The 104,848-nt window shown below is 41.6% G+C and overlaps 6 protein-coding genes and 1 pseudogene across 13 annotated transcripts; 5 read left to right on the forward strand and 2 right to left on the reverse strand.

The window, feature by feature from the left end:
• Positions 1-312: 312 nt before the first annotated feature.
• On the reverse strand, positions 313-4,443 carry peds1 (plasmanylethanolamine desaturase 1). The gene is made up of 6 exons (XM_041856458.2): positions 4,124-4,443; positions 2,741-2,860; positions 2,529-2,620; positions 2,255-2,399; positions 1,894-2,106; positions 313-1,004 (listed from the first exon to the last, which is right to left on the reverse strand). The coding sequence occupies exons 1-6, from the start codon at positions 4,389-4,391 to the stop codon at positions 883-885; spliced, it is 960 nt and encodes a 319-aa protein (XP_041712392.1). The 5' UTR covers positions 4,392-4,443; the 3' UTR covers positions 313-882.
• Positions 4,444-7,789: 3,346 nt separating this feature from the next.
• cebpb (CCAAT enhancer binding protein beta) lies at positions 7,790-9,424 on the forward strand. The gene has a single exon (XM_041857942.2). It carries the CDS (start codon positions 8,034-8,036, stop codon positions 8,910-8,912), a length of 879 nt encoding a protein of 292 aa, XP_041713876.1. The 5' UTR covers positions 7,790-8,033; the 3' UTR covers positions 8,913-9,424.
• Positions 9,425-22,963: 13,539 nt separating this feature from the next.
• On the reverse strand, positions 22,964-36,854 carry LOC121545699 (tyrosine-protein phosphatase non-receptor type 1). The gene is made up of 9 exons (XM_041856457.2): positions 36,613-36,854; positions 35,573-35,663; positions 34,674-34,774; positions 30,936-31,034; positions 30,560-30,697; positions 27,056-27,265; positions 26,107-26,268; positions 25,580-25,737; positions 22,964-25,457 (listed from the first exon to the last, which is right to left on the reverse strand). The coding sequence occupies exons 1-9, from the start codon at positions 36,667-36,669 to the stop codon at positions 25,148-25,150; spliced, it is 1,326 nt and encodes a 441-aa protein (XP_041712391.1). The 5' UTR covers positions 36,670-36,854; the 3' UTR covers positions 22,964-25,147.
• A 7,380-nt stretch (positions 36,855-44,234) lies between these two features.
• Positions 44,235-55,297, forward strand: LOC121545697 (kelch-like protein 12). 7 transcript variants are annotated; one of them, XR_005996287.2, is made up of 15 exons: positions 44,235-44,484; positions 44,823-44,914; positions 46,521-46,761; positions 47,380-47,397; positions 47,631-47,784; positions 48,425-48,642; positions 51,765-51,914; positions 52,202-52,316; positions 52,444-52,550; positions 52,630-52,825; positions 53,004-53,162; positions 53,275-53,373; positions 53,497-53,683; positions 53,789-53,967; positions 54,163-54,254. XR_005996287.2 is itself a non-coding variant. In XM_041856452.2 (15 exons), the coding sequence occupies exons 3-15, from the start codon at positions 46,579-46,581 to the stop codon at positions 54,287-54,289; spliced, it is 1,740 nt and encodes a 579-aa protein (XP_041712386.1). In that variant the 5' UTR covers positions 44,235-44,484; positions 44,823-44,914; positions 46,521-46,578; the 3' UTR covers positions 54,290-55,297. The 7 variants fall into 7 exon arrangements, 5 of the variants coding, with proteins under 5 accessions (XP_041712386.1, XP_041712389.1, XP_041712388.1 ...); XR_005996286.2 differs by having other exon boundaries at positions 53,789-53,991; positions 54,163-54,252; XM_041856452.2 differs by having other exon boundaries at positions 53,789-53,815; positions 54,163-55,297.
• Positions 55,298-56,315: 1,018 nt separating this feature from the next.
• LOC121545696 (tubulin alpha-8 chain) lies at positions 56,316-63,046 on the forward strand. Its single transcript, XM_041856451.2, has 5 exons — positions 56,316-56,523; positions 60,366-60,591; positions 61,412-61,560; positions 61,693-62,373; positions 62,490-63,046. Exons 1-5 carry the CDS (start codon positions 56,521-56,523, stop codon positions 62,787-62,789), a joined length of 1,359 nt encoding a protein of 452 aa, XP_041712385.1. The 5' UTR covers positions 56,316-56,520; the 3' UTR covers positions 62,790-63,046.
• Positions 63,047-64,233: 1,187 nt separating this feature from the next.
• Positions 64,234-95,318, forward strand: LOC121545695 (lysine-specific demethylase 5B-B). 2 transcript variants are annotated; one of them, XM_041856449.1, is made up of 28 exons: positions 64,234-64,563; positions 67,792-67,869; positions 69,218-69,340; positions 69,829-69,999; positions 71,294-71,350; positions 71,634-71,834; positions 72,081-72,180; positions 72,423-72,544; positions 72,769-72,927; positions 80,361-80,480; positions 80,591-80,749; positions 80,930-81,111; positions 81,349-81,511; positions 81,624-81,743; positions 81,911-82,105; positions 82,454-82,635; positions 85,990-86,114; positions 87,697-87,847; positions 88,051-88,165; positions 89,485-89,840; positions 91,078-91,216; positions 91,349-91,528; positions 91,628-91,783; positions 91,975-92,424; positions 92,570-92,654; positions 92,841-93,049; positions 94,200-94,463; positions 94,730-95,318. In XM_041856449.1, the coding sequence occupies exons 1-28, from the start codon at positions 64,411-64,413 to the stop codon at positions 94,856-94,858; spliced, it is 4,644 nt and encodes a 1,547-aa protein (XP_041712383.1). In that variant the 5' UTR covers positions 64,234-64,410; the 3' UTR covers positions 94,859-95,318. The 2 variants fall into 2 exon arrangements, with proteins under 2 accessions (XP_041712383.1, XP_041712384.1); XM_041856450.1 differs by having other exon boundaries at positions 80,933-81,111.
• Positions 95,319-97,456: 2,138 nt separating this feature from the next.
• LOC121546483 lies at positions 97,457-104,261 on the forward strand (annotated as a pseudogene).
• Positions 104,262-104,848: the final 587 nt, after the last annotated feature.

Here is a 104,848-nt window from a genome sequence, read left to right on the forward strand (position 1 = left end):
CAGTTACACCAGCTCTGTCAGGAGGAATGGGCCAAAATTTACCAAACTTATTGTGGGAAGCTTGTGGAAGGCTACCCGAAACATTTGACCCAAGTTAAACAATTTAAAGGCAATGCTACCAAATACTGAGTGTATGTAAACTTCTGACCCACTGGGAATGTGATGAAAGAAATAAAAGCTGAAATAAATCATTCTCTCTACTATTGTTCTGACATTTCACATTCTTAAAATAAAGTGGTGATCCTAACTGACCTAAGACAGGGAATGTTTACTAGGATTAAATGTCAGGAATTGTGAAACTGAGTTTAAATGTATTTGGCTAAGGTGTATGTAAACTTCCGACTTCAACTGTGTGTGTGTGTGTGTGTGCATATATATATACACTGTAAGTGCTGCAGAAAAGCAAACTGTTTCCTTCAAGTATTTCTGGTTGGGATATTTTGAGTTTTCTGTGAAAGGTATTTATTTTAGCATTATCAGTCTTTGTAGTGGATGACGATGAAAAAATATTTGACTACCCCTTTTGGGGACAATGGCTTCAGTGTTATACCTCAAGAAAGGTTGAGTCAAGTTAAACATACACGATCAGAAATAAAGAGCTAGATGAGGAGTTGAGAAAGTATTGCAATGTATTAGTGCTTTCAAATGTTATTTTAAAAAGCACTTCCCTCTCAGATTTCCACAGTGGGTTAAGAAAACACCCCTGGGCCATTGACAAAACGCTTCACGGTTAGAACCAGACAAAATGTGCAAGGTTTAAAGCTATATGGCATCTCTGAAACCAGATCCTTATGTTTGTGTCTCCTATCGGTTACAGCTGGAGTTAGGCGAGAAAGAGACTGATTACTCCTTCGGAGGTAGCGGTGCAGCCAGTCTGCATGGTTACTTGGTTTTGTGGGCCCATTTCAGATCATCAGACCTGGGCTTCTCCCCAGTCACACTCTGGATCAGATCCTCAAGCTTAGACCAGAACCCCAGCTTCTCCAGGGGATAGTTCAGCCAGCCTGGGGAGATAAGACCATTATGGCTGCGTTTAGACAGGCAGCCCAATTCTTTTGTGACCAACTATTTAGTTTGTTATTTTTTCAGAAGGGGTTACAGATACAGGTATAACATTGAAAGGCATATAAATTCAGATATATTCAGTTATCTTATTTGATATTTTCACACATATACTTTCTTGTACCTGTGGGCTGCCACTAAAAAAATCACACACAAAAAACAGAAGAATGTATACAAAGATAACGAACAGTATCAATAGTTTTGTAATATTTTGTATCCAAGGAAAAGAAACAAAGCCCCCCTCACCAACCCACATCCACCCGCCGGCATCCACCCTCCCCCCGGAAACCATTTTTGCTCCAGCATGTTCATCTAGCCCCCCCCCCATCCCGAGTCTCCCCTTACATTCCCCCCAATTTTATGATGATTTCTTCAGTTTAATCTGTGAGCAAGTATCAATCTACTCAAACTTGATTTGAGTTACCTGGTAATATAAATGCTTCTTTCAGATCTTTGAATGTCATCAAACTATTACTATCCATGATATCGCCAAGGGCACAGATAACACATTTGGACGATGTGTAAGGCTGTCCTCCAGATTGTAAGGCATTCTGGGTGTGCCATTTAATTTCCCAGTTGCATAGACAGGCAGCCCAATTCTGATATTTTTTACAATCAGATCAGCTCGGAAAAATATCTGATGTGAAAAGATCTGATGTGATTTGTCAAAAGACCCAATTAGTGGGGAAAAATATCAGAATCGGGCTGTGTAAACGCAGCCAAAGGGGAAAAGATGGTTGGCTGCCGATAGTTTCAATGATATTTTCCTCTTACTTATATCCTGACAGACATATTGTGATACACACAAAGCCCATACCCACAAGCACTGACCTGTGGTGATGCAGAAGTATGTCTCGTGTGGGGACACGTGATGGATGCGATGGTGCTTGCGGGGCAGGATGATGTGGCAGTTCTGTAGAAAGACCACCCAGCCTGGCAGCCCGAAGTATGTGTGCGACCACTTATGGATCTGGTTGGTTAGGGTGACGAAAATGGCCAGTGCCATCACATAGCAGTGCCAGGGGTAGTTGTGATAGTGCTCCGCTACATGTGGGTGGAGAGACAGATAAACAGAGAAGACGATCTTGGTTGAACTTAGATTTCATTTCAGGGCTCTAGAAAATGATGTTTTCAGATGCCAGAGCATTGGCTCAGTTGAATGATAATTGTGCCTTGTTTGGCAGTAGCTCACCAGGCGAGAGGGTAAGGAAGTTGAAAGACATGTGTGCTAATGGGATCAGGGTCAGCATGCAGTTGTCACCATTCGTCTCAATGAAGTCATGGCGGGTGATGGCTGTAGGGTCGATGTGATGCTCCCTGAACGGTCGGATAAAGGCCTGGGGCAAGATATCAGAAGGTGAGTTCAAAATAACAGGAGTCAAGACAACAATTAGATAATTAGACAACGTACATTTTGGGGACAGTACCTTTTCAAATCCAGTCACATTAGCAAATGCATCTCCTACCTTTCCAAAGATGGGTAGCTCCACAGATCCCCAGGTGTCAGCCCCCCAATGGACTAGACCAGAGGCAAAGTCTGCAGTCAATATTCCTGCCACTGAGAGAGAGAGCGGGGAGAGATAGAGGGGACATGTAAGCAAACAATCGTGTCAATCAATGAGAAACATAACATGGGATGTAGGCTTATTCTAATGACCGGTGCAACAGCAGTGCTTACCAATGCCCAAAAGGATATACCACATATGACCCAGGTGGAAGTTAACAAGGAGGTGACAAAAGTTGAAGGCCATGAGAGAGAAGCAGAGGACAACACTTATCCATTCCTGACATCTTTTTCCTGTGGAGACAAACAAAGACAAAATTAACATCCCATTATAAAAATAATTGTATAACTATAGAAAAGGGATAGGGGTGCATCTTCAACGTAGTTAGACAATATTATGCCCAATGATATAACCTTTCTCAATGAATGCTCCTGCAGTTTTATTGTGCAACGTTTTGACCCAACGGTATCTTTCTTTCATGACTTAACTTTTTGTACCCTGTAGCTGCGAGTTACTGGAAGTGCATTCACTTAACTGATAACCTTAGATGGTTTTCTTACGCTACATGCTTTGTGGTTGTAGCTACTCATTTCAATGAAAAGCAGCTGGGCCAGAAATACTGATCAGATTCTTACAGCTCAAAGACAGTTTAAGGCCAAGCAGCTTTATGGCTCAACACCCCAGGCAATACCCTGTAAAGTAAGTTAGTCTCCTTACACCAGGGCAATGCTGTGTCAGTAAAGAGCTAGCTCTGTTCCAGGGCGTTTACGTGCATCTCAGCCTCAATGGAGGCACAGCCGCACATAAATGCTCTGGACGGGAGCTAATGAGGAGCCTGACCAGTGTGACCAGCTGTAGTGTTATTAGGGCTGACACAGGAGCATTCTGGTCTTTTTTTTTATTTAACCTTTATTTAACTAGGCAAGTCAGTTAAGAACAAATTCTTATTTACAATGATGGCCTACATGTGGAATTCATATGTGGAATGTTAGAGCCAGGACACAGCAGCACCTATGCATTCAGTGTCTTTCAATGGGAGTCGAGCAGAAAAGAAAAAACCTTTCAAAAGCATCAAGTACAAAAAGTAACATGCAAATAGGTTGAGTTTAGAGTTCAACTGACTCAAAGAAGTAAATGCTCAATTTGTACAGCAATCTGTCCTCATTCATTAGGCTAGCTTTCATGAATATTTTTTTAAATAATTTGTGTAGTTAGACTCTGAAGTGTGCACCACTCATTTATTATGACTGAGCTTTGGTCCGTTCCTGACACCATACACTTAGCAATTAGGGCAAATTGTTTTTAAAGGTCAAGTAAGCCCCTCCCAGTCTGCGTGTGGAGCATAGTTACAGTTGTAATGTCATTTCTGTTTTCCGGAAATGTAACAGAAAAGCCTCATATTAAAAAGCCTAACTTCTTTCCAGTGATCCTAATTAGTAAAATCCTGAAGCTTAATTGGCTGATCGATATATAAGCGTAAGCGTTGTATAAATGTAACGTTAGTAGGCTACGACATTTCTGAGTGGCGTTGACAAAAGAGATAGCTGTTGCCTCACCTGGCGAATATAAATTCGCAAGTTCCAGAGCACCTGCGTGTTGGGGACCCCACCGCGCTGTACCGCGACCCGGTCCATTTGGCTCTGTGCTCTGTAACTCTTGTCCACACCCGTTTTCGTTGACCATTCTCGCCATGTTCCACTCCTGGTTCAACCCCTTTCCACAGCCAGGAAACCAACAGATGTAGGAAGAACTACAGAACAAGATAGGGCGCGCTCGTTTTACAAGCCGCGTGCGTCTGGCGAAGGTGTACGCTGCGGTGCTCATGAATTTGAGCTAAATCTCTGCCCGCTCTGGTAAGAATCGGGCTATCCCGGCGTGAAAATCATGCGGGCCTTTCACTCTGCCGTAAAACTACATTGCCTTTCTAACCCTATCACATTGAGCTTGCTATCTAAAGCAGCCACTTGCGGAGTCGTACATAGTTCCATGATCAGGCGAATAACCAATTAGGAAGCGAGGAGAACGAATGCATTGCCTGACCCCACCCGTGAGTGGCCAATCAGAACATTTGGGTTTGGCTGTTAAAGCGGCAATCTGCAGTTGAAACAATAACAACGAAAAATCCCCGCCCTTGTTTCTGTAAAAAGATTAGGTATGGGGCTGGAGAAATGTAATCATTCTCAAATTCATAGACAGAGCTATGGATGCTAGGACTGACCATCCATGATATAACAATTATAGTTTTAACCATGTTTTGAGGCTAAATAGTATTTGTTTACATTTACTTTGTTTATAGACATTGGAGCTTATTTTGGGTTCTGATGGGGTACGACAATTGAACTAAACTCATCAGGCATTTATAAGTTATATTCTTCAAGAATCAATGGGTAAATATCATTCATTTATAAATCCAAAAGTAGATGTAACAACTGCAGATTGCCCCTTTACACGTCAGCCAGCTTTTGTTCTACATGGTAGGCAAACATTATGCTAAATTAGAAGAGAGATAGGCCTTTAATTTAAAGATGTTGAAATTATTATGTTTAGGGCACGTTTTACAATTTCGTAATTTAATTTAATTCTCACTGAACTGTGTTAGGCCTATTTGAGATCATAAATCAAACAATTATCCCAAAATAAATGTTTTGGGGAAACTATTGGGGTGATCGCTCCAAAGAAAGTAATAAAAGTCACAAGCAACATAAGCTTTCTATTGCCTAGCAGTAGGCCTAGTCAGCTCTCTACTGAAGTTTACAGTCGAGAGTGAATTGTATCTTACAATATCGCTAGATGGCAGTGTAGAATAAATATCATTTTCCAAAATCATTGACCCACAAGTCACAAATTATTGCTCCTTTTCCCAGTCTTCTCAATGGAAAGCGTTGACTGTGGATTACAATATGCTAGGTAATGCATTTACACTCTGCCCTAAAATGTGTGATTTGATATTTCAAGCATCCCTACAAATTGTTTCAAATTTACAGTGGCAAAACCTTAATCTGTGAGTGTCTTTAGAATATAATAGAATGCGCTCAATGCGATTAGTCAACAGAATATAATATACTTTATTAGTAGGATATTATAGTTAGGCTATTACTACAGCAGACCTTGGTTCAAAAACTATTTAGGGAAATAGTGTTTTAGCAAATACTGCTACAACTGTGATATGTGGTTATCTCACCCAGCTACACTACATGACCAAAAGTATGTGGACACCTGCTTGTCGAACATCTAATTCCAAAATCATGGGCATTAATATGGAGTTGGTCCCCCCCTTGCTGCTATAACAGCCTCCACTCTTCTGAGAAGGCTTTCCACTAGAAGTTGGAACATTGCTGTGGGGACTTGCTTCCATTCAGCCACAAGAGCATTAGTGAGGACGGGCACTGATGTTGGGCAATTAGGCATGGCTCGCAGTTGGCGTTCCAATTCATCCCAAAGGTGTTCGATGGGGTTGAGGTCAGGGCTCTGTGCAGGCCAGTCAAGTTGTTCCACACCGATCTCGACAAACCATTTCTGAATGGACCTCGCTTTGTGCACGGGGGCATTGTCATGCTGAAACAGGAAAGGGCCTTCCCCAAACTGTTGCCACAAAGTTGGATGCACAGAATCGTCTAGAATGTAATTGTATGCTGTAGCGTTAAGATGTCCCTTCACTGGAACTAAGGGGCATAGCCCGAACCATGAAAAACAGCCCCAGACAATTATTCCTCCATTATTCCCATTTCCACTGCTCCAGAATCCAATGGCGGTGAGCTTTACACCACTCCAGCCGACGCTTGGCATTGTAATAAGTAATAAGATATTACTTTGGATTTTTATGTCACCATTTGGCCCACAAAATTACTTTTGATCTGTTTTTGAGCAGATATAGACAGGAGCTGGGACCTACACATACATACGTACACATACAATTCATCAACATCTTCAGCCACTGAAAATGCATGACACCGCCTGGTATGAAGTCCAGTCAAAATAACAGACAAAACCCACTCGGCCATGGAACCCCATTTCATGAAGCTCCCGATGAACAGTTATTGTGCTGACGTTGCTTCCATAGGCAGTTTGGAACTCGGTAGTGAGTGTTGCAACCAAGGACAGACGATTTTTAAGAGCTATGTGCTTCAGCACTCAGTGGTCCCGTTCTGTGAGCTTGTGTGGCCTACCACTTCTCGGCTGAGCCGTTGTTGCTCCTAGACGTTTCCACTTCACAATAGCAGCACTTACAGTTGACCGGGGCAGCTCTAGCATGGCAGGAATTTGATGAACTGACTTGTTGGAAAGGTGGCATCCTATGACGGTGCCACGTTGAAAGTCACTGACCTCTTCACTAAGGTCATTCTATTGCTAATGTTTGTCTATGGAGATTGCATGGTGGTGTGCTGGATTTTATACACTTGTCAGCAACAGGTGTGGCTGAAATAGCCAAATCCACTAATTTGAAGGGGTGTCCACATACTTTTGTATATATAGTGTATCTTAAGATGAATGTACTAATTGTAAGGATAAGAGTGTCTGCTAAAGGGCTAAAATGTAAATGTAGGGTATTTCAATTACTTTCAAATACATTTCTATGTAAGTATTTTGATATTTTTTCTTTGAAAATACAAGTAGTTGAATATTGGAATGTATTCGGAAATACACTTGGAAAGTATTGACATGTATTTGAAAATACTCAAATACACAGACAAGTGTATTTTCAAATACACATATTTAAATACTCCATGCATTTAAACCTGGGTCTGTTTGGTCCTAAGGGTATTTAAGATAATGTATTTGGAAACAAGTATTTGAAAATAGTTTCAAATAGTGGGCTATTTATAGGAAATTATTTGAAAATAGAACTAGTTGATTCGGCCACATTATTTGACAAATACAAAAATACACAGCACATAAGTATTTCAAATACAAACCTTCAAATACACAGGTATTTGTTAAATAGACTCAAATACACATGTATTTGAACCCAGGTCTGTAGGCTCCCACTGGGCACAGACATCAATTCAAGATGTATTCCACGTTGGTTCAATTAAATTACGTGGAAACAACGTTGATTTAACCAGTGGGCTTCTAGTATAGGTTAGTTGTGAAATGTTGCCTTTCTAAGGTGCATCTCTTAAAATTACAATTCAGAGCATGAAATCAAGGGGGAAGTGGTTAGTTAGAGGAGAACATATCACACCAGCTCCGCCCATTCTTTCACAGTCTATATAAGCCCTTCCTAGACTCTCCCTGCTGCAATAGACATCAACTTTACTCATCACTCCGGTGACTTGCTGCTGAGTAATAGCCAATTCTTCAAGTTTCTTGTTTTGTTCAACAACTGAATATTATCACAGTGACATTCAGTCGTGTGCCAATATACTTTAGTGTTTTCAGACAGCATTAGGCCTACTCGCGTAGCCAATTCCCCGGGCGTCTGCCCCTGGATTCGATGTTACCGCAATCCGGCGGGTGTTAAGATCCATGGAAGTGGCCGGTTTCTACGACAGGGATTGCTTTGCTTTCCAGAGTACAAACTACATTATCAGTCCCATTAGCGACAACAGCACTTGCAAGCAGCCCATTGACGGCTCGATGACGGAGCTTGGCATAGCCGAGAACGAGAAAGCGATAGATTTCAGTGTCTACTTGGATCCAGCTGCTGCGCACTGTCAACAACTGGCAACACATAACGAAACTCAGCAGAGAGGGGTAGACATATTCGCAGATTTCCTTGCAGAGGAAAGCAGGATAAAGAGACTCTCATCATTACAACAAAACTACAGAAACTACATCTCTCTCAACGAGCGGGAGACAAGTGCGCACGACAATAGGGAGCCATACGTCCTGGGCTATCCTGAACTGCAGGAAACTCGTGTGGACACCGTGTTCAGCCCGGAGTTTCTTGGGACCCACTTTAAAGCCGGTGAAAGAGACGAGTCTCAAGAGGACCCAAGAATGGACAACGGTTCAACTGGCTACGACATGAGGTATCTTCATTACGAGTCGACTCCAAGTGGCAGCCTTGGTAACATTTCCACTGCGTCCTCGTCTTCCTCCAGTCCACCCGGCACACCTGCCCCGTCAGGTAAAGGCAGGTTGCCTTCGCAGGGCGGGAAAATGTCGTCTGGTGGCAAGGGGAAGAAGCGACTGGAAAAGGACTGTGAGGAATATAAGCAGAGGCGGGAGAGGAACAACCTTGCGGTTAGAAAGAGCAGGGATAAAGCCAAAATGCGCAATATGGAGACGCAACACAAAGTGCTGGAACTGGCCGCAGAGAATGATCGTTTACAAAAACGCGTGGAGCAGCTGTCAAGAGAACTTGCCACGCTGCGTAACTTGCTCTCTGCCACCGGTCAGTGATAGCCACAACAGAGTGCCCACACACCTCTGGAAACCGGTACTTGATCAGGCACGGACTTAAAACCCCATTTATCGCGGTGCCATAATTCTGAAAAAGTGATTCCAATATGTTACGTTTGTGTACAGTGTATATATAGGTGAAAAAAGTCACCAACAGTTTACAAGGCCAGTTGTGATTGAGCACAGAAGGTGCATGGAATGTGCAACCATTCATGATTCTTGACATGTCACCTTCATTCTGTCTTTATTCATTTTGTGTATGCATTATTTCTGTACGGGCTTTGTATTTTATATTGAATAATGATAAATATTCTGTTATTTAAAAATACCTTTCTTTATCTGGAGCAATGTGGTTGTCAAGGGAAGAGTTGTAGCCCACTGCAGAGGTATGATGCAACTCTTTGTAACAGTATTCTCAATGAATTAAGTATTCTCTTAATATGATGAAAATGTACACGTTTTAATGGTACTTGATATTTTATTGAATTAAACAGATTTATACTTTGATATTATTAATGTGTATGTTGTTTATTTGTGAGATTTCAAAAAAGGTAGTAGATCACCTGACTGGTTTATTCCTCTCGCTCTTTCACACACACACATACACATACACATCATTAAATATAACTTGTATGTATCTCTTCGCTCACATACATGTATAAGAATTCAAGGTATAAATAACTCAGGGAATAAAAATATTATAGGTGTACATAAGCTCAAACGTAAGGTAACATTTATCTCTTATTTTAGACCCGTGGGCAACTGATTTGGAATATGATGACTAATTTGCATCGAATGATAGTTATGCAAAATGATAAGTCATGATATTGAGAACCTAATGTAAATACCAGTATTACTACAGTGTGATTCAGTTAAACAATTCAGCAGTGTATTGGTGAAAGAAGACATACTAACTGAGCCTTTTTTTCATCCAACTAGCAAATGGCACCATTATCTTAAGCACACACCTCTGTCAATAGTCTGGTGGGTCCATTGACCCACAGAGGGGTTCAAGGCCTCACAAACCTAGATTAATCAGCAACTAACCTCCTGCCCAAACACACCACCACAGTCCTGCAAACAGCTTTTTGAAAAACGTGTATAACCTGCCAGCCTCAAATATCAAGTGGCATACTTTAATATTTAGCCAATGAGACGACCCAAAGAGAAGAGTGATTTTGGATGTGGAACAAATTATATTTGATTACCTCATCCACTGATTGTCCAGTTTGATCAGTAAGACTAGATAAGCAAGTTTAGTTTTAGTTTAAGCAAAAAACTAGTCTCAGTGGAACTGGTCAAGAATACCAAGTTGCCACCATTTCTACACATGAATGCAAGGCAGTGGAAATGACTGAAAATACTATCAAACTTGGCCATCAAGAGTTTCCCTAATAATACACGCTTAGAAAAAAAGGGTTCCAATAGGGTTCTTCAGCTGTCCCCATAGGATAACCCTTTTTGGTTCCAGGTAGAACCCTTTGGGGGTCTATGTAGAACCCTCTGTGGAAAGGGTTCTAAATAGAACCTAAAAGGGTTCTACCTGGAACCAAAACGGGTTCTTCAAAGGGTTCTCCTATGGGGACAGCCGAAGAACCCTTTTAGGTTCTAGATAAAGAACCCCCCACCCTACCACCTCACTCATAAGAAAAGCTTTGACATGTGCATGGCCTACTGTATACCCATGACAATGCAGGGCGGAGGTTTGGGAAAGATGCCAGTTTCGGGAGGGAGAGCAAATTGTGTATGTGTGCTTTATGTATTTCTCAATGAGGCTTTGTTACTGCACCCAATAGCTCCAAGTACATTTTGACACTGTCATTCTTCCTTGTATCATATAAAATGTAAAATAGAATGTTTTGAACATAGTGGATTTCACAACACAACTTCCCATATTGGAAACAGTATATTGCTCAACATCTTCCTGTTCCATCTGTGAATTCAAATGTCACACCCAATGAAAAAAACTGTCTAAGCAATTTGATCTTACAAGACAAATCTAGCAATAGGTTGTAATACTTAAAGGGATAGTTCACCCACATTATACTGTACATTCACTTCATTTGATTGATTCCTAAAAAGTAGTGTACACTGTATTATCTTGGTTGGGTTTGTTTTCTAAGCTGCAGCATAACATTAGCCTCATTGAGTGCAAAATAATGAGAGTAGTGCTGGACCTCTGTTAGTATGCTCTGTATAAGAGGCCTAAATCACAACTAAGCAGTTTCAAATTAAGCTGTGTAGCATCATACACTCCCCAACATACACTTGTTGTTGTTGTTGTTGTTGTTGTTGTTGTTGTTGGCGGTGACAGTTTTACCCTCAGTTTAAATGGATGGGCTTCCCTTGTTATTGTTCTCATTCTGACACACACACACACACACACACACACACACACACACACACACACACACACACACACACACACACACACACACACACACACACACACACACACACACACACACACACACACACACACACAGTGGTTAAACTTGTTACTTGGGGTGACCTTGTAATCCCGCCCCCTGCAGCTCCTGGAGCCTCCCAGATCCCTCCAAGTGCCTGGTTCAGACAGAGGAGAGGGAATGTCCCACACATATTACCGTCAATGAGCAGTGGCTGTCCGTAAACTCCACATTGCATCATACCTCCTGCAGACCAATAGCCCTCCTATAAACTCCTCTGATAGAGCAATACAAACAGTTGCAGCCCCACCTTGTGTTTGATCCTTTAAACAGGACATAAGTAAGCTATCTCCTCACATCTATGAATCATTAGTGTTGTTTATTTTGAGTGAGCTCTAGCTAGTGGAATTATAGCCATTCTTGTTGTACTTTCTTTCTATTTGTGGTCTACATGAAACAGTGATATTTCAACATATCTCTGATTTTTATGTACACCATAGCATTTCAACATGATATCAATATACAACAAAGTAGTATGGGGAGGAAATTGAACACTGACCAGGAAATTACCAAGTTGACTTTTCTTGAATCATATTAATTTCCAAATTGTGTGTACGGTATGCACTTTTTGGTATGGGAAATTACATTGCTCTGTCAACACAGTTGCACTATACAAAAGTAATAACACATTTATATACTATACATTTGGTGTGTTACTCTTCTTTATAAACATTCTTTATAAACATTGGCTATAAGACTCAGGCTGGTTCCCAGACTTGCCCTCTACAAGATCATCAGCAGACTCCATCAACATCATCTACCATCCTCTGACCAGCTCCCTTCACTCAAGCCATGAACTAACCCTCTCCATATTCAGAGGATGGAGCATTCAAAGTAGTAGAATAACAGATATAGCCCCTGATTCTCCTCAGACTTGACTGCCCTTGACCAGCACAAAAACATCCTGTGGCGTACTGCATTAGCATCGAATAGCCCCCGCGATATGAAACTTTTCAGAGAAGTTAGGAACCAATATACACAAGCAGTTAGGAAAGCAAAGGCTAGCTTTTTCAAACAGAAATTTGCATCCTGTAGCACTAACTCCAAAAAGTTTTGGGACACTGTAAAGTCCATGGAGAATAAGAGCACCTCCTCCCAGCTGCCCACTGCACTGAGGCTAGGAAACACTATCACCACCGATAAATCTACAATAATCGAGAATTTCAACAAGCATTTTGCTACGGCTGGCCATGCTTTCCACCTGGCTACCACTATCCCGGTCACCAGCTCTGCACCCTCCGCTGCAACTTGCCCATGCCCCCCCGCTTCTCCTTCACACAAATTCAGACAGCTGATGTTCTGAAAGAGCTGCAAAATCTGGACCCCTACAAATCATCTGGGCTAGACAATCTGGACCCTTTCTTTCTAAAATTAGCCGCCGAAATTGTCGCAACCCCATTACTAGCCTGTTCAACCTCTCTTTCGTAACGTCTGAGATCCCCAGAGATTGGAAAGCTGCCGCGGTCATCCCCCTCTTCAATGGGGGTGACAATCTAGATCAAAACTGTTACAGACCTATATCCATCCTGCCCTGCCTTTCGAACGTTTTTGAAAGCCAAGTTAACAAACAGATCACCGACCATTTCGAATCACACTGTACCTTCTCCGCTATGCAATCCGGTTTCCGAGCTGGTCATGGGTGCACCTCAACCACGCTCAAGTGTCGATAATAGACAGTACTGTGCAGCCGTCTTCATCGACCTGGCCAAGGCTTTCGACTCTGTCAACCACCGCATTCTTATTGGCAGACTAAATAGCCTTGGTTTCTCAAATGACTGCCTCGCCTGGTTCACCAACTACTTCTCAGATAGAGTTCAATGTGTCAAATCGGAGGGCCTGTTGTCTGGACCACAGGGTTCAATTCTTGGGCCGACTCTTTTCTCTGTGTATATCAATGATGTCACTCTTGCTGCTGGTGATTCTCAGATCCACCTCAACGCAGACGACACCATTTTGTATACATCTGGCCCTTCATTGGACACTGTGTTAACAAACCTCCAAACGAGCTTCCATGCCATACAACACTCCTTCCGTAGCCTCCAACTGCTCTTAAACACAAGTAAAACTAAATGCATGCTCTTCAATCGAACGCTGCTGGCACCCGCCCACCCGACTAGAATCACTACTCTCAACGGGTCTGACCTAGAGTATGTGGACAACTACAAATACCTAGGTGTCTGGTTAGACTGTAAACTCTCCTTCCAGACTCACATTAAGCATCTCCAATCCAAAGTTTAATCTAGAATCGGCTTCCTATTTCGCAACAAAGCCTCCTTCACTCATGCTGCCAAACATGCCCTCGTAAAACTGACTATCCTACCGATCCTTGACTTCGGCGATGTCATTTACAAAATAGCCTCCAACACTCTACTCATCAAATTGGATGTAGTCTATCACAGTGCCATCCGTTTTGTCACCAAAGCCCCATATACTACCCACCACTGTGACCTGTACGCTCTTGTTGGTTGGTCCTCACTACATATTCATTGCCAAACCCACTGGCTCCAGGCCATCTATAAATCACTGCTAGGCAAATCCCCGCCTTATCTTAGCTCATTGGTCACCATAGCAACACCCACTCGTAGTATGCGCTCCAGCAGGTATATCTCACTGGTCATCCCCAAAGCCAACACCTCCTTTGGCCGCCATTCCTTCCAGTTCTCTGCTGCCAATGACTGGAACGAACTGCAAAAATCTCTGAAGTTGGAGACTCTTATCTCCCTCACTAACTTTAAGCATCAGTTGTCAGAGCACCTTACCGATCACTGCACCTGTAAACAGCCCATCTGAAATTAGCCCACCCAACTACCTCATCCCCATATTGTTATTTATTTTGCTAATTTGTACCCCAGTATCTCTATTTGCACATCATCTCTTGCACATCTATCATTCCAGTGTTAATACTAAATTGTAATTATTTTGCACTATGGCCTATTTATTGCCTTACCTACATAACTTGCTACATTTGCACACACTGTATATATCTTTTCTGTTGTATTTTTGACTTTATGTTTTGTTTTACCCCATATGTAACTCTGTGTTGTTGTTTTTATCGCACTGCTTTGCTTTATCTTGGCCAGGACGCAGTTGTAAATGAGAACTTGTTCTCAACTGGCTTACCTGGTTAAATAAAGTTTAAATAAATAAAAAAAATGTAATACTTGTTTGTTTTTTGCTCTTGAGTCACTTTGAGATTCTATGAAAAGAACTGTAGAAGTTTAATAAATTATTTTTATTATCACTGATTAGTCCGTTAATGTAGGTTTAAGTGGTCTTCAAAGGAGGAAGGACCATAGCATGTCGCTCTGTGGTACAGGAAGGCTATAGCTTTCCAGCTGCTGGTATAAAAAAAAGTTGAGAAACACTGAGTACTACATGACTCAGAGTGACTAGTCACCTCCTCTGATATCATCCCCCATGTCACAGGGAACAGCACTATCTGTATCTGTATTCAAGTCATGGGACTTTGTTGTGACTTTGTTGAGCTTCACAATCAATTTGAGATACTTTTAGATGATTTGGACATGATGTGCGAAAAATGCTAATATCGGTCCCATGACTTGAATGGGATTTGGTGCCACAAATGCTAAAATGCTAGCATGTGCAAACCATGCCAGGGAAACTAAACCAAAGCATGGATTGCTGTCATACCTTGTCCATAGACTGCTAACAGGGTAAGGAAACCAATATGCCATTTTGTAATTTAGGTGAACTATCCCTTTAACCTAGATAAAAATGGCAGTTATGTGCTCCCCGGATATCCGGAGCATGGGGCTTGCTACGGGAATTCATAAATGCTGAGATACCGTAAGAGGCAGGAGGATGATCTGGCTTGGAGTGAACCCAGATTTCAACAGCTTCTTTACTTCTCCTATTTTACTGTGAACGACTGCAAAGAGGCACCACTGACGTGCAATAGCAGGGACTTGTGGTCACTGCAGAGCAAGTATTATGGGTCTTGTGAAGGTCTTGTGAAACAGAAGGCCATCCTGCTCTTGCATAAGGAAAAACACTGGCAGGTGACAAAACAACCATATATGTAGGTGTCAATTAGTTTACTTTTGGTTACAGTGTCATACTATCATTTGTATGTAGAGGTCAGAGATGCTTGGCAAGCCATGCCCCTATACCAACCAGAATACAATTACACAGTACAATTAAATTAAGTTGATCACTTTCTCAAACAGTGATGTTATATCATACAGTATTACAATTCATAGATGTGTATGCAAACAAATAGAAACAGCTTAAACATGATATTGGTGTTGCAAGTGAACCTGACATTGGCACTATATAGGCAGGGGCAGAAAAAACTGCCACCACCTCAAGGGATGGAAATCAACCGTTCCAGGGGCGTCAGACTACTCACAATGGCTCTCACAATGAGCCCACATGCAGCGAGATATGGCATCTTTTCCTTCCTGATCAGATAGAGAACACGTTAAAAAGACTGAGCCTCTTATCAGTTATTGTATTGTCATAGGTGAATGAAAGTGCGCCTTAAATATACAGAAAATGATATTTCATCTGTGAATTGAGTTTCTATTTCACAAGTCACATTTTATCAGACACAGACAAGCTTAGGGTGTTGAACATCTGTCTGTAACTCCTTAGTGAAAATATTGAGTATGTTTTTTGTTGTGTTAAATCCTTAATTATGTTGAACTAGAAAGTTGAAGCATCTATCAAGTCATTTCTCTGTTCCTCAATGTACTCCCTGAAAACTTCCTAGATTACAAGTACTAAAGTGAAGGTCCGGTTTCCTTTTGATATGATCTTCAAGTTCTTTAAATATAACAGAAGATAAATTTCTTCTCTCATAACATAAAAGAAAGATCTAAGAATTACAAGTCTTATTGTCACTTTTACTTTACAGTCAGGAAAAAAAAACTAGTGTTGAAGGAAGGGAGGTATGTTTTTTTGCAATTGATAGTGATCAACAGATTTCAAACTATTTTCCATCATTATTGTCTGCTGCTCCAGATTAGTTGTGGATAGTTGCGCAATAAGATCCTAGTCATGTCGTCTAGCTACACGATGTCTCACACTCATCCACGTACAGGTGAGCCGGCCCACACAGACTACTAAACAGGAAATGGGGTGTGTTGGCACACATTGTTTGAATAGATGAACAAACCACCCACATCAACCAAAATGTGACAAACCTCAAATTCATTTGAACCTTTCCCCTTATTTCCATGATTAGGTGTAGCTGATGATGATAAATGTAAAAAATTATAATAAATAACAGTACATTTGTATCAGTATATACATTTACATTTTAGTCATTTAGCAGACGCTCTTATCCAGAGCGACTTACAGTTAGTGAGTGCATACATTTTTCATACTGGCCCCCCGTGGGAATCGAACCCACAACCCTGGCATTGCAAGCGCCATGCTCTACCAACTGAGCTACATGGGACTATACACATTATACAGTATGTAATGCATTGGGTATATACATGTGGATATCTACAAAAAACAACATATTTCACAACCACGGACAAATTGACAATTTCTTCTGCCACTACCAAAGTATGTACAACTTTGCATATAATGATAACAGTCACCAATGTGAAAAGCAATACAGCAATGTCGACTGTTATGGTGGAGGAGGCCCAGGGCGGTCAGCTCAGTAAGGTTTGTTTTCATTATCACCCTCTTGTCAACGTCATCAGTCGTTGCCGTGTTCGATGAGCGCTGGGCCAGAGGAAGGAAGTGGGAGATGCAGAGCATGTTGGAGGTGGAAACACCAGCTATACGACTCAGGAGGACGTCTGTTGAGACATAGAGCAAGCTGCTATGACCTACATGCCTAAACCAAACCTCTTAACACCAAGCAAGACCGCATGTGACATCTCAGCCGTAGCAGGCCTGACAGTAACAGGGTGTCAACGCCATCAGCAACCAGGGACAGGAACAGGAACCAGTACTAATGCTCATGGGTTAGTGTCATAACAACCGTCACCAAAGAGATCAACTTCAGAAACTATGTTGTGGTGGTCGGGATAGCAATAAGCCAATAACACCGTGTTTTTCCATTATAGTGAAGAAAGCACTCTCAGTTTAGGAGGCTGGTTTTGAGTCAAAATACTCTTAAAACTTACTGAGGATTTGTCACACTTCCACGTTCAGTAATGAAAAAATCAATGGCCGTAATGTTCTCAGATAGATAGATAATGAAAGTGAATTGATCTTTCATTCAGTGAAAAACTTCTGGTGGAGGTATTATGAGACATTGCAAGCTGCATGACCTGTATGCATGACCACCAGGTACTGTGTATGTACATGACAAGCCAAATGTGTCTGCATCCATCTATTAGGTTCTGATGACTCAAGCTCCCACAAGTCATTAAGCATTTCTCAGATGGTTTCGTTTTCTGGAATTTCCAGATCCCCACATGGCCCCAATGAAGTAACTCAGAGTATAAGAGTAAAACTTAGCTAAGGACAAAGACCGCCCTTTTATTCCCTCAGGGCCTCTCAGGGCTGGCTGGCCATTGGGAAGTTCCAGGTTAATGACTAAACTCAGGATACACATTGGAAGAGCCTGTAGGGCAGGAGTGACTCCCTGTCCGATTAGGACTGATACTGAAGTCACAGGTTCAGCAGAAGAGGCTAAGCAAAGAACCAATAGCTAGGCCTATGAATGTCAATTCAATGTAAAATGTCATCTCTTGCCCATTTTGTCACAGAAAGTATTTATTATGAAGATTATGCCTACATTGATCAATCAAGTGACCTAGTAAAAGGCTAATACATACAAATACAACATTTAGCAACATTTGTTCACAGCAAACACAGACCATGAATATATGCAACAAATATATATATATATATTCTACTACTTAATTTATTGATTGATTTATTATCAGGTAGTCAATCATAGGATCAGAATGATACACTATCATATAAACTGTGCTTCTTGTATCATCATCATCATCATTCAGCATGATCATCATCATGATCATTATCATTATCATCATCATCATCATCATTATCAGCAGCATCATCAGGAGCACCATAAACATTTAAACAATCCTGCTAATGTAAACTGCTAATGTAAAAATGTTGCATAGTACAGTTTGTAGAGCGGCTGTGCCTTTAAGACCACTTCCTTTCTCTGGAAATGCCTTGGCAGTCCTTTTCCCAATGCCAAATGGTGCAGCATGTTCCATCCTGTCTCTTGACGTCAGCAGAGCCACGTGGTTTGGGAGTGCTATTACTCACTCTTTAGTTGCATTCCTCTGATGCATGTAACACAGACACACACTTACCCCCTATTTTTCCCTGGGAAACCCTAGAACTGTTGGTTAATATATTAGTCCTGGGCAACAACAGTGTTGTTACCCACATTCAGGGCCAGTTCCTGGTGACTTTTTTTTAGGAACTCAGTCAGGGTCTCAACTTACTATTTAGAGTAAGAATAGTAGAATAAACCAGATGCAATTTCAAAATGTGGTTGTGCATCAGCAATTTTTCTCTTGTTATGTCAAGTCACTGACAGTGACTCAGTTAGCCATGTCAAATAACAATTTGTAGAACGGTAGTTAGTCTAGCCAGCTATCTAAACTTGTATTAATCATGGCCGAATACCGACCGGGCACACAGGGAACGTGCCCAGGGGCCCTGACCTCCAGGGGACCCCCGTTGATTTTGTTAGTCATTCTCACTCAGATATCATATTAACATGGCATAAGTCATTACAAAATGTATAGAGTTGCTGGAAATCAGCTTTAAAATTGCTAAAAATGTCTCTCCACTCCATAGCAAAATGTGTAGAATTGCAGGAAATTAGCTGTTAAAATTTTTTAAAAAATCTCTCTGTCCCACGGCAAAATTCGTCAATTGCATGAAATTTGTTATAAAATGTACACGTTTTCTCTCAGCCCCATGGCCAAATGTGTAGAATTGCAGAAAACTTGTGTAGAATTGCAAGTAAAAGTAACCCATTAAAATACTACTTGAGTAAAAGTCTAAAAGGTGAAATAAATAAAAAATGGAGTGCGGCATCAGATGACCTGGCCTCCACAATCACCCGACCTCAACCCAATTGAGATGGTTTGGGATGAGTTGGACCGGAGACTGAAGGAAAAGCAGCCAACAAGTGCTCAGCATATGTGCGAACTCCTTCAAGACTGTTGGAAAAGCATTCCTCATGAAGCTGGTTGAGAGAATGCCAAGAGTGTGCAAAGCTGTCATCAAGACAAAGGGAGGCTACTATGAAGAATATAAAATATAAAATATATTTTGATTTGTTTAACACTTTTTTGGTTACTACATGATTCCATATGTGTTATTTCATAGTTTTGATGTCTTCACTATTATTCTACAATGTAGAAAATAGTAAAAATAAAGAAAAACCCTTGAATGAGTAGGTGTCCAAACCTTTGACTGGTACTGTATATACTTTTTTGGGGGCTCAGAAAACTTGGGGGCAAATGAAACCACCCGCGGGCCAAATTCGGCGCACGAGCCACCAGTTGGAGAACCCTGCCTTAAGGAATAAAAAAAAAATATAAAAAATAAACAGTGCTATGAAAAAGTATTTGCCCCCTTTCTAATTTTCTCTACTTTTGCATATTTGTGATACTGAATGTTATCAGATCTTCAACCAAAACCTAATATTAGATAAAGGGAACATAAGTGAACAAATAACACAACAATTACATTTTTATTTCATTTATTTCATAAACAAAGTTATGCAACACCCAATTCCCCTGTGTGAAAAAGTAATTGCCCCCTTACACTCAATAACTGGTTGTGCCACCTTTAGCTACAATGACTCCAACCAAATGCTTCCTGTAGTTGTTGATCAGTCTCTCACGTCGCTGTGGAGGAATTTTGGCCCACTCTTCCATGCAGAACTGCTTTAACTCAGTGACGTGTGGGTTTTCAAGCATGAACTGCTCGTTTCAAGTCCTGCCACAACATCTCAATTGGGATTAGGTCTGGACTATGACTAGGCCATTCCAAAACTTCAAATTTGTTGCTTTTTAGCAATTTTCATGTAGACTTGATTGTGTGTTTTGGATCATTGTCTTGCTGCATGACCCAGCTGCGCTTCAGCTTCAGCTCACAGACGGATGGTCTGACATTCTCCTGTAGAATTCTCTGATACAGAGCAGAATTCATGGTTCCTTCTATTAAGGCAAGTCGTCCAGGTCCTGAAGCAGCAAAGCATCCCCAAACCATCACACCACCACCACCATGCTTGACTTTGGTATGATGTTCTTACTGTGGAATGCAGAGTTTGGTTTTCGCCAGGCATTACTGGAACCATGTCTGTCCAAAAAGTTATACTTTTGAATCATCTGTCCATAGAACGTTCTTCCAAGAGTCTTGATGATCATCCAGGTGCTTTTTGGCAAACTTGAGTCAACTTTTTGGACGAGATGGGTCCCATTATGCCTGGCGAAAACCAAACACTGCATTCCACAGTAAGAACATCATACCAAAGGTCAAGTATGGTGGTGGTGGTGGTGTGATGCTTTGGGGATGCAAAAATGTAATTGTTGTGTTATTTGTTCACTTATGTTCCCGTTATCTAATATTAGGTTTTGGTTGAAGATCTGATAACATTCAGTATCACAAATATGCAAAAGTAGAGAAAATTAGAAAGGGGGCAAATACTTTTTCATAGCACTGTATTTATTGAAACGTTGAATTTGGCATTGCTGCTATTAGCCAAAAGAAACTAATTGAATAACAGATTCACTACATGGAACAACAGAAAGTCCCCCCCCAAAAAATCAAAAGGAAGTTTGTTCTGAAGTGTCTGTCTTATATCTGAGAGATAAAAGATCAGGAAACTATTTGTATTAATTTTGACATGTATTTATGCATACAGAAAGATTATTATTGATGAGTACTGTTATGGAAAACAGGAAACACGTGGGCTACACTGTACACTATGTGCCCAGGTATGTGAGTCATACACTTGTATGATGACACAAGGAAACTTGACTTGTCTGTTTATGTTGAAACTTGGGCTGTTTGTGTGTACTAAAGAGCCCCCTTGTGGAAACTTCAAAACACGGAATGTAGACACAGCCTACAAAGTTTGTCACAGTAAATAATACAGAGATAAAATAAGACGTCATTAAATGTCGGTATTTTTGCGAGGTCAGCTTTACCTGTTAATGGTCAAGTCAAGAGCAGCTGTTATGTCAGAATTAGTCCACAAGTGCCATACCGCCAATAATTGTATAATTAAACCAAGATAGACCATAGTCTTCTCGTTTCAAACGCGAACAAATCAGTCATAGTGGGTAGAACAAGCAAGGAGGTGGGCAGAGCCAAGCACGAGCTAGCGAGATCCTATTGGAGCGTTCTATTGTATATTTGCATATTTCCCGTTAGGGGTAACGCCTAATCTGTGAAGTGCGCGTGTGCAATAACTCAATTCGCCTTTGCACTCCTTCTAAACAACGCACTTTTTTAAAACATTGGCAAAGGGTAAAGTCTACTAAACTTAGTCCACTCTGTTCGTAACAGAATCTAGTTTTGGGAACAGAAAACTGTATTGAGATCAAATGTTTAATCGATTAATAATTAGCAGAATGTCGGCCAAAATCCATCTCGTTCCATCATCTCCCACTGCCGGCCACTGGGCGTCCTACCATATTTGGTAGTGAGTGGAAACGCCAAGCCGATGCTTCACATTTATACATCCGGTGAAATATCGGTCTCATTGTTCTATCTGTGATACCGCTGTATGCTGGACACTTCTTTATAGCCTACTGATTTAGCTGCTTAATGTCTGAGGGACATAAGGGCTTATCTCACCCTATCAAGGTTAGTGGCGCAGTGGTCTAAGGCACTGCCACTAGAGATCCTGGTTCGAATCCAGGCTCTGTCATATCCGGCCGTGACCGGGAGACATTTACATTTACAGTCATTTAGCAGACGCTCTTATCCAGAGCGACTTACAGTTAGTGAATACATTTTTTATTTGTATTTTTTTTATACTGGCCCCCCGTGGGAATCGAACCCATGCTCTATCAACTGAGCTACATCCCTGCCGGCCATTCCCTCCCCTACCCTGGACGACGCTGGGCCAATTGTGCGCCGCCCATGAGTCTCCCGGTCGCGGCCGGCTGCGACAGAGCCTGGATTCGAACCAGGATCTCTAGTGGCACAGTTAGCACTGCAATGCAGTGCCTTAGACCACTGCGCCACTCAGGAGCTTGGGGTGACGCACAATTGGCCCAGCGTCGTCCAGGGTAGGGGAGGGAATGGCCGGCAGGGTTGTGGGTTCGTTTCCCACGGGGGGCCAGTATGAAAAAATAATAATGTTTGCACTCACTAACTGTAAGTCGCTCTGGATAAGAGCGTCTGCTAAATGACTAAAATGTAAAATGTTATTGGTACGTTGTGGTCTTCTAGGGAGATGCAGTAGCTCAAAGAAATGTCTGATAGTATAACATATTCTGCGCTCCAATCTGCTCCCTTTGTATGGCTGGCAAGGCTCAGCCTAGCTTCAATGACCACTGACATTCTCTTCTAATGCCCTTTTCAAATTGGTGATGTCAATATGATCATAATTCAATCTCATTCAAAAGATTGAGATTACAAGGAAAGTAGAGACACTGATTTTATTACCACAGCCTTTTGTTCAGAATTCAGTCTGATAAAATAAAATCTTAAACATGACTCCGATCCAAAAGCTAGAACAAATCAGCAGTACATTTTTATTTATTAAAAAAGAAATAAAATGATGGATGTAAATAAAAAAGACAAATGGTTTGTGACCATAAGTACAGAAAAACAGGAACGTCCGGCCAAGAACAAGGCTGCCCAGGTAGGTACTGTGAGTTCATCATTACTTGCCGATGCGGAAAAAAGACGGCACAATGAAACCTGGTCTGAAAAAAGTATCAAGAGGGTGTGTCCTTGGGTAGGATTTCATACATTCTAGAGAAAAAGTACAGCTGTTGGACTCAGGAAGTACGTAGTTCTTTTTGAGCCACTAAAGTAAATTGAATGCTAGCAGCTGAACTAATCTCATAAAAAACCTGTTTATTCAAAACTGCAGGATGTCTATGTGGAAAAAAGTAATAACAACAAACTTGACAGCACAGGCCCATGCCATAACGTAATATAACTGATCATCACTACAATTATTTATTCTGTGTGCTGGTGTTGGTTGGTAGTTTGGTTGGTTTGAGATCCCAGGCTCCCTGTCCATACAGGCAGGATGGGTTTAGCTGTCAGAGGATGGGGAAAATAAAGGGCAATATAAAGTATTTGTATTGCTAGCGAAGGGAGAGTAGGGTTAGCTGCTGTCTGTGTGTCTCCATATAGTAGGCTGCGCTGGCATTTTTGTGCGTTAATACAGCCTCCTGTGTTCAGACGCCTGCTCTAGACATTTAATAACTATGCAACGCTCACCTGATGCATTACCCTCCTCCTTACACATTCACTTTGTTTCTTTAGCATGAAAAGCCTCTGCATTGTTCATCCAATGTGGTGACAGCAAGAAGTCACTATCCCTGAATGATATTTAATAGGTTTGACAACAAATTATGTTGTGAAATCATTGGAGACTCATTTAGAGCAGATTTTGGAATTTGTACATCAGCGTTAGCTGGAACCACTTTTTGAAACAGGCTAAATGTGAACACAGCGTCTCAAACTAGGCCAAACAGAACAGCTCAATACATGTGTGCGGCACTTCCATTCAAAGCACATTATCAACTAGACACTCTTGTTTAAATGTCAAGTTAGGAATGAATACGTGGTACAAGGAAAAGGGGGGCAGGGTCAAGGAACAGGAAACAATCTAGAATACATTTCAAATGACTTATATTATTAACTTGTGATGTTTTCCACGAAGACAGCAGATAGAAATCAAGCATCAGTAGAAAGCTCAGTTAACTCTCACTAAACACTCGCACGCACACACACACACTCCTGTAGCTCTAGCCAAAAGGCCCTAAATGGGGCAGTGGTAGAGAGCTCTCCTATGGCCTGTAAATGACCCACTGTATGCACCACTCAACCAGTGGAAGGCGGGGAGGGCAGTCTTCCTCTCGGACAGTGGCCAGCCCCTAGCCTCAGCTTACTCCTGGGTATAATACTGCCCCATCATCTCAAGGAGAGGTTTGGTTGTTTTCTTTTTACTAACGTCTCTGCAGCAATTCATTACGTTGGCACTGCAGGGTTGCCACAAATCAAGCACTGAGTAACTCCTCCTGACCAATTTTTTTTTTTGAAGTGCTGTAATGAAATAACTATTTGGTAGAGAAAGGTGAATAGCCAATGGACATTATTTGCAAAGGCTGAAATGGAAGAACACTTATGCGTGTGTCATTTGGTAACTGAATGGAGGGTGCATGCGTGTAGGTAGGGTCAACTAGTAGACCATTCAGCTCACAGGACACAGGAACAAACACATACCTTCCTTTACTGACGGCTATAAAGAAAAAAAATGTTTGTTTACTCATTTGTTTTTAAATTAACACCTGTATTTGGGATTTGACACCTGAAAATTGAGGCCCTGAGAGTCCAAACTGACAGTTCATATGGGAGCTACGGTGGGTGACGAGGGAAAGTCCTTTCCTCCCACACCCCTGTTCTGCATTTATAAAAGAAAACGAGTGAGTGAGTCTGAATCAATCAATTTGCTGAAGTCCAAACAATCCACTCGTTCAGCCAGCAGAGTAAACCCATAGGCAGAGAGGGCCGGCTAGTCAGCCTAATTCACCCTGCAAAAAAACAGACACGAGAAAGGGAGGAGCAAGAGAGGGAGGAGGGTAGAGGAGATCAGTGGAAACAGGCCCGGTAACAGACGTAAGCACCCAGGGCCAGGGCAGTGCAGAGGCACATGTTGGCCAGCAGGGGGGTCCAGGCACCCTGAGCCTCAGGGCTGTCATCTCCTGCTGCTGCTGCCTGGTCCTGGTTCAGCCCCTGTTGAGTTTCGGTCTCATGCAGTCGGTGTGGTTCCATCAGAGCTTTGGGATCTGGTTCTTTGCTTCCCACCTGGCCGCCAGGTTGATCAGTGGGGACAGTGGGAGACTGGAAGGTAGCACCATCACCACCGCCCCTCCATCGCAGTTCAGTTTCTGGTGGGGCACTGCAATGGGAGAGAGAGATATTCAGAGGGGGAGAAGGACAAAGAGAGATATGGGGATATTCAATATTGCATGTATGAAGTCTAGACTGCTAAAAATGTCTAATTGAGCTGATCTTATTTACCTGCGAGTGTGGGAATTGTTCTGCTCAACAACAATCTCCTCAGGAAAGAAGGAAGGTTCAACCATGCCGTTGATTAGACCTGGTGGTCGGGGGCGGGGCGGGGGAGGGGTGAACTCTGGAGGAACATCCTCTTCTTTGGAGAGCTCTTTCCACGACTCCTTAACGTAAACATTCATGGATTGATGTGGGTATTATTTAAACATTCAAAGGCTTTACAGGGAAGAGAATAGCTATGACCTTTGTCCGTACATTATGAGGAGACATCTAAATCTAGTTTGGGCTGCCCAAATCCAAACTATTCAAATAAACACTTGACCTAATTAGACTTCTTCAATTTTTCATTAGAGGACAAGTATAACAACATTCTGTGGCCAACAAGGAGTTGTTGCTAGTAGCTACTTCCCGAAAGAACCCTTACACAAAGGCAAACAGATTTACAGGCACCGGAGACTAAATTTGGATGTTCTTGCATGATCTACTATAGCACGTTGGTTCATAGCAGCAACTAAAAGAGAAATTAAATGTACCTGCAACGATGCGTCTCCCATGATGCACTTGGCACCTTCAATAACAGCGAGGTAGGAAAATCGGAGTTGGTCAGCGGTCTGAATCAGGCCCATCCGATAGCGTCGCATCTCCAGCAGCATGTCACGAATGCGCACAGATGACGGGTCCTTGCGCATGGACATCTGCAAACAGAAATGTTATTTATTTTAAAAAAATTTAGGGGGTAGATCAGCTTTAATATTGCAGATATATTGTAACTTCCATCAATGTAATTGTCTGCATCACTTCCAATCCCCCATGTTTTTTTCTCATACATACATGCATACACGCACACATATACACATACATAAATATACACACACATATCCTTTAAAAAAATATATTTCCCTTTATTACTTTCCAACCCCCCATCCCTTCCCTAATTGGAGTAAACTAGTGAACAACAATGCTTAGGCCTCTACTTCCAGCTTATACATACTATATACATTTTATGGACACAGTCAATTTTACAATCATTCTATTTTGTTTGTTTTTACTCCTGAACTTCCTCTACCCTCAACCTCTCCGATCATTTTGATGATGTCCATCCGGTTTGCTTCTATATGCCATATCTTTCTAACTGTGCTCACAAAAGCTCTCAACCTATAACCTATATACTTATTATGGACACAGTATGCTTTACATTAGTTATCTTTTTGTTATTAGTTGTTGGTAGTTGTTATTAGTCCCAACTCCATTCAACACCTCCCATCGATCTCTTAACACCATCCATATTGGATATTGTATAATAATTTAAATTGAACAATTCTAAGTTAGTTACAAAATGATAAATAATAACCTGGCATGAAGTTATGATTCTTCATAAAGCCAGAGAATGCACAACCCATCTCAATACCACATTTGCACAATTTCCCTTGTGGGAGGAATAAAGTTGGACATTTTTTATGGAATTCCCAGTCCAGTACTGACCAGTAAGAGGCAGGTGTCGACGAGACAGAAGGTTCCGGAGCGGCCGATGCCTGCGCTGCAGTGCACCACCACAGGCCCCTGGTCAGAGTTGAGGCACCCAGACTCCCGCACCTTAAACAGGAAGTTGAGGAAGGAGGCTGGAGATTCGGGCACCCCAAAGTCAGGCCAGGTGGTGTAGTGAAAATGTAGGATCTCTCTAGTTTCCAGAGTCTGTAGAAGGAGGACAAATAAACCGACTAAGCATAAAATAGAACAGAGATATCGATTGCTGTATTTCCCTACCATAACAAGTATGAACAAGTAAAAAAAAACGTTATAGGAATCATGTTTTAAATAACTTTGGAACATGGTAGCCCGGAGTTGCTTGTAGAAGGAAGTCATAAACCCGTTGCTTATAGATGGATGTCATAAACCCACCGAAGCTGCTTCAAAGCAGTGTGGAGGATTTCTAGGAATAGCCTGGATCTCTTCTGATAATGATAATAAATAAGTACAGTGCACTCCTCATAGTGAATGTGGGTATATATATATATATATATATATACACACACACACACAGTTTATTAGGTACACCACACCCCATTCACAAAAATGGTTCACTCCTACAGACAGTGAGTCACATGGCCGTGGCTTGCTATATAAAGTAGGAGGCATCAGCGTCGAGGCATTCAGTTACTGTTCGATTTGAACGTTAGAATGGGCAAAACAAGTGACCTAAGCGACTTTGAGCGTAGTATGATCGTCGGTCCCAGTATCGCAGAAACGGCCGGCCTCCTGGGCTTTTCACGCATGAGTGTCTAGGTTTTACAGATAATGGTGCGACAAACAAAAAAAGATCCAGTCAGCGGCAGTCCTGTGGGCGAAAACAGCTCGTTGATGAGAGGTCAAAAGAGAATGGCAAGAATCGTGCAAGCTAACAGGCGGGCCACAAACAGGCAAATAACGGTGCAGTACAACAGTAGTGTGCAGAACGGCATCTCGGAATGCACAACTCGTCGATCTTTGTTACAGATGGGCTATTGCAGCAGACTACCACAACGGGTTCCACTCCTATCAGCTAAAAACAAGAACAAGCGGCTCCAGTGAGAACACGATCACCAACACTGGACAATTGAGGAGTGGGAAAAAAATTGCCTGGTCCGACGAATCCCGGTTCCTGTTGCGTCATGCTGATGGCAGAGTCAGGATTTGGCGGTACAGGCTGGTGGCGGTGGTGTAATGGTGTGGGGAATGTTTTTCTGGCACACGTTAGGTCCCTTGATACCATTTGAGCAACGTTTCCATGCCCCAAAGAATTCAGGCTGTTCTGGAGGCAAAGGGGGGTCAGACCCGGTACTAGATGGGTGTACCTAATAATGGCCAATAAGTGTATGTACACAAATACCATACCCCCAAGACATGCTAACCTCTCACCATTACAATAACAGGGGAAGTTAATATTTTTTTGGGGTATGATATTTGTGCGTCTCTAACATTCTCACTCATCATTATTCAAGATTCAGTCAGGATTATCCGTAATCATGGTAGCGTCCATATTCATGTAGAAGTGTTTAGAAACATATATTCCTTTTTACAATAAAAGTGAATCCAAAATGACACAATACATTATATTGGGCACAAAATCATCTGAGACAAACAGCAAATGCTTCCAACAAATATGTAGAGTCACAAGCTTGATGTAGTCATTGTGTGCTATAAATATGGGAACAAATACTTAACTTTTTACTACACATACAGTGAGGGAAAAAAGTATTTGATCCCCTGCTGATTTTGTATGTTTGCCCACTGACAAAGACATGATTAGTCTATAATTTTAATGGTAGGTTTATTTGAACAGTGAAAGACAGAATAAATAAAAAAAAATCCAGGAAAAACTCATGTCAAAAATGTTATAAATTGATTTGCATTTTAATGATGGAAATAAGTATTTGACCCCTCTGCAAAACATGACTTGGTGGCAAAACCCTTGTTGGCAATCAGAGGTCAGACGTTTCTTGTAGTTGGCCACCAGGTTTGCGCACATCTCAGGAGGGATTTTGTCCCACTCCTCTTTGCAGATCTTCTCCAAGTCATTAAGGTTTCGAGGCTGATGTTTGGCAACTCGAAACTTCAGCTCCCTCCACAGATTTTCTATGGGATTAAGGTCTGGAGACTGGCTAGGCCACTCCAGGACCTTAATGTGCTTCTTCTTGAGCCACTCCTTTGTTGCCTTGGCCGTGTGTTTTGGGTCATTGTCATGCTGGAATACCCATCCACGACCCATTTTCAATGCCCTGGCTGAGGGAAGGAGGTTCTCACCCAAGATTTGACCGTACATGGCCCCGTCCATCGTCCCTTTGATGCGGTGAAGTTGTCCTGTCCCCTTAGCAGAAAAACACCCCAAAAGCATAATGTTTCCACCTCCATGTTTGACATGGGGATGGTGTTCTTGGGGTCATAGACAGCATTCCTCGTCCTCCAAACACGGCGAGTTCAGTTGATGCCAAAGAGCTCGATTTTGGTCTCATCTGACCACAACACTTTCACCCAGTTCTCCTCTGAATCATTCAGATGTTCATTGGCAAACTTCAGACGGGCCTGTATATGTGCTTTCTTGAGCAGGGGGACCTTGCGGGCGCTGCAGGATTTCAGTCCTTCACGGCGTAGTGTGTTACCAATTGTTTTCTTGGTGACTATGGTTCCAGCTGCCTTGAGATCATTGACAAGATCCTCCCGTGTAGTTCTGGGCTGATTCCTCACCGTTCTCATGATCATTGCAACTCCACAAGGTGAGATCTTGCATGGAGCCCCAGGCCGAGGGAGATTGACAGTTATTTTGTGTTTCTTCCATTTGCAAATAATCGCACCAACTGTTGTCACCTTCTCACCAAGCTGCTTGGCGATGGTCTTGTAGCCCATTCCAGCCTTGTGTAGGTCTACAATTTTGTCCCTGACATCCTTGGAGAGCTCTTTGGTCTTGGCCATGGTGGAGAGTTTGGAATCTGATTGATTGATTGCTTCTGTGGACAGGTGTCTTTTATATAGACTGATCATTTCTTTGTCAGTGGGCAAACGTACAAAATCAGCAGGGGATCAAATACTTTTTTTCCCCTCACTGTAAGTGAATTTGTCCTAATACTTTTTCTCCCCTAAAATGGGGGGACTATGTACAAAAAGTGTTGAAATTTGTAAACGGCTCACCCGATATGGATGAAAATACCCTCAATTTAAAGCTGAGTCTGCACTTCAACCGCATAGTCATTGTTTGATTTCAAATCCAAACTTTTGAAGTATACAGCCAAAAGAAGAAAAAATGATTCACTGTCCCAATAATTATGGAGCGCACTGTAGATCACTGAAAAGAGCACTGTAACAGGAAGTGTAACCATTTGTTCAATGTTTGTTTTTATGCCTAAGTATAAAAAATATATATATAATAGGATGCTGTGTTGGGATCCACTGGTTCTATGGGTGGATACATCTGAGGAGAACAGAAGATGGCACAATGAGGAAGAGGAATCTTACCGACAGATTTTCCAGCTCCAGCTGACGGACAGTGTAGTAGGACTTAATGTCTTCTGAAACAAGTGTAAGCTTGAAATTTGTGTCTTCAAAGATCGCCTCCCTCTCCTCTCTAGGTGGCCAGTACTGTGCACACTTCACCTGAAAACAGTCAGAAGTGCATACATTTGATAGGGATGTTCACATTGAATACGTATAATATTAATATTTTGAGATAGGAAGTGGAAAGGCCCTTATGTGAACAACTTTCCATGGCCCCTCTGTCTTACTGAAACAGAGTAGCGCTCTCTAACTGGAGGCCCATAGTGGTTAATGAGGTTCAATATTCAAGGAGGCTCATATGAATTAAATACTACTAATAAATCATTGATATACTCACAGATCCTTTCTCAATGACACGGTTCAGCATCACCACTCCCATGGTCCTCTGCTCCCAAACCATCTCCCAGAAGTGACCACATGTGTTTGGAAGGGGTCCCTTTGGAATAAGAAGAGGGGGCGGAGGTATTGTTAGAAACAACCCAGAGCTACGCTACAAGCATCTCTCATCCATTATTTTTATGTCAATCAGGCACAGTTGAAACAAACCCACTGTAATAAATGTGACCGGGCTACACTACCCGTAGAAGGAGCATGTCAGTGAAGATTCCAATGAAGTGTTACCCACTTTTGATATAGATACAGTTGAAGTCAGAAGTTTACATACACCTTAGCCAAATACATTTAAACTCAGTTTTTCACAATTCCTGACATTTAATCCTAGTAAAAATTCCCTGTATTAGGTCAGTTCGGATCACCACTTTATTTTAAGAATGTGAAATGTCAGAATAGTAGTAGACAATTATTTATTTCAGCTTTTATTTCTTTCATCACTTTCCCAGTGGCATGCTGTCAATTAACTTCTGGGCCACATCCTGACTGATGGCAGCCCATTCTTGCATAATCAATGCTTGGAGTTTGTCAGAATTTGTGGGTTTTTGTTTGTCCACCCGCCTCTTGAGGATTGACCACAAGTTCTTAATGGGATTAAGGTCTGGGGAGTTTCCTGGCCATGGACCCAAAATGTTGATGTTTTGTTCCCAGAGCCACTTAGTTATCACTTTTGCCTTACGGCTAGGTGCTCCATCATGCTGGAAAAGGCATTGTTCGTCACCAAACTGTTCTTGGATGGTTGGGAGAAGTTGCTCTCGGAGGATGTGTTGGTACCATTCTTTATTCATGGCTGTGTTCTTAGGCAAAATTGTGAGTGAGCCCACTCCCTTGGCTGAGAAGCAACCCCACACATGAATGGTCTCAGGATGCTTTACTGTTGGCATGACACAGGACTGATGGTAGCGCTCACCTTGTCTTCTCCGGACAAGCTTTTTTCCGGATGCCCCAAACAATCGGAAAGGGGATTCATCAGAGAAAATGACTTTACCCCAGTCCTCAGCTGTCCAATCCCTGTACCCTTTTGCAGAATATCAGTCTGTCCCTGATGTTTTTCCTGGAGAGAAGTGGCTTCCTCGCTGCCCTTCTTGACACCAGGCCATCCTCCAAAAGTCTTTGCCTCACTGTGCGTGCAGATGCACTCACACCTGCCTGCTGCCATTCCTGAGCAAGCTCTGCACTGGTGGTGCCCCGATCCCGCAGCTGAATCAACTTTAGGAGACGGTCCTGGCGCTTGCTGGACTTTCTTGGGCACCCTGAAGCCTTCTTCACAACAATTGAACCTCTCTCCTTGAAGTTCTTGATGATCCGATAAATGGTTGATTTAGGTGCAATCTTACTAGCAGCAATATCCTTGCCTGTGAAGCCCTTTTTGTGCAAAGCAATGATGACGGCACGTGTTTCATTGCAGGTAACCATGGATAACAAAGGAAGAACAATGATTTCAAGCACCACCCTCCTTTTAAAGCTTCCAGTCTGTTATTCTAACTCAATCAGCATGACAGAGTGATCTCCAGCCTTATCCTCGTCAACATTCTCACTTGTGTTAACGAGAGAATCACTGACATAATGTCAGCTGGTCCTTTTGTGGCAGGGCTGAAATGCAGTGGAAATGTTTTTTGGGGGATTCAGTTCATTTTCATGGCAAAGAGGGACTTTGCAATTAATTGCAATTCATCTGATCACTCTTCATGACATTCTGGAATATATGCAAATGTACATCATCAAAACTGAGGCAGCACTTTTGACCACGACTCAATTAGTATTTGGTAGCATTGCCTTTAAATTGTTTAACTTGGGTCAAACGTTTCGGGTAGCCTTCCACAATAAGTTGGGTGAATTTTGGCCCATTCCTCCTGACAGAGCTGGTGTAACTGAGTCAGGTTTGCAGGCCTCCTTGCTCGCACACGCCTTTTCAGTTCTGCCCACACATTTTCTATAGGATTGAGGTCAGGGCTTTGCGATGGCCACTCCAATACCTTGACTTTGTTGTCCTTAAGCTATTTTGCCACAACTTTGGAAGTATGCTTTGGGTCATTGTCCATTTGGAAGACCCATTTGCGACCAAGCTTTAACTTCCTGACTGATGTCTTGAGATGTTGCTTAAATATATCCACAATTTTCCTTCCTCATGACACCATCTATTTTGTGAAGTGCACCAGTCCTTCCTGCAGCAAAGCACCCCCACAGCATGATGCCGCTACCCCGTGCTTCACGGTTGGGATGGTGTTCTCCGGCTTGCAAGCTCCCCCCTTTTTCCTCCAAACATAATGATGGTCATTATGGCCAAACAGTTCTATTTTTGTTTCATCAGACCACAGGACATTTCTCCCAAAAGTACGATCTTTGTCCCCATGTGCAGTTGCAAACCGTAGTCTGGCTTTTTTTATGGCGGTTTTGGAGCAGTGGCTTCTTCCTTGCTGAGCGGCCTTTCAGGTTATGTTGATATAGGACTCGTTTTACTGAGGATATAGATACTTTTGTACCTGTTTCCTCCAGCATCTTCACAAGGTCCTTTGCTGTTGTTCTGGGATTGATTTGCACTACGTTCATCTCTAGGAGACAGAACGCGTCTCCTTCCTGAGCGGTATGACGGCTACGTGGTCCCATGGTGTTTATACTTGCGTACTATTGTTTGTACAGATGAACGTGGTACCTTCAGGTGTTTGGAAATTGCTCCCAAGGATGAACCAGACCTGTGGAGGTCTACAAAAACAAATCTGAGGTCTTGGCTGATTTATTTTGATTTTCCCATGATGTCAAGCAAAGAGGCATTGAGTTTGAAGGTAGGCCTTGAAATACATCCACAGGTACACCTCCAATTGACTCAAATGATGTCAATTAGCCTATCAGAAGCTTCTAAAGCCATGACATCATTTTCTAGAATTGTCCAAGCTGTTTAAAGGCACAGTCAACTTAGTGTATGTAAACTTCTGACCCACTTGAATTGTGATACAGTGAATTATAAGTGAAATAATCTGTCTGTAAACAATTGTTGGAAAAATTACTTGTGTCATGCACAAAGTAGATGTCCTAACCGACTTGCCAAAACTATAGTTTGTTAACAAGAAATTTGTGGAGTGGTTGAAAATCGAGTTTTAATGACTCCAACCTAAGTGTATGTTAACTTCCGACTTAAACTGTATCATGGCACTCAAGTCAGAGTGGCACTTTTACACAATCCTAAAATGAAACCTCAGTGAGTGTACATCTTAGAAAAGAATCAATGTGATGATAATGTAATAAAACATTTATTCTTTCTATCAGTCAAAAGGACACTACTGATAAACTGGAAAGTATGTCAACCTCAGTGCTTCAGCATAAACATTTAGTTAAGGGACTTCATGACTATGGAACAAGAGGAATCGGCCCTCCGGGACTATGACAATGAACTAGAGGGTATTTGGGACATTATAAAAACATATATAAACCAGAGAGCATAGCCTACTATATAAATTGTATACATTTGTTTATGAACTAGAACCCCCCTCCCCTCCCAGGTCACACAGGATGCCCGGCTTGCTTTTGAAGGGTTTGCTTTAAGTTTGTTTTCACTGTGCTGTTGTTGTCTTCATAAATTGGAAATCGGACATTCTGAACCAAGTAAAATTGCTGTAATCCCTTGACATATAGACAACAATTTATTCTCAGAACCTTCTAGACAGAGTATAAAAGCCAGAGTACAAACCTGAGTAAGAATGTAGCTTCTCTGTGCCTCTTCTACAGAAATTAGGCTGGCGTTAATGTAGTCGTTCGCACCCAGTTGCAGGCGGATTCTGCTGTGGTCAACTGCAGAGAATTAAAGAACATTGATGAATTTGTAATATCCCAAGGGACTTGTGTTTAGAGATTCAGTTCTCAAAAGACATTTATTGCAGCTGTACTGTCTATCTGTGACTGAAACACAGCAGTGTTTATTTCTTCTCCTGTTCTAATCCACTCAACTACACAGGAAATACTATCTATTTCTTCTAATCTAAATCAAAAGATAGTTGGAATGGGACTAAAGTAAATGACCAAGATTTAAAATACTTGAAGAAGTCTAGTGTATGGCTGATTTTCACTTTACCTCAAACCAGGAAACAAGAACATATGGACACCCTGGTTGACATGTGACCGTCTGTCCCATAGGGTTTAGGTTCGCTTTTTGCATCTTTGTGAAAAGAGGAAACCACAACAGCTTTGCTGTGTCGAGTTACCATGACGGAAGATTTAAAATATATACTTTAAAAGCTTGATCTGTTGAACTGCTTGTGAGGCATCTGACCTTAAAAGATCCATCTGTTGCCATACATGAGATGTTTCAAAGACTACAGCTTAACACGTTTCAGTCACAGTATATAGCACTTAAATACAAGAACAGTGTTGATTTTGAAGAGAAGATTGTGCAAATTGCACAGGTATCAAAAGCTGTCCTGCATAGTGCATCAACTTTATTATAAACTTTATTATTATCAAATGTTTCAGCCTGTTATTATTGTGTTATTTGCGTGTTGTTATCTTATGTTTTGCCTCTGTATCTAGACCGAGGAATCTCAGCAGCTCAATCATCATTCCTCTATATGGAGTCAAGAGTACAAAACTTACATGGGCTGACATCTCTGTAGCGATTCCGAGTTTTGTTTTCAGGTAATTTGGCAAGTTTGCAGGGCAGCTCACTTGATTGCTGACGGATTTCCTGAGAGCAAAAAACAACCATACATTCAAACTTCATTTCTTAACTTGGGAGATATCTTTGTTTTGGGAGGCAAATGGTTGTTCCTATGGTTGCTCTCTCACTGGTATTCTCCTAAAGGTGCTCTGTTAATTAAAACTAGTTTCAACCCTAGCTGGGTCTTATTGAGCATGTACTACTGTGCAGATTTATGGTGTGCTTATCCAGTGTGTCTGGATGTCCAAATACCATTTTCTAAAACTATGGTCGTTCTTTACAACACAATAACAGGATACTTGGGATATCTGCTCTTAATATGCCATCTAAAGGATATTTCCCTAAACCAGTTTGACAAATTATGCTGACACTATAATACATTGTCATCCACCACATTATTCTCAAATATGACACATCTGGCCACACAGTCACGTTTAGGCATTGTCTGTAATGCAGAGTATTCTAATAGTTAATAGATGTGTTAGTTAGATAAATGTAATTGCAATTGTGGTTTGCCCTTTTTCTAGTAACATGCATGATGTCTGAACTGTGGCATGGAGTAAGTAGGGGAATCCGTCTACATTTAACTATCGATGACACTGTCAATGTAACAACACTAATCTGCTACAATGTATCAACCACGTGCAGGTAAACGTCACAAATGTGACAATCTGCGTTACATAGCCTACTCGATAACAAATGTATCATTCGAAACAGTGGGGCTTGCTAGAAGGCTTCATACATCGGACAGCGCCGAGGAGATTGGTCATTTCAAATCAATCGGAACAAGGTAATCTAGCTAGCTAGCTAGCTAGGGTATCAGAATTGGTACCTAATAAATCAGAAATAATACTTTATAACCACGAGACACGTAATAAGTCGTTGTAGACCCATAATGTTAACATCTAGCCTACTCACCACACAGAACTCGAAACTTAAAATCCACCTTGATTTGCCAAGACGAACCTAACGTTACCTGGTAAATGGCGTTCCAACTCCCGGGTTCATCGATTTTCCGAAACTCGGCTTCCATTGCCTTGCTACAGCCGCCTCTTTTCCCGACGACCAATCAATATCTATTTGTAAAGGTTTAGCAAATTTAACAGACGTTGTCCAACAAAGTAGACAATTCTTTCTATACTGTTCTTTCTTTTTCAGTAGCTACATAGATTACTGTTACTGCTATCTCTCGGCCTGGTTTTACCGGAAACACGCCGTTACGCTCCTCCTTATCACGACTGTCCTTGTGTGGCTCTAATCCCCGCCCTCATTTCTTGATATTGGCCAATCAAGTAACGTATATTACGGAACTGTCAGGAACGAGGCCAACCAGTCCAGTCCAAATAACGAGGCTGGGACCCCAAAAGCCAATTTGTTGTTGTATTTTTTCAGGAATTTTCACAAACAAATAGGAACATTTTGCATACAAGAAAAAACATTTGTTCTAATAAACAGACCGAGCAAATGGAAAAGCATAATACATAATAGAAAATACAATTTAAAAATATATAATAAAATAAACTAAGACACAAAGTTTCAGGGATCAGAGTACAAAACTTATTATAAAGACATAGGGCTTGTTTAGATTAAACTAATTTCAAAGATTTCTTGGACTAACCTCATTTAAAAAGATTACAAACAGAAGGAACCGTTAAGAAACGACAATATTTTTGCTATAATAATCAAATTATTGTACATAAATTCAACATTTCTGTTCTCCATTAGGAAACCAAATGTGACATTATTATAAGTTAAAGTGGGTATACTAAGATCATTATATGTAAATTGAAATGCATCCCAAAAGGTTTTAGTGAGTTGAAGTGAAGAAAATATGGTCTGCCGTTTCAATATCAGAGTTACAAAAAACACATTGATTAAAGTAAAAGTTAAATCTCTGTCTAAAGAAATCATTACATGGGTAAATGTCATTCATGGTTTTGAGATAAACTTCTTTAACTTTAGGTGATAAAGGAAAAGAACGGTATCTGGTCCTTATTCTGACTATAGAAATCCTAGTAAAATCTTGTAAATTACAGTGCCTTCGGAAAGTATTCAGACCCCTTGACTTTTTCCACATTTTGTTACGTTACAGCCTTATTCTAAAATTGATTAAATCGTTTTTTTCCCCCTCATCAATACCACCCAATAATGACAAAGAAAAAACAGTTTTGTAGAATTTTTTGCAAGTTTATAAAAAATAAGAAACGGAAATATAGCATTTACATAAGTATACAGGCCCTTTGCTAAGAGACTCGAAATTTAGCTCAGTTGCATCCTGTTTCCATTGATCATCCTCGAGATGTTTCTACAACTTGATTGGATTACACCTGTTGTAAATTAAATTGATTGGACATGATTTGGAAAGGCACACACCTGTCTATATAAGGTTCCACAGTTGACAGTGCATGTCAGAGCAAAAACCAAGCCATGAGGTTGAAGGAATTGTCCGTAGAGCTCCGAGACAGGATTGTGTTGAGGCACAAATCTGGGGAAGGGTACCAAAACATTTCTGCAGCATTGAAGGTCCCTAAGAACACAGTGGCCTCCATCATTCTTAAATGAAACTGAGCAATCAGGGGAGAAGGGCCTTGGTCAGGGAGGTGACCAAGAACCCGATGGTCACTCTGACAGAGCTCCAGAGTTCCTCTGTGGAGATGGGAGAACCTTCCAGAAGGACAACCATCTCTGCAGCATTCCACCAATCAGGCCTTTATGGTATAGTGGCCAGACGGAAGCCACTCCTCAGTAAAAGGCACATGACAGACCGCTTGGAGTTTGCCAAAAGGCACCTAAAGACTCTCAGACCATGAGAAACAAGATTCTCTGGTCTGATGAAACCAAGATTGAACTCTTTGGCCTGAATGCCAAATGTCACGTCTGGAGGAAACCTGGCACCATCCCTACGGTGAATCATGGTGGTAGCAGCATCATGCTGTGGGGATGTTTTTCAGCGGCAAGGACTGGGAGACTAGTCAGGATCGAGGGAAAGATGAACAGAGCAAAGTACAGAGAGATCCTGGATGAAAACCTGCTCCAGAGTGCTCAGGACCTCAGACTGGGGCGACGGTTCAACTTCCAACAGGACAACGACCCTAAGCACACAGCCAACACAGCACAGGAGTGTCCTTGAGTGGCCCAGCCAGAGACCGGACTTGAACCCAATCTAACATCTCTGGAGAGACCTGAAAATATCTGTGCAGTGACGCTCCCCATCCAACCTGACAGAGCTTGAGAGGATCTGCAGAGAAGAATGGAAGAAACTCCCCAAATACAGGTGTGCCAAGCTTTTAGCGTCATACCCAAGAAGACTCGAGGCTGTAATCGCTGCCAAAGGTGCTTCAACAAAGTACTGAGTAAAGGGTCTGAATACTTATGTAAATGTGATATTTCCATTTTTTATTCTTAATAAACTTGCAAACATTTCTAAAAACCTGTATTGTGTGTAGATTGATGAGGGGGAAAAAAACAATTTAATCAATTTTAGAATAAGGCTGTAACGTAGCAAAATGTGGAAAAAGTCAAGGGGTCTGAATACTTTCCGAATACACTGTACATTTCCTTTTCAAAGGTGAAGGGAAATACTCAGAAGGAAGAATAGTTCCTTTGATTAAAAAAGCATTGCTTGTGAAATTGCCTTAACTACTGTAGCGTATTGACTATTGGTGCAAACAAGATCACATTTTTGACTGACAGCCATTAAATGTTGAATAAACCAGATACCTTTTTCCATCCATGCACTGTAAAATTAACTGTTTCTCTTAATTAGGATACATGTATTGTTCTAAATAGGAGTAGTATGTGAAGTGAAATGACCTTTACATATTAGTTTCCAATAATGGAGGACTTGCTGATGAAATGCAGATAACTTAATGCAGTTTAGAAATCTCAAAATAACATCTTAACAAAAAATCTTTACCACCAAAAAGCTCTTAAATATTTCAGAAGGAAAACCAAATAAAAACGTTCACATTTTCAAATAAAACATTGGAACCATTTTAATTTCATGGTACCATTAATTGGTTCAAAGTCAGTTGCATTCAGACCACCATCCTCAATAGTCTTTACAATATCCCCTTTTAATTATGTTTATTTTTCCATATAAAGTTGAAATTGTCTTGATTTACTTAGCTAGAGAATAGGCTGGATAAGTTAGTCTTGATAGACTCACCATCTTAGTAAGTAAAATACGCCCAACAATGGATAAATCCCTTTGTAGCCAACTATTGAGAATAGTTTGATTTCTTTAAATCATTCTGTATATTGGATATTTCCTAACATTTAAATCCTTCATCAATTACAATACCTAAATATTTTACTTAATCTTTAACTGGTATATTATGCACAGTGATCATAGGGTGATCAGGAATAGCCATTCATTCGCATTTTTCATATTTAAATGTAAACCAGAAGCCTTTGAAAAAGGACCTAACATTTAGTACTATTGTAATCTGTGCTGTGTTCTTGAGGAATAGAGTGGTGTCATCTGCTAATTGAATGATAGCCAATGGACTTTCCATGACATTTAAAGGTTGGATGTTTGGACTGTTTTTTTATAAGGATAGCTAATAACTCAGCCACGAGAATAAAAAGTAATGGTGAGATGGGACATCCTTGACGAATTCCTCTCTTCACATCATATATTTTAGATTATCCATGCTGAAGAGATACTGAACTATTAATACCATCATATAACATTCCAATAACCTTTAAACATTTTTCACCAAAACCTAAATATTCCAGTGTTTGTAAAATAAATGGGTGTTCAAACATATCAAAAGCTTTATACAAAATCCCAAAACAAAATAAATCCATCATCAATCATATTTCTGTGATCTAAAAGGTCCAGGACAAGCCTAATGTTATGTATAGACCTGTCTTTAAGGAATCCAGATTGAGTGTAATTTATTATTTGTGTCATTCCCTCTTTCATTCTGTTAGCAATCACATGGGTAAACAACTTGTAATCTACATTAAGTAAAGTCACAGAGCGCAGATTGTCTATATATCTCGTCTTCACCAGGTTTAGGTATAAGAGTTATCAACCCTTGTTTCATAGTTGGCATTAGACCATTATTCTCTATACATTATTTCAACGCATCAAATAACAGTTATTTTATACCTTCCCAAAATAATTTGTAGAAGTGTAAGGTCAGTCGATCTTGTCCTGGTGCTTTCCCTAATGTTATTCTCTTAACAGCAGTGTCACAGGTCTCTTTAAATGCTAGGTCTATCTTGGGGATATGTAGTTTAATACTTTCAAGAAAGGCAAATGATTCATCAAAAGAGTAGGAGGAATACAATTTGGTGTAAAATCTATATACTTCTTCAGAAATCAATCAAGGATCTGTAGATTCAACATCATTAATGCATTTATTGCATTTCTCTCCTGCCTCCTTTTTTCTAAACCACTAAAGTAAGAAGAGTTTTTCTCCCCTTCCGCTATCCATCTAGCTCGAGACCTTGCATAGGCTCGTTTCAGTAGTGGAAAAAGCACCCAATTGTCATACTTGTGTAAAGGTAAAGATACCTTAATAGAAAATGACTCAAGCAAAAGTGAAAGTCATCCAGTAAAATACTACTTGAGTAAAAGTTTTTTGGTTTTAAATATACGTAGCCCTTTCCTGCAGTACAATGACCTAGTGGCCTCATGGGTGGAATGGTATTAATATTTTTCATAATTTCATAATTAATAAACATATTATAATTTATTACGCAGAAAATCCAGTGTTTCTATGTCAAACGCTTTTGTTATATTTCTGTTTTCTGTGATGTACTGTATATAAAGTGTAATATTGGGACGCAAACTCAAAATGGAATACATTTCAACTCTATATCTGACATGGTACAGGTGTCTTCTTTTTTTAAGACCATAACCATGTGTGTGAGGTGTCCTATTACAGCATTCACTAATGTCCTGCACCAATTGAACCTCAAATTGTCTCTTTTGCCTACACTTTTTTACTAAACTGCATCGAAAACACCCTCACTTTAAATGTAAAGTATTCCCATCTACTACTATAGCTAGTTATATTAATATAATTCTTAATCTTCAGCATTAAATCTTTAATAGCATTACAATAATCCTCATAATTTAAAAGGTCTGCATTGAACTTCCAATAATCTTTTTTATTTCTAGTCCTAACTTCTGGTTTCAAGACAAGCTGTATCAGACAATGATCTGTCAAAGGAGCACTAGAAATTGATACATCAGCCACATGTCTTATGATTTCAGGTCTTGTTAACCAGAAATCTATTCTGGATTGACAGCTACCATTAGGTTTTACCCATGAAAATTGTCTAACATCTGGATTCCGTCCCTCCAAACATCGATAAGAGCATTTTAATTAGTGAAATCAAGTATTGTAGTATTATACTGGTAAGTACTATATTTAGAAGGACACCTATCTAGCCATTTGTCAGGTGACAAATTAAAATCTCCACCAATCAAAATAAACACCTCCAGACCGGTTAGAGCCATGACTGAACAGTTCTTTGTCTCCCCACTGGTTTAACCAGAAGGTGGCATCAGCATCACACGAAGATTAATCTTGATTTCTGAATAAAACATATAACAGGATTCACAAATGTGTACTACATTTTATAAATTTTAGTAGCTAACTGTATCAAATGGATTTGCAAATGTGCATGGCTCAATCTACAAATATGTCAGAAATGTTGATCCACAAGTGCATTTACAAATATTTTTATATTTGTATATAGTGTATATGTGATTAAAAACAACACATATACACTACCAGTCAAAAATTTGGACAAACCTACTCATAATAGTGAAGACATCAAAACTATGAAATAACACATATGGAATCATGTAGTAACCAAAAAAGTGTTAAACACATCAAAATATATTTTATATTTGAGATTCTTCAAATAGCCACCCTTTGCCTTGATGACAGCTTTGCACACTCTTGGCATTCTCTCAACCAGCTTCATGAGGTAGTCACCTGGAATGCATTTCAATTAACAGGTGTGCCTTCTTAAAAGTTCATTTGTGGAATTTCTTTCCTTCTTAACGCGTTTGAGCCAATCAGTTGTGTTGTGACAAGGTAGGGTTGGTATACAGAAGACAGCCCTATTTGGTAAAAGACCAAGTCCATATTATGGCAAGAACAGCTCAAATAAGCAAAGAGAAACGACAGTCCATCATTACTTTAAGAGATGAATGTCAGTCAATACGGAACATTTCAAGAACTTTCAAAGTTTCTTCAAGTGCAGTCGCAAAAACCGCCACAGGAATGGAAGACCCAGAGTTACCTCTGCTGCAGAGGATAAGTTCATTAGTTACCAGCCTCAGAAATTGCAGCCCAAATAAATGCTTCACAGAGTTCAAGTAACAGACACATCTCAACATCAACTGTTCAGAGGAGACTGTGTGAATCAGGCCTTCATGGTCGAATTGCTGCAAAGAAACCACTACTAAAGGACACCAATAAGAAGAAGAGACTTGCAAAGGGCCAAGAAACACGAGCAATGGACATTAGACCGGTGGAAATTTGTCCTTTGGTCTGGAGTCCAAATTGGAGATTTTTGGTTCCAACCGCTGTGTCTTTGTGAGACGTGGTGTGGGTGAACGGATGATCTCTGCATGTGTATTTCCCACCGTAAAGCATGGAGGAGGAGGTGTTATGGTGTGGGGGTGCTTTGCTGGTGACACTGTCTGTGATTTATTTAGAATTCAAGGCACAGTTAACCAGCATGGCTACCACAGCATTCTGCAGCGATATGCCATCACATCTGGTTTGGGCTTAGTGGGACTATCATTTGTTTTTCAACAGGACAATGACCCAACAAACCTTCAGGTTGTATAAGGGCTTTTTTACCAAGAAGGAGAGTGATGGAGTGCTGCATCAGATGACCTGGCCTCCACAATCCCCCGACCTCAACCCAATTGATATGGTTTGGGATGAGTCAGACCACAGAGTGGAGGAAAAGCAGCCAACAAGTGCTCAGCATATGTGGGAACTCCTTCAAGACTGTTGGAAAAGCATTCCAGGTGAAGCTGGTTGAGAGAATCCCAAGAGTGTGCAAAGCTGTCATCAAGGCAAAGAAAGGGTGGCTATTTGAAGAATCTCAAATATAAAATATATTTGTATTTGTTTAACACTTTTTTGGTTATTACATGAGTCCATATGTGTTATTTCATAGTTTTGATGTCTTCACCATTATTCTACAATTTAGAAAATAGTAAAAATAAAGAAAAACACTGGAATGAGTAGGTTTGTCCAAACTTTTGACTGGCACTGTATATATATTTCTTGGTGTGTAAAAAAATATAAAAAAATAAAAAGTGGATGCGCACCGGTGAACGCCAGGTGGACGATGTTGCACTTTTGGCACCATTCATAAAAATTGAACTCCACGGATCCTGCGATGGCGATTTCAAGCAGGCTGTCACAACAATAATAAAAAAAATAACCTAGCTAAATTTGTGAAAAAGGGAACATTTGATTTATTGCTTTGATTCTGAGTTTTTATGAGTTTGTTTACATTGGTTCAGTGTTTACTTTCAATAGTAAAAACATGCACATTCTAGGTGTGCGCACGTATGTGAGTCGTGACGTATAGTCATAGTGTTTTTTGTCAAAAGCTACACTGACTGCGGATAGCTATCTAGCTAGATTTGTTGCGGCATCCTTGAAAATAATATCTTGTTAGTAATTAGTTAGAAAAACTCATTCGCAATAGCCCACGCTATTGCAGAAAAGCACACAGACTACCATGGATCACATTTGGCATCCTCAACTGTGACTTGGACGTCTGCCATTGGAGTTAGCTAGTTAGCGAACAAGCTAGCTAGCTGGTCGGCTTGCTAATGCTAACTAGCTAGGTGGTGGGTCGTTTTTTATTGCTTGATACTGTGTGTGCCATTCGTCTTCCTTCTTTGGTAGTTTGTCTGTCATATTCTTTCAAACCCTTAACTCATAGTTAGCTACGGTTATCTGCGGCTAGTTGGCCTTTGCATAACCAGCTGATAGTTAGCTATTTGGAGTTGGCTATGTGCAAATGTCATAAGGTGACATGTTGTTTACAATTCTTGGCTTGAGTAAAGCTAATTCAAGTCAAATTGGACAGATTCCAGTGTAACGTCACGCTGCTTATTCAGCGAGTACAACTTCCTCCCAATTCGGCCCCTTACCTGGCACTAACTCGGGATCTCTGCTTTACTAGCACACGTGACCACCCTCCGAAAGCGACCCAGTCGGCGCCACGCGAAAAGCTAGCAATTTGCTGGCGCAAGTGGGGACACTTCAGGCTGCGGAGTAAGTTCCACACATCCCCATGTGCTACACCAGCTTAGTCAAATAAATGGAACGTTAGCTAGCAGTCTGAATCCAGCTGTGTTACAATACTCATACTTAAATTGAGTATGTAGTATGCTTATTGGTCATAGTATGGATATACTGTAGTTAGTTTGCCAAATGTTCCCGGATGTCGTCCTACATTCGCCAAAATACGATTTATAAACTGTGTGGTTCGAGCCCTGAATGCTGATTGGCTGACAGCCGTAACCAGTTTCTAATAGCAATAAGGCACCTCGGGGGTTTGTGGTATATGGCAAATATACCACGGCTAAGGGCTGTATCCAGGCACTCCGCGTTGCGTCATGCATAGCCATGGTATATAAGGCCATATACCACACCCCCTCGTGCTTTATTGCTTAAGTATACAAGTATACTTATTTTTTTATTTATTTTTGTCATTTAACAGATGCTCTTATCCAGAGCGACTTACAGTTATTTTATGTAATTAATTTCATTATTCTTTTGGCCAAATTTCATATTCACAAATGTACATTTACAAACAAAACACCACATTTTCTTACATTACAAAAAGAAATTGAACTATATTTTAAGACAATTAAATACTCTACCAACAAAAAAGCTGTTAGAATTATAAATGTGTATATGTCCCTTAAGGTCCTTGTGTAATGTGATATTTACCTCCTAGCCCAATTGTCCCATTTGTGTTCCCCCATGTAAAATAATAATAATAATAATTGTAAAAAATATTAAAAGGCTTTGGAGACAATTTCTGTGCTTTGAGGGCCCATGATGCAATTCTTCCGAAAATGGGTGTGGCTTCACAACATTTTCAGATTTTAAGAAAATGGCTTTAACTACTTATGAAACATTTAAAGAAAATGTTGAGAAATTAAATTAAGTAATGACTTTTCAAATAAATTACGTTACATGTTATGTTGGCTGACAATTTGTTAGCTACGCTAGCCTTACGAACCGCATAGCATATCATTACAGCAGTTGCTTGTATGTACCGGTATGTTAGTTAGCTATCTAACGTTAGTTGACTACTAATGCATCGAACTTGCCAGTATATTAACTATATGCTATCTAACTAACTACCCAACGTTTATTGACTTGATTATTCACGTCATTCTTAGCTTAGCTAATTGGTATAGTCCGTTGTGCATTGTCAATGGACATTGTTAATTAAATCATAAGATGTCTAGCTAGTAATTTGTTATGCTAACAAGCTAGCAAGAAGTTGCATAGCAACAGCATCAACTTCCGGTAGACAGGCGAAGCGCTAGTACACTCAACTGAAAGGATACCGTCCTTTTACAGTATGGGTATTCGAGCTCAGGTCATGACACCAATGTGACGGACTGTATTTGATCCCAGGTCATCTGTGTGGACAGGGCAGTTATTTCTAGATTTCTAATAGGTCTAGCTAGTTATTTCATTGTTGTTCACTGTAATATATTACAGTAATGTATTTTGCCTGCACATTAAACAGCTGTGAACCTCAGTGGTCGAGGTCCCATATAATGTATCGTAATTTGTCGTCTTTGCACTTTGCCTCCAAACTATGTTCAATCACGCTTTTCTGTCTTTGTCTTTTTGCCAGATATTGCAGCACATTGAGATTCTAGGAAACTTGAGGCACTCTTGTCAAGTACAGTACCATGGCTCCCAAAGACATCATGATCAACTCCCATGCCAAATCCATCCTCAATGCCATGAATGTACTTCGTAAGAGCAACACACTCTGTGACATCACTTTGAGAGTGGAGAATACTGACTTTCCTGTGCACCGCATTGTCCTGGCAGCCTGCAGTGACTACTTCTGTGCCATGTTCACCAGTGAGGTAACTAAGCACAAGACTGGAGATAATGTAGAGGTGATTCCTCACAAAACCAGGACAAAAAAAGGTTTTCAGGAAATCTAATCCTAAGAAGGGTCCTTTGGAAGAAGGATTGTTGACATTTGTGCTTAATTATTTCTCTATTATGCTTTTACATACAAATATATGTCAACAATCCTTCCTCCAAAGGACCATTCTACCATTCTATGGATTAAAGTTAGTGAAAATCCCCCAAATCATGGTATTTTTTTGTTCCAGTGTCATCAGCATGAATAACTTTCTAAATACTTTTGCTGGTGGTTCTCTTTGTATGCAGAATGAGACAGGGAATAATTGTTTGACTGATTCCGAGGTTGACAATGCCCAAAATACTTTCTACATAACCCAGATAAGATTTGTGTAGGCTGAAATTAAACTGATATTCATTTCCTTAAGCAATATGTATTTCAGTGTCTATCGAAACTGCCATCTGGTTATTAATTCAATAAAAACTTGAACTAAATTGCATGGATCATATTCTCAACCACGAAAAAGCCATGAAAGTGCATAGCAGAAAGTCCAATCCTAATTATTTCTCTGCAGCTCAGTTGACCTAGTTTGTCTTTCCTTTAACATTTTTAGCTCTCTAAGAATCACCAGGTGAGCATTGCTCTTTTACTATCAAAGCTGACTATAATCCACAGCTGCCTACACATGTATGACAAATAGTAAACCATTTGTATTCATTTTTTGCAAGGAGTTGTGATCTATTCCCCTTTAGTCTCTTCTCACAGCCAGATGGAGCGTGCGGAGCATCCAGGGTCTGGCGAGAGAGACTACTAACTCTACTCATTTAAGCTGATGTGTCTGTCTTTGCTGTTGTGCTTTTGCAGCTGTCAGAGAAAGGGAAATCCTTCATAGACATTCAGGGGTTGACTGCATCCACCATGGAGATCCTGCTGGACTTTGTTTACACAGAGACAGTCCTGGTCACAGTGGAGAATGTCCAGGAACTGCTTCCTGCTGCCTGTTTGCTGCAGCTCAAAGGTAAGTTGAGAAGTCAAAAAATAATGAGAACCCTTGGACTATATGCACTATACTTTACATCCACTGTATTTACTCTGTGGAATAAACTACCAGTATGTCAGTTAAATCTAAATCTGCTCCTTTGTGAAAGGAAATGCACACCCATCAGCTCCCCTTATCAGGTTTGTGCAATATGATTGGCAAATGTGTTACTAATTTGATAATGTAGTTGAAACATGATGTTAATTTATGTCAACAAGTTTTTTAGCAAATTAAAGATCGCTCCGCCATTTCCAGGTTGCAAAAATTGTAATAGTTCGCCTCATTTCAGTTTATGTGACAAAAACAAGCAAGTATAGTGTAGAGAATCATTGTACCATCTAAACCGCTGTGAAATATAATTTCCATAACCAAAAATATTGTATTTTCAGCTGTTTGAAGCTAGTGTACAAAACCGAACGTGAAGAACGGGAAGCATAGAAATGGCACACATAGAACATATCTACCGCTTCTTAGACTTGCTTTTAATGAGAATGACAGATCTATAACACACATTTCTACGTGAATTTTGTCAGGTTGCCCAAAAAGTTACATATTGCAGCTTTAAATACTTCCACATTATTTGACAAATGAACGTACTGTACTTCTTTGTATTCCTCAGGAGTGAAAAGAGCATGTTGTGACTTTCTGGATAGTCAGCTTGATCCCACAAACTGCCTGGGCATTCGGGACTTTGCTGAGACCCACAATTGCCTTGACCTGATGCAGGCCGCTGAGCTCTTCTCTCAGAAGCACTTCCCTGAGGTGGTTCAACATGAGGAGTTTATGCTGCTCAGCCAGAACGAGGTTGAAAAACTAGTTAAATGCGATGAAATCCAGGTAAACAAAGGAGGATTTGGTGAGGTATTATACCTGTGTCCTAACGCTCTAATTGGGATAGTAATGTTGTTGTTACATTGTAGGCCTACATTAGGTAGCCTTTGTAAATGCATATTAATGGAGTTGAATGGTTTTTGTTATTACACAAGTGTAATAGGAAAAGTCCCTGTACCTCTTTTGTAATTACAACTCAATTTCTATGCAATTAAACTACAATTACTGACGTACTAAGTAACAACATGTTAATACAATGTTGTTACTAGTGTAATTATGATGATACTACAAGGCTATGAGAGAAACTTGATGTAAAGCGCTACGAAAGTGGAATAGTATTCTGAATTTGTTTGTGAGCACACAGTCATGCAGCCTCAGGTGCATGTCTGATCTCCATTCGGGGTCATCTTTGAATGCGTCGGGGACACTTTTCACAAGTGTCAAATTGTCCTTCAAAAACCTTAAGTGGAAAGGAAAGGTGCAAGTGTAGACCTGCAGTAATCTGCCCCCTGTGTAGATTTGCCTGGCTCTGAAATTATGGAGAAGACAATCTGATTTAAGTATGCTTTTGTGCTCTGGAAATTCCTGTCTTTAACCGCACAGCTGTATGAAAACATAATTGTAACCATGGGACTTGATTTATAGTTTACCTATTAATTCAAAGTATTTTTGCTTGTCACGATTTTCGTGATCAAAATGTGTGTAATATACAGTGCATTCGGAAAGTATTCAGACCCCTTGACTTTTTCCACATTTTGTTACATTACAGCCTTATTCTAAAATTGGTCTACACACAATGCCCCATAATGACAAAGCAAAAACAGGTTTTTAATTTTTTATTAACCATTATTAACGGAAATATTACATTTACATATGTATTCAGACCCTTTACTCAGTACTTTGTTGAAGCACCTTTGGCAGCGATTACAGCCTCAAGTCTTCTTGGGTATGACGCTACAAGCTTGGCACACCTGTATTTGGGGAGTTTCTCCCATTCTTCTCTGCAGATCCTCTCAAGCACTGTCAGGTTGGGTGGGGAGCGTTGCTGCACAGCTATTTTCAGGTCTCTCCAGAGATGTTCGATCGGGTTCAAGTCGAAGCCACTCCTGCGTTGTCTTGGCTGTGTGCTTAGGGTCGTTGTCCTGTTGGAAGGTGAACCTTCACCCCAGTCTGAGGTCCTGAGCGCTCTGGAGCAGGTTTTCATCAAGGATCTCTCTGTACTTTGCTCCGTTCATCTTTGCCTCGATCCTGACTAGTCTCCCAGTCCCTGCCGCTGAAAAACATCCCCACAGCATGATGCTGCCACCACCATGCTTCACCGTAGGGATGGTGCCAGGTTTCCTCCAGACGTGACGCTTGGCATTCAGGCCAAAGAGTTCAATCTTGGTTTCATCAGACAGAGAAAATCTTGTTTCTCATGGTCTGAGAGTCTTTACGCGCCTTTTGGCAAACTCCAAGCGGGCTGTCATGTGCCTTTTACTGAGGAGTGGCTTCCGTCTGGCCACTCTACCATAACAGCCTAATTGGTGGAGTGCTGCAGAGATGGTTGTCCTTCTGGAAGGTTCTCCCATCTCCACAGAGGAACTCTAGAGCTCTGTCAGAGTGACCATCGGGTTCTTGGTCACCTCCCTGACCAAGGCCCTTCTACCCAGATTGCTCAGTTTGGCCGGGCGGCCAGCTCTAGGAAGAGTCTTGGTGGTTCCAAACTTCTTCCATTTAAGAATGATGAAGACCACTGTGTTCTTGGGGACCTTCAATGCTGCATAAATGTTTTGCTACCCTTCCCCAGATCTGTGCCTCGACACAATCCTGTCTCGGAGCTCAACAGACAATTCCTTCGACCTCAAGGCTTGGTTTTTGCTCTGACGTGCACTGTCAACTGTGGGACCTTATATAGACAGGTGTGTGCCTTTCCAAATCATGTCCAATCAATTGAATTTACCACAGGTGGACTCCAATCAAGTTATAGAAACATCTCAAGGATGATCAATGGAAACAGGATGCACCTGAGCTCAATTTCGAGTCTCATTGCAAAGGGTCTTAATACTTATGTAAATAGCAAATGGTCTGAATACTTATGGAAATAAGCTATTTCTGTTTTTAATAAATTTGCAAACATTTCTAAAAACCTTTTTTCGCTTTGTCATTATGGGGTATTGTGTGTAGAACACTTTCCGAAGGCACTGTAGTTAGGATTTTGTACAAAAACTTTCACCTGACCGGTAGCTTAGCAAGTATGGAACATTCAGGGATGTGAGGGTTTGAGGTCGAATCCCGTTGAAGGCATACTGTTTTGAAAATTGTTTTATGTGAAACCACACTTTCTGCATTGTTGTTCAAATATTTGTTATATGTACATTTACATTACATTTTAGTAATTTAGCAGACGCTCTTATCCAGAGCGACTTACAGTTAGTGAGTGCATACATTTTCATACTGCAATCAATGTAGTTAAGGTTCAATGAAGGGAGTCAGTGTTCCATCCATCATCACAGCTGGAGACTAATAACCGCATCTGAACCAAGGACAGGAGGCACCTTGACATTTAAATCTAGTATAGTATAAGCTTCTGTCTTAAGCATCCTAAATAATGCCATAGATTCAGTTTTTGAAAAATAGTGAACTTGAAGGCAAAAAAGGGAAGCATGATATAAGGTGTGAACCTGCTATTCCAACTGATTATAGGCTACTAAAGCTAACGACTTACCGCTGCGCCACAGAGTTTTAATGAAAACAGTGGAGAGAAAATGGCTATCTGATAATCACATGCTGCTATTTATTGCTGACCAGCTGATGTCCCTAATGTGCATTGTGAACAGATAATGAAGCGCAGAGTAATTAACAGTTTTTCGGCACAATTTCAGAAAGCCTCAGTTTCCCTTCACTATTAATAACCAGAGTTAAACCAAAACCACGCCCATCATTATCATATTTCCCAGAATGCTCTATTGCGGGTTGATTTTTAGAATTGTTTCAATATCTATGTTTTGCATGTACATTGATTGATTGATTAATTAATCTTATGCCACTCAAATATAAATAACATAAATGTTTCTAAACTTATCCAATCATGTTTGGTTTTGTTGTCAAGGTGTGTGGTTGTCAATACATATTGTCTCTATTTGCAGGTGGACTCAGAGGAGCCTGTATTCGAGGCAGTGTTGAATTGGGTTAAACACAATAGGAAAGAGAGGGAGACGTATTTATCAGAGATGCTGGAGCATGTGCGGATGCCTTTGCTCACTCCGCGCTATATCACAGACGTTATTGACTCAGAGGTGAGGCAGCTAGACCACACACTGTCACATGATGTAGGCAGTTTTCTTGTCTTAGCCCTCCCCATAATGGGTTTGTGTTAATACATCAACAGCCAGTTTCCTGTTAATAAATTAAGCCTAGTCCTGGCCTAAAATCCACTTTCAATGAAGATTCTCCATTGAGAATGATTTATAGTGTGAGTCCGGAAAACAGGCCTCAAGTGTTGAGCAGAGGAATAAACTTTTGTGGTGTTTTATGTGTTATTACTGTCTGGATAAAGTACTGTATATGTTGTGACGTGTTCCAGCCCCTCATTCGATGCAGTCTTCCCTGTCGAGACCTTGTGGATGAGGCCAAGAAATTTCACCTTAGACCTGAGCTGAGGAGTGAGATGCAGGGGCCACGCACCCAAGCCAGATTAGGTACAGTACTGTCCTCCCTTTTTTGGGGTGCTTTTCTTGTCCTAATAATAGGGATACAAGACAAGCTTAGTGGGAGTTGCCATCTTGTTATTGATGTGAAAAAGTGATTCACTGTTGCTCTTTCAAGGTGCCAAGGAGGTCCTGCTGGTTATTGGAGGATTCGGCAGCCAACAATCCCCTATAGATATTGTTGAGAAGTATGATCCTAAAACTCAGGAGTGGAGCTTTTTACCTGTAAGTGGCATTTATTTTATTACACATGTTGTCTCTATTCTCTGATCATGGTTAACTTATCCCAAGCATATTTTTACAGAACATTGCTCGGAAAAGGCGTTATGTGGCTACCGTGTCCCTCAATGACCGCGTGTATGTGATTGGCGGCTACGATGGTCGATCACGGCTTAGCTCGGTGGAGTGCTTGGACTACACGGCAGACGAGGATGGTGTCTGGTACAACGTCGCCACTATGAATGTACGGCGTGGCCTTGCCGGGGCGACAACACTCGGAGGTAGAGGATCTTCTCTGATTGACAGTCCTCATTGTCATGGGGTTTACAAAAACAAATAGCACTGAAGTGAGTGACTGTCCTCAGGTGTTACAAAACCTGTAAGTGTTTTCTAATGCAGACATTCAAAAAGTTGTTGGAACATTTCCTAACATATATTTTCTCACTTTTCTGCCAACAGATATGATCTATGTTGCTGGAGGCTTTGACGGTAGTCGCCGTCACACCAGCATGGAACGATATGACCCCAATATTGACCAGTGGAGCATGCTGGGGGACATGCAGACAGCCAGGGAAGGAGCTGGCCTGGTGGTGGCTAGTGGACTCATATACTGTCTAGGTGGGTATTAAAGATGTTTGATTTAAGTTTGTAATGGTGTTGGTGTATAAATATTTAAAATATCACCTGTTTTTCCCCTGACCTTAGTAAGGATATATGTCATTTGTTGCAGGTGGGTACGACGGATTGAATATCCTAAATTCAGTGGAACGGTATGACCCTCACACAGGACACTGGACGAATGTTACCCCCATGGCCACTAAACGCTCAGGTCAGTACTCCAGAGTAGGACAATATAATAGTATCAGGGCAGTATATAGATTATATACAGTATGGCTCTCTCTACATATGGCTATGGTTAGTATATCTGAAGGGCCTATAATCTTTGTTGCAGGGGCTGGTGTCGCCTTGCTCAACGACCACATCTATGTGGTGGGAGGCTTCGATGGAACAGCGCACCTTGACTCCGTGGAGGTTTACAACATTAGGACAGACTATTGGACCACGGTAGCCAGTATGACCACTCCGCGCTGCTATGTTGGAGCTACCGTCCTCCGGGGACGACTCTACGCCATAGCTGGGTAAGCCTAAACATCCCAACCCTTCTCCGACTTTAATATATTTTAAATATTTTAAACGAGTGGAAATTCACTGTCCCTTCATATGTTTATTGCTTTTAATGACAGACAGATGAGAAACAATGGGGGAGACAGGTGAAGAGGAGATACAGAGTCAAGGGAGGACACAGGGATTGAACCCGGGTCTCCGGCTGGGAGTTGTACATGTGCATAGAGCCAGGAGTGTTACCACTCAACCACGGCTCTGTGCCCAACTTCAGTATTGACAGAGATATAGATGCATTTTGGTTGGGATTATTCATATAAATTATGTATGACAACTCTTTTAATTGATTTATATTATTCTTGCTTAGATAACATTGTAATATCTGAATCATAAAAGCAACCTCCCCTTATGGTCCAGTCTTCGATTATGAGGATGTGACTGAATCAGCCATATGATGTTGTTCATCCTCCCCTGTGCTCTTTTGCCCTCTCTCCAGGTATGATGGAAACTCCCTTCTGAGCAGTATCGAGTGTTACGACCCAGTTATTGACAGCTGGGAGGTGGTCACCTCCATGGCCACACAGCGCTGCGATGCAGGAGTGTGTGTCCTGCGAGAGAAGTGAGATTTACCTCAGAAAGGTTGGATGAAGCGGAGGAGGGCAGGCAGCTAGTCCTGAACCTGAATCTGATATTTACGTGCCACTATTTATGGAGTGACACAGGGATCATGCACTTGGAGGCCACTGTGCTATGTGTCCTCCCTGAAGTCTTTTGATTGATTGTCTTCATCAGACTTTCTCATCTGAGTTTGGTTACTTCTGTGGGAAAACCCTTGGCATTCAATGGATAAGGGACAGGGGGTGTACAACAGAGATTAGAGTTATTTTAGTCTCCTCATCAACAGTTGTAGCTTCCGAGAAGACACTCATCCCAACCCACTCAAATTCATGACACTCTTTTAGTGGTTCCTGTTGCCATGGTTACCTGTGAGGTTAATTTTTGACTCATCTTTTAAAGTGCAATGTATTTCTCTACTTCTGTTATGAACCATGGAGCAGAAGAAACACAAGAGACTCCAGTTTGCTGCTGCTATATGCCTTATGCCCTTGTGGCCCACATTGAACTGAACAACCATGATGCCTCATTAGGACTGTGATGATTGTTGTCATACCATCAAGTATGATGATTATTTAGCTTTTGCCAGGTTTTCAAATCAGTAAACCCTTTGTAGATTTTGTAATTCTGTATAAAGTGCTTTTAGAAACAAATCACTTATTGAAGAATTGGTATTTACCTGACAGTCATTATTTTCAATGTATCAAAGATATTTTGAAATTAATTAAATTTTAGGGAAAGTGTGTCATAATTGCACATGATTCCTTGCTCTTTTGCTGTTCTGTCATCTTGTCAAAATCACTTTGTCCACTGCGACAGACTGAAGAACACTGCTAATAAAGCAAAAGAGCAAAAATGATTTTTTGATGTGTGTATGGTGCATGCATTTGTCCACAGTGGATTTGTTTGGACAAGAAAAAAACTTGACTTCTATTCTCCAGGGCAAGTACAAAATACTGACTAGTCTTTTGTTGTTACTTGAAAAGTGAATAAACATTGATAATTTATCGCTTTTATATTTGTATTCAGTTATTAAGCCAATGCAGAATTTTATGCTGAAGTGTACTGTGGTGACTTTAATACAAGCCTAGTGATTTTGTCAAGGGGTTCGGACCTCTTGGTATCATGGCTAAGGTGTTGGACTGACAGTCGCACTCACAGGGAACTGGGTTTGAGTCCCGGTTGGGCTAATCCCTGAACTCGCTGCACTGGTGTCAGGGCGTGGGCAGATGTTTGGAGGGGCAGGGATGTGTTTCCCAAAGGAGGGCGTGGTCTTGTGATCCTTGATCAGAGCTTTACGGCAGACTGCCCCAAGCCGAGAGCGTGGTTCAGTTCCAACCGGGTTACCCCCAAATTCACAACAATATCAAATCAAATCAAATGTTATTTGTCACATGCGCCGAATACAACAGGTGTAGACCTTACAGTGAAATGCTTACTTACAAGCCCTTAACCAACAATTCCATTTTAAGAAAGAATACACACAAAAAAAATCACACAAAAAAATACAATATACAATTATACGAAATAAAAGTAACAAATTATTAAAGAGCAGCAGTAAAAAATAACAATAGTGAGGCTATATACAGGGGGTACCGGTACTGAGTCAATGTGCAGGGGCACCGGTTAGTCAAGGTAATTGAGGTAATATGTACATGTAGGTAGAGTTATTAAAGTGACTATGCATAGATAAACAGATGGAGTATGAACCAAATCACGTATACTGTATATGTAAATATTTGTGTTGTTCACAAACATCAATACTGTAGTTGTAAGGTGTGTAGTTGAGGGGGTAGTCTTGTGATCCTTGATAAGAGCTTTATGACAGACTGCCCCAAGGCCAGAGCCTGGTTCAGTTCCAACCGGGCTACCCCCCAAAACCACAACGATATCTACTTGTAGATGGAGTATGAACCAAATCACATATACTGTAGGCTTCATGTAAATCAACTTTTGAAATGTCATCATACCTACACCGTCACCACTGGGATCCAATGACAATTCGACTAGAGTGTTCAGGTATTTCAGTACTGTGTAGGGCGGTGTGCTCAAAGTGCAGCGCAGACCCAGGCTATAAAAACACCAGTCGCATGCAACTGGTGCCTGACATTGCTGTGTTGGCGGATACTTTTGTCGACGGAGCTGTAGCAAAACGTTTTGTGCCTTTACTGTATGCTAACAATAAATTGTCTCAACCTTTTTTACGCGTCTTCAATCATCTGAATCTTGACGGGAGGAAATGGTATGCGCGCACTTTACATAACTTCATTTTTCTCTTTTTACATTGAAATACTAAATGCGGGAAGTAAATGTTTCCTATTTTCAGTAGTTATTAGTATTTGCCATGCTCATTGGCAAATGTAATGTTCATGCAGTCTGAAAATGTAGACCAACATTTACTCGACGATTTCAGATGTTTCATTTGAAAAAACGTTTTATTGCCTTATGCCTATAGCAGCCATGCGTAGGGCCCTACCCACATCAATTGAATGTATCCATTAGTATGAATGTTGATACTTTGTTACTACGTTCTAACAATGTAATATAAAAGACAGTTGCCGACAGTATGAAGATAGGCAGAAACTGCTTCGCCAATAGAAATCCCTGATCACACTTGTAGGCGATGTCATGGCGACTTTGGCTAGCTAAGCTCATGCGCAGAAACACGTCATCATGTCTAACGGTCGTCTCGCACCGAACTCCTTCGATATACAGTTGTTTTTTTAGGGAAATTAAAACGTGTCACTTTCACGACGTTGGACTAATAACATGTTCAACTACTTAAGACATTGTCTCGAATCTAGGTTGTGCCTTTAGATTTTGAGAAAATTAAGAACTAAGAATTTTTCACTTCTCATTGACTTCTCAAACCCCGGCCTGGTCTACTTGGTCTGTTTCGCAAGCGTTCACGGAAGTCTTGCGCTGTTGCGCCTCTGGGTTTAGAAACTCAGTGGTAATACAGTATGTGCGGGAATGTATACTGTCTGTGTCTGAAAGAGAGAATTCCGATGAATCTGTTGAGGCTGGGTGAGGAAGCGGAAAGGTGGGTGGTATGGGCAAATATGGTGCATAAATGAAGATAGTTCACTCAGGCCTTTTACAATTTAAAAAAAAGGGTCAGTTCCGGTCTACTTTACTGGGGGTCCTAAAGACACCAATGCAATATCAGCTGGGTCTGGTCTACTTAGTTCATTGACTTTAATTGAACCACAACAGCGAGTTTCTTCTTCCGTCTCTGGTAGGGGCAGACGCAGCTGGTTGAGTCACATGCTTGACAAACTTGACAAACTTTCATGAGGTTTTTAACCTTCAAATGACACATTAATTTGTTAAAAGATTAGCTTACTTTACCTGTATTTAGGCAGGAGTCTAGGAAAGCAATGTCATGTGATACAGTAACTTTCTATATCAATTGTGTACATAAACAAAAAATGTAGTCTAGTACATAGCCTATGGGCCTATGCATGATACCATGTGCTTTTTAAAGAATAAGCCATTAAAAAGTATAGCAAGCATGCCAAACCCCTTTCCTGTCATCATACAATAAGTTACTTTGTATTCCTGATTTAAGAGTTATATTTTTCTTTGTGACTTACTGTGTTATTACACAGCATTTTAGTTTTACATTTTTACTGATGCCACTTCCTTTTCAAATGTCAGTGTATTACCACCTTGTGAGAATCTAGAATACCCTCCCCCTGAGATCCAGTGCCAAGAATACAATCTGGACTTGCTGAAACATGTGTCTAGCAGTCTGTCTAAAATGTATTATTTAAACACTTAGGTACAGTTTCCTAGCGTCAGATTAGGCCTAGTTCTGATTTTAGTCCAGGACTAGGGTCAATCTGTGTCCGGGAAAACGACTATCAAAGGAATAAATCCTTTTTCTTTGACTAGATTTGAGTTCAGGATCTTTGGGGGTCATTATTTAGAGTGACATAGTTCTTTTAAATTTGGAGCTACCATATTGCTCTCTACTTTTGGCATGACTTTTTTTTTTATATATATATATAAATAAAAAAAAGGAACCTTTATTTAACCAGGTAAGCCAGTTGTGAACAAGTTCTCATTTACAACTGCGACCTGGCCAAGATAAAGCAAAGCAGTGCGATAAAAACAACAACAACACAGAGTTACATATGGGATAAACAAAGCATACAGTCAAAAATACAATAGAAAATCTATATACAGTGTGTGCAAAATATAGTAAGTTATGGAGGTAAGGCAATAAATAGGCCATAGTGCAAAATAATTACAATTTAGTATTAACACTGGAGTGATAGATGTGCAAATAGAGATACTGGGGTGCAAATGAGCAAAATAAATAACAATATGGGGATGAGGTAGTTGGGTGGGCTAATTACAGATGGGCTGTGTACAGGTGCAGTGATCGGTAAGCTGCTCTGACAACTGATGCTTAAAGTTAGTGAGGGAGATAAGAGTCTCCAGCTTCAGAGATTTTTGCAGTTTGTTCCAGTCATTGGCAGCAGAGAACTGGAAGGAATGGCAGCCAAAGGAGGTGTTGGCTTTGGGGATGACCAGTGAGATATACCTGCTGGAGCGCATACTACGGGTGGGTGTTGCTATGGTGACCAATGAGCTAAGAAAAGGCAGGGATTTGCCTAGCAGTGATTTATAGATGACCTGGAGCCAGTGGGTTTGGCGCCGAATATGTAGTGAGGGCCAGCCAACGAGAGCGTACAGGTCACAATGGTGGGTAGTATATGGGGCTTTGGTGACAAAACGGATGGCACTGTGATAGACTACATCCAATTAGCTGAGTAGAGTGTTGGAGGCTATTTTGTAAATGACATCGCCGAAGTCAAGCATCGGTAGGATAGTTCGTTTTATGAGGGCATGTTTGGCAGCATGAGTGAAGGAGGCTTTTTTTGCAAAATAGGAAGCCGATTCTAGATTTAACTTTGGATTGGAGGTGCTTAATGTGAGTCTGGAAGGAGAGTTTACGGTCTATCCAGACACCTATGTATTTGTAGTTGTCCACATATTCTAAGTCAGACCCGCCGAGAGTAGTGATTCTAGTCGGCCGGGCACAAGCAGCGTTCGATTGAAGAGCATGCATTTAGTTTTACTGGCGTTTAGGAGCAGTTGGAGGCTACGGAAGGAGTGTTGAATGGCATTGAAGCTCGTTTGGAGGTTTGTTAACACAGTGTCCAATGAAGGGCCAGATGTATACAAAATGGTGTTGTCTGCGTAGAGGTGGATCTGAGAGTCACCAGCAGCAAGAGCGACATCATTGATATACACAGAGAATAGAGTCGGCCCGAGAATTGAACCCTGTGGCACCCCCATAGAGACTGCCAGAGGTCCAGACAACAGGCCCTCCGATTTGACACATTGAACTCTATCTGAGAAGTATTTGGTGAACCAGGCGAGGCAGTCATTTGAGAAACCAAGGCTATTTAGTCTGCCAATAAGAATGTGGTGATTGACAGAGTCGAAAGCCTTGGCCAGGTCGATGAAGAAGGCTGCACAGTACTGTCTTTTATCGATCGCGGTTATAATATCGTTTAGGACCTTGAGCGTGGCTGAGGTGCACCCATGACCAGCTCGGAAACCAGATTGCATAGCGGAGAAGGTACGGTGGGATTCAAAATGGTCAGTGATCTGTTTGTTAACTTGGCTTTCAAATACTTTCGAAAGGCAGGGCAGGATGGATATAGGTCTGTAACAGTTTGGATCTAGAGTGTCACCCCCTTTGAAGAGGGGGATGACCGCTGCATCTTTCCAAGCTCCTTTAATTACTTGAACCACGTGGTAATTGATACATCTTGATCTTTCCCTGATCTATATCTGGTTTTGCTTTTCTGTCAACATTTTATTCGGTATTGAATGTGCTTACTGAGGTGTCATAACCAGCTAAAGGTGAAAAGATAACATACAGGAATGTTGTTATTAATAAATCCTATATGTCAGCATAGTTGAATTCCTTGTACCTTTGTGTGTAAATATAGTCCGATTTACAGTATCTGTGTGTCAGATGGGCTTTGCTGTTTATGTATTTTCCACTTCAGCCAGACGGTTTGAGGAACAGGAAGTAGTCATGCTGTTGTTTTTTGCCAACAGAGAGAGTGTATCTCCATCCACGTGGGCCAGGCGGGCATTCAGACGGGCAATGCCTGCTGGGAACTCTTCTGCTTGGAACACGGTGTGGGGCCTGACGGGGTGTTCAATGAAGAGGACCAGGGGCCTCATTCACGGACTGACACCTTCAACACCTTTTTCAACACCGGAAGTTCTGGCCGCCATGTTCCTAGGGCCATATTTGTGGACCTGGAGCCAACGGTGGTTGGTAAGCGATGTCATTTGTAACGTTTTGTTTCCCTCCACCCATCATTCATGTTTTGTGTGTGTGATTATACGTGTAGTGTGAATGCATATCCATCCTCATGGGCCAGGCAGGAGTGCTAATTGGGAATGCATGCGGGCGGGGACCTGTGCTGGATGGAGCATGGTATCCAAGCGATAAGACCATTGGTGGTGGCGGTGATAACCCCTTTTACACTTTCTTCAATGAGCGTGGCTCAGGAAAGCTTGAACAAAGGGCTGTATTTGTGGACCTAGCAAGCTGGAATTGGTAAGTGGTGGTGTAGAATATTGATAAAAAGATGAAGAGATGATAAAATAATTAAATGTTGAATAAATGAGGGGTTTGTTAGTGATACGCATCCCAAACTTTCACAACAATAACAACTGGGCCAACAACAAAAACTATGAATGAATAAAGAAAGCCCACACACAGCATATGCTGCTCCAAAGTACACATAAGTAGCCCTTGTCAAGTAATAATTAATTAAATGCATGGTACTTCTAATGAGCTACAGTATGTCAGGTAAGTAGTGTGCATTAATCAAAACACTAACACTACTGTAGCACTTCAAGTGTTAATACTGCACATGAATAAATACTACAAATCTTGATTGTTAAAATTGTGCATCTACATTACACTGCAGGTGGATGTAAGTACAGCTTTATAGGCTACATAAAAATCAATGCACAGGACTGCCAACCAAGAGCAAATCAACAATAAATTGATACTACTGTGTGGTAATTTAGGTGACACTTCCAGTTGATGTCCTATATGTGTTGATGAGTGATTGTTTTCCCCGCAGATGAGGTCAGGACGGGAATGTACAGGCAGCTCTACCATCCTGAGCAGCTCATCTCTGGAAAGGAGGATGCAGCCAATAACTACGCCCGTGGACACTACACCGTGGGGAAGGAGATCATTGACGGGGTTCTGGAGCGTGTCCGTAAAATGGTAAGTATCACATTAAGACCTGATCTTGGTCATATAGTCAAAGGAAGGCTTTGATTCATAATGTAGTAATAATATAGGCTAAGGCCAATATATTGTGCATCCCTAGTGTTGATCAATTGTTTTTCTCCCTAGACTGACCAGTGCACAGGGCTACAAGGATTCCTCATCTTCCACAGCTTCGGAGGCGGCACCGGCTCTGGTTTCACCTCTCTGCTGATGGAGCGCCTGTCTGTTGACTATGGCAAGAAGTCCAAGCTGGAGTTTGCCATCTATCCAGCTCCCCAAGTGTCCACAGCTGTGGTAGAGCCATATAATTCCATTCTGACCACCCACACCACCCTGGATCACTCCGACTGTGCCTTCATGGTGGACAATGAGGCCATCTACGACATCTGTCGCCGCAACCTTGACGTTGAGCGTCCATCCTATACCAACCTCAACAGATTGATTGGTCAGATCGTTTCCTCCATCACTGCCTCCCTACGCTTTGATGGTGCCTTGAATGTTGACCTCACAGAGTTCCAGACCAATTTAGTCCCATTCCCCCGCATTCATTTCCCCCTGGTCACCTACGCGCCCATTATCTCTGCTGAGAAGGCCTACCATGAGCAGCTGACCATCTCTGAGATCACCACTGCCTGCTTCGAGCCAGCCAATCAGATGGTCAAGTGTGACCCTCGCCATGGCATGTACATGGCCTGCTGTATGCTGTACCGTGGAGATGTGGTGCCCAAAGATGTGAATGCTGCCATTCAAAATATCAAGACCAAACGTTCCATCCAGTTTGTGGATTGGTGCCCCACCGGTTTCAAGGTAAGTAATATGATTGCCTCCTGTATATGGTTTATTTTGCAATTTGAGGTACACACCATATTTATTTTGTGGTCTAAGGGGTCTTTTTTACATTTTATTTGTTTATACCTAATCAGGTTGGGATCAACTATCAGCCCCCTACTGCCGTACCTGGAGGTGATCTAGCTAAAGTCCAGAGGGCTGTGTGCATGCTGAGCAACACCACTGCCATTGCTGAAGCCTGGGCCCGTTTGGACCACAAGTTTGACCTCATGTATGCCAAACGTGCCTTTGTGCACTGGTATGTAGGTGAGGGCATGGAGGAGGGAGAGTTCTCTGAGGCCAGAGAAGACCTGGCTTGTCTGGAGAAGGATTATGAAGAGCTGGGCAGAACAAGCACAGGATCTGATGATGATGAAGCGGGTGAGGAATATTAAGAACCAAATTACCATGATGTCCTATCTGTCTATTAAAAATGTAATATTCTGTCTTCTTTGTATTCTTTCTTGTAACAATATATTGTTGTATCTGCCTCCCCTGAACCAAAACATCTGAAGTTGTAAAAACCGTATGGACAGCAAGATGCACTTTTATTGCGGTTTATTAATGCCTTGTTAATGTGTAAGTTCCAAAGTGCCATGTTTTCCAATTGCAATAGTTTTCAGCTTCTGAATAAAATCAATATTGCACAATATATTTTTTCTTTGCTTAGTTCTTTGAAATTCATGATGTTTAACATGTTACAGCTGTGCCAAACTCAACCAAGAGTCGATTGGAGAACCTTACCCACGTTCTGGTGTCATGTTCTGCTTGAGTAACAATTTATTGAGGGTTTATATTTAGTTTACTAACAGTATATTATGAGTATATTATGAGTCTATAGATGTATAAATATTTTATAATTCTGTAATAAACAGTTGTAACCCATTGCTGGTTGCATTCAGTGAGCTGATGACTGTTGCTACTGGGCTATGGTCTCTGGATCATTATTGTGGAGCGCATCGATACAATTTGTGACTAGCTTCAAACTGTGTTACATATCAAAACTCATCAATGCTCGCCCCCTCCTAAGCAGATACATCCAATCAAAATACTCCATCCGGGCTATTTAAAGAACAAGTTCCGGCAGCGGTGAAGGTGTCACCTGAAAATATCCCTCCGCGATAGTAAACAGTGTAGCCAGTGAGGATACAATGAAGAGCATTTTCAAGAATGAATACTCTGAAATCATAATGTTTCATCATGGTGCACAATTACGTGTATTGAACTTGTCAATAAGACGATGTTATGTTAGACGAAAAATATTTGACACTTTAATGAAGATGTTGGTTTGGATGTAGCATATGCTTCAAATGCACTGTGGGCTACATCACTGAGCACATCAGTGGGGTGCATTCAATCTTGTGACTTAATAATAGGCCTCTATAAATAGCCTATATATGTTTCATTACGATTTAGTTTTAAATTTGTTTTAATTAGGGTCTGACGAAAGAAAGTAGTAATGTATGCGTAGTTTATACTACATCTTTACCAACAACATAATTCTGTGTAAATTAGACTAAATTCAACACGACAATGGTGTGTCAAAACAAACGGGTATTTGTATATTTATATATTAATGTATGTATGTGATTAACAATAATTGAAATATTGGAAAATATTTACGAATCATTTTAGAAATATATGTTAGTGTAATCGACAATAATCACAATCCATGTAATAAAAGCCTTTAATTTATATTGATTTAAAATGTCTAACATGTAGTAGGATTGATGTCTAAGGTCAGAGAATGAGTTTGCAAACATAAGAGGTTTTAGAAAAATTATATAGTATCTACTTTCTTAGGCGGACGTAGTCACTGCCTTAGAACATTCGTTTCACTGTGTGTGTATGTGTGTTTGACTAAGCTGCCTCGTATTGTTGATCCGGATTGACTTCAAGAGAACCTGACATTGGAAAATTAGAAGGATAGACCTCCGGACAGACCATAAGATAAGGTGACACACTGTTGTGACCAGGCTACCTGTGTTGTCTGAGCTCTAAGATTGGACCACGACCATGACCCAGCCTCGGCCGGACGAGTTCAAGCCGCCTCAGGAGTGCCCAGTCTTCGAACCAAGCTGGGAGGAATTTGCCGATCCTTTTGCTTATATAAATAAGATACGTCCAATTGCTGAAAAAACGGGTATTTGCAAGGTCCGCCCGCCTCGGGTAAGTGTGGTCGAGCTGCTGAATGGTTTAACAGATTCTTTAAAACCATTTTAACAACAAGACTGACATCAACTACAAACGGGGGGTTAAAGGGACCTTTTCAACATGGCGGATGAAGGATTTGCTGATTCTTTTGTATCATTAAAATGTTTATAGTTAACTAGCTACATCATCTAACTAGTTTTAATAGCTAACGTTAGCTACCTAACCAACTGAATGAGTGGCATTGTGTAGCTACAGGCAACGTTAGTGAAAATAACTTGCTAACGTAACCTGCTTAGACAATGTTATCTTTGTGCTTCAATCATCACTGAAACCGGCTGCTAGTTAATTTAACTAGCTAGCTAACGTTAGCTGATTTGAACAAGTCGTGAGATTATCGTTTCGTTAACGACAGATGTCAAATTAGCAAGTGCAATGACCGACAGTGAAGTCTGTCAGTTTAGTGTAAAAATACAAGTTAATTAGCTAGCTAGTTACTTAAAACAAACAGCATTCAATAAACCAAAAAACTAGCTATGTCAATTGAATTTACGTGGAGACTGACAGGTGGGAATTGATTAGCGTAGCGCTTGCTAAATTGGCTAGTTTTGTTATCAGGCGAGAAAACAATACACACGCATACACCATTTGTCTTTGGCAGAAGATACCGACACTACCGTTATGCTTGTTTACACTGAGCTGCACTGGGGTCTGAACGCAATCTACATTAAGACACTGTGGAGCCAGCGTGAAATATGGGTCAGAAAACCTACCTCAATCCAGGGATGGAATATGCCACTGTACTCCAAATTGTACCTGTAACCACACTGCTCCATTGAGAAGATTGAAATACTTTTGTTCTGTATCTATGGACACGACCCAGTCATTCCTTTTAAATGTTCCATGCCATACTGGCTGGCAACGTTCTTATCCCATGCTTGCTAGCTAGCCAACTACGGCTAACTTAGTCACGTCAAACTTAAAAAAGAATAACAACAGTAGCTGCATTTGTTTAAGCTGTTTTCTAGTTACATTTATTTTGGAACATACATAACAATGAGCTAATGAGGCGCGATTTTGCCTGGCATAGAAAATGTGCTCTCTCGTCAGGACACTGTTGTTCACAGGAGCTAGCCAACAACACAGCTACAGTAACACAATCACTTCAAACACTGAAGCTGTAAAGACTGCAAACTAGCTGCACTTCATTTCGTTTTACCTTTTTTCAATTGACATTTCTTTGTATATATCCATAAAAATGATGCCAGCTGATTAATGATTTAGACTGGCTGAGAAACGCTGCCTGTCTGTCTTGTCCCGACCCCTACACGTTCATTACTATGGGACTGCTGGAGATCGAATTTGAATATTGAAACAATGTTGCAAATGTTGGAGAGACAGACAGCAAGGTTTATACAAATCTCCGCTGTTGAAAACTAAATGTCAGTCTAAAAGAAATGTGAGAGAATGTCTAGATGCTTTTTATAGTGGAGATCAAGTTTATAATTTGCCTGGCTGGGCTGATGAGACAGTGGATTGCGCAGTCAGGGCATTTTAACGTCATAGATTTAGCCGGTGGTAACTTGTGGAATAGACACCGGCAGGAATGCGCTTTTAACCAATCAGCATTCAGGATTAGAACCACCCGTTGTATAACAGCCATTATGGAATGGCACATGGAGTTGAACAACAAAGGAGTTGATTGGCTGACATTGCCATTCCAGAATGGCTATAGTGGCTACTGCTAGCTAGCGTGCCATGAGGACGAAAATGGCAGTTTTCTGGGAAAACGATCAGTATTTCAATATTCTCGATGTATCAGTGTGGATAAAGGTACAATTTGGAGTACAGTGGCATATCCCATTCCTGCATTGAGGTATGTTTTCCGACCCATATCTCACGCTGTCTCCACAGTGTCTTAATTTAACCCCAGTGCAGCTCCGTGTAAACAAGCGTAACAGTAGGGTCGGTATCTTCTGGGAACTCTTGTCTTTAATTGATTAGCTTGGTAGATCAAAAATAATAGGCAAACTTTTGACATTGTCTGACCATAGTCACTGGTAGGGTTGCAAAATTCAGTGAACTTTCAATAAATTCCCAGGGTTTCCAGAAATCCTGGTTGGAGGACTGGGAATTTCCTGCTTATTCCCTACAGATTTCGGGAATATTTCCAACCAGGATTTTGTGAAAACCAGGGAATTTATTGAAAGTTTTTGCAACCCTAGTCACTGGTAATGACAAAGAGTTGTAACTTTACAGAGACGGTTGATGTTGGTTGTTTAGCTACTATGAATGTTGTTTTTGATGTCATTCAGACAAACTTCTAACTAACTTCCCACAACTAAGGATCACCTGTATTTATTAGTCTCCAGTTTGGTGTAGCCTAAACTTATATTTTTCTCAACATATTTTTAACTGTGACCTTTTTGGAAACTGAAATAAAAAGGGCCCCCGAACCCAAAAAGATGGAATCCATAAATTAATAATAGGCATCAATCATATAATGTATATAGTATTAGATAGTTTATTAGTCACATGCACAGGGTCACAGATGTAATCGCAGGGTACAGTGAAATTCTTATGCGCCAACAGTGCAGGTAAAAAAAAGATAAGTATTAGGTATAACTATCCATTAGTCTAAAATTAGTGCTAAGTAATTGCATAGATGGATGGAAATATCCTGGTGCAATGGAATGTTCACTCAGTAGGCCCGACCGTTTCTTGGCTGTTGAGTTCCATCTGGCCATTTTGTTGGTCTTTAGGTGTTGTTAGTTAGGTTAGTGGGTTTAAGATGAGGAATAAGTCGTGCTGTGTGCTCTACAATGCTCATGTTGTAACCGTAAAATAACTAGCAAATTGTATTGAGAGAACAGTACCTTGACCTATTTATGTGAAATTAAATTCATTATACATGTCTTCAATACCTCCTTTCAAAGAAAGACTCCATCTATCCTACATAAAGCAAAATGAGTTGGGTCTGGCCAATGTAAAGTGTTTTTGTTGATTTTGATGTAACTCACTGACCACGGTAGACCCATAGACAGACTTACAGAGTTGTAGGCTAAACATCTGTTACTGACAGGTGTCCCATATAGGGCAATGACTGGTTTATTGTAAGATGTCCCCATACTGCTGGGTGTTCTGTGGTACACTTTGCATAATTTCTTAAGCTGTGCAATAGGCCTATTTATTATGTGTAATATTTAAGTCAAATATTAATAATGACATTTTGTTGTATCCTCGTAGGACTGGCAGCCTCCATTTGCATGTGATGTTGACAGACTGCACTTCACTCCTCGGATACAGAGGCTAAATGAACTGGAGGTAAGAAGCAATGTTCCCTCAAAATGTTTTCAGCACTGAGCAAATTTCAGGTCTGCTGAGCGCAAACTTGTTGTGAAAATTTCCAGGGCGTGTTTACTGTGAACGCTGAGGCTGTACCTGCTTTAAGTTACAGTTTCAGACAGTGGTCAAGTAGGCTACTGTGGCTATTTGATCATCACATAACATTTTACCATGGAAATAGCTGTTCTATCATTCAGCCTACAGTAGCAGCCAACGTGTGGTGTTCAATATAGGCCTAAATTCCATGAGACTTTTGAAGGAAAAAAAAGCTCTTTACCTGACTCGCTTTTCAAAGATGTCTAGAAATGTACACGTTTTGTGTTCTTGTAGGAAGCAATCACTCCCCCATTGCTGACTACAGATTATCTATAACTGGGCTAATAACTCACTAACTAGCAAAGGAAATGAACAAATGTGCACAGGTGGCTACGTGCAGCTCTCGCTTTGCTTTCAAAACAAGCGCATCTACTCATGACCCCTCATGCTGTAAACACAGTCCAGTTCAAAGTGAATGGCACAGATCCATATATGGCAATGGTTTATTTGCATATAGGCCTACTGCAGCTCTGATTGGTTATGCCGCACCGGTCTTTGTAGAGTACTGGCTGAGTCTTGCATGTCAATGCAATAGAATCCTACTCCGATGCGTTCTGCTTACAACAAAATCTCTTGCATAGTTAGTTTTGCATACTAAGTCTTGCTCAGTTTGTTTTATTTTGGTATGTTGCATTGAAAGTGGCTAATATTGCGTTGATTCAATCACAATTCCTACAGTAAAGGGAAACATTGATAGTGTTAACTAAGGGGGAAAACTTGTAAAGTTCTATCTCGTGCTTCTCTGTGCGGGCTGATATTTCTTCTGCGCAGCAGTCCCAGGGAGCTGCGGGCCCGCACACTCGCGCAGGTTAGAGGGAACATTGGTAAGGAAGTCACTTTGCATGATGTGTAGCCTAGATTTTAGTTTAATGTACAATACCCTTGAAGATATGAACCATATGCACCCCTTTGACACCCCGGCCTATAAGGGGAAATTAAACTGATTGGTCAGGGTCCCTGTCAATGCAATTGTCTAGTTGACGTAGCACTGAAGCTTTTCTATTGTGCCTACTGCCTACCATTATTAATCACCCCCTTCAGAAGCTTTGGTGAAAGGAAAGTCAAAGGTTGTTTGCGCAGGGGCCGGTCAGCAGAAAAATAGTATTTTCAGTGCACAAATATTTTTTTTTATTGCATCACATATCTGAGTCAGGAGACTTATCACCTCCATGATTCTCTAAATGTAAATCCCTACAGTGACAAATATATCACCCTTGTTTCCCTTTCCTAGGCACAGACCAGAGTCAAGCTTAATTTCTTGGACCAGATTGCAAAGTTCTGGGAGTTGCAGGGGTGTTCTCTGAAGATTCCTCATGTGGAAAGGAAGATATTGGACCTGTATCAACTCAACAAGGTTGGGTGTTTAGTAGTGATGTTAGATTTGATACTGGAGCTCCGAGGCATGTGTCAAAATCACTAAGCAGTTTACTTCGAAGCAGTGTGCCGATGCCTGTATCATTTTATCAGAATCATGTGATCAATGACGTCCAAAGCTTTGTTTTGTCAAACAACCACCTGATTGGCTTTGCATTAGTTTCGGTAGAAGACAAAAAGGCTACCCTGCGCATGCGCTATGGCGTGTGGGACGTTATATATAATAATTTGGTTGCTCTAAATTCTTTTGACCAGCAGGTGCCACTAGTGTACACTGTGTTGATCAAAGCCTCGCGTAATGAAACTATTTTCGACACAATTGGCTGGAAAGCATCAACGCTTCAAGAAGCTTTGTTTCCCCATCACTAGTGTTTAGCATTGTTTCAAACTACTATACATTTATTCCATCTTAAATAGCATTGAACAGAATCCAATGACTCTACCTAACTTTGACACATTTTATTTCAGAATGTTGCAGATGAGGGTGGATTTGATATTGTGTGTCGCGATAGACGTTGGACAGCGATTGCGCTTAAGATGGGCTTTGCTCCTGGCAAGGCTGTTGGCTCTCACTTACGGTCACACTATGAGAGACTCCTCTACCCCTACAACCTCTTCCAGAGCGGAGCCAACTTCCTGGTAAGTTGGACAGATGCCCCAACACCAATTATTTTCCAATTGTTTCGTTATGAACACATCCATTATTTTTTTTACGTTCCATTCCACTGTTCCGACCAGAAAAATAAAGTTCTGAACCGATTAAAATCCCCAAAAAGTAACGGTTTATACCATTCCTTTCTGTTCCTTTTTTACATTTCACTCGACATTAAATTAGTTGACCAATGGATAGAGCAGCTTTCTATGGAGCGGGCAAGCTATGCATTGGAGAGACAAGTGTAGTGTAGGGTGCGACATGCAACTGAAATTTTGCAGGTGAGGAGAGCGCTGGGCATGATGCGCTGGCCATCTTGTTGTTATGACATGCATTAGGCCCATCTGAATTTGGCCCACAGAATTATATCTACGGAGGAGCGGCTTCTATGAAGGAACTTTGAATGTCTTTGAACTTCAGAGAGTTGGCTAAACTAACGTTGGACCAGAGCTAGCCCTTGATCATGACTATCGATTCCATTACATTACACATAATGCTGCCTAGAGGTTTCGAGAGCTAGACCAGAGCTAGATAACAAGCTAACAAGCTTGTGTGTGCAGAGCGGTACCATATAAAAAATATGTCTTACCTTTTTGTACTTAATAAATCCATTGTGTAACATGAAGACTATAGTATCCATAACTAGCATTGATCATTTCTGAATCACGTCTGTAACGCCAGTAGCTACAGTAGACTATGCATGCTTCAGAGGGAGGGGGAGGGGAAGGTAGCCTATAAACACACACACGGGCAAAGGTTTTCAGCTGGCAGGCAGGAAGACACTGGAATAAGTTTGAGTGACAGTGAGGGCCTTGCATAAGCGCATTGCGTTTTTTGTGGGACAAAAAAAAAAGGCCCAGAACGTTATTAACTGGTTCCCATGCTTTTACAAATAAAGGTTCTGTTCCGGAACAGTATAGATCCCTTTCGTTCTCAGTTCTGGTTCTGTTCCTCGAAAAATGTCATTATTTTCTGGTTTTCGATTTGGTTCCAACCCCTGCCTAACACTCATGATTAATCTGTCTGTGTCTATTCACATTGCACTCAGCTTTATGCATCAGCTAATGCTGTGTTAAGTGCTTGGTTGGCTCATCTGTAGGCAAGTTGAGCACTGATCAACCATAGTTTTACTGCTGTTATGCTGGAAGTATGTTTGTCTAATGTCTAGTGAGGATAATTTTCAATATTGAATACATTTATTGAACACTGTAGAGAAAGCGTACAGAGTGAACGTAGATTGGGTCTTTGTTGTTGTTAATGTTGCAAGCTCTCTTGTTTTAGGCACCAGAGCTTGCGTCCAAGCTGATGCGTTTAGTGTCTGCTCCTGAACTTGACAAGGTATGTCTGCCTCATGGTTATTATCTAAGAATTAACAGATAGCACGTCTATGGCATAGTCTGGAGATTTTGGTTACACAGAAATGTTAGACTGCAATACAACCATTCTTTGTTTTAAATGGTCTCATAGTGCTTTGTCTGTGCACCGCTATCATAGTCTGGGTGTCCTTGCTGCCATAGATGTGTGCCATGTCTTTTGATTTGTTATTGGTTGTACGTTTATTCTACATTTGTAATGGATTAACTGTATGTATTGTTTAATATTACAATGTATATGCCTGTAGCTTGTCCAGAAGCCAACCCTGCCAGTTGACACGAGTGACAAGGAGTGTAAACCCCCTGACCTGGCTGAGAGGCAGCAATTTGTTGAGCCAACCGAGTCCTGCTTCAACAGCGCCTGCAGAGCAAAGCGGATGAGAGCTGAGGTGGATGCCCTTGTCGAACAGAGCCTCACACACTTGTCAGAAGAACTCCTCTTAAAACCAGTAATTCAGATTGCACAACTACCTTGTAACCATCTACTTTACTCTATCCCCTCCAAATCCTTAAGTCACAAAATGGAGGAGTTGCATAAGAAGGCCAATTTGAATGTAATTTACCTAAAGACTTATGGGTGTTATCTTAATTATTCATGAATGCATTGACACATTTCTCTCTATTGCATATAAACTTTGTAACATCATTAGTGGCAGTTACAATAGTTAACTAGAACTCTATTTCTCCACCCACAGTCAGGTTGTGTGAAGACAGAACCAGGAACTGAACCCTGTGAGAACAACAGACCAAATCTGAGGAGGAGGATGGGCTCTTTTGTTGCCAAGCCCGAGCCAGGTCAGTACCAACAAGGCTTTACTTTAACCACAGTAGAGTTAACACAATATTTGTGATCGGTGCCAATATCCATACACTTGTATACTACTCAATCCATATATTGGGTCATGCATTTTAAGTGTGAATATTGGAAGGTCATGTACGATATTCAGGCTAGGGTATAAGATACACCATGGGTAATTCATGAGTTAAATCATCTGATGTTCCTTATTATGCTCATCATATGTCATTTTTCTTTGCAGAAAAAGAAATTCCCATTCTAGTGAAACAAGAACCCATTGAGCCGGTGAGCGAGGCAGACAAAAACAAGTCTCGATATAAGAAAAAACCAAGTCTTGATGCACCACCTCCTGCAGTGAGTGTAGTAAGTGTGGCTTTATTTGATCCATTCTTTGGATGAGAGAGAATACTCTTAAATGGATTATCAACAGTATAATGTATTTTTGTGCAGCAAATAGGACGTTTGAACAAATGTGATTATGTGAACAAAAGTTGAGTTGTAGTCCCTTTGGTTATTCATTAGTTGTATAATAACAGGAGTGAAGAACAGCTGGAACAAAGCCCTTTCTTCCCTCCTCTGTTCTGTAGGTGGACCTGTATATGTGTCTGGTGTGTGGTAGCGGAAGAGACGAGGATCGTCTTCTGCTGTGTGATGGCTGTGACGCCAGTTACCACACCTTCTGTCTCATACCCCCTCTACACGATGTCCCCAAAGGAGACTGGAGGTGCCCCAAGTGCCTGGCTCAAGTGAGTAGTGATGTCTATTCACTTCATCACACCAATAACCACATTCAAATGGAAGAGGCAAGTGGAAGTGGGAGAAAGTAAGGAACTTGTCTGTTAGCCCTGCATTAAAGACCAAAATTGCTTAAAGAAAATTGTGATAAATAAAAAAGAATACCAGTTTCATTTAAGGACCCCAAAAAATGACAGCTGTGCCATATAGATTGCAAAATAGTTGGGAAGAGATTTTTGATGTACTGATTCCACGGCACATGGTTTATGAAATGATACACAAAACGACACCGGATTCTTTATCAATTTACATTTTCATACAAAATTCTTGCAACCAATAGAATGTTATACAGTATATGGGGGATACAACCATCCCAGCGCTGCAGATTCTGCTGCGAAGAGACCGAATCATTAGATCATTTGTTTTGGTACTGTACATATGTAGCTTGTTTTTGGTCGCAGTTTCAGGAATGGCTGAAGAATTGCAACATTTACCTGGAGGTAACTCTGCAAATAGCACTGCTGGGTGATTTGAAAAGTCATAGTTAATTGATCAATAATATACACTGAAAAAAATATAAACGCAACATGTAAAGTGTTGCTCCCATGTTTCATGAGCTAAAATAAAAGATCCCAGAAATGTTCCAAACGCACAAAAAGCTTATTTCTCTCAATTTTCTTTGTACAAATTTGTTTACATCCCTGTTAGTGAGCATGTTATCCTTTGTTAAGATAATCCATCCACCTGACAGGTGTGGCATATCAAGAAGCTGATTAAACAGCATGATCATTACAAAGGTGTACCTTGTGCTGGGGACAATAAAGGGCGCTCTAAAATGTGCAGTTTTGTCACAACGCAATGCCACAGATGTCTCAATTGGCATGCTGACTGTAGGAATGTCCACCAGAGCTGTTGCCAGAGAATTGAAAGTTCATTTCTCTACCATAAGCTGCCTTCAACGTTGTTTTAGAGAATTTGGCAGTACATCCAACCGGCCTCACAACCGCAGACCACGTGTATGGTGTTGTGTGGGCGAGCGGTTTGCTGTTGTGAACAGAGTGCCCCATGGTGGTGGTGGGGTTATGGTATGGGCAGGCATAAGCTACGGACAACGGACACAATTGCATTTTATCGATGGCAATTTTAATGCACAAAAATACCGTGACGAGATCCTGAGGCCCATCTGTGACCAACAGATGCATATCTGTATTCCCAGTCATGTGAAATCCATAGATTAGCGCCTAATGAATTGACTGATTTCCTCATGAACTTTAACTCAGTAAAATAAATGAAATTGTTGCGTTTTATATTTTTGTTCAGTATAATAATACTCTTATCAAAAATGTTTATCTTTAATTTACAATCTGTAGAAACAATGAGAATAGGAAGTTTCAGAACTTTTTGTGAAACATCACAGCACAGTTGAAAAATATATGGCAAATAGGGATGGTCTTCAGAGATCTATGGGATGGGTTGAGGGTAGCTGAAGGATGGGACTAAAAACAAACAAAATATAACTTTTGTAAAATATACTTTCCATAAAATGTATATAGTATGTATAAGCTGGAAGTAGAAGCCTAAACGTTGTCCATTAGTTTACTCCAATTAGGGGAGGGGTGGTAGGGTTAGGGGGAAATAATAAAGGATTGCCAAGAGTGTGCAAAACTAACATCAATGCAAAGGGTGGCTACTTTGAAGAATCTGAAATAGAAAATATATTTTGATTTGTTTAACACTTTTTTGGTTACTACATGATTCCATATGTGTTATTTCATAGTTTTGATGTCTTCACTATTATTCTACAAAGTAGAAAATAGTAAAAATAAAGAAAAACCCTGGAATGAGTAGGTGTCCAAACATTTGACTGGTACTGCATATATAAAAAATATATATTTACAAAAAATATATATGGGGGCTAGGAAATGATGCAGACAATTACATTGATGGAAGCCACAATCTATCTGCAATAGTAAAGCTGATCTACCCCCTAAAAAAATATATATCATAAAAAAAATCCCACATTCACACTTCACAGACAGTCTGTACTGGCTCCTGTGAGTGTAAGATATGAATGTGTTCAGCGCTGTTACTTATACAGAGTACCTATGTTGTTACAGTGTTACCTATACAGAGTACCTACAGTGGGGAGAACAAGTATTTGATACACTGCCGATTTTGCAGGTTTTCCTACTTACAAAGCATGTAGAGGTCTGTAATTTTTATCATAGGTACACTTCAACTGTGAGAGATGGAATCTAAAACAAAAATCCAGAAAATCACATTTGTATGATTTTTAAGTAATTAATTTGCATTTTATTGCATGACATAAGTATTTGATCACCTACCAACCAGTAAGAATTCCGGCTCTCACAGACCTGTTCGTTCTTCTTTAAGAAGCCCTCCTGTTCTCCACTAATTACCTGTATTAACTGCACCTGTTTGAACTCGTTACCTGTATAAAAGACACCTGTCCACACACTCAATCAAACAGACTCCAACCTCTCCACAACGGCCAAGACCAGAGAGCTGTGTAAGGACATCAGGATACAATTGTAGACCTGCACAAGGCTGGGATGGGCTACAGGACAATAGGCAAGCAGCTTGGTGAGAAGGCAACAACTGTTGGCGCAATTATTAGAAAATGGAAGAAGTTCAAGATGACGGTCAATCACCTTCGGTCTGGTGCTCCATGCAAGATCTCACCTCGTGGTCAATGACCTGAAGAGAGCTGAGACCACAGTCTCAAAGAAAACCATTAGTAAAACACTACGCCGTCATGGATTAAAATCCTGCAGCGCACGCAAGGTCCCCCTGCTCAAGCCAGCGCATGTCCAGGCCCGTCTGAAGTTTGCCAATGACCATCTGGATGATCCAGAGGAGGAATGGGAGAAGGTCATGTGGTCTGATGAGACAAAAATAGAGCTTTTTGGTCTAAACTCCACTCGCCGTGTTTGGAGGAAGAAGGATGAGTACAACCCCAAGAACACCATCCCAACTGTGAAGCATGGAGGTGGAAACATCATTCTTTGGGGATGCTTTTCTGCAAAGGGGACAGGACAACTGCACGGTATCGAGGGGAGGATGGATGGGGCCATGTATCGCGAGATCTTGGCCAACAACCTCCTTCCCTCAGTAAGAGCATTGAAGATGGGTCGTGGCTGGGTCTTCCAGCATGACAACGACCCGAAACACACAGCCAGGGCAACTAAGGAGTGGCTCCGTAAGAAACATCTCAAGGTCCTGGAGTGGCCTAGCCAGTCTCCAGACCTGAACCCAATAGAAAATCTTTGGAGGGAGCTGAAAGTTCCGTATTGCCCAGCGACAGCCCCAAAACCTGAAGGATCTGGAGAAGGTCTGTATGGAGGAGTGGGCCAAAATCCCTGCTGCAGTGTGTGCAAACCTGGTCAAGACCTACAGGAAACGTATGATCTCTGTAATTGCAAACAAAGGTTTCTGTACCAAATATTAAGTTCTGCTTTTCTGATGTATCAAATACTTATGTCATGCAATAAAATGCAAATTAATTACTTAAAAATCATACAATGTGATTTTCTGGATTTTTGTTTTAGATTCCGTCTCTCTCACAGTTGAAGTGTACCTATGATAAAAAATTACAGACCTCTACATGCTTTGTAACTAGGAAAACCTGCAAAATCGGCAGTGATTCAAATACTTGTTCTCCCACTGTATGTGTTAGTGTTAGCTATAGACCTTTTCAAATGTCAATAACACATTATATATGCACGCGCAACCAAGAGGTTCCCCAGTAAACACCCGGCGCTGCAGCGTGCCATAATTGCTAGCTAGTTCGTTTTTCTTGATCCAACCAAAAAACGGAACAAACGAGTTATACACATTGACTTGTTGCTACCAGATCCACTAAACAAAATCAGACAACGTTTATTATCCATTTGCTCTGGTGGTGTTGGCTACATTTGGCTAGCACAGCAAATAACCACAGAGCTAGTGTGATGTGAAGGTAGAGAAAGATCCGCTTACCTTGTTAGTCAGCTAGATAGATGAATTTCTCTCACGGCAGCCAACAATATAACTAAACAAAATGTAACTAGCATACGAGTCCAATGATTGACGGCCACAAGTGTTTACATCAAAAGTTAGCTAGCAGCAATTACCCCACTATCAACCTCTTTCCCCCTTCACTAATCTGTGTCTCCTAGCTCTTCGTCTGCTTCCTCCAAAACGCAACTATATTTTACCCAGGTGTATTGCCCACTCAATTAAGAAACATAATGTAGTTTAAATGAACCGCTAGCTTGTGCTAGGCATGTATTATCGACCTCAAGTTACGAGACCTAGCCAGTGGTTTGTTTACGTGTAGTAAAGCTAGACTATAATACAAATGCCAGCGCTGACATCTTGTGGTGATAATGTTGAACTGCATATTAATTAGGCCAGGATGACACATTACATGAAGCACACAAATTGCAACTTTATTTCAAGCAACATGTATTTTGAAATTAAACCAAATGAACGTTAAAATATTACTTTCTGCACACCCTCATGATGGTGATATTTGCTAATAATGTCTCTCTAATGTGCATGTCATCCTTACGGTCTACCTTCATTACAAGGGTAGGGATTGCACTAATCCATTTAATGAAGGCATGTACAGTAGTTGTAGAAATCAAATCTGGTATCCTTCAGCATGGTTAGGCTCATTAATTGTCTAATGAAAAAGAAAAACCCACACACTGATCTTGCCAGTATCAGTAAACTATTAGCAAATTATTCCCACACACATAAATGCTCAGATGTGAGTGCTTTTCCTATTTCTAATAGTATCATTTAAAAGGGAGAAAGCATCTCAACAAAATGTAAACAGTGTGTGAGGATTTTCTTATCCTGTTTCAGTATAGAAATGACAAGCCACATGTACAAGTGCATTGGACATACCCACGAGGCCAATACTAATCCCATCATATGTCTGCATTGGGCATGCATGCAGTAAATAATCTCACATCCACTGTGACCAAAAGGGTAGAGCACGGATAGTGGAGGCAAGCAAAAAAATATCCTGAAGCGTGACCACCGTGAAGGGTCACTTTTACAGGGTCACTTTTACAAGGGCTGCAAAGTAGCCATGTAATGTATGAGTTTCATCCCCATATGGCTGCCCGGTGCCGGGACGTAAACCCAAATCAAATGACACTTGTAGCTAGCATACCAACCATTGGAGAAGGAGGACAGTGAGTGTAGCAGAATGAAGCAAATCGGCACAAAAAAGATCCTCCCGCAGCTGAGATGCTTACGGTATTAAAATATAGATACATTAATGGTAGACAGGAGGAGACAATACTTCAAGTCTCAGGGGGATGGAATCACATCACAGTTGCTACTAGAACTCACCTGCAGCTCACCTCTGCTACAGTCACACCCTTTTCACCTCCTCCTACGCCACCGACAGTATAACTCAGCCACCGACTGTGTGATCTGAGCCAATGTAGAAAATTAAATACCCACAAAATTAATTATGTGGGTGCTAGATTGACTCAGTTCACACAGTCTGCTCTGCTGGCTGTTGAGGTTGATGCGGAGGAGGTCAGTGAGTGTTGCAGCTGAGGGATGAGTGTGTAGCACGTGAGCTAGTTGACAGGTGAGTGCTACGCTCTTTCTCAATTCATCCTTCCTCGATTCCTCTCATCGCCTCCTTCTCAAAACCAATTTGAGTAGAAGGTCAGAAGGTAGGGACCTTGTACCTTCACCTCCAATACAATTGTGATAAAATACAGGTGAGGAGATAGGATGCAAGTAATCAAGGAAAGAAAGTGAGACAAAGCCCTAGTAGCCATAGTGTGGTGATGTCACCTGCTCTGATACCTAAAGTACTGTTATTCTAGCCCAGTGTTTCCCAACCAGGGGTACTAGGACACTTGGTCTATCCACAGGGGGTACTTGAGAAGACTCATGAGACCATAGGCTTACTGGTAAAATGTACATGAGTGGGTACTTCAAGGGTACTCCGGGCAGAGCAAAATATACTTGGTGGTACAGTAACCAAAAAAGGTCGGGTACCACTGTTCTAGCCCAACCAAGATCATGGTTTTGGTAGGATAATGGATGTTGCTGTGCGTATGTCACACCCAAATCAATGATCAAGAACATCAGCTCCAGCTGCAAATCTGTGCAATATCATCAGACAAAATGAGAGTGAGTGACAACCAAATAAAACAGACAAACAGGGAATATTTTTAATGACCCAAAAGTACACTATACTTCATTCAAAGAATCAACACTTTATTTCATATCATAAAAAAAACGTCTATGTAAATGGTTAGTGGGTATAGACATTCATCTTACTCCAAAACAAGAGATGATTGAATAGTTAAATGAATAGTGTCTAATACAAATAATAAGCAGAATGTCAGGGCTGGGCTGGAACAGAAACGTGCACACCCAGTAGCTAGATATCTAGGAGCAAGGTTGGCTGTACATGTTCTATGTCTATGCATTGATACTTTTAACAGTATTTTTGCAGTCTTACAAACAATTCTAACAGTAAACCAGTAACACATGTAACCCATTGGAGATATACCCTTCAGTCTCTCCAGGACTTGGGACTTCCTTTGGGACCTTCATTTGCAGACCGGGTTTAGCAGCTTTCACTGATCTCTGTATCTGAGGTTAGGAAACATGAAAATTAGACTACGACTTGCTTTGTTATTCTCAAGTGATATAGCATTTGATATATTTCGTTGCAATTGTGTTTTTGTATTATCATAGTTCTCTCTTTGGAACTGAAAATCTATCTGTTACCTCTGTAGCTCAGCTGGTAGAGCACGGCGCTTGTAACGCCAAGGTAGTGGGTTCGATCCCCGGGACCACCCATACACAAAAATGTATGCACGCATGACTGTAAGTCGCTTTGGATAAAAGCGTCTGCTAAATGGCATATTATTATTAATTAGCTAGCTAGCTTAGCTACTTGTAAGGTAGCTAACATTGTTGTTTTTAGCAGATCAAGCTAACGTTTGTGTCATAAAAAAAATAAAAAATAAATGGATGGCTGTCTATCCTATTTATATGTAGCGAGCTAGCTAGATGACGTTACCTAGAATAGATGGTTAACTTAATAATCAACTTAACCTGCTGCTAACATTACTATCCATGCAGGCAATGCAGCCCGCTGCTATGCTTCTTTGGGAAATCTATCAACTTTAATTAAGATTTGTCCCCGGACGGAAGGACCATCCCACCCGCGAATACCTTGAGAAAACAAATAAAGTTAGCTAGCTAGCTGTTTACAGCCGCGACGGAACAGCTGTTTACAAACGCAACGGAAGTTCTTTGGGGTCCAGGGTTCACTTCCACTCCTCCTCAAAAAGCAATTTAAATGGTCTATTCAGAGTACCTATGCGTTTGTCTGTGAAAAGAGAGAACTGTTATTAAGGTGTGATTTCTACCCCTTTTTGTTTATTTTGAACAGGAGTGCAGCAAACCTCAGGAGGCATTTGGCTTTGAGCAGGCATACAGGGACTACTCTTTGCAGGCTTTTGGAGAAATGGCAGACTCCTTCAAGTCTGATTACTTCAACATGCCAGTTCATGTAAGTAGAACATGTCTAATCATTAAGGAAGGTCTTACAATTTTGACCTGTTATAATTGATTCACAACTGTCATGAAATGGAATTTTTAACATTTTATTGTTTGTTTCAGATGGTTCCCACAGAGTTGGTGGAAAAAGAGTTCTGGCGCTTGGTGAGCGCCATCGAAGAGGACGTCACAGTGGAGTACGGAGCAGATATAGCCTCCAAGGAGTTTGGGAGCGGATTCCCCATCAGGAATGGAAGATTTAAGGTTTCAGAAAAGGATGAGGTAGGCAGCTGTGTATTGAAATGAATGGGTAACCAAACCAATACAGTATATCACACAGTAGTAGACTCATGATATAATGGCAAACGTTTCTTTCAATTTCATGTCTTGCCAATGTACCATTGAATCAGAATATAAATATATTTAAAAAATGGCTAAACTCTTTCTCATGATTTCTTGCAGAAGTACCTGAAGTGTGGCTGGAACCTGAACAACATGGCGATGATGGACCCGTCAGTGTTGACTCATGTCACAGCAGACATCTGTGGGATGACTCTACCTTGGCTTTATGTAGGCATGTGCTTCTCCTCCTTCTGCTGGCACATCGAGGACCACTGGAGCTACTCAATCAACTATCTGCACTGGTACTGATGTTGGCCAACCACTCTTTATTTAGGGATGTTGAAATTAAGTTAATTGTAACATGGTAATATACAATCATAACACAAAGTGCCATTTTGCTTATGGTCAGTGATTTTTAGTTTTCCACATTTTCTGTATGGAGTCAGGACAATATTTTCAAATTATTCATATCACCTTGAATACCTTATTTGCATGATGTTCCCGAATCAAGCTCTGTGTTTGTTTTTTGTTTTTGAAAGGGGGGAGCCGAAGACATGGTATGGAGCACCTGGCTTTGCTGCAGAACAGCTTGAGGCTGTGATGAAGAAGCTGGCTCCAGAGCTGTTTCAGATTCAGCCTGATCTCCTCCACCAGCTGGTCACCATCATGAACCCCAACACCCTCATGTCCTATGGGGTCCCGGTAAGTGTCTCTCTCAATGTAACTAGACTTACACCCATGTATTTCCATAGAATAGTATATCATTTCAGTAACAGAGAAATTAATCAGAAATCAATATTTTCTGTGTCACCAGATTTACAGAACAAATCAGTGTGCTGGTGAGTTTGTCATCACTTTCCCCAGAGCCTATCACAGTGGTTTCAACCAGGGCTTCAACTTTGCTGAGGCTGTCAACTTCTGCACTGTGGACTGGGTAAGATACTCATTGGCTTCAAGCACCCTTTCATTGTTTTATGGAGGTGAATAGAGATAAGAATGTTCTCTTCCTTTACATAAGCTCTTCATTGATATTATATTGCAAGGGTTAGTTTATGTGAAGTGGACTGTTTACTAATATAGTCTCTCTTTGGTTAATCTCAGATGGCATTAGGCCGACAGTGCGTTGACCACTACAGACTGCTGCATCGGTACTGTGTTTTCTCCCATGACGAGATGATCTGCAAGATGGCTTCCAAGGCCAACAGTTTGGATGTGGTCCTGGCGTCGGCTGTCCAGAAGGATATGAAGGACATGATCAGAGAGGAACAGGACCTACGAGATAAAGTCCGCAAGATGGTAAGGTGCCCCTACAACAGACAGAATTATAAATCAAAATACATTTCCTTTTCGCTTTTCAAGTCAGTTAATCAAACTTTTTTTTTTCTCCCAAAAAATAAGAGATTCTTAGAGGAATATTATATCATAGCTTTATATTTCTGTATTTTTCAGGTCACAATACATCACAATATAGTATTTTGATAGGCAGAGCAACGAGACCTAAACAGACCATTTTGATGTATTTTTAGAGGCTTATCAAACACTAATGAGACATTGTTCACTCCAATTAAGGAGAACAGCTGTCTGGTTCCCCATCTCTCGGGTCTTCATTTATAACATGGTTGTGTTTGTGTCTTTCTCCCCAAGGGGGTGTTGCATTGCGAGCAGGCGGAATACGATCTCCTGCAGGACGATGAGCGGCAGTGTGCCAAGTGTAGGACCACCTGTTACCTGTCTGCCATCACCTGCCCCTGCAGCCCCGGCCAGCTGGTCTGTCTCCACCACATCCAGGACCTCTGCTCCTGCCCCCTCACCAACTACACACTGAAGTGAGTCATGTCTCATGTCCTGTCCTCCGACGCATCTAATCTATCCACAGCACACCAGTTTGGCTTTCTCCACAGATTTGTCCCCTTTTTCACGCTGAAGTGAGTCCCGGGGCGCATTCAACAGGGCACAATGTTGTGGAATGTTCAAATAGAAATACACTATATACAGTGAGGAGGAAAAAAGTATTTGATCCCCTGCTGATTTTGTACGTTTGCCCACTGACAAAGACGCAGTGCTAGCTGTGCCACTAGAGATCCTGGTTTGAATCCAGGCTCTGTGGTAGCCGGCCGCGACCGGGAGACCCATGGGGCGGCGCACAATTGGCCTAGCGTCATCCAGGGTAGGGGAGGGTATGGCCGGCAGGGATGTAGCTCAGTTGGTAGAGCATGGCGTTTGCAACGCCAGGGTTGTGGGTTCGATTCCCACGGGGGGCCAGTATGGAAAAATTAAAATAAATGTATGCACTCACTAACTGTAAGTCACTCTGGATAAGAGCGTCTGCTAAACGACTAAAATGTAAATTTGAACAGTGATTTGACAGAATAACAACAACAAAATCCAGAAAAACGCATGTAAAAAATGTTAAAAATTGATTTGCATTTTAATGAGGGAAATAAGTATTTGACCCCTTTGCAAAACATGACTTAGTACTTGGTGGCAAACCCTTGTTGGCGATCACAGAGGTCAGACGTTTCTTGTAGTTGGCCACCAGGTTTGCACACATCTCAGGAGGGATTTTGTTCCACTCCTGTTTGCAGATCTTCTCCAAGTCATTAAGATTTCGAGGCTGACGTTTTGCAACTCGAACCTTCAGCTCCCTCCACAGATTTTCCATGGGATTAAGGTCTGGAGACTGGCTAGGCCACTCCAGGACGATAATGTGCTTCTTCTTGAGCCACTCCTTTGTTGCCTTGGCCGTGTGTTTTGGGTCATTGTCATGCTAGAATACCCATCCACGACCCATTTTCAGTGCCCTGGCTGAGGGAAGGAGGTTCTCACCCAAGATTTGACGGTACATGGCCCCGTCCATCGTCCCTTTGATGCGGTGAAGTTGTCCTGTCCCCTTAGCAGAAAAACACCCCCAAAGCATGTTTCCACCTCCATGTTTGACGGTGGGGATGGTGTTCTTGGGGTCATAGGCAGCATTCCTCCTCCTCCAAACACGGCGAGTTGAGTTGATGCCAAAGAGCTCCATTTTGGTCTCATCTGACCACAACACTTTCACCCAGTTCTCCTCTGAATCATTCAGATGTTCATTGGCAAACTTCAGACGGCCCTGTATATGTGCTTTCTTGAGCAGGGGGACCTTGCGGGCGCTGCAGGATTTCAGTCCTTCACGGCGTAGTGTGTTACCAATTGTTTTCTTGGTGACTATGGTCCCAGCTGCCTTGAAATCATTGACAAGATCCTCCCGTGTAGTTCTGGGCTGATTCCTCACCATTCTCATGATCATTGCAACTCCACGAGGTGAGATCTTGCATGGAGCCCCAGGCCGAGGGAGATTGACAGTTATTTTGTGTTTCTTCCATTTGCGAATAATCGCACCAACTGTTGTCACATTCTCACCAAGCTGCTTGGCTATGGTCTTGTAGCCCATTCCAGCCTTGTGTAGGTCTACAATCTTGTCCCTGACATCCTTGGAGAGCTCTTTGGTCTTGGCCATGGTGGAGAGTTTGGAATCTGATTGATTGGTTGCTTCTGTGGACAGGTGTCTTTTATACAGGTAACAAACTGAGATTAGGAGCACTCCCTTTAAGAGTGTGCTCCTAATCTCAGCTCGTTACCTGTATAAAAAGACACCTGGGAGCCAGAAATCTTTCTGATTGAGAGGGGGTCAAATACTTTTTTCACTCATTAAAATGCAAAAAAAAAAAGGATTTTATTTATTTATTCTGTCTCTCACTGTTCAAATAAACCTACCATTAAAATTATAGACGGATCATTTCTTTGTCAGTGGGCAAACGTACAAAATCAGCAGGGGATCAAACACTTTTTTCCCTCACTGTATATATACAAAAGTATGTGGACACCCCTTCAAATTAGTGGATTTGGCTATTTCAGCTACACCCGTTGTTAACAGGTGTATAAAATCGGGCACACAGCCATGCAATCTCCATAGACAAACATTGGCAGTAGAATGGCCTTGCTGAAGACTCTTGACTTACAACGTGGCACCGTCATAGGATGCCACCTTTCCAACATGTCAGTTAGTGAAATTTCTGCCCTGCTAGAGCTGCTCCGTTCAACTGTAAGTGCTGTTATTGTGAAGTGGAAACGTCTAGGAGCAACAACGGCTCAGTCGCGAAGTGGTAGGCCACACAAGCTCACAGAACGGGACCGCCGAGTGCTGAAGCACGTACAAATCGTCGGTCCTCTGTTGCAACAATCACTACAGAGTTCCAAACTGCCTCTGGAAGCAATGTCAGCACAATAACTGTTCATCGGGAGCTACATGAAATGGGTTTCCATGGCCGCGCAGCCGCATACAAGCCTATGATCACAATGCGCAATGCCAAGAGTAGGCTGGAGTGGTGTAAAGCTCTCCGCCATTGGACTCTGGCGCAGTGGAAACGCGTTCTCTGAAGTGATTAATCATGCTTCACCATCTGGCAGTCCGACGGATGAATCTGGGTTTGGCGGATGCCAGGAGAATGATACCTGTCCGAATGCATAGTGCCAACTGTAAAGTTTGGTGAAGGAGGAATAATGGTCTGGGGCTGTTTTTCATGGTTCGGGCCAGGCCCCGTAGTTCCAGTGAAGATAAATCTTAACGCTATAGCATACAATGACATCCTAGACAATTCTGTACTTCCAACTTTGTGGCAACAGTTTGGGGAAGGCCCTTTCCTGTTTCAGCATGACAATGCCCCTGTGCACAAAGCGAGGTCCATACAGAAGTGGTTTGTCGAGATCGGTGTGGAACAACTTGACTGTCCTGCACAGAGCCCTGACCTCAACCTCATCGAACACCTTTGGGATGAATTGGTACGCCGACTACGATCCTAATCGCCCAACGTCAGTGCCCAACCTCACTAATGCTCTTGTGGCTGAATGGAAGCAAGTCCCTGCAGCAATTTTCCAACATCTAGTGGAAAGCCTTCTCAGAAGAGTAAGGGCTCTTATAGCAGCAAAGGGGGGACCAACTCCATATTAATGTGCATGATTTCGGAATGAGATGTTCGGCTTGCAGGTGTCCACTTTTGGTCATGTATTGTAAATTGGGTATCTTGGACACGTAGAATAATGAGTCACATTGGCTCCTTTAATGACATTTCTGTGGCCATGGTGTCCTCAGATGCCTCATCTGCTCTGGCTTTGACCACTACTGATATTATTCCCTTTTTCACTTGCAGTTATAGATTTACACTGGATGATCTGTACCCCATGATGAACGTGGTGAAGCAGCGAGCTGAGTCCTATGACGAGTGGGCCTCCCGCGTGACGGAGACTCTGGAGGCTAAACTGGACAAGAAAAAAAGTGAGAGACAAATTCAGCTTGCCTATATTCTTGTCTCCATTAAAAGTACTTTTAAATCCAGAAATAAGCCTTAATCTTGGTTTGGAAAACCACCCCTTAGAGTTAAACTGTATTTACATTGAACAAAAATATCAACACAACATGCAACAATTTCTAAGATTTTACTGAGTTACAGTTCATATAAGGAAATCTGTCAATTGAAATAAATTCATTAGGCCCTAATCTATGGATTTCACATGACTGGGAATACAGATATGCATCTGTTGGTCACAGATACCTTACAAAAAAAGGTAGGGGCGTGGATCAGAAAACAAGTCAGTATCTGGTGTGACCACCATTTTCTCCTTCGCATAGAGTTGATCAGGCTGTTGATTGTGGCCTGTGGAATGTTGTCCCACTCCTCTTCAATGGCTGTGCGAAGTTGCTAGATATTGACGGGAACTGGAACACGCTGTTGTACACGTTGATCCAGAGCACCCCAAACATGTTCAATGGGTGACATGTCTGGTGAGTATGCAGGCCACGGAATAACTGGGACATTTTCAGCTTCCAGGAATTGTGTACAGATCCTTGCGACATGGGGCCGTGCATTATCATGCTGAAACATGAGGTGATGGCGGTGGATGAATGGCACAACAATGGGCCTCAGGATCTCATCACGTTATCTCTGTGCATTTAAATTGCCATCGATAAAATGCAAATGTCTTCGGTGTCTGTAGCTTATGCCTGCCCATACCATAACCCCACCACCACCATGGGGCACTCTGTTCACAACATTGACATCAGCAAAACGTTTGCCCACATATCTGCCCGGTACTGTTGAAACCGGGACTCATCCGTGAAGAGCACACTTTTCCAGTGTGCCAGTGGCCATCGAAAGTGAGCATTTGCCCACTGAAGTCGTTTACGACGCCAAACTGTAGTCAGGTCCTGGTGAGGACGACGAGCACACAGATGAGCTTCCCTGAGACGTTTTCTGACAGTTTGTGCAGCTGTCCGGGTGGCTGATCTTAGACAATCCCACAGGTGAAGAAGCCGAATGTGGTGGTCCTGGGCTGGCGCAGTTACACGTGGTCTGCGGTTGTGAGGCCGGTTGGACGTACTGCCAAATTCTCTAAAACGACGTTGGCTTATTGTAGAGAAATGAATATTTTCAATTCTCTGGCAACTGCTCTGGTGGACATTCTTGCAGTCAGCATGCCAATTGCATGCTCCCTCAACTTGAGACATCTGTGGCATTGTGTTGTGTGACAAAACTGCACATTTTAGGGTGGCATTTTGTTGTCCCCGCACAAGGTGCATCTGTTAATGATCATGCTGTTTAATCAGCTTATTGACATGCCACACCTGTCAGGTGGATGGATTATCTTGGCAGAGGAGAAATGCTCACTAACAGGGATATGCACACAATTTGAGAAGCTTTTTGTGTGTATGGAACATTTCTGGGATCTTTCATTTCAGCTCATGAAACATGGGACCAACACTTTACATGTTGCGTTTATATTTTTGTTCAGTATAGTTGTGAATCAGGCCTCACATAACCTATTGGTTGAAATTGATTATTTTGATCTTCTCTCCTCAGGCTTGTCAGTCTTCTGCTCCCTCATTAACGAATCAGAGTCCAAGAAGTTCCCTGACAATGACCTCTTGCGTCAGCTCCGTTTAGTCACACAGGATGCAGAGAAGTGCTCCTCAGTGGCCCAGCAGCTACTCAACGGCAAAAGGCAGACTAGGTACCACTAACACAGTCTGCAGTCAGATGTTACAGGAGGAGTATCACTGGATCATTTCCCTCCCTTGCCCACACATGATCAACTATGTCTTAATATTCAATTCCTCAACCAACCAACTGTTTATTTAAATTTAATTACCAGTTTGATTCAAGGGTTTTCATGATGCAGTTTGATTCAATTGTTGTGATAATTGTCTCTCCCAGGTATCGGTGTGCTGGGGGAAAGACCCAGAGCCAGCTGACCGTGCAGGAGCTGAGGTCATTTGTCAGGCAGCTTTACAACATCCCCTGCAGCCTTCCTCAAGCCCCCCAATTAAAGGTCCAATAAATACCTCATGCCATGCAATAAGGAAGTTCAATATCTAAATGCCATGATATTGCAGCCATTAGAAAATGTCATTGGAATTTATTAGACCTAACTAAGATGCCTGTGGAACTGTGTTTAAAGTGACTGATTAGAGATGGGATGCAAATTTTGGTCAATTTTACTGCCGATTAACCGACCCTAATTAACCGGTTAACAAACTGTAAAAGAAAATCCAAACAGTAAACATGACATAACACAGAAAATGTTATGCATGCATACAAGGAAGACATTTAGCTCCGAGCCAAAAGGCTATATTATTGAACATGCAACTATTGTAATGAAGCAGCTAATAAACGTCATTTTCAAACTTTTACCAAAATGTCATTCGCAGTAAAACACTGTTCTAAACAGAGCACCTGATGCGAGTGGTTCCATATGTGACAGAGATGAACATCTCTGTTAGAAACTTGGAAAGAGGGGGAATCTAAAGATGCAACAACAAGGATGGGTTGCTAATATGACTAGGATGGTGCCTTTGGCTTCTGGACAATGAAAGAAAGTTGACATGAAAACCAATAGAACAGGAGAGAAATGCTGATTTCAGTGGCATATGAGTAAGTCTTCATAAATAATTTCCTCCACGTTTCTATGGTTTGATTTTGGCTAGGCTACTTTGAAGCAAGGAAAGACATGCCTCATAATGGGAAGTAGAACGTTCAGGTTTCAAACAATTAAGTATATTTTTTTCAAATTGCATACAGCCTCCAGCTCAGATTGCAAAGTGGTGGGTGATGTGCTTATAGTCTGTCTACCGTTGCCTAACACTATGTACTTCAATGGCGAATGGGAAGCGCGCTTCAATTATGAGTTGAGAAAGAAAAATAGTATCAACAGAAAGCTGGGATCCTCTTTTTAATCATGGCCGTCAAAACTCTGTTTTTAACACGTGATTGCATTTAGAATTGTTGCGCAATGACTGGGCTTTTCACTCCAGCAGAAACTAGCTGTTTGAGGAGCTGCAGCAGCTCTCGCGCTGTCCGACAGGTGATATTCCACTCAAACTAGGGTCTGTATGCTGTGCGAGTGTGATAAATAAGATGCATGATGGCTAACAAAAATACACACGCGCCAATTTAATTCCATTAAATTATTCAAATTAACCTATAGACCGATGTGCATGACCGGTCAAATGTTAACGGTTAACCGTTAACAACCCCAATCAGAAAGTATTCCTCTCAAGGTAAAAGCATAAATCCAAATAAAACACATCTGAATCCTCAATTGTTGTAGAATCTGGTTCATAATGATATGAATGACGTTTCTTTTCTTAGGATCTCTTGAATTGCATTGAAGACTTCCAGCAGCACAGTGAGAAAGTTCTGATGGATGAGGCCACCGGCACAGCGGTCATCCAGAGTCTTCTAGACATTAGCTTTGACTTTGATGTGGAGCTGCCTGAACTTCCATTACTACGGGAGAGGCTGGAGCAAGCCCGCTGGCTGGAGGGTGTGCAGCAGACCAGAGCCCAGCCCTCCACCCTCACCCTGGAGACCATGCGGAGGCTGATAGACCAGGGCGTGGGCCTGACCTCTCACCCCTCCGTGGATAAGGCCATGGCTCGTCTGCAGGAGCTGCTCACAGTGTCTGAACATTGGGAGGAAAAGACCAGCATCTTCCTCAAGGCCAGGTGAGGGCCGCACACAGAGGATTTCTTGTTTACATCTGTAATCTTAATCTGTAAACCAGGTATTTCAGGTTTGTTTTTTTAGGAATCCGATGTGAAAGAAGACGGGCCTATATTTTATAATAGTGGATTTAAAAAAAAAAGGTTTAAGGTAATCTTCTGGGTTTTATTATTCTGTGTCATTTAGACCTGAATTTACAATAATTGGGTCCTCACTCAGACATTCAACTCTGGGTCTTGAATTTGAACTTTCTCTACTCTTAGCCAAAATGAGCCATGTGGTTATGGCACTTATATTAAAGCTAGTGAGGTTTCTCTTTTTAACTAATGTACAAACTTACTAAACTGATTTGTACATTAGCAGAACTACAGTATGTCAGTGTCCCTGATTATGCTTCATTTTAATTCCAGCTAGTGCAAAATGCTGCTGCTAGAATATTCAACAAGATCTACAAAAAGTGAGCATGCATATCTAGTTCTGCTTTCATCCCATTGGTACCCAGTGCTTTTTAATAATCACTGTCACCGGTGTTTTCAAACAGCTTTTTAATGGCATGGCTCTCCAAGGAATGTGCATCTATTCTGTGCGCTCCACATATCCACGGTTTAACTGAGTCTTTTTCAGTCCAGTTTTAATTGTCTGCATCTTTCTAGAGCTAGAGTTCATTCAAATGTTCTGTCATTTTAGAGCTTAGTATAGTGAGAAGTACTTGTTCTCTTTATCTCTTCAAGGACGGCTGGAATGTTTTGTTTCTTTAGGATTTTATCAGTATGTTGAACATTTTCTTTATTATAGAATTGTGCATAGCCCATACCACGGTAACTGTATATGTAACCTATACAATGGTTTCAAAGTGTATCATGGTTGCAAGGGGACAGTATAGATGCCTATGTAAAGCTACTAAAACGAAATAATCCATCAGTTGTCAGAGGAAAACGTTGCATGGTTCACAACCATCACAACAGTGATGTCTGCTTACATCAGATCTTAAATGTACCTTTATGAAAGATGGAGTGAGTTGCAACAAACATTGACCAACAAGGGAAGTGAAATGTCAAAACATATTTTTTTCATGATAGTACATTCATATATTTATGATGAATACACACCTGAGAACATTTCTCCATAGTCCATACAAATGGGTAAATATGATATGTATGCTTCCTGGCAGTCGGATAACTGGGCCCCCTGCTGGTGACTGACCAGTCTTTTTGACCTAACTCTTTTCTTCTCCACCAGGCCCCCCCTCTCTATAGAAGTCCTCTCGGAAGCAGCTGAGAAGGTGGCGGGGATCCCTGCTTACCTCCCCAACTGTATGATGCTGAAGGACTCCATCAGTAGGGCAAGGGAGTGGCTTCAGGAAGCTGAGGCACTTCAGGTACGGAAGAATAAAACACCACGTTCTCACAATGATGTTGTTATACATTTTTATAGAAACAATGCTGCCAGGTTGACACAATTATGTGTAACCATTATGTATAGAAAACTTGAATTCTGTGTACTCTTACAGGATGGAGATTCCATTCCATTGTTTGACAACCTCTCTGAAATGGTTCTACAAGGACAAGCCATCCCAGTCCAGCTGGACCATCTAAAGCAGCTGGAGTCCCTGGTAGCAGAGGTGCAGGCCTGGAAAGAGTCTGCAGCTAAAACTTTCCTCATGAAAAACTCTCACTTTACTCTGCTTGAGGTAATGTTCTAATGGCTGTAATGCACCACTATGAAAGTTCCATGAGTGATGTACAATATAAAGCAGTTCCCAGAATTCATCATTTGTTCTTGTCCACAGGTTCTGTGTCCAAGATTTGAGGTTGGTGCAGGAGCAGGGTCTCCGAAAAGGAAGTCGAAAAAAGCTAAAGACGGCAGTAAGAAGAAGATGGTGAAGCTAGACTGTCTCATTGACGTGGAAAAAGCCCTCTCAGAGACCAAGGACTCTACCTCAGCTGTAAGTACACCTACACTGGCCATGTCTCAAACTGAATACATATTTTATTTTTCAACTCAATTCAAAAAGTGCGGACCTTCGCTTTCTCTACTTCTTTCTAGTACTGGATATGTATTGCATCTCAATGCATGTTGGACATGAACTTGCATTCAAATTCTATAAACTGAAATGTTTTTACATTTATTTACCAGCTGGCAACTCTTGGGGAGGTGCGGTTACGGGAGATGTGGGCCCTCTCATCCCTCCGGGCAGCTAACGAGTCCAAGCTCCTCCCCACGGCAGACTGCATGGACCTGAATGTGTGTGTGTGTCAGAATCCCCCCATGGGAGCCATGTTACAGTGTGAGCTCTGCCGGGACGCCTTCCACAGCGTGTGTGTGAGGGCTCCCTCAGACTCCCGTTCAACCCAGGCCTGGCTGTGTCCAGACTGCCGACGCTCGGAAAAGCCCCCCCTGGACAAGGTCCTGCCCTTGCTTGCGTCACTGCAGCGTATCCAGGTGCGTCTGCCGGAAGGCGATGCGCTTCACTATTTGGTTGAGAGAACAGTCAGCTGGCAACACCGTGCGCGACAGGTCTCTGCCTCCTGTGGCCTTCCAGACCTGGAGGAGAGCTTTGGAACTACAACATCTCCGGATGGAAAGGTCAGTCAGTCATACCCCTTCTCTGAATTGTAGAGTTATCTATCCATTTTAAAGTGATATAATTCAGAATTAAGAGACAATTATGTTAATAACCAGATTAGTAATTAATTATTTTGTATATATTTTTTTGTATATATATATACAGCCACCATGTTTGACTCCAGAGTGGAACAGGACAAGCCATGATCAGATGGTCTTCTACACCGAGCAAAGATGCATTCCTCTGCAGGGTCAGTTCTGTGTTGTAAAGCAGTGTTGTAGAATCATTTGCAAGTCTTATCACCACCTGGACTTCTTGATAACATAATTGTATTGATTATCGCTCTACTGGTGACTACTGATTATTTAAGCAGCTACAGTAGGTTATTGAGAACATTCTATTTTACAATAACCTGATGTGTGCTGCGCTGTTGCAGGTCTGAGTGTGGAGCTGGAGGAGCTGATGGTGGAAGGGCTCCTGCTGCAGGTGTCTCTGCCAGAAATCACACAACTCTACCATGTGCTACTGAACGGGCTGAGAACGCACCACACCAACGGACGCACGTCACAGCAAGATGACGACCCCTCGGACTGTGACAAACGCAAGCAGTGCAACTCTCAGGGAAGAAGCTCTCCACAAAAAGAGGTGTGTGAGCATGCTAGCTATCAAATACTGTAACTGAGGACTTAGTGGACTGTATATTCTTTAGATTAGGTTTTACTTTATGTTCGCTCTTGTGTGCTGGTAAGGGCACAGATGTCAAGATGGAGGATTACGGTCGAGGTGGTTTACTGACGCTGAAGATTCACAGTACGGGCACGGAACAGCACAGTGTATGTAGCATGGATGGGCTAAGGCACTTAGTGGTATGGAAACTTGCATTAAGAAATTGTGTATGTGGTCTGCAAGTAAAGAGAGAAATAAAGATGCAATAGTGAATGACAGATATATACATAATACAATCTCTAAATCACTGTACTATAAACAATATGCATCTAATAATAACATGTCTATAATGGCTTAATGCTATAGAAGACAATACAGCCCCATACAACATGACTCCACTAATTATATATTAAAGGGGTGCCGCTGTACATGTTCTACAAAGCATAGCACTGCTATCTTCATTACAGGGCTACAACTGCACAATGAACTTGAAATACCTCTACAAGGTTCACAATGAAATATACCCACATCTATACAGTATACAATTACAGGGTATGTAAAAAGGCACTGGGGGACATTACACAATACGAATCCTAGGCTAAAGGTCCGAAATAATATGTCAGGAGAGACGGAGCTAGCAAGCTTAGCTACAGTTGCTAGCTCTTGGTGGTTCGTGGTAGAAACTCCTAATTAGCATATCCATAAAATGACAATATTGTCGCCCAGTGCGTCTTTAGACAAAAACCTGAAGGATATTAAATATATACTTGCATATCAACAAGGATGCACACTGGCCTTGGCTAACACAATGAAAGCTAACTGGTGGGAAACCACAGGATGGCTGAAACTTACTCTCACTTGACTTCTCTGAGCTGGTGATTGCCCAGCATGCTTTTCTCCACTTCACCGGTGGGCGGAGCTACAGCTCTGATATGAAATTCCATCTATTCTACTATGATAACTACTATTTCTCCACAGCCTTTCGTACAAATTCATTAAATTCAATTGTATGTTTTTTTATGATTGGCCTATGAAAGCATTTGGTTTATTATTGTTACCGTATCCTCACTGATGAAAATAAGAAATACAGTTTACTTACTTTAAGATGTTATGTTTTCAATCTCTTCAGGATGGGCTGAAAAAGGAAGTAGTTAACGGAGCAGAGAAGAAGGCCAAGCGACGCCTGGAGAGGGAGGCTCTAGAGGCAGAGCGCAGGGACAAGGCCAAGAAGCTCCAGAACAAGAGACAGAAAATGAACAAGGAGAAGAACCTGGAACGCAGGGCGGCCTCGACCTCATCATCTCCCCGCTCCGACTTTTCTCAGTCAGACGGCTCTGAAGAGGAGATGGCCATGTGTCCAGCAGAGGGATGCCAGCAGCCAGAAGGAGATGAGGTCTGAATGACTTTTTAAATAAATCACTCGCTGATAATATAAGAAAATATATGAAATAAGATAATTAATTGCGAAAATCTAATTGACTGAACGCTAGAGTGTTGGAATTCAAGTAAAGGAGAGAGGGACAGAACGCCTAGCAGTTTGTTTCTTTGTAGTAGAAATTGTAAAATGAACTGAATGTTCAGTTCCTTGTCTGGCTTATGTCACTTGAATAAGATCTTCTTAGATTTATTTGGTGTTTCTTTATTTGGCCTTTATTTCAGGTGGACTGGGTCCAGTGTGACGGCAGCTGTAACCAGTGGTTCCACCAGGTCTGTGTGGGTGTGACAGCCGAGCTGGCTGAGAAAGAGGACTATGTGTGTGTCAGCTGTACAATAAGCAATGGCCGCTGAGGATTTTAGGAGAGTGGATGGAGTTTTGGAAGGAAAGCTGGAAGTCGGACAGTTTTCGGCTTACTCCGTTAGCAACTCGGCCACACAAGTCAGGATGTCAGACCTAGCCCTCCTTGTCCTCATCCCCTTTGTAACAATGGTGCTATCTCCTCTTTATTGGGTTGTTGTACGGAACTATATTGTTTGGTTACTTTTTTTTGTATTTTTACATATTTTTCTTTCCTCCTTTGAACTGTTTGTGGTTGTGACATGATGTGGAGTCAATGTGCTGCATGGGTTTCCATATCATGGGTGGTGCAAAGGAGTCAAACAATAAGGCACCCTGTAAAGATCCAAGGGTATATTGTACTTGGAACTTCCTTGCATGCAAAACCAGAGACAGATGGTGTGGGTTAAGGTCCCCTCCTCCCCCTTCCCCTTAAAAAAGAAAATAATAAATCATGTAATAGAGAGAACTGTATTTTTGGGGAAACCCAGTGCTTGGTACTTGCATCATGCATTTGACTTATATAATTTTGGGTAGATTTATTTATCTGAGCAATAATGTTTGTCTCAATTTAATTCAATGGATTGGTCTCCTCTGAACTATGTGTTGATGCTTTAGCAATGGTTTGATGTACAGAAACAGAAAGCGTATAGACTGTGGGGTAAGTTACAGTTGTGGACTAGCAATGTAGCAGACAGAAGGAACTATCAACTGCCGCATACACTATACAAAAGTATGTGGACACCCCTTCAAATGAGTGGATTTGGCTATTTTAGCCACACCCGTTGCTGACAGGTGTATAAAATCGAGCACATGGCCATGCAATCTCCATAGACAAATATTCATAGGATGCCACTTTTCCAACAAGTCAGTCTGTCAAATTTCTACCCTGCTAAAGCTGCCCCGGTCAACTGTAAGTGCTGTTCTTGTGAAGTGGAAACGTCTAGGAGCAACAACGTCTCAGCCATGAAGTGGTAGACCACACAAGCTCACAGAACGGGACCGCTTAGTGCTGAAGCGCATAGTGCGTGAAAATCGTCGGTATTCGGTTGCAACATTCGCTACAGAGTTCCAAACTGCCTCTGGAAGCAACGTCAGCACAATAACTGTTCGTCAGGAGCTTCATGAAATGGGTTTCCATGGCCGAGCAGCAGCACAAAAGCGTAAGATCACCATGCGCTATGCTAAGCGTCGGCTGGAGTGGTGTAAAGCTCGCCGCCATTGGACTCTGGGGCAGTGGAAACGCATTCTCTGGAGTGAGGAATCACGCTTCACCATCTGGGTTTGGCGGATGCCAGGAGAACGCTACCTGCCCCGAATGCATAGTGCCAACAGTCAAGTTTGGTGGAGGAGGAATAATGGTCTAGGGCTGTTTTTCATGGTTCGGGCTAGGCCCCTTAGTTCCAGTGAAGAGAAATGTTAACGCTACAGCATACAATGACATTATAGACGATTCTGTGCTTCCAACTGTGGCAATACTTTGGGGAAGGCCCTTTACTGTTTCAGCATGACAATGCCCCCGTGCACAAAGCAAGTTCCATACAGAAATGGTTTGTCAAGATCAGTGTGGAATAACTTGACTGGCCTGCACAGACCCCTGACCTCAACTCCATCGAACACCTTTGGGATGAATTGGTACACTGACTACAAGCCAGGCCTAATCGCCCAACATCCGTGCCCGACCTCACTAATGCTCTTGTGGCTGAATGAAGGCAAGTCCCCGCAGCAATGTTCCAACATCCTAGTGGAAGGCCTTCCCAGAAAAGTGGATGCTGTTATAGCAGCAAAGGGGGGGACCAACTCCATATTAATGCCCATGATTTTGGAATGAGATGTTTGACGAGCAGGTGTCCACATACTTTTGGTCATGTATTGTATGTGCTTGGGTGGGTTACTTTGGGAAGGAATGGAGAGGGATAATTTGAGACATTGCAGTTTATATTGTGGAATAAAAACAATTTCTTCTAATATCAAAGGGATGGTTTTCATATTTTAATTTAGTCCACTAGATAGTCTCAGGAACTAACTGTAAGTCGCTCTGGATAAGAGTGTCTGCTAAATGACTAAAATGTAAATGTAATATCGTAATATCAACACTATAGTGTGTAGTACCACTGTCCTATAAGCAGGCTTATTACGTGATGAATGCATAAGGATTATTGGTGTTAGTCAAAAGAATCTTGAGTTAAATGGCCATAATAGGCTACAAAAGTATAATTCTCTCTTGATGACTTCTCTCTTGATGACATCATGCACAAACTTATAATAGCACCATGCAGAATAGAGATGATTTAATAGCTATCAATTTGCATTTTTCCTTGTGTTGTCATATGGCTCCAGTCCAGCTCCAGTGCTCTGATCTCAAATTGGGCATTGAGCTAAACAGTTATTCGAGAGGAGGTCCAGGCAGTCCTCCTGATAGGTCAGTACCCTCTCCTTGTCCAACCTATTTCAATTGCACTGAAAGCCCATTTCAAACACAGACTGGAGAAGTCAATTAACCTGAACTTGGTGTACCAATACAATACAACTATTATTATCAAAGGACTTTTGGAGAACGGACGTGCCAATTACGCGTCGCTTTGCATAACAGGACATTTTCGTGGGAAATAATGTGGAAAGTGCGGAATCAACGCCCCGCCGAGAGTGAGGAGGACTCCGATATTGAGAACCTGTTAGCCGCTCTGACACCAGCCGAGGTGGAAGAGCTGCAGTGCGAACTGACTGTTATTGACCCGGATCAAACTGTGCCAGTCGGGCACCGGCAGAGGAACCAGACAGACAAGCAGCCGTCAATAAAATACAATAGAGGGGCGATGCTTGATTACTGTGAGCGCGAAACCAAGAAACTCATTCAAAGGGAGCTGTCCTTTGAGGTATGATGTCAATGTTGTAAGCTGTGCGTAAAGGGCAGCTTGTACCAAGAAAAAAATACAATAGTTAGGAGTGGCATGCTGGTTGAACCCTGAAATTGTGTTATTACAGTACGAATAGTGTATCCTAAATGTTTGAACAGCTGTCAATCGAGTACTTCAAGATGGCCTACCAATTTGACATCTTATTCAAGTGCCTAAGTATATCAGGACCCTCACCCTGTCAACCCTGGATTCCAGACATGGTGCAGTGATTTCAGGATTCAAGACCAGGGATGATGGGGGTTATCAGGCAGATGAAAATACTATTGTGGCCAATATTTCACCCACTAACTTCAAATATAACTGCTGTTAGTGTCTCTACTGGAAATAAATAAATAATAATTGTATGGAGTTTGACAGAAATAGGAATACAGACATACAGTGGGGTCCACAATGATTGACACCCTTGCTAAAGATGAGCAAAAATGACTATAAAATAATTAATTGAAATACTGAGCTGTATTGAACGCAACCAAAAAAAATGGGGGAATATTATTTTATACTAATACAATGGCTTAGAGAAAGAGATTTTATTTAACAAGCAATATTTTATTTTCTCAAAAAGGTAGGGGTCAAAATTATTGACACCCCTGTTTTCAATACCTTGCAATACCTCACCTTGGTGGATCTTTGATGTCATGGGGCTATTTTGAATCCACTGGTCCTGGGGCCCTTGTCAAGGTCAACAGCATCATGAACTTTACCCAGTACCAGGACATTTTAGCCAAAAACCTGGTTGCCTCTGCCAGGAGGCTGAACTTGGCCGCAAGTGGATCTTCCAGTAAGACAATAACCCCAAGCACACATCAAAATCCACAAAGAAATTGTTAATTGACCACAAAATCAACATTTTGCAATGGGCTATCTCAGTCTCTGGACTTGAAAAGCATTGAAAACCTGTGGTTTGAATTGAAGAGGGCAGTCCATAAACGCAGACGAAGGATATCAAGGATCTGGAAGGATTCTGTATGGAGGAATGGCCTAAGATCCCTCCCAACTCATAAAACATTTTAGGAAAAGGCTCAGTGCCGTTATCCTTGCACGGTGAGGTATTGAAAGTTATTGAAAACAGTCATTTTTACCTCTACCTTTTTGAGAAATAAAAATATTACTTGGTAAACCAAATCTTTCTCTGAGCAATTGTATTAGTATAAAATATAAATATGACATATCACACAAGTCACAGATCTTGACTATGACAATACCAGTGTCCTATTTTGTAAATGAAGTTTATTTTTTCAGATGATACAGTAATATCCTAATGATTAATGAAGAGAAGCTTAGACACTGAGCTTACCTTTAGAGACCCAGAGTATGTTGACACTCAGCTGTTGGATAAAGCCTCCAACAGGTGACAAGTAAGGAAACATGAGCTATGTTGTAACAGCTGCGTGTATAGAGACTATTGAGAATTCTTGTTGTTTGAAAAGGATCCAGAGCAAGGGTACGGAAGACCCAGTGTGAACAGGCAAAATGTCACCTACACACTGGGGCATCATAACTCTGAGGAGTTGCTAGGCAGCCCCATTTTTTAAATCATAAACAAATGAGCCCCTGAGCCCTGAAGAGAAAAGCTACTGCATCATCTTGAGAAGTGTTTTCATTACTTGGTAACAAGAAATGTGTTGTAGGTGTTATGTGATAAATGCATACCATATCATGGTTGGATTTTGTGTCAGTGTGTATTTGAGGGAATACAATTCTGTTGAGTGCATGTAATTGGCATTACATATATATTGACCACTATACCATGCCATGTATAAATAGCAGGATATATGATTCACATTGTATTAAAATGTTAACTATACTACTACTATATAATTGGTTATCAATACTTAAATTCCATCCTACAAAGCTGTACTTGGCCATCTGTAGGGTGTTTGGTGTAGATATTTTGTATGTTGTTTTGTTTTCACAAAGCCCATCTGGAGAAGGTTTTGGTGAACAAGGTAAAATACAGGCTCATGGAATAATGAGTCTGGCTAATGCTGGTTCCAATTCTAAGACGAATGAAATTCCAGAGCAGAAGGCTCCTCGCTCTGACCCATACTACCTTTTAAGGAAACATCTGCCAGAGATACTAACACAGTGGCTTGCAGATCCCTACCCATGCATCGCCCTGTATGGGATGCAAAAGCCCTGATTGCTATATGCAAGATATACCGTTTTCCAGAGGGTGTTCGTAGAGGCAATGTTCCATAGGTTTTCCAGAGGGTGTTCGTAGAGGCAATGTTCCATAGGTTTTCCAGAGGGTGTTCGTAGAGGCAATGTTCCATAGGTTTTCCAGAGGGTGTTCGTAGAGGCAATGTTCCATAGGTTTTCCAGAGGGTGTTCGTAGAGGCAATGTTCCATAGGTTTTCCAGAGGGTGTTCGTAGAGGCAATGTTCCATAGGTTTTCCAGAGGGTGTTCGTAGAGGCAATGTTCCATAGGTTTTACATGGGCTGTGTCCTAACGTACGGACATAGACATTCCAGAAGCATTCAGAAAATATTTTCTAAATGAAAAAATATATACGTACAGTGAGGGGAAAAAGTATTTGATCCCCTGCTGATTTTGTACGTTTGCCCACTGACAAAGACATGATCAGTCTATAATTTTAATGGTAGGTTTATTTGAACAGTGAGAGACAGAATAACAACAAAAAAATCCAGAAAAACACATGTCAAAAATGTTATAAATTGATTTGCATTTTAATGAGGGAAATAAGTATTTGACCCCCTCTCAATCAGAAAGATTTCTGGCTCCCAGGTGTCTTTTATACAGGTAACGAGCTGAGATTAGGAGCACACTCTTAAAGGGAGTGCTCCTAATCTCAGCTTGTTACCTGTATAAAAGACACCTGTCCACAGACGTTTACAAATTTCAACACTTTTTGTACATAGTCCCCCCATTTTAGGGGAGAAAAAGTATTAGGACAAATTCACTTACAGTGAGGGGAAAAAAAGTATTTGATCCCCTGCTGATTTTGTACGTTTGCCCACTGACAAAGAAATGATCAGTCTATATAAAAGACACCTGTCCACAGAAGCAATCAATCAATCAGATTCCAAACTCTCCACCATGGCCAAGACCAAAGAGCTCTCCAAGGATGTCAGGGACAAGATTGTAGACCTACACAAGGCTGGAATAGGCTACAAGACCATCGCCAAGCAGCTTGGTGAGAAGGTGACAACAGTTGGTGCGATTATTCGCAAATGGAAGAAACACAAAATAACTGTCAATCTCCCTCGGCCTGGGGCTCCATGCAAGATCTCACCTCGTGGAGTTGCAATGATCATGAAAACGGTGAGGAATCAGCCCAGAACTACACGGGAGGATCTTGTCAATGATCTCAAGACAGCTGGGACCATAGTCACCAAGAAAACAATTGGTAACACACTACGCCGTGAAGGACTGAAATCCTGCAGCGCCCGCAAGGTCCCCCTGCTCAAGAAAGCACATATACAGGCCCGTCTGAAGTTTGCCAATGAACATCTGAATGATTCAGAGGAGAACTGGGTGAAAGTGTTGTGGTCAGATGAGACCAAAATCGAGCTCTTTGGCATCAACTGAACTTGCCGTGTTTGGAGGAGGAGGAATGCTGCCTATGACCCCAAGAACACCATCCCCACCGTCAAACATGGAGGTGGAAACATTATACTTTGGGGGTGTTTTTCTGCTAAGGGGACAGGACAACTTCTCCACATCAAAGGGACAATGGACAGGGCCATGTACCGTCAAATCTTGGGTGAGAACCTCCTTCCCTCAGCCAGGGCATTGAAAATGGGTCGTGGATGGGTATTCCAGCATGACAATGACCCAAAACACACGGCCAAGGCAACAAAGGAGTGGCTCAAGAAGAAGCACATTAAGGTCCTGGAGTGGCCTAGCCAGTCTCCAGACCTTAATCCCATAGAAAATCTGTCGAGGGAGCTGAAGATTCGAGTTGCCAAACGTCAGCCTCAAAACCTTAATGGCTTGGAGAATATCTGCAAAGAGGAGTGGAACAAAATCCCTCCTGAGATGTGTGCAAACCTGGTGGCCAACTACAAGAAACGTCTGACCTCTGTGATTGCCAACAAGGGTTTTGCCACCAAGTACTAAGTCATGGGCGGCAGGTAGCTTAGTGGTTAAGAGTGTTGTGCCAGTAACCGAAAGGTCGCTGGTTCTAATCCCCGATCCAACTAGGTGAAAAATCTGTCGATGTGCCCTTGAGCAAGGCACTTAACCCTAATTGCTCCTGTAAGTCGCTCTGGATAAGAGCGTCTGCTAAATGACGTAAATGTAAATGATGTTTTGCAGAGGGGTCAAATACTTATTTCCCTCATTAAAATGCAAATCAATTTATAACATTTTCAACGTGCATTTTTCCTAATTTTTTTGCTGTTATTCTGTCTCTCACTGTTCAAATAAACCTACCATTAAAATTATAGACTGATCATGTCTTTGTCAGTGGGCAAACGTACAAAATCAGCAGGGGATCAAATACTTTTTTCCCCTCACTGTACATACAGTACATTGTGTATTAAATAATTATTAATCTAATACTGCACTTCATACTTGTATGATTCATGCAACTATCTTTCTTATGTACTTCATACTTAAGGAGCCTACAACTGACAGAGTGAAATGGGAACGCCTGAAGAAGATGGGGAAGAGCTGTGATAGTTTCTTCTACTTCAAGTCAGATGACCTGGATGACCAGGATGTCATGGACCTAAACTTCTCTGCTGTGGAGACCACTAAGGAAGACATATCCAAGGACAAAGAGGAAAAACCAGAGTGCAAGAACTTGAAGAGTGAAGGAGAGAGTAGAGAGGGAAATGAGGAAAGACCACATAGTAGGTCAGGAGAAGATAAGGACAAAGCCAGTGAAAAAAAGGAAGATAAGATTGTTGAAAATAGCAGTGAAGTACAGGTTGAAGTAAAGGAGAAAAAGGAGAAGTGTAGTAACAAAACACTACACCTTATCTCAAAATTGCAAACGAAAAAAGAGGATATGAAAGAAAAGGAGAAAAAATACATCAGAAAGAAGACCGACTCTAAAACCAAGGACCTGATTTCAAAGCTTCGAGGGCAAGCTGAGAAAGACGATAGTAAGGAGAAAGATAAGAAAGAGAAACCTCAAAAAATGAAGGATAGCAAGATAAGAGGAATGTTCTCTAAAGTAGAGGAAAAGCAGAAAGAATGCCGGGGTACTGAGACGAAGGACAAGAGGAATAATGAGGACAAAGAGAGAGAAAACATCAAATCACACAGGAAACCAAGTAGTGTCCAGGATGAGACACACAGAGAGACAGTGAAAAGGAGACAGAAAGGACTCCTAATAAATACAGTAAAGCCAGCAATGTAAACCTAGAGAACAGTAGCAGGGAAGAACGCCTGGCTGGTGAAGTCATGGAGGGAGACGGGGAGGCCAGCATGTTTGATGAGCTCCTTGAGCTCAATGTTAACAACTCAGATGTCATCAAGACCCACACCCTCATCCAGTTTGCAGAAGCACTACACTGCAACAGACATGTGAAGACATTTGCTTTAGCCAACACCCGGGCTGACGACCATGTGGCTTATGCCATTGCCGGCACTCTGCGGAACAACACGTCTCTGACCAGCGTCATCCTTGACTCCAACCACCTCACTGGCAAGGGAATTTTGGCCGTGGTACATGCCTTAGAGAAAAATGTAACCGTCGCTGAACTGCGCTTCCACAACCAACGGCACATCTGTGGAGGCAAGACAGAGATGGAGATGGCCAATGCATTGAGAAACAACACCAGGTTGATGAAGCTGGGCTACGGCTTTGAGCTGGCCAGCCCAAGGATGACCATGACTAACATCCTGAGTCGGAACATGGACCTGCAGCGGCAACGTCGACTGGAGGAGAAGAAACAGGCACAGCTGCAAGCCCATTCATCCCAGCAGCCTCAGCCATTCCAGCCATCATGCCAGACACCGCAACCACAGACCAACACAAAAAATAACACATTGCCTTTGGGGAAGTTTTCTCTGGAACCTTCATCTCAACCCCAACCCAAGTCTGTTGGTGAGACTAAGAGGACAGGAAACCTGAAAACATCTCATTTTTTGCCTCCCTCTAAACCCTTACCTGAACCCTTCCACAAGGTGAGCGGCAAAGCTGGGGAAAAGGTGAGCCCTAAGGCTGTGGGTAAGCTAAACCCTAAGGCTTTGGGTGGTAGATCTGGACCAGGGTCTACACCACCTCCGCCTAAGGTTGGGGATGGTGGATCTCGTCCTGGGTCTCCACCACCTCCACCTCAGGCTCCTAAAGCTGGCCGATCTGGACCAGCACTACCTCCCCCTCCTCCCCCTGCCCCAGTGTTGGAGGGCCTAAGGAAAGCCCTTATGCCTGCCTCACAGAGGAAACTCAATGGGCTGACTTCACACCAAGGAGAGAGGAACACTAGGGATCAGTTGCTGGACTCCATTCGCAAGAGCACTATGAAAGCTCTAAAAAAGGTTAGATCAGGAGAGGAGTGGAAGTTATTTGTGAAAGCAGCATGATAATGATATCAGCACAATGTGATTAATGTGGTGAACAGCCAACAGTATGAGAGGAATTTTCATTACATCTGTAGACTGTAAATTACTGTTTTATATATATATATTGTGATGTCACGAGAGGCTGTGTCCTGGAGGGACGTTACATCCCCCTGAGGTGGCTGCAAACCCAGACAGCTATGGCTCCATCTGCTGGTATGGTCGGGAACTCCACCCCTCTATGGCCAATCTTCCCACGCAGCTGAAACAAATGAGGAGCTGATGAGCTGAAGGTTTGGAAAGGGAAGAGACACTGAGGGAGTGTGTGGGGGGTGAAGAGACACAGTCTCCAACCTGGGCTCTCTGGAGGACAAGAGTGCTGCACGTCCACTTCCATGAGGAATATAAGGATTTGGAGATACTTACCTTTGGGAAATACTCACCTTTGGATATATGCACCTGTGGAAATACGGGAGAGACATTTGGAAGGACTTTTTGCTGGGTTGGCCACTAGCTGCAACGTGGACTACAGTAAGGCTGGGGAAAAGTTATCTGAGCGAGTGAGAATTATGATTTTGGATGTGGAAGAGACATCCCTGAACTGTTAACCC

Source organism: Coregonus clupeaformis, chromosome 30, assembly GCF_020615455.1.
Source record: "Coregonus clupeaformis isolate EN_2021a chromosome 30, ASM2061545v1, whole genome shotgun sequence".
In the NCBI taxonomy this organism is placed as follows: Eukaryota; Metazoa; Chordata; class Actinopteri; order Salmoniformes; family Salmonidae; genus Coregonus; species Coregonus clupeaformis.

Coding starts and splice junctions, on each gene's coding strand:
- cebpb (XM_041857942.2), top strand. CDS start 8,034: ATGGAAGTGGCCGGTTTCTACGACAGGGATTGCTTTGCTTTCCAGAGT.
- LOC121545696 (XM_041856451.2), top strand. Junction 60,592..61,411: donor CCTGGAGCCAACGGTGGTTG/GTAAGCGATGTC, acceptor TTTTCCCCGCAG/ATGAGGTCAGGACGGGAATG. Junction 61,561..61,692: donor TGGAGCGTGTCCGTAAAATG/GTAAGTATCACA, acceptor TTTTCTCCCTAG/ACTGACCAGTGCACAGGGCT.
- LOC121545695 (XM_041856449.1), top strand. CDS start 64,411: ATGACCCAGCCTCGGCCGGACGAGTTCAAGCCGCCTCAGGAGTGCCCA. Junction 69,341..69,828: donor ACCTGTATCAACTCAACAAG/GTTGGGTGTTTA, acceptor ATTTTATTTCAG/AATGTTGCAGATGAGGGTGG. Junction 72,928..80,360: donor GCCCCAAGTGCCTGGCTCAA/GTGAGTAGTGAT, acceptor TATTTTGAACAG/GAGTGCAGCAAACCTCAGGA.
- peds1 (XM_041856458.2), bottom strand. CDS start 4,391: ATGAGCACCGCAGCGTACACCTTCGCCAGACGCACGCGGCTTGTAAAA. Junction 2,861..4,123: donor TGCGAATTTATATTCGCCAG/GTGAGGCAACAG, acceptor TTGTCTCCACAG/GAAAAAGATGTCAGGAATGG. Junction 1,005..1,893: donor ATACTTCTGCATCACCACAG/GTCAGTGCTTGT, acceptor TTATCTCCCCAG/GCTGGCTGAACTATCCCCTG.
- LOC121545699 (XM_041856457.2), bottom strand. CDS start 36,669: ATGGAAGCCGAGTTTCGGAAAATCGATGAACCCGGGAGTTGGAACGCC. Junction 25,738..26,106: donor TGGGAGACGCATCGTTGCAG/GTACATTTAATT, acceptor GTTTACGTTAAG/GAGTCGTGGAAAGAGCTCTC. Junction 25,458..25,579: donor AACAATTCCCACACTCGCAG/GTAAATAAGATC, acceptor CTCCCATTGCAG/TGCCCCACCAGAAACTGAAC.
- LOC121545697 (XM_041856452.2), top strand. CDS start 46,579: ATGGCTCCCAAAGACATCATGATCAACTCCCATGCCAAATCCATCCTC. Junction 52,551..52,629: donor AGGAGTGGAGCTTTTTACCT/GTAAGTGGCATT, acceptor ATATTTTTACAG/AACATTGCTCGGAAAAGGCG. Junction 53,163..53,274: donor TGGACTCATATACTGTCTAG/GTGGGTATTAAA, acceptor CATTTGTTGCAG/GTGGGTACGACGGATTGAAT.